Below are 108,502 nucleotides of genomic sequence, written 5' to 3'. Positions count from 1 at the left end.
TCTTATCATGTAATCACATTCCTATCCTTGATGAGCTGTTTTTCAGAAGCACCAGGTATTACCTGCATTCTTTCGAATATGGGTTATACAAGCAAAAGTAAAATAAAACAACAGCACACATTTTTTTTTAAAACGTGGGTCTTCTCAAGACTGGAATACGTAGGTTCACTAGCTGCTCAGAGTTCCTGCAGGTCACGATCGATTGAATAATTAACAGAACTATCATCCAGGACTTGAAAAGTATGCTCTTAAAAGTGCTACTGGATAGATCTGTTGCAAAGGATTTGGACAGAAATGTGGACTACCCAGCTTAGCAGTGCCAACTCTGACAAATTCAATTTCAACACTTCCACTGCATCTTGGCAGATGTTCATGTCTGATGTCATCAGTCAGTGATGTAAGGCAGAAAGAGTGGTATTTTGCAATAGGGATTCTGGTAACCCTTCATATGTGTGGGTTGCAAGCTATCAATATTTATATTACACGCAGATAGCATGTAACATTTTTATGTAGAGAAGTTAGTTCATTCACAAGTTTTCTGTACACATGAATTGTCCTGTGTTCAACATCAATAGTTTTAGATTGCTAATGTTTGTTTATTTTCATTAGGACATTGTTTTTCAATTACATGTAATGAAGGAAAGTCTTATTGACGTCACCAAAATGGACATGTCAAAATTGAAGGATTAGATCTGTATGGTGGCAGGAATTCTAAAAGATGGTATTTATAATTCATCCCATGAAAACATGATTATAGAAAAAGTAACTTGAGATACATGACCAGCTGTTGTAAATCATTTTTTAAGTTACTAGTTTGGCATGGCTAATATTACAGGATTGCCTTACAGTCTAAAGAATACATAATGAATGTGGCTGACCAAAGGATGTACTCTCACAGAACTGAGAGGCAGCCAGGAAGAGGCAAAGGGGAAATGACAGAAGGTGAACTTCTTGAACTGTCTGGTTTGTTGCAAATACCAGAAAAATAGTGGATAGTCCACCTACATAGTTGAAATGTAGTTTGAAGCAAAGGTTTATTGAGCTGTTTCTCAGAATTTATTGCATACACGTATTCGTATTTCAGTTTTTGTATATGCACAATGATGCCAGATGTTCCTTTGGCTTCATAGGTGTGTCAGAGATTCTTTTCTGAAAAGCAATTCCAGTTGTTAGATAAGAAGATAAGATCATTTTATACACTAGCCTATAAACAAATAACTTTTATAAATGCTGGGTCTAGGTTTCTGTGTGTTTCGCTGGGTGTGTTTTATAATGTTAATAAATAGTACTGTGTGAGTGAAGGAGATTGAATGTGGGTGTTACTGTTTTTGGGTGGGGGGGGAAGGCATTGTTTGTTTTAGTTAACATTTTGATTTAACTATCTGGAAGTCAACTCTATGATGTTCTAATTTTGGGGTTATTGTGTCTCAAACATGTAAGCACTTACAGACAGTAAGTGTGGTGTGATCATTTATGGTGTCTCTTGCCTTTCCTCAAGAGGTAGTTTTTGGTCAGTTGAAAGTATGCCTCCAGTGTTTCTTCCTGGATACTCCATTGGCTTTTCTACCTCTTTTTGAAATGCTCAGGAATAGGTAGCTTTCTAGGTGTGGTTACTGGAGTCACTGGGGTGGAACCAGCACTCCCACCCCTTGGCATGATGTAACCTTGCACATGCAGAAAGTGCTGACAGGCAAAGCACCTGCATTACATTCTTTCTGGAGCAAACACAAAGACAAGGAAATTCCTTCCCTACGAAGGAAAGCAGAATGTTGTATTCTTTAAAAATTGGATGAAAAGCTATGTCAATATATGCATGGGTCTTATGACTAACTACCATTGTAACAATATTTAAGTTTGATTTTGTTTTAATTGATCTCACTATCAACTTGTTTTACTTATGAGAAAGAGCTCATAGCTCTAGACTGAATCCAGAAAGAAAAGACAGTGGCTGTTATTACTTTCATTTTGTATTTCATTTTGTATTTCCTTTCAAAATAAATTATTTTTACAAAGTGAACATTACAATATATACCAAGGTTAATATCCAAGGGTTTTGGGGGGTTAGAGATGGGGCTTAGAATGGAAACGTTGAAGATAATCTCACTTGCCATGCAGATATAGGAGGGTTTCTTTTCTTCCATTATAGTTCAGTTTTAGAATGGCATGGGTTTTGTAGAGATTGGAACCAAAGCACAAAGAAAGTAAGAGATGTGCCCAAACTGGATCATATAGCAGAAACAATTCCAAGGAGATATACTGATTCCCAAAGTAGTATTTCTATGGTTGTTTCTTCTTTACCAATGTGCAAATATGCTATCAACCTGTCCAAAGTGGTTACATTCCACATGCTGTTGTTCCTATATCTAGTTGTCAGTTTCCATCTGGGGAACAATTGTAGGCTTTTAGTCTTTAGGTGAATTCTAGGACTTCAGTTCAAGTGATGGATCCCAACTGCCAGTCTTCCAATGAAAGGCTGAGATGATGAGTAAAGGCCCCAGAGGACAGATGAACCAACACAGGCTTTATAATCCATATAGGAGCAGCTGCTTTGCCTGCTCTGAACTTGCTGTCCAGGCATCTTTCAGTCCTCAGGAATTCACCTGCTTTTTCTGAACTATAGAGATGAAGTTTGCAAACTGTTGTCACAGCTGGGTATGATTTATGCTTGCCTTGGACACTCCACTTTTCTTTTAGTGGTTTAGGTTTAATGCATCTTTAGCTCACTTGATATCTAAAAGTTGATACTAAATTCCCTGAAATCCCATGAGGACAGATGGTTTGTGATTAGGTCCATCGAGACAGGTGGCTCAAAATGTTGAGTACCTGAAAAACCTAGAAATGGCATTACTTTGACTTGATATGTGGTAGACAACAATTAAAATGAAAAGTCACATCTGAGATGGTCAGAAGCATGGAAGAAATCTTCCTGCAGTGGCAACAAACAACCAAGAGCAAACCCAAAGAAGGGTAGTGAGCTTGGCTTCTATTACTGTAGGCCATTCACATAGCATCCATGGCACCCAAAGATGGCCAAAGCTAAGAACAATGGTCAATCACTGAATTATTTTCAAGTCAGCTTGTCACATTTAGTATCATCCAAGATCTCCATGGAGTCTCTGTTGCTTTTGACAGATGGCTTGCTGACTATGTCTTAGAAGGTCTCACAGTGGACTCCCTCCAGAGCAGATGATATAGGGTTGATTTCATATTTAAACACCTAAAACAGAAGAGAACATTTGTTTCCATAAGAGTACTGTGTGTTGATCATTATGGATTACACATACAAGTGTGCTGCTGTAACAGTTGCCCTTGGTACTCTGCCTAGACACCATTTATCTACTGGTGGACTGCATCACTCAGTAGCAGGAAGTAACCCATGCACAGTAGCATCCTGCTCTAGAGAATTACCCAGGGCTAACAGAATGCCTTGCCACTAAGGTTCTAAGAGATTGTAAGACTCTGATCCCTACTCCACTATGATCATCATGACTTATAATTGACTAATATGAAGTGTTAAAGCCAAGAGGGACTCATCTTTGAGATGGGTTTATGATGGCATTCATATCCCATCTCTCCCTGTGGAATCAGGCTGAGACTGCACTTGAGCTGAAGCCACATCTTTACTTAGCAGTTATGTTTCTTCTTTCATTAACTCACTATACATTTTGTCTTTGGTGTCACACCACCACCACTATCACACGCATAAACATCTCCATTTCCAGATCTTCTAGAGAGCCTGACTTTTCCACCCGCAGCTCATGAATGTATAGAGATTTTTCCTCCTCCTCCCCCTTCCTCCTACTTCCTTCTCCTTGCCTTCTTCCTTCTCTCTCATTATTGTTCTTCATCTCTTTGACCAGCCTAAAGCTAATCAAACACATATTTGATTCTTTCTGATAGACAACTATTAAGCAAAACAAACTTTTCTAATTTTGCATCATTGAATTTTAGTTATTTTTTTAAATGAAAATACTGAAAGTACCGAAATATGACTATTATTGCAGAAATATATTTGTTCTTAATGTGACTCTTATTAAATTTGACTTTTTCTTAGTTGTGTGGATTTAATGGAAAATAAATAGTGTGAGGAACCTAGAAATAATATGGTATACACATAACTAATGTAAACGTGTCTGTAGATTAAGTTCTTAACATTGGGTTTTTAGTAGTAAACAATATTGCTGAAGATAACCCTTCTTGATGTCTAATGAGAAAGTGGCTAATGTTTGTCACATGTTTTCATCCATTTAATGTTCATTTCTTACCTTTCTTTTTACTCAACAATAATTATACTTTGTTGTATGCTAAATGTCTACTTATCAGTAAAATATATTTAATCTCTGCCTTTTAAAGGCATGCTATTTTTCACACTTAGAAGTTTGGCTCAGGCAAACATAGGTAAGAAGAAAAGAAAACTACAAATTTGCATTGTTCTAATTGTATTGGTAAGGTTTTTCTCTCTCTCTCTTCCTTTCTCTCTTTCTCTCTTTCTCTCTTTCTTTCTTTTTTTCTTTTTTTCTTAGCACTTGTCTGGGTTCATGAAAAGGCACCAAAAATATTGCAAAGAATCTTCTCAGACAGACACATCAACAGTAGGTTCTCAATAAATATTTGTCAAGTGAACACACACACCCAACTTAATGCATTCTCTTTTCCATACCTTTTTCTTATGTAGCAATAGAAGACAGCAAGAAAAGCACTGATCAACAATCCAACACCAATCCCAATCGCAATGTATTTTTCATAAGAATCCACAGCATATGAAGTTAAGGTCAAATGCTCACACCGTTCTCCTGTATAACCAGTAAAGCATCTTGAAAGAGAGAAACAAGCATGCAACTGTAAAGCCAACAGTGAGAGAAAAACTAGTGGGTGGCACATTTCAAAGAGTGAGAGAAGAGACATTTGCTAAGGCACATGGGAGTCAGTCCATTAATGGAACAGTCTGCACTTTAGCACAGTAAATTCAGTAAGGCTGCACATGTTCCCTCATTGCTAGGAAGGAAAGGTAGACTGCTTGTCAAGAAACTGAGCAAATCAGTGTGGGATGAGGGAGGGTCATGGTAGCTCCAGGACACTATCTTCCTGAATAGATTTTCTTCCTGTGGGAGTCATCTCATCCTGGAAACCCATGAAAGTTCAGAGTCACCTTTGCATGTTATTAGAAATGCAGATACTGACTTGATAGTTGCAGATCTTCAAGTCAGCATTCCAAACAAGTTTCTGGTTCTGTGCATCCTATAGTCTGGGAACTACAGTGTTGAGTAATGTGGATAAGTAGTTTAGAAAAAAAGATGTCATAATATTCAAATACAATGGCCAGTCACATTCAGATCAATCACCATTCTCCCTTGCTTCTGCAATTCCATCATCCTATTCTTTTCAAATTATTTTTAAGATTATAATTACATCATTTCTCCCCACTCCTCTCCAATCCCCCAAAACTCCTATGTACTTAAGAGGGACAAGGGATTTGCTGTGAGCCTGTATCTCCTAGAAATGACAGAAGCAACACTCATGAGGTCTCCCCAACATAACTGCTTAAATATGACTTGAACAAGGACATGAAGAGACAAGCTAATGTGGACCAGGGGTGAAATAGGATTCATGGTTTCTCAACCCTATATGAAGAACTCTGGGTAACTAAAGAATGCTGAGAGCATGAGAAATAATCTTCACCAGGAAAGTATTGGCCACCAAGCACTATTTATAATGAACAAGACAGAGCAGTTGCAACTATGCTATATGCAGCCCCTCTCCCATCTCTAAGACTTTCTAAGTTCTTTGCAGTTACCTGCAAATGGCTTTCTTCAGCTCATGGTGAAACGCGCAAGCTCCGTTAATGCAGTAACTATTGTGGTCTTCCAGACAAGGATGGGAGAACTTCAGAGCTATGGGTTCTTCTATGTAGTCAACTAGGAAAAGGAGATACATTAATTAACAGTTAAGTGTGGCCTACTTTGATAATACATGTTCAATACATATGTAAAAAGACTTTTATTTCAAGAACATTTTAGACACTTTGTCCTTTGAAATGTTGGGTGTTTTTTGTTTTTTGTTTTTGTTTTGGTGGGGAGGATTCTATCCAAAAGTTTGGGTTCATGTCTCTCCCATATTGTTAATTAGTTATAGGATGGAGGTGGATTAATGATTGTCCTATTCTTTAGAAGCTACACAATAAAGCATAGAGACAGGTTGGTCAAAAGGTGGCAGCATTGGTTCTAGCTTAGGAGGTAATTTGTTTTGGACCATGTTTCCCAGCCGTGTAACCAATGCTAATTAGAGCAGAAGGCCTCATATCAATTTACATTTCTCCTGTACATTCCTAGGGAGTGATATGTCATCACCTAGGGATGTAACTTTGCTCAATAATAAAATTGATGTTTATTCTCTCTTTAGAGGAGATGAGAATCCCCTCTTATACTCTTCCATGACCTGCCAGGAAGTGCTATCTAGAGAGGGGACATTTTTGTTGATTAACCAGAGAAGGGCTGTTACATCTGATATGAGAAGCCAGAACCAGTTGTGGGCTCAGGTAGACACAGCTAATGACAACACTACAACATACTAAGTAAAAGTTCTGCTGGGTTAAGAGGTGTTGTGGAGAAGTGGCAAAGTCATGGGGTTCCATCTGTAACAGCTTTCTCTTTCTTTCATTTCAGCATTGCAAAAAATGACCACAGTGTGTAGTTAGTGATCAGAAACCTCCTCACAGGACATGTGTGTCAGGAAAGGTACTCTGGAAAACCATCTGGGTTTCAGGATGCTACTGGCTGGCATGCCAGACGGAACACTGCTTATACCATCCTTAGTGCTTATGCAATGGGAAAGACTCTTTGGAAAAACCTCATAATTGAATCACCCATCTTCAACTTTTCTTAAGCACAGTTGGTGGCAGGCACATCATGGTGTGTTGAGTGTGTAAGTCCACCTCCTTACTATCAGTCATTCCTCATGCTGTGCTGTATGTGCCTTCCTGCAGAGGCTACGGCAATCCTATTTAGGTGTCTTTACACACACACACACACACACCAGACCTAAAAACATTCCTTTTTATGTAAAAAAAAATACTAAATCTCTATATTCCAGGGTACCAACAAGACACCATATCACTTTGCTTTGAGAACACACACCAGAACTTAAAATTGACTTTCAATGTACTGACTGTGTTATCTTTAATGTAATGTATCATTTACTTCTCTAGGAATTTATTTGAAGACATTGAGAAATTCTCATTCAAACCATGCTAAATTCCTCTTAATTCAAGATGAACCAAGTTCACTTAAGCAAATCTAAAGAAGGATTCTCTAGAAAATATGAGAATTTGAAAGAAACCATTTCCAAAAGAAGGGCACCCCAGAGAGACTCATTATCTCTTTGAGGAGAATTAGTTATAAGTTCATTAAAACAGTTATAATGCATAAGATGTATATTTTTAAGTTAAAAAGCAAAATGAGAAGCTACAGTAGAGTGTTAGATGCTCAGCATGCACAAGGCTCTGGGGTCCGTCCCAGCATTGCAACAAAGCAGGGAAAAATGCAAACATTTTCCACAAAGAACGCAAAGGAAAGAAATATCTCCTTCCTTTCTTCATTGTTATTGTTATTTAAATCAGGGACTTCATTTACAGTTCAGCAATATGAGAGGAAAAAGGGTAAGGGTGGAGATGCTAGAAATGTGTCTATGACATCAACCACTGAGATGAAACCATGTCTTTAAACGTTCTTATATTTTTGGTTATGAGCCCAGCCTTTAATGGCTGAGCCATCTCTCCAGCCCATCTTTGAATTTTCTACACACTCTGTTTTACATATTAACATCCAAAAATCAAATGGGCAGCACATTTTTAGGTGTTTAAAAGTACTGGCAAAATGAGGATATTAATATTCCCCCTTTTCAATTTTAGAAAAGAATCATTTGGCTTCATTTTTTTTTTTTTAATTAGCTAGACCCTGAAAACAAAATAAAGAGTTTTCGTGTCCTGATCACAAACCATAATCTTCCTGTCAGGGGCCATTATGAGTTCTGTGAGAGAGTCATTAGCCATTCACACTCAGGTCTTGATAGGTCTTTCCAAATTCATCTCTAGTTCAAATAAGTTTGAAAGCTGTGCCACACGCCATGCTCAGCACCAGCAAGAAGTCTTGGTGATATGCACATTGAGGTGGAAAGACAATATATGACCACCACCAATAATAACCAAAGTGGGTGGGAGAGATCAGGAAATACAGCATATGCTAAAACAACAACAAGCCACAAGAAAAGACCTTCCCAAAGATGAAGAAAAGAAAAGCGCCGCTTCTTGTAGCTGTAATTTCTATAGCTGCTAAGCGTTCTGCCCCAGATCAAAATACTTCTCTCCTCCAGAAGGTCAAAGTCATATTCGGATACACCCAAGAAAAGGGTCACTGGGAGTCAAGCAGAATCCCAGCAGAACCCATGGCAGGTCTCACATTTAGTAGAGTAGAGGAAGACAGGCAGTTTTTCTCACCCCTCTGCTTCACTTCCTTCTTTAAAAGAAAAATATGCAACCCTTAGCAGGCACACCTATCTGTCACTTCAGCTTAACATCATCTCTCTGAAATAGCTGATTATCTAAAAAAATTAAATTACAATTTTTCAAATGTTCTCTATCACAGTGCAGTTTTCTGTTAAAAGTTCTAAAGAAGTTGCTTGAAATTGAGCAGGAAGAAGATACCTTCTGTGTTGTTAAAAGTCCAGTTGCTCTGCTGCGCTGTGCTAGGAGGGGTCGCCTGTGCTTCTTCGCTCAGCACTGCCTTCATTGCTGTGGTAGGGAGAACATCTTTCACAGGTGAGCTTCCTTTGTGTATGAACAACAGACCCAAAGTGGCTCTTATCCTGGGGTTCCCATTTTCTGTTCTGGTTCTAACTCATTGTATCCATTGAAATCCAGAACCTGACAAGGGCAGTTCCAGACTACTTTTTTAGCTGTTCCCCTGACATGAGTACAATTATGGAATGCTGAAATCCACTCATTCTCAGGAGAAAGTTGATGTATTCACAGACTCATTGAATCACCACGCACAGCTTACTGCAGGGCAGTAGCTGTTATCATGTGTGCTTCAATTACCTAAAGCAAACACTTCAGGCTTGAGAGAGAGAGAGAGAGAGAGAGAGAGAGAGAGAGAGAGAGAGAGAGAGAGAGAGGGGGGAGAGAGATTCTATAAAGACATAATTAATCCACACATTCCTTATTCTGATTATTGCCAGGAACAACTTTGAATCTAGAGAATGTAATCTTCACGTTTTAAGGTGGGACAAAAGAACCAAAAAGGGAATTACGCACCTTTGAACAGGAGGCAGACTGCTATCAGAACTCCCAGAGCCATATCCTGCAGCTGCTGAAGTTCTTTCCCTGGTCCTCCTAGACGGAAGGGTGGAGGGTTTTTATTGCACTCTCCGAGTCTTTCTTCCATTTATATTTCACGAAGCGTCATTTGGCCGTTCTTACCAATCCAAAAACTATGTGCTCCTGGCAGCAGCTTGAAGCCTGCGGGCACTCGCACACTTGTTTAGGATACCTACGTTATCTAGAGATGTGATCAAGTTCCCTCTTGAAACACTGGTTTCCTGTCACCTGTGGGCATAATCATCCATGTAAAAGTTCTTAAAACTACAAGAACGAACGCAAATGCAGAAAAGTCCCTGCTGCTGCGAACTGAACCTTAGCTTTCCTAGTAGACTAGGAAGGAACACAGCCAAGAGACCTGCAGACATGCAGACAAGATAAACTGTTAGGACCTGTGAAAGTCCCTGCTGCTACTCTGATTACCTTTCATTATGACCTCTGGAAAAAAATACTAATATTTTAAAAATATTTTTAATTTGGTTATAAAGAAGAACCAAATTTGTGTAAAAAAAAAAAAAACATGTTTCTCATTTCATTTTTAGTTTTGTTACTTAGCTGGATTTATGATGAAATTTGTAAAGTAAAATTACTTCTAATGCTATAACATTAACCTTTCTGTCGTTCTGACATTTAATGCTTTATAAAGAAATCGGATGGACTGTCAAGTTCCAGGATCAACAGTGCTTAAATCTATCCTTATGGTAGGCTGCAGAGAATCAATATACTAATAATATTAAAACCATGTACGGTGGTAATAGCCATTATAAATTTTTCATTGAGGTAGCCTCTAGTTTGGCTAAATCTAATGAGCAGCTAGTCTTAATTGCATACAAACTCAAGGTTTTTTGACTGTTGACCCAGTAATGATTAAAATGAGATTATAAAAGCCCAAATATGTAATTATGCCTTTGCCTTTTTGTTTAAGCTGTAGGGGTTGCTTGTAAATTTTAACTGCCCCAAATAACTTTGAATATTTATGAATATAGTTTGCTGAAGTGGTGTGCCTTTCTACCTGGAATTTTATTTGCTTATATTTTCTGAACCTTGAAAACTTGTTCAAGATTGGTTATCATGTGAATCATGTCCACCAAGCAAATTAGATTTATCAGAAAGGATCCCTTTCCATATTTAAATAAGAATTTGGCTTTAGAAATTACACAAGCATGAGCTTGTTGCACTCATTACAGCTTGGGCAATCACTTACCACAAGAGTCATCACTTTAAAGCTAAAAGAATATGTACCACTTGGCTTTCTTATGTCTACACACTGTAGCTCTAGTCTTATGATCTTAACTTACTATGTAGTACATCAATTTCTGGGCACTATTTTTCACTAGAAAATAATAGTTGAATTATAAATCAAAGAATTGTATTTGCACCTTGTGGATGATTTGATGCAGAGTCAACTAAGGATTAAAATACTATCACAAGTCTGTTGACATTTCTGGAAAAATGTTGGCTATCTATCTATCTATCTATCTATCTATCTATCTCTTTACCTATCATCTATCTATCTCTGTGTGTCTTTGTATGAGAGAGCACAAGAAAGCAAAAGCAATAGAGGAGAGAGAGAAAGAGAGAGGGGGGATCAAACCACATATTAAGCAAGTTCTACAGGTGTCAAATATACCTGGCCTAATATCTTTATTCTTAAGACTGAGCTATTGATACACAATGATCATCTTTATTGTAACAACTAAATGGAGGGTCTGAGGAGATGGCTCAGTTGGTAAAGTGCTTGCTGTGCAAGTGTAAGGACTTGAGTTTGGCTCGTCTACACCCATGCAATAACTAGCAGTGGTGGAACGGACCTAAAATCTAAGTGCTGGGAACGAAAAAGCAGAGCGATCCTTCGGGGTAGATGCAGGCCAGTCGTTCTTGAACTGGTACACTCCAGGTTCAATGAGGTATTATGTTGGTGTTGGTTGGATTTTGTCAACTTGCCATAAACTTAGACATATCTGGAAAGAGAAAATCTCTTTCCAGAGCATGGCCTCCATCAGACTGTCCTGTGAACATGTTTGTGGAACATTTTCTTCATTAATGATTGATACAGGAGAGCTCTGTTTACTGTGTGTGGATGGTGCCACCCTTGGGCAAATGGTCCTGGATTGTATTTTGTTTGTTTGTTTGTTTTTGGTTTTTCGAGACAGGGTTTCTCTGTGTAGCCCTTGGCTGTCCTGGAACTCACTCTGTAGACCAGGCTGGCCTCAGAAATCCAACTGCCTCTGCCTCCCAAGTACTGGGGTTAAAGGCGTGTGCTACCACCACCCCTGGATTGTATTTTTAAAAAGCAAGCTGAATAAGCTGTTGAGAGCAAGCCAAAAAACCAGTATTCTTCCCTGGAATCTGCTTAAGTTTCTGATGCAGGGTTACTGACTTAAGTTTCTGTCTTGATTTCTGGATTTCTCCCAGTAATGGACTGTAACCTGTGACATGTAAGCAAATAAACTCCCCCCCCCCCCAATCAGGGTGCCTTTGATCATGATGTTTACCAGAACAAATCAGGCCTAACTAGATTATATATATATATATATATATATATATATATATATATATATATATATATACACATATGTAAATAAACCTCAAATAACACTGATGAATAGATGTTCAAAAGGATTAAATCTGGGTGAGGGTGTAGCTGAGTGGTTGAAAGTGTAATTACATGAGTGAGGACTTGTATTTAATCCCTAGTACACAAGAAAAAGAAATAAGTAAAGAAAGGTGGAGGGAAGGAGGAAAGGGAGGAGAGAAGAAAGACTCAAGTCACCAAAGAACATGCATTAGATAGGACTTTAATCTCATTTTCAAATCCTTCATCAGAGGGCTTCCTGCCTTTCCAGATGCATCCTGTGGCACAAGTTTCTGAAGAGATTACAGAGGAAGTCCCTTAACTCCAGAAATCAAAATTTAAATTCATTTTCTTTTATTATTAAAAAAAAAAACACTAAGTATTAGAGGATCCAAAGTTTTCACTCATATCAGAGCATAGAGGTGAATGAGTATCTCTCTGAAGAGTCCCACTGTAGGCGAGGCCATATCCAGCCCTCCACCATCTCAGTTGCATCCTTGGCACCCACTGACCCTGGGGAACAGCTAAGCCATCCCACCTGCTGCTTCTCCTCTGAGGTCTGTACTGATGGATACTACTTCACTCTCTATATGAGAGTCACTTCCAGCCTCTCACCAAAAAGTCCCCTTTTCCAGTTTTAAAGGGTAGAGAGATGCACATTGCAAGATAAACTCCCTGGCATCTTCATTTATTGCAAATACTCACTGAAGCAAATTCGAGTTAAGGAAGAGAGAGCCCCACTGTCACTTTTTCCTCATGTCACACTTCCTTTTAGAGCATCTGTCTCTCTCCTCTGGTCATAAGCACCTCTTGACGTTTATTCTGCTCTTCATATCTTGGCACTTTTAGTTCTCTTGGTTTTGTTGGTCTTTCACTCAATGAGAACTTATGGCTAGTTGTTGGCAGGAAGTATATGTGAGGGTTACTTGTCCCTCTATATTTAGCCTGTAATTCTTCAGAATGGGCTGGCATTTCTGCAGTCATGACTGGCCTGCACAGAACGTTGTTTGTAGAAGCAAATCTGTAGACAGTGCAAGTTTTCTGATCTTCAATAGCTAAAGCCAGCCAGGGAACATACATGTGTAACATGGGAAGTGACAACTGCCATGGCAATCAACACAAAGGGCTGTGGCGGTTGAGAAGTGGCACTCAACTTTTCATGGCTAAGTTTCATTTGGAATGAATCTTCATAAGTAGGATTTTTATAGGTAGTGATAAAAAAAAGTGAAGGCTATCATGAGGAGGTACTGTAAAGTGGTGAGTAGGCTCAGAGGAACATTCTCACAATGGGCCTTACTTAAATTCAAATAGTAAGGTATGATCTCTGCCCTTGGCTGAACAATTTCAGTAACTAGGACTTTCCTCACCTGCCATAGAGAGGGTTTAAAAAGAGAAAAGACATAAAAAAAAAAAGATTAAGAGGAAATTTTAGCACACAATAGCCACTCCATTGAGGAGAAGCTGCAAGTGTTGAATGATGTGAAGGGACATGAGTCTAGGAACTTTGGTGTTGGTACATGCAGTTGAAGCTTGTATTCTCATCATCTGCAATGAAGATCCACCCCCTTCCAGGATTTGTGTTACTTCATGACTGTTGCTTGTGTATTATGTCATTGCCTCACACTCAACGTGTCTTAAATTGAACTTATTATCTCTTCTCCTAAGTCAACTTCCTTTATAACTTCCTTATGCTAAAGAGGGATGGTGTCTTCTGGCTCTGTCTGAAATCCTATTTACTTGTTAAATGCAGTCTTCATTCCTGCTTCTCCTGGTTTCTTCTGACTCTTACCACTCCTCTCACTTCATCTACCTACATTATTGTCACTCCACTCATGTTTCCTTGTGCTACAGGACAATTCCCATCAAGTCCTTAAGGTTTGGACAGTGTAGGGAGAAGAGTGCATCTGCACACCTCTTCTCAAGGCCACCAAATACCTGTAAATGAAGTCATACCATTCAGCCGATTTCTGAGAAAAGACCAGCCTTTACCACACACTTATTTACACCTGTCTGAGCCCTCTGTTAACACAACCTGGACCTCAGTTAATTGAGCTCAGTTTTGGCAGAGAAGTTTGCTAACTCAGCTCATGGGCACATCAACCCACACCTTGAATACCCATGATGCAGTTCCCATCCTCATGCCCTGATGTTAAAAAGTCTCTGGCCTGCTGTTATCAAGAAAATTGACAAGTCAGGTCAGTAGAAAATTGACTCTCCTTGATATCTAACCATCCTCATCCATTGATTTCCCTAGCTTGGTGACTCAGCTATAAATACCCATGAGTCTTTGCTTTTTGTAGTTATGGGATCAATCTCTTTTCTTGACTATTGACCCCACTGCATTTGTTTTGAAAAACTCTTTCTTCCTTTTCAATGTAAACAAGCATAAGAATTTTCCTTTTCTCTTTCTTTCTTTCTTTTTTTCTTAATCTACAGGAAGGCTGATCACTAAATATATAATATACCAAAATAATCTCTTTCATCCTGCTGGGATTACTATAGTCCCCACATTTTTAATATTCAGGAATCTCTGGGCATTTTTTTAAAAATCCAAGCTCCTTTAAAATTGATTTAATCCATGCCCTTTCTAATATGTTTGCGTGTAAACTGAATTTACAGCTCTGTTAGGAATACTCGACCGGCTGTTCTAACTCACTATAGAAAGCATTCAACTATCTTTTCTTTCATATTTGAGAAACTTGATACATTTTCCCCAGCACATAGTAAATGAACAGCCAACAAGTACAGTGAGATGGCTCAAAGAGTAGAGGTGATTGCTGCCAAGCCTGATTTCTCTCTCATACCCAATACACACACACACACAAACACACACACACACACACACACACACACACACACACACACACAGGCAAAACAAACAAAACAAACAGGTAACAAATATGTGAACCAACATATTTCAAGTTATATCTTAATAAAAGAATACAGCTATAATTCTTCTTCAAAATCCTTTTATTGGACAATTGAGATATTACTGATAAACAGCTAGTCTATTTCCACACAAGAAGCACACTGATAAAGACATGCATTGAACAAGGATCATACTGGGATTTGGGCATGAAACCACAGTACAAATTATATGGCTCTGGTCGTTAACCTTCAAGTAATAGTCATACATATTTCCCAGTTTGAAATTGTGTTAGAAACACAGCGTCTGTGTTAGGAACCAAATGCTATCTTAGGAAAGAAAAGATGTGTGTGCACAAGAACTAGCTATTCGTTACATCCAAGGGTTCAATTTTAACAAAACTACCGCATTATAATTCTGTCAGATCCCTGCTCCCATGAGCAAACACATCACTTACAGGTATTTAATGACAGATATACTCATACTATATCAGCATTGTGTTTGGTTGATGTTTGTGGGAAAACCACTTTAGTTTGACTTTGTCCATTCATTCGTTTGGAGAGTAGGCTCTTACCATCAGCGAACTGAACTGAATGATTTGGAAACCTAACACATGTGGCCTCACACTACGCAAAGTGATCAGTCTTAGTGTTTCAAGTGTTGTTGCAGCCTTTGCTTTCTGGACTAGCTTTCACTTCCTAAGTCTCCCACAGGATGGCCTTGTAGAATGCTCTTCTCCACAGACAACCTAGAGTGTAGACTGTACAGAAAATCATGGTTATAACAAACCTCAAGTTGTGGTTTACATGGCACCTGTTTAGCTGGTAAAACAGTTTTTTGAAAACATACAGTGTGTAATACTTAGGTTATGTCAAAAATATATTTGTTAAATATGAACTCTTCATTTGTTTTAACATTATGAACAAGTATCCATAAAATAAAGAGCTGTTACCACAATTGTCAATGGAATTGTTTTGATTTTTTTTTAAAGACTCAAATCTATTAGCAAGAAATCCATAAAGTCATGTAAATAATCAGTTCCAGAATGATTCCACTCATGAAAAAATAAATACATGTAGAAATAAATAGCTTTGTAGTAAAATAGAAGGGATTTCACCTGTTGACAAATAACTAAGCAGCAGTATTCGTTGTGTGTACTCCCCTGTGATCTAGTAGGTGACATTCTTCACAGCCAGAAGTGTGTTCTTCAGAAGGATGGCCACAGTCATGGGTCCCACACCTCCTGGGACTGGAGTGATGAAACTGGCTTTCTTCTTAACAGCTGAGAAGACAAAACAATTCTTCATTTAAAATGTATCTAAGAATGCCACTTTCTCAGCACACTGCATAGACTAGTTTCCCCATTATAGAGACAATGTTATCAATCTTCAATCATTTATAAGATGAGGTAGGCTACAATGAAAATAGAGAGACAGACTGACAGACTAACAGACACACGCATGCACACATGCGCACGCAAGCACACACACACACACACACACACACGCACACACACACACACACACACACACACACACACACACATTATTCTGACACCTAAGTTGGAGACACAAAAGGATATGCTTAAGCTCCTTGAGGCTCAGTTTTCTTCAGTTTTATATGAACAAAAGCCTCATTGTGATAACTTGTCATTCTTGTAATAGCATGCAGAAAAGTAGGCTTATAGAAAGGAAGCTGATTTAACATTACTCATATAACTACAGGAAGTCCCTGAAGTAGGAGCACATTAACCTGACATAGCTTAAATGCCAGGAGTTACAGGGAAGGACATTTCAAGGTTGTCTTCAGTCTAGGTATCCGGGGCTACTGGATTTGCTCACAGATATGAGGGAGAGAGATGGGTAGGGAGGGGGAGGGGGAGAAGTTGAAACAGAAACAGAGAGAGCTGTAGAGAGGAAGAGAGGAGGGGAAAGGCATTCTGAGAGCTGCTAAGTTAGCCATAGCATCCTTCTGTAGCTGGCCTCCAGAGAGTAAGCCTCTGAGCCTGCAGGAGGATGTGGCCTGAGGGATTAAAAGACACCTAGAGGATCTGTGACCTAACAATGCCATTTAACTAACTCAAAAAGAAATGAAGTCAGTCACGCCATGAAAGCACGACACAGCCACTCACCCCTCTGCTCTTTGACAGAGGCACCCACAAGTAGGTTGGGAAAATTCTATATTTTCATGATTGCATTCCATTGTTGTATTGTTGTCTTTCATAGAAATGGGTGGGAAAGTCCCAAGTAGCTGAAGGGTCAGCAATGAATGGGTAGGATGTTCTAAAAAAAACCGTGGTAGAGACAACCACAGCATATCAACTTCCCTACTGTTTTATACTCTGAGCACTCACAGAATAAGTTACAGATTACACTTAAGTCGCACAGCTGCTTAGCAAGCATTATGGGTAATTTTCTTACTTGGGTGTCAGAACTGATAAACCAGTGGTCTGCCTGGGTCTCATGATCTTCTTCTTGCAGACTTTTAAAACACTCATTCTCACAATTATATTTATGCTCAGAAAGTAAGAACTGGGCAGAGGGATAGGAATTGGAATAGACTGTTGCTTAAAATGCCTGTCTGACAGTTTAGCTCAGAATCTGCATTTTTGCACAGGTTACTATTCAAAGCACACACACACACACACACACACACACACACACACACACACACTGTCCTGCCTGTTGTTCTTCATGGAGACCTTCATTTGTTTTAGGTTTGGTTTTGTCTGAATGTTAACAAACTTTTATTAGCATCAGTAGATCTCCCCACATTACTCAGTGGGCAAAAGATTCAACATTGCTATGCACACAGTTGAGCATCCAAGTACTTTGTCAATTTGTTTTACTGTTTGAGATAAAGTGAACACACACAGAGATAAGGTCTGTACACAGTAATATGAGGGAGGCAATAATAAGCTTGATTTTAAAACACTCATTAGGCTTCTCTGTCATTTTTTGTTTCATTTTCCTGAGTGACTGTGTCTGAGAAGAAATCAGTCAACATATAATCAAATTATATGTTGTTGAACAGTGTTATTGTAGTTTGGGTCTGTTTATATGAGGAACAGGATATGGAAGTACTTCTTTCAGGAGAAGAGTCAATGGGTAAGAAAAAAGTGCTCACTTGGGGAGGGAGGTCACACCTATGGTCCCAGGATGCAGAAGGCTGAGATAGGAGAGTGACCTGCACCCAGAAGTTCAAAGCTAGCCTGGACAATATAATAAGACATTTTTTAAAGTAAGTAAATAAATAAATAAGTAATATTCTCAATAACAGTTTTGCATAACCATCTCCAGGCTATGGTAAGCTATATGTTTGTGAAGTACCACAGATGGTTCAAGATGTAATTAGTCATGAGAGAAGATAACAAATTTAATTCATGCATGATACTGTGAATTGCATCTTCCTAATCATGTCTAAAAGAGAGAAAGTTAATGAGCATAGAATCACCATAACATCGTCTCTTAGGTTGTTTCCCTAAGGCTAGGCAGGCTTTGCACCTGCTAATAAGGGAGATGTTTTCAAAAAGTGTGTGTGTGTGTGTGTGTGTGTGTGTGTGTGTGTGTGTGTGTGTGTGTTTCTAAGTGTTGAATGTGAGTGTGAGTGTTGAGTGTCTGTGAATGTGTGTATGTGTGTGTCAGTGTTGTTTGTGAATGTGTGTATGTGTGTGTGTGAGTGTTGAATGTGTATATGTGCATATAACTACATGTGAGTGTATATGTATGTATATGTGAGTTGTGTATGTGTGTGTGTAAGTATGGATATGTGTGTGTATACATGAGTGTGTTTGTGTGTGTTTGTGTGTGTATGTGTCTGTCTGTCTGTCTGTGTGTATGTGTTTTGGGGACTTTTTTATGCTTCACTGCATAGAAAATAGAAGAACCATGAGGCAATGATTGCATTCAGGGATGAATTCCTGTGACTCTAGAAGTAGGGTAATATGTCTGAGTGTGTTTAAAAAAAATACCAAAAGTCTTTGTCACATTGTAATAGGCACTAGAGATATCAGTAATTCCATGATTCATGAAAGGACATGCCAAAAAAAAAATCAAGCATTAGATTCAATTCTATAAAATCATCAAGATTTTAGAGTTTCTGAAAGTGACCATTAAGGCAAATAAAACGCCTGTTAAATTCTATTGTCTCTGTGGTGTGTGCCCTGGGATGAGACTCAGATGGAATAACAATTAATTATGTTTAAAGTAAATCCTTGAAAATAAGAATATTTTTAGGAAAAGCAATAATTACCACGAATTTTTATTGGAATGCCCTCTCTACAACACTTTAGATGCTGCAAAGTAACTTCTGGAGGTTTCTTTGAACTTAGGAGCATGAGTTAGACTGGAAGACACTCTGCCTTGTGCGTGTTTCCCACTTTGCCTAGCATGTCCTGCTCACCATTTTCATCTGCTGAGTGTTTGTTTTTCCTCTTTCTACTACAAATGTCACTAGAGTTGGTTAACTCCCTGGGCTGAGTTTGCTGTTTACTCATTGGTCCATGAAATTTACAGGATAGTTTTTCTAGGTAATGTCCTGAGTGTATTAGGATATCCCATCAGAGGAAGTCAAACTCTGGGTTTTCCTCACCCACCCTACAAATTCTAGTGTAAACCACTTGGTATCAAAGTCTGAAGCCTGAGACTTCAGACTGGAGAAAGAGCAGAGTTTCCCACATGAGCAAGGTGGTAGAATTTTAGAGCTTGATCGAGATTATGATTCATTGTTTTGGAATTATGTGGCAGCTTCATGTTGCTAGGCAAACCCTGATGGGCAGACACTTTGGAAACCTCTACAGTGTCACAGCTGATAATGTCTCATTGGCTAAGTCAAGTCTCACCATCACATTTCAACTCTGAATTATGGGATAATAATAAGAACAAAGTCACTTTGAGAAAGGATGTGCATGTACACAGGAAATGCATGACTACTTTTTGTAGTTGACAATACAATGGTTGGTGTCCCATTTGCCATTCCAAACACACTATCTCTAAAACAGATCTTATCACCTCACTTAGAGACATTTGTGGAATTGTCACTACTACTAGAATAAAATAAAAAGTATTCTCTAGGGCAACTGGTATTTGTTGTCCCCTGGTCCTATTCCCATACCTGGTCATTTAGTGTCCCTACACATGTTACAAACTGGCCTAGATAGATTCACAGAAGGTGTCCCTTGTGTAAGACATAGTTACTAACCCTTGGAACCCACAGTCTTATTATTAGAGATACTTATTTTGAAAATGCAATTACTCAAGCAATAATTGAGTGATGGCTGTGGCATGTACCATAGTGAGGTGTTTGTGGCATTGTGCATGTGTTTGGAGGACCTGCCTAAGCCTGAGGATGGTGTATAGATGCAGGCAGGGCAGACATTCCAGGGAAGAAACATAAAGATGAGCCGGCATACTTGGTAAGGCACTTACAAAGGAACTTCTCTTGGGTGGAAAGCGGCTTGAATCTTGGACATGCCACAGGAAGGCTTGTATTGGTGCTCTGTAGGTAAAGGGGAGCTACAGGAAAGGAGAGGAAACAGGCAGGTGGTTTGTAGAACACTGAATATATAATAAAACCTAAAGTCAATGGTTACATCATTTCTGAAGGGAAGAATGAAGACAGGCTTTGTAATCATTTCCAATATTCTTGCTTGAAGAGAACTGTTTTATACTATCCCAGTAAGGACAATAGGTATGGAGCAAAGGTTACTTCACGTTTAAATGGAGGTGGTGGCGGGGGTGATGAAAGACACTAGGTGTTCAGTCTATGCATGCGCCTCAGAAAAATGCAAGGGTGACATGTGGTCACAGGGTGTGGAAAGATGACTCACACGGGACACGACTAGAGACGTAAAGAATGTTAAAATGCTCTTTAACAACTTAGCACAAAAGAAAAAGGATGTGATCATGAACCTGGCAGCAGCTGCCATGCTTCATGAGAGGGTGTCTCCAGCTTGTGTTTTCTGTGTCATTACTTCCTCGGGAAACTTTATGGTCCTGGTTCCAGGGCTGGCACTTAAGAATCAAAATTATCATTGAAAATATGTCATCTGGAACATTTTCTGGTTCCTCATAAGGTAGTGAATCTTAAACTTCAGTGCCACTGAGTATTTCTCTATGGTCCTTCAATAAGAGAATGGATGTATCTAAACAGAATTAACTGTGTTAATATTTAATGAAAACTATGTTCTGTAGTCTGAAAAGAAAAAGAACATATTTGTGTTCTAACAATCTATGTTTGGGTGGAGCAAAAGAAACTGATGCCGTGAGTTTCTCTGGTGTTGCTTGTCTTTCTAGTTCGTCTGTTGGTCATCTTTAATGAAGCACTCTGTGGCCCCTGTCACATTTCTAACAATGCAATGGCAAACTTTGAACAGCAACTTCACTTTAAGAGCAGCTGAACAAAAAAAGTCCCACTTCTCTCATGAGAATTTCAGCCTCCTAGTATACATATATAATTGCCTAAATTAAATGGTTGGAGGAGTTTCCCATGCTTCTGAATGCAAACTACTTAGGCATGGCCTCTCAGACATATCCACTATAATGAAGGGGAGACAAGGTTTAGGAAAACGAAGGACAGGAGTAGCAACCAGAAAAACCTGAATGGCATAGGACTGGAGAAATGGTATGACTCAGGAGGCAAAAGAAAAACACTCCACTTTCTCACAGGGCTCTCATAAAGGAATGCTTAGGTGCATGTTGAGCCAGAGAGCAGAGGGCTCTTTAGCATGTGGCCCATCATTGAACTTTCCATGGCAACAGGATCAGGCATAACCAAGGTAATGTACAAAGCTTATCTGGGTTGCTGATCCTCTTTTTTTTGAAGGTTCCATATCATTATATTTAGCATATTTATTTTTTTACAAACATTTTAAAAAGCAAAGTAGGAGAGGACTATCTATGGCATGGTTGAAAATGGGCATTAGCAAACAGCTGCAGATAGTTACTAGGCAGTGCCATGTTTAAAGGTGTGGCTTCCTCAAGCAACCAAAGAGGTTGGTGGCAAAGACCTGATTTTATCTCTCATATCCTTAAAACAGGACAGGACGGGATGAGATGGCCACACCAGCTAACCACTGAGGTCACAAGTGGCAGCTAAAAGTGTACCAGAACTTTCTACTCAGTCTGAGACCTCTGTTCTATTCCCTCAACAAAAGGTTTTCAATAAGGTTTTTGTTTCTCCTCTAAGCTGGGCATAATGCTTCAAGAAGTAGCTTTTAATATTCAGACATCTCTTCCCCCACTTTTAGTTTCTCCTTTTTCTTTTTGGTGATGTCACTGTCCCCAGCTCCAGTCTCACCCCCACTTTCTATCACATTCTTCTCCTTTCTGCTCCTCTTCCTCTTCTTCTTCTCTTCTTTCTTCAACTGGGGAACTAACTGTTGGAGGGGTCTCATCACTTTCACTCTCACTATCCCCATGCCCCCCTGCTTCCTTTTTATGATGTTTACTCCTTCAGCAGCTAATTGAGGAGCTTGCACTGCTTCAGCAACCAGTGCTTTCTTGCCAGAACCACTGTTGTCAATGTAATCCTGTTTCCATGTGGCAGGGGTATTGTCTGTGAGTTTGCCATGCTTGTCCAGAAGAACCTGCTTGATCATCATCTTCTTCTAATTTGCCTTTAGACCTAAACCCCACTTGCGAGGATAAGTGTCTCTTTGCATCACCCTCTTTATCTTGGCTACTATACCATGATCACAGGTAGAAATCATTGCTGTAGTCATCAATGCAATCACCATGCAATAGCTCCCCCCTTAGTGGTAATGACCACAGTCTCCTGGTTGATCTCAATGGCATCCTATATCAAAGAACACCAGGAAGCATGATCTTGGCCTCATAGCAGATTCCATTCACTGAACTATCTTTCCTAACCAGACGTTTATGAGATGTCAATAGCTTTTCCAAAAAATAAACAACATGCCACAATTACATTTTATTGATTAATCAATTGATTGATTTGCTCTGTGCATGTATCTTTGTCTCTCTGACTCCTTCTCTGTCTCTCTTTCTCTCTTTCTCCCTCTCTTTCTTCCATCTTCCTTTATATTCAATCAAATCTTTATATACTTGGCTAGCCATTTCATAGAGTCAATGCCTAAAACAATGTCAGCCATACCACTTAGAAAACATTGAATGGAACCATATAATAACCCAGTTTCCTGGATAAATCTAAAGTTACTGACTGAATTTGCTCATCACAAGTGAAGCATCTTACCTGGCCAAGGATGATGTCAGCTGTCATTGCATTTTTATTCTGGCTGGCAAGTTCTTAAATACTGCTCTGACATTTCTATTGACAGCTCGGAAACTGAGTAACAACATCTTCCTTTCACAATGTCTTTTTACAAATAACATAATAATCATGTGCTATTTTTTACCATCCTTTCTTGTGCCTTCTCTTACCCTCCCACTTCCTTCAGGTACTGAAAACTGACTGCTGTCAGTGGTGAACTCAGAAACTACCCACAATGTTGGAGCGTCTTCCATATCTCTTGGCAGGTCCTTGATCTCAGTAATTTACCATAATCAATCTAAAACAGGAGATAAATGTCTTTCTCCTACGTAATAGTATTGTAGGATTCCGAGAATCAACTGCAAAAACAATCTTGTCATGGTATAAGAAAACTTTACAAAGGCGTCAGACATTCCCTTTCTTCCCATGGATTTGGTTTCATGCTTCAACCTTAACTCTTACAAAAATACAGCCATTCCATGTCAAATACACCCCACTAACTAGAATGTGTTTAGAAATTTACTTCATTTCAAAGACCCATACTTCATAATAAGTGCCTTGCCCTCTGTGAGCAACAGTAAAGGTGGCTGTGCCTGAGATCCCATGGTGACCTCCATGCTTCTGCCTGTTCTTAGAAGTGACCTGTGTGGGGACTGTGAACACAGGTTTTCCCAGACAACTACTTTTGCAACCTCTACCAGTTTCTCAACTTACAGAGACAGATGTCTCTGGGTTAAAGTGTTACTCTTCCATTATAGTAAAGCTAGACTGTGCAGTGAGATGATAACCACATACCCCAAAAGGCTGATATTTAAGTCAGACTGATCAACCGTACTGTCAGCTTCGGTGAACAACACTGAGATGGAGTAGGACGTGGGATGTAGCTGAAGAACAGTCTGTTTCCTTAAAAACTGGGAACATTCTCTTACCACCCCATGTGGTGGAAGACACATTTAGGACTAAGAGGCACCAAAAGACTTTATTTGAAATGAATTTTGGCATACCAAAAATAAATAAATTTCAGAGGCTTATTTCCTGTTTATATGGCTATATGCCTCATACTCGGAATGCTTCTTACGTGACACAAACTCAACCAATACAAACAATGCATCCTGAGAATCCATTCACTGGAGTAAACTCTGGACACACCATATATGTATAGTCCCTATGGAGCCTCCTTGTTCATCAGACAATTCCACAGAGACTGCCAAATGGTCCTTCCATATCTAAACAGTGTGCTTTCACCTTAAAAATTTTTTGGCTATGAAATAACTTTAGATCCAAATGATGGACTTGCAGCTGATGATACCAATATCAAAAGCCTTTTTAAAAGTTTAATGACTTCACTCTCTTAAACATAAAAGTCTCAAAGCTAAGGATAAATTACCTACCACCTCTCAACTGCTTAATAAACAAACCAATGAAGCCTCCCTACAGGCTCACCTACTCTGCTTTTACCTACAGGGTTTGTTGTTGTTGTTGTTGTTTTGTTGTTTTTTGTTTTTGTTTGTTTATTAATACTTTCAACTCTACTTTTGTGATATTAAGAACAAGCCTCTTTCATATGCATTCCTGTAAAACTAAAAGATTGTCCTTAGAAAATATAAATGTTATTTTGGGAAAATTATTGATGGTGCTAAAAACTAGAAGTAATTGTTATAGGGTTGGTAACTGCTGGCATCTTAGCACTTATTGGAATTCTAACTGCTACTATGGTAGTCATACAAACAGTTCAGTTTACCAATGAGATAGCTAAAAATGTTTCAAGGATAGAAAGAACCCAAGAAAAATTATACATAGATTTTTTTTTCAAAAAGGCTAGATGCACATAATAATATCATTGACTAGCTTGTGCAACAAATTGAAGCTATTAAAATTTGACTATTAATTGCCATTAAAATTCACTTATATTTGTATATCTGCTTTGACTGATAGGAACAATATAAATATCCAAGAAAATTGGTTAAGAACTGTCCAGATGGAGTATGGTCTCAAAACAATTATACTAATGCCATTGAACGGGTTATATCAAGATATATATTTGTTAGAATAGTCCCATTTGTCAAAAACCTGTGACCGACAGTTTGCAGATGAATTGTAAAGTACATTACATCTTAATCCTTTTAATATTTTATATGATCAAGCTTCTAGAATCCTGATAAATTTATTAGCTGCTACTATTCTTTTATTGCTTTTAATTGGCTGCCTCTGAATCCAAAGAAGCCAGAGATGATTGATAGCCCAAGAAAAAGCTGATTTTTCATGTTACCATGGTGCTACAAAATGAGAATGGGAAAGGTGTTGGAGAATGGGAGATGGTCTACAATTCTTTTCTCAAACACAATTGTTGACCCAGGTGCAGTAATGTGACTTCACAAGTCTCCACATATAAGATAAAGCCTAGGAGGACTGTCCTCCAGGGCAAAACAAAGTCACAAGGGCAAAGAAGTACAGAAGGACTCAGATAAGGGATCAAAAATACTGTCTGTCAAGCTCTGTTCACAATGCTCTCTCTAGTTCTATCTAAACAATATATAAAATCAATGGGAAAAATAAAAATGGTTCTTGACGTGAACCTAGAGTCTGGAGTCTTTCTACCATCACCCTGGTTCCAAGTTCTTCTGATGCTTGAGGTTGTGTTGTTTGAGGTACAAGAACATGAATAGTAAGGCTAAAACTTGGTGTGGGGAAAGATACAAAATATACAGGACAAGAAGCTCACACTAGGGAGAAGTAATTTAGTTGGGACCAACTAAATGAAACGCAAGATGGTATAAAAGATATTGTCAGACGCTAAGGAAGCCTAAAGTAGATAAGAATGAGCATGAAGGCATGCCGGTTGAGACCTTTGACAGTTGGATGAAGAACAGACAAATACCAAAAACAAAACAGTCAGGGACAGAAAATCAGTGAAGAACTTGGTTCTAAGGTGTAAGTTACAGCCTTCTACATCAGCAGTGCAGTGGGAAGGAAAAGGCAAGCCATGTACACAGCACACAGCTTGCTGCCAGCAGTGCACTCAGCAATTCACATGCATTAATTAGCTCGTGGATGGTGATTGTTGCATTTAATCTTTGCGACAACTTTCTAAGATAGGTATTATTATCACCGTTTTTTCAATGATAAAATCAAGTCTCAGGGGTGAAGCGATTTACCTCAGATCATAATTGTTTCAAGCAATAGAGCCAGGATTCAAACCTGTCGACCTGACTCAGGAGTGTAGTCACCTATGAAAATTCAGACATGATATAAAAAAGAGTGTGGGGTGGAACTCTGAGGTTTCAATATGCAGAGTCTTCAAAAAGAAAAGAGACTCAATGAAAGTTTTGGCACTGCGTCCAGCAGTTTCTTAGAGGAAAAGTAAGTGCCTTAGGTGCCTTGTGTTGTCTTAGATTTAAATTTTGAGGAACAAATTTTACCAGACTGTTTGCTGTCACTTGTGTTACTTCCATTTGGAGAAGCCTTCCTCCTTCCCATTCCTGTCCCCCACAGACATATGCAACCCGAGTCAGGCCCCTCTTCCCCTGCCCATTCTCCACCAGCTATACATCCTGGGTCAAATTCTCTAGTCTGGTAAAAAACATCGCAAGAGGATTAAGGAGCTGGAATCTCCTGTCATACTCATTGCAAGATCCTTAAAGTCATACACAATTCTTTCTATTTTTTTTCACACCTAATCATGTGACCGATCATCCCAACTCTCCTTTTAAATTATATCTACCATCTAACCACCTCATAATACTTAAGCCCATTACTACTCTTGTCCACACCCCATCATTTCTTACTTGGATAATTACAATAGCTTCTTAACAAGTACCCCTGTTTACACCCTTACTCTCAGCAGTCCAGCCAGTGATCCTGTTGAAAACAAGTCCAACACCGTGTCTTTGTTACCCATTTCTTAAAGAGTAAAATCCAAATGCCTGTCTGCAGTCTTCATGGCCCAATGTGATATACAACCCCTACTGCCTCTTCTTTTGAGGTTTCCCATAACATCTTTCCTTTTATTTACTGTGTCTAGTTACAATGGTCCCTGGTAACTCATGAAAACTACCAGGCAGAGCAGAACTTTATGGCACACACTAGGCACTAGAGATTTTCTATTAATAGAGACATTGAGGCAAAAGAGTCATGAGCTCAAGTCAGCAGTAGGAACATATTATGTTTATAGCCAGCCTGAACACAGAAAGTCTCTGTCTCAAAGATTACAAAAATCAAAAACAAAAAACAAAAACAAAAAAAACCAAAAAAATAAAACTGCAAAACATGGTCTCCTGAAGATCTTCACAATGATCCCTCTAGGTGCCTGGAATGATTCTCCCTTATGATCACATGGTGTTTTCTCCCATTTTGCAGAGGTGGCCAAGGAATAGTTATTCCAGAGGGCTGGAGCTAGCCCCAGATGAGGTAATTAACATCTGGAACTGATATCTCTTCAGAGTACAGAAATTCTAATCAGTCAATTAGTTTCTGCAGAGATAGCTTCTTTTTATGAATTTGTGTTCTCTCTCTCTCTCTCTCTCTCTCTCTCTCTCTCTCTCTCTCTCTGTGTGTGTGTGTGTGTGTGTGTGTGTGTGTGTGTGTGTGTGTGTGTTCTTGCCTTCAAGACACAGCTATATACCATGTGGACAGTACCTTCAGAGTCCATAAAAGAGTGTTGGGTACCCAACACTGATTATTGTGGAGTTACAGATTATTGCTATTGTGAGCTGTCATGTGGGTGCTGGTGATAAAATCTAGTTGTCTGGAGGAACAGCCAGTGCTCTTAACAACTAAGACAGCTCTCCAGCCCAACTTATTTTGTAACATTAAACAGTATTTCATACGCTATAAAATGTATTTATTTGCTTATTATTGTGGATATAATTTTGTCTATTTAGATCACAACTGTATCTCATGGGATGGATTCCTAACATATACTCAATAAATAATTGAAAACTGAATGAACCTAAACTGAAGGCTCCCAAGGATGAGTTGGATATGCATATTCTTAGGTGTAAGGTAGATGTCTAGTCACTCAAATAGGGTCACACTTGTAGAAATGATGGATTCCACGTCCTGTCTATATTCACACATGTCTATGTCCAGGTATGTAGGAGCATAGTGGAAATGACAAGGAAACTTCCAGTTTAGTGTCTCAAAGGTGAAAGAGCTTTGTTGCACACTCTCTCCTCCCCTTACCATGAACAAACACACAAATGAGGACGCAAAGACAGCATGCTTGCACAGGCAGGATGTACATATGCTAACCCCAGAACCTGAGAATGTGTCTGGTCTGTATAAGGTCCTTGAAGATGACATATGCTGCATGAATTCATTATAGTAAGGTCTAGTGTAAAGTCTGATGTCATCACTAGTGTACACAGACACTTCTAGAAGGAAGGCTCTGTGAAGCTGATAAAGACAAGATGAATGCCTACATGCAAAGGAGAAAGGATACAGTAGAAACCCTCAAGCCACCTCCATCTGAGCGTTAGGCCTCTAGAAGTATGTGTAATCCACTGGTGCTATGTGTAATCCACTTGTTTGCTGCAGTTTGCTCTGGTGGCTCTAGTGAAGTGCTACAGACATCAAGATGGATGAAAACTGCATCCCTGCATGGGGAACTCTCAATGCCCTGACTGCCAGCTTAACTCCAGACTTCAGTTGGAGAGGGCTGTGACTTCAGGTCGTATATGTAGATATATCTTTGTTCTAATACTTTATCCTGTATTCAAGCACAAGCCTTATGAGAATAAAAAGAGGAAACAATCAAATTGTTTAAGAAGAAAGGGAAAAGCAAGCCACGAATAGTCTTTGAATATATCTGTGCACTTGAGCTTTAATATGGAAAACACTGCTCACAGTTCACATGTGTAAGCCGTATTCCCCCAAACTATCACATAAGCAGGAAGGAGCAACATGTGGATACTACTGAGACACGCTACATATAAGTACAAATTTTTCAAAGAACAAATAAAACTAACGTTTTCAAAGTACTAGTGGTATGTGAGGAGCAGACGTCCTTTTCAGTAAAGTGTGGCTTCTTTACTCTGCACTGTTAAGTTAGCTTCGCTGACAGTTTTTGTTTGTTTGTTTGTTTGTTTTGTTTGGTTTGGTTTTTTTTCAGTTATTGCTGTCATTTCTACGTACTGTCCTGTAGCCTTGAAACAACACATTCAGAAAACCCCATTTCAGACCCTGAACCCACCTATTCTGTTTATGAGAGAGAGAAAAAAAATGTTCATGCCTGTTCTACCTCTCGTTACCAGCCCTCCCTTGCATTGTTTCTCTGTTTAGTGCAAACCTGTAAAGAGGTGTGGTCAGGACCGTAAGGGAGGGAAGAGGGAGGGACAGGCAATATGGAGTAGACATACCAGTTGTTTCCGTTCCATCTCAAGCCCTGTGGAATAATGCTTCATAAAGCTGAAACAAAACCATTAAAGCTTCAAACATTTGTAGCAACTCTGTGTGTCAGGCCTGAGGTATAGATGAGGCCGGAGAGGTAACCGGCAGCAGCAGGGCTAAGTGAGGTAGCAGCATGGAATTTCATCAATTTCACATCAAGCTGATTAAATGCATTTGGTGAACTGTGACAATAAAAGCAATGTCATTATGAGTGTCTAGGGCTGGAGGCTGTATTTCAGCTGGTAACTCAGAGGATGTTGCTTGCCACCTGTATGCCCTAATCTCTTGTTTTTGTATCTTTGGAGTATAGACTGCTTTGTCATAAATATATGGTGTAGACTTCAAAACTTCAACAGAAAACAGATAAAGAAAATTGTAGGAGAAAGTCAGGATGATTGTCTTAAAACAGTAATCTATGAAGGAAACTGAGATTTCTCAAATATGTTATTTATTGCATGATGATTGATAAAGAAAAAAATTTCTATACATGAAAACAGGCCTGTCATATAGATGCTTTTAAATACTGCCTCAAGGGTTGGAGAGATGGCTCCTCACTTTAGATCAGGTAGTGCTCTTGTAGAAGATCCTAGTTCAGTTCCCAACACCCATATTGAATGACATACCAATTGTATCTCCAGCTCCAAAGGACCCAACATCTCTGGCCTTCTCGGGCACCTATGTCCACATGTACATACCCCTTACACAGGCACAGACATAATTAAAAACAGTAAAAATGAATTTAAAAAATAAATACTGCCTTAAGGTAGATGAATAGAGTAGAGGTATATGCTCAGGAAGTTGAGGGAGGGTAGTAAATATTGGCCAGAGGCTAAGGCATCCATGAATTCTCCTGAGTCTTATAATCGAGGATCGATGCAAAGGGAAACACCAGTTCAGTGTAGTGCTGATTTTAAGGCCCTTTTTTATTCTTGGCATTGCAGTAAAGGCCTACTGGGACTCTGGGGTCTTCACAGAGGTTCTAAGAAAGCAATGCCTCCAACACTGGGCAGCCTACATGGACAGTACTTCAATGGGAAGGGTAAGGTGCTGGAATCAAGCAAGCCGAAAAACCATGAGAAGTGCTTACATACTGGATAGGAGTCTAACCTACAGAGCTTCTAACTTCTTGATGTTTTATAGTGTATTCAGATAGCTACAGCAGTGGAGATACTGCACGGTATCACACTAATTGTTGAAGTCACGTAAAGCCGCCTGAATAACCAGTGCAGGGTGTTAGATTTGCTCAATAGGCAAATTATTTTGTCAAAGTACAGAAAACCATCTTTCCATAATTGGTAAGTATATAGAATTGAAAATGATAGTCAAGCTTACAGTTATTAAAATCCATTTAAAACAGAAACATCCAAATTCAAAGTTTCATTACTTTACAAAAAGTCTATGGAGGACAGTGTGGCACTTGCCTTTCTATGTGGAGAAAGAAATCCATTCCATACCTCAACAAATTCTCCTTCCTTCTACAGTTTCCACTTTGCCCCTTTGATGCCATGATATGCCCCTGGGAGTTCCTTTAGTTTAAACAGCATTGTTTCCTTGGGGACAATGAGGGACACCCAATCCTTTTCCCACTGGGTTCATTTACATTGAAAGTCATTCCCACCAGTGAAATCTACTTTCCATGCATGGCCTGAGTTCCTGCATTAATGAGCCAAACTTCTCTGCTAGGAAAATTTTCTTCTCTATTTGAATCTACCCACATCTGCTTTGTTCATCTTGGCGGAAGTTATCATGGAAACTTTCATAGATACTTACAAAGATGTCACGCTTTCCCTGTGGCAATTTGCAGCCAAATGCTACCTGTGAGATTGTGGTGTGTCCCATGATAAAGTCCCTCCCTCTCAATGGGGGAGAGGGAACCATCCCTTATTTCAAGTTCCATCCTGATGAACAACCTGAAGGGCAACATGTCAAAGCCTATTCACCTGGGTGGCTGAGTCTCAACCTCACCAGCAAGCTCTTCTTCACAGAATCCAGCTCATCTTTGGTGCTGTGGATCTGTGAACTCCCAGGGTGGCAGAGGAAAATAAGTAAAACCTTGTTGTGTGAGTTTTAGGATAGGAGCAGAATATTCTGATCTTTGAACCTTATTCCTTCCAAACCTTTCTATGCTTTTATGTTTCATTTGGCAGTACTCTGCTAAATGTCCAAGACACTAAACATTAAAACTGAAAGGAAACACTGAGAGACAGTAGTCCCCATTGCCTGTGGGGACTCATTCTGAGACTTCCAGTGGCTATTTGGAACTATGGATAGCACTGAGCTACACAGCCATGAAGCTTCTGTCTTTACACAACTACGTGTGATAAAGTTTAGTTTACAACTCAGGCACAGAAAATAAGAGAATGGGATAATCATAACACCATACAATAACTGCTTTGTGAACATAAATCCTCTCTCAAAATATTTTACTGAACCAGACATGGTGATCCATGCCTTTAATTCTATCACTTGGGAGGCAGAGGCAGGTAGATCTCTGTGAGTTTAAAGTCAGGCTGGTCTATTTAAGGAGTTCCAGACCTGCCAAGGCTACATAGTAAGACACTATCTCATAAAAACAAATGAACAGAACCCCAAACCCACAGTATCTTATTGTATGAAATGAGACGATACCATGGTGTTTTCCTGATTTACTGTGCTACAGAAGCAGAGTCCTGGGACAGAGAAGATGACTGTAATCACTGCTGAGCTGGCACACAGAGAGGATACAGAGCTCTTAGGTGATAGCGCTGTATCTCAAACAACCTCACCAGCTCTCAGCCCGACACTCCATCCTTTCCTCTTGTGCTGGTTTTGAAGATCTTCATTGTGCCATCATCTACTTAAATACACAGCACTGCAGCTTCACTAAAGAGGTGCTGCCAAGTTGAGCAAAGCATAGACAGCTCTCACAAACGCTTTTTTTTTCAAATGTTTTCAGATGATCTTCCTAAGCAATGACTCATTTAAAAATAAGAAAGCCTGGACATGTCCTGAGAGCAAAGACTATCCCCTGGGGGAGCATTTCTCTTGTAGGCCTGCCCTGGAAAGAAGTCAGAAGTCGAGGCTGTGAACTGCAGCCTCTCTGCTCCTCATCCGACTATCTCCACGAACACAGTTACTATGTGTAGTCAAGGAACAGAACAAGAGTAAGAAAAAAGGAAAACCCAAGTTTGAAAACAAAGGCATCTTATGGATCCATTTGAGCTGAGGAACTCCAGCGCGTTATCAAAACCTGTCTGGAGTTGGTGTGGTCAAGAAATTCCGTCTTTTTAAAAATTTTATAAGCTTTATTATAAAAACTTGTGTGTAAATGAAAGCATCATACGCTAAGATTAGCCATACCTAAAATCTGTACAACTTAATGAACTTCTATAAAGTTAGAGTGGGCATTTAGAATGGAGGCCATGGAGCTTCACGTTACATTTTATACTTTCAATATCAAATAACTTTATGAACTTATCTACCACCCAGAACGACAAATCTACAGTAGAGTTAGAAATAGAACAGTCAGCTGTGCGTTCTCTGTCTTGGCTCGTGCTGATCACCTGCACTCAGGCCTTCTCCCCCCTTATACTCAGCCTTTCTTCCTCTCCCCTTAGGATATGTTATACTCGTGTACACATGTGTTTATGCATGTGTATCTTATTGGATAGATTCTGCCTATGAGATAGAATGTGTGCTTATATTTCTGAGAATGTGTTGCCTCATGTAATAGTCTCAGTTCATCTATTTTCTTGCAAATTTTTAACTTCATTTTCTTTAGACATGAGTATTATTTATATATATCATCATTTAGTTATCCACTGATGGACAACTAGGTTTATTCAATCTTTGGCTAAAGCAAATAAAGCAGCAAGAAACACGTGAGCATAGAATCTCCATGTTGGGTGCAGGGGTTCTCTGGCTCACCTTGCCCAGGAGAAACCAGTGGAGTAATACAGGAGTCCTAGTTTAAATTTCTTAAGAAACCTTCAAACTGATTTCCACAATGGCTGTATTGATTTGCATATCCAACAACAGTGAATAAGAATTCTTTTCTCTCCACATCTTTTTTAACATTTGTTGTCAGATTTGTTGATGATGGCCATCCTGACTGGTAGTTCAATTTAGTTTTAATATATATTTTCTTAATGGCTAAGAATACTGAACACTTTTTAAAAACAATTATTGACCATTTGTATTTTGTTTTTAGAAACTGTCTATTTAGTTCACTTGCCTATTACTTAATTGGCAATTTTATTCACTTGGTAATTAATTTCTGCAACATTTTATAAATTTTAAATATTAGCCCTTTGTCTGAAGTACAGCCAGCAAAGACTTCTCTCCCATTCTGAGGGTTGTCTATTTACTGTGCTGACTGTTTTCTTTGCTGTACAGGAATTTGTTTTCATGTAGCTCCATCTGTTGATACTGGGGTTAGTTCCTGGGCTGCTGGTATTCTAGATATCCTCTCATAAGCATTTCAACATGTTCAACCAGCACACACATATGTAGAGATGCAGGCATGTTTATGCAGAGAATCAGTGCTGCCATACTAAACCTTAAACAATACTGGGGCTCCTAGCAACCAGAGCCTGAGGGCAGCTGGGTATCCTTCTACAGGGCACATCTGTGCTTGTTCACATTCACTGCTCCACCTAGAACATAGGATTGCAAACATTTGACTGTCTGCTTTTCCTTCCATAATCACTGGGCGTAAATTGCTTAATCTGGATCTAGTCCCTATCACAAACCAGCACCTTACACGTATGAGGCTTGTGCCCTAGGACATTTGCAAATGTCTCTATTTTAAATTTTGTTAAACATCATTTAAAATTGTATAAATGATTAACTAGTGACCAAGTTTCATGTAAAAGTTTAAAATATAAATTTTTAGGGGCTGGGCAGCTGACTCTGTTGTTAAAAGCCTGGCTATTCCTTCAAAGGACCCAGGTTCAAGTTCTAGCACCCATCAAGTGACTTACAACTGTCTGTAACTCTAGTTCCCAGGGATCTGACTTCTCTGGAACTAGCTTTCTTGTGCTCTAGGCAAGTATGTGATGCATAGACATACATGCAGGCAAAGCACCCATACACATAAAGAAAAAAAAAAAGAAAATGAAATCCAAACTTTACAATCACATTTTTTATCCCTTTAATTTGTAATGATACATCTATACCCCATAAGTACTCTAGAGTCCTGCTGTGTTGGTCATGATGACCAGCCCAGATGTAGGATATCTAACAAAAATTCCACTCCCAGGCATGAGAAACTTGCCTTTGAATTGTTGGTCAGGGAGATGTAAGAGACGTCAGAAGCATATGGGCTATTGCCAGTAGCCTTGGCTGTCTCTTAAACTGCAAAGTAGGACCTATTGCTTAAGACACCACACACTTTAGAGACAGGACTTTAGAAGGATCTACCTAGAACAGAAGTGGAAGCCTCCCCAATAAATACTAACTCTCATCGTATCCAAAGGTACTATGCAAGATAGCAAGAGGGTAAAAAAATCTTGGCCACCTGTGAAGCCTAGGAACCACAACAATTACCTGTCTACCAATTGTCTAACCTCAATAGTGCAGTAGTGGCCCCTATATCTTGGGGATAGTCAACAACTGTTGAATTTAGAGTCCATTCACTAGGATGGAGTTTGTCTGGTACTATACATCTAGCCACCTATATGTGGCTGGAGAGTTCATAGACCCTAGAAAAGAACCTACTACTGTCATTTTCCTAAACCATTATAATTTCTAATTATATTCTATCTCCACAGTTGGTTTCACATGCAATACAACAGCTACACCAAAAGGCTTGGGGAAGGGGGTGGGAAGCCTGTATACCAGGATCACTACTGTTAGACAATGCTGTTACTCATGAAATCTCAACAACATGATTGGCTAAACAGAATCTGCATAATACCAGTCAACATGTCAACTTGGATAGAGAAAATTCCCCTTGGATAGGGGAAAGGCCCCACCCCTTGATGAAGAGCTACAGGCAATAAGTGGGTGCTCTGAGATGGAGAGTCAGTCTTCTACAGGAGTCATCTCACTGATAGATTATACAATCCCAAGCAGTCAGCCCTAAACATACATACATTAGAAGCATCACTAAATGGGTTCAGTAGGTTACATATACACATGGGCATGCATACTACACACATATGTATGTGTGCATATCTATATCTCTCTATATGTATATAGATATGACAATAATAATTATAGGACAGATTATGGACTTGAAAGGGGGACACAGGAGAAGTTGGAGGGTAAAAGAGAGGGGTGAAAATGGTGTAACTACAGCAGTTGTTTGACATTCATAGAAACAATTTTAAAAGAGTGAATGGCTGAATACAAAGCACAAATGTCTAAGTATAGTGCAAACTGACTGTCATAAAAACCACAACAGGAGTGACCAGAGGGCTAAATAGGTAAAGCCGCTTGTTACCAAGACTGGTGACCCAATACTGATCCCAGGGATCCATGTGGTGGGAGAAGTGAACCAACCCCCTCAGGCCATCCTCTGATATCCATGTGGTGAAACATGAGTGCTTCCCATCTCTACATGAACACAGGTAATAAAAATTAATTCAAAAATAAAACATAGGTCTATAAGTCTACAACCAGCTAGATTAATTGTTTCATTAAAAATATACAAGAAGAAATTTAATCTCACTACCAAATATTGCCAAGCTTGGCATCACAGTTCTATAATCTCAGCTGCATGGGAAGCAAAAGGCAAAGGAGCTCAAATTCTAGGCCAACCTGGGAAACCTATTGAACTTCTCTCTCTCTCTCTCTCTCTCTCTCTCTCTCTCTCTCTCTCTCTCTCTCTCTCTCTCTCTCATTGTCTCTGTCTCTATCTCTCTATTTCTGTCTTTCTCTGTGTCTTGTCTTTCTCTGTTTCTCTCTCCTCTCTCTCTCTCTCTCTCTCTCTCTCTCTCTCTCTCTCTCTCTCTCTCTCTCTCTCTCTCTCTCTCCGTCAAAAATCAGAGCTCATTGGTAGAGTGTTAGAGTGCTTGCCTGGCATGTGGAAACCTTAGGTTCAATCTTAGAGAAGAGACATCCAGAAAAGTGAACATCACATCTAGAAGTCTGAGAACATGGAAGGGAAGAGAATGAGGGCAAACAGGGAAAAGAAAAATTAGGTGAGTGTGGTTGTTTTCACTCAAGAGGAGCGGCAGTGAGTGACAATACTGTCTTCCGTGCAGGGACAATTTCTTCCTCAAAGCACGAAGGTCAGAATTCAGCTTCCCCCCTCCACTCATCAAGAAGTTTGAATTGTTACCTTCGAAGTCCACATCTCCAACTAACTTGGTCTTTCCTGTCACAGGATCTTGTACATAGTTGATACCCACATCAATTACTGCTGCACCGTCTCTGACCATGTCAGCCGTAATCAACCTGGGAATACTGCGAACAAAACAGTTGTAAAAACACTTAAATACTTAAGCGCTGTTCTGTGTCTTAAGAGTGTATAAGTAAATCTTTTGCAAATAAGAGACCAGCTGATTACTGATCATTAAGCAGAAGAACAAGATGACTAAGGAAGTGCATCCAGCTTTTGAGGAACAACTGGCCTGGAGCCAGTCTGTCCTCAGAGATTGCTTACCTGGCCTCTACATATGAGTTCTTGTTTGAGCAGCATTTTTGTGTCTAAGATAAAGTCATAGAAATGACATAGGTTCCCACTGTTTCAGAGCAAAGGGAAAGTTGGGAATTAGAAAGAAGGAAATGAAAGTGGGAAGGAAAACTGATAGCTCTAACTTCTATTACACAGTGTGATATAAGCAGTCTCCAAACAGAAACAGCTTTTGTTGTTTTCTGGTTTCCTTTGATCCCCATGTCTACATAGACTCTGAAAGATGTAAGCTGTAGTAACTGTCCTCATTCTTCTCCATTGTGGTTGGAAAGAGAGATCTACAGAGATAATATGCCACCATCTGTGATCTAGGGCTGTTTTCGAATTTTATTGCAAGTCTGGCAGTACTGGCTAATCCTTGATAACACTGAAGGGCTGTTTTGTTTTGCTTTATGAGTGACTCTTGAGCTAGCTCCAAACATTGCACTAACATAACAATGTACTATCATGCCTTACATTATGTGTGTATTGACTGAATTCAGCTGGATGATCAGACTTAGATGGTTATGCAACCAGAGTCAGGTAAATTCTGACTGGAGTCATCTGAAGACATGATGTGTGTGTCTGAAGTAGCTCACCCATGGCTGCAGCTCATGCTTAGGGTGAACTAGGACCTCAGCATAGGCTGAGGTTGTCACTAGTCCAATGTATGTGAAGTTTCTCTGTAGTGTGTGCTCATCCAATCTGGCAGCTGACAACCAAGCACACAGAAGACAGAAAGTAGATGATGCTAACCTCATCAGGAGGTAAGAATCCTGGTACTAGCTTCTCAGTTCTCTTACATTCTCTTAGTGAAGAAGTGACAGAGCCCACTCAGATTCAAGAGTCCCTCCTACTGGGAGGCTACTTGAAGAACCTGTGACATTCTTCACTCTACAATGCTCTTGTGAATGGAGGGCTGGTGGGTGGTTTACTCACATCCCTTGTGTGCCCCTTGCCAGTAGCTCATTAACATAATACATTTAATAGAACAGTATTTTTAAAAATCCTATTTGTTCCTTGGTTAGAGACCTTCTTCTAACCTCCCAAGTGTCCATTTGAGCATTTCCAATGGCTTGAATGTGACCTTGTGAGTTACAGTTCTTGTCATAGGTGGGATTTTCAAGCCTATAGAATGGTCAGTGCTAATACAAATGCACCTGCTGCAGATATCCAATCCATAGCTGCAGAGGCACCAGCATTTGAGATGTATCATCCCTACTTCTCAAGCTGGGATATAGGCTTCATCCTCTATCTGTTCTAATGTACCCATTGACCAGATCTCTCTCAGTCTCTAGAGTCATCCAGTTAGCCATTAATTCCTCTTTCCTCTTTGTACAGGAAAATGAGACATACACTTGTTACAGCTTCAAGAGACTTCCTCAAATGAAAGCATTCATGGAATAATTGTTAAATTATTAAATAGTTGTTGTTCTCTTAAGCCAAGATTAAAATCTACATTTAAATACTATGATATCTCAGACAACTCTCAGAAGCTGTTTGTAACATGTATTGCTTAGGTACCTAGGCTTTGAGACATTTTAGTATCAATAGCTAAATGGGCCATATTTGAAAATGACACACAGTTGCTTACAATAGCAAGCAGGCTATGACTTTGGAATGATGGATTCTAAGCACCAAGAATAATTTAAACGACAAAGAATGTATAATTCTCAATAGGTGCTGAACATGGTTCAAAATTCATTAAGAACCATAGTATAGTATTTCCACTTCATATTTCAGGAGAATTTTCTTGGTAAAGCTGCTTGCATCTAAGTCTGGTCCAGAACAGGGCCCCTCCCTCTTTTCCACCATAACTCCTATCACCCACGAAATTTCTACATGATCTCAGGTATATAAGTATAAAACAGGCAAACAGATCAAATATTTAATGACATAAATGATAAAGATGTATTTTAAAAAATCTTTGGTATACATATGATTTCACCATTTTGTTAAAAAATAAAACTATGTTTGCATACTGAGGTGGATGTACTTGTTTATTTTTACATAAAGAATTAAATGTTGACTGGTTATTTGATACTTCAGAATGTAAAACATATTCAAACATCTTTCAGAACTGATCAATATTTGCTTTGTTTTGGGTGTTTGTTTGTTTATTTGTTTGTTTGTTTGTTTGTTTGAGACAGGGGCTCACTGTGTAGTTCTACCTGTCCTAGAACTCACTGTGAAGACCAGGCTGGCCTCCAGTTCACAGAGGTCTTCTTTCCTCTGCTTCCTGAGTGCTGGAATTAAAGGCGTGGTCCACCATGTCTAGGCTGGTATTTTGATTTTATGTTTTTTTCAGTGGTAAGAATTCTACCACACATAAACACATAGGACATTAAAAAAAAATAGGAAGAAGTCTGTTTAGGGTCATTTCAGAAAGTGGTGGAAATTATGTCCTAACCCCAAGCCAAAACTAAGTTAACAGGTTTTTATGAAACTTAAGCCATCAATTTAAACAGCAATTTTAAAAGTCAAACATTTGTAATATAATGCAGTCCCAAGAAACACTGATTTGGTAATTTCATGATGGACAATATTAAAAGTCTTTATGTAATTAAACCATTATCTTTCCTTTCTTTCCTTCTTTCTCCTCCCTCCCACAATCCCTCCTTCCCTCCCTCCATCTATCCATCCATCTCTCTGTTCCTTTCTTCTGAGTCAGGGTCTCCTTGCATCCCAAACTGGCCTCAACTCACTAAAAAGTCTGTGATCTAGCATAGCCAGAAGCTGTGAGTGCCTCTGTGGCTCTTCAGCTGTTCCTCAGGGCAAGGCCTGTTAATTGCTTTCTAACTGTGATGAATCTTACATTAAGTCTGAATTACAATTTCTTCTCATTAATCTGCACTGGCAGGTTATACTGTCTTCTATGAATTAAAACCCTTTCAAGAGGTTTTTATTATCAAGTATTTGAGATAATTTTATTCTTAGTAGAAATAAATTTATTGACAACATGACTATCAGTTTTTGTTGTAGCTCCAGGCACACAATAAAGGAAAGCTTACATCCAGGGAACATGTGAGACAACAGGAGCCTCTAAACTGACCCTTGGAGCTAAGTTTAGAAAGTTTTTCTGAATCTGACTGTTAAAAAAAAAATGCTTTAGAAAAACTTTGGTACAGTCAGCAAAACATTTTGAACAATTCACCCTGTCTATCTTGTTTTGTCTGTAAAATTTCTGCAGCCCTTACTGTCTCTGAGCCACTACAATCTAGTCAACTTTTTAGTCCAGAAGCCAGCCACACACCCTCAGACCTAGTTGTACTACCTTCTGTCTAAAAAGAAAAATATCTTCAAATAATAAATGCCCTTAAAATGGAGAGAGTGAAGAAGCTGCACAGCCAGCACAGCACAGCCAGCCCCTGCACAGCCAGCCCCTGCACAGCCAGCACAGCACAGCCAGCCCAGCACAGCCAGCCCCTGCACAGCCAGCCCCTGCACAGCCAGCCCCTGCACAGCCAGCCCCTGCACAGCCAGGCCCTGCACAGCCAGCCCAGCACAGCCAGCCTCTGCACAGCCAGCACAGCACAGCCAGCCCAGCCCAGCCAGCCCAGCACAGCCAGCCCAGCACAGTCAGCCCAGCACAGCCAGCCCCTGCACAGCCAGCCCAGCACAGCCAGCCCAGCACAGCCAGCCCAGCACAGCCAGCCCCTGCACAGCCAGCCCCTGCACAGCCAGGCCCTGCACAGCCAGCCCCTGCACAGCCAGCCTGTGCACAGCCAGCCCAGCACAGCCAGCCTCTGCACAGCCAGCACAGAACAGCCAGCCCAGCCCAGCCAGCCCAGCACAGCCAGCCCAGCACAGTCAGCCCAGCACAGCCAGCCCAGCACAGCCAGCCCCTGCACAGCCAGCCCCTGCATAGCCAGCCCCAGCACAGCCAGCCCCAGCATAGCCAACTCCAGCACTCCCTTGCCATGTGCAAAACTTCCCCTCACCTCAGCACTCCCTCAGGCTCACAGAAGTTCTCCCTCAGTCCCTTGCTCTTTCCTGTAGCCTGACCTTTCAAAGGAGGCACAGCTCGCACCAAAATTGGGCAATCCCTAATGAAAACTCCTCCCAGGAATGGCAAATGCCTGCCTGAGAACAGATAAACAGACACAACTCTCAGCCCCCATGTCTCAGAGGCTGGCACCCTCTCTGATGGTGAGGCTAGGCACTCCCCAGTGCAGGTGGCCCCTGTCCTTGGGAAAAGTGAAAAACCACGCATTCTTAAAAGAGATAAAGCACCATATTTTGGGGCAATCAAGTGTTCCCAGACAGCTGCAACCGGTTTATGAAAACACTCATCCCTGAAAACATCATAAAAGCCAAAAGAGCTTCCCTCCCCAGTTGTGCGACCCGCCCACTGCCTAAACAGATGGTATTCTGTTTGAAAAATTATTTCTCTTATAATTTCCCTTGTCATGTAACCCTGAAACCCCAGAATCTGCTTGTGTGTAAATGCCCTAAGCCCTTAGATGCAGTATCGCAATCCTGCCCTGTGCAGTGGGAATGGATTGCGTTATGAACCAGGTTCGAATTTATTAAAAGACTGTCTCAGGACATCGGATTAAGCAATTCTTTGAGTTCTCCTGAGATCTGGGCACTTTGTTGACAATTTTAAAATTCAGTCTCACTCTGTATTAAGGACCAGTAATTAAGTTTTTGCCCAAATCTAGTCAGAATTTGTGGAAGAATTCGGAATACTTTTAGACATTATAATTTAAAGATCTTATACTTTTCCTTGCTGTAATGAAATATCTAAAACAGGCTGTTTACCAAGAAAACAATGTTTGATTCACAATTTGGCACAGTCAAAGTCAAGGATCAAGCAGGAAACACTGTGTTGGCCTTTAGTGAGGACCTAACAGCATATGGAATCACATCATGGCAAGTGTAGATGAGGGGAAAGGAGACAAACCACATTTTAAACAGGAATTATTGTGTGATTTTTTCCCCTTGGGGATATGTGAATAAATGTCTACTTGTTCCATATAGGGTAGCAATGAGAGACCAAAGAAATAGTTCCATTTGTCCATTTTGGTGGTGGGCTAATCATTTTATTCATATTGCTTACAAGAGTGTGAGCAAGAAGTTATCTACAGAAGCATGTGTGGCCTGGAAGCAGTTACATCACAAACACCATCATGGATGATGATTCAGAAAAGCTGCATCCCTGGATCTCCCTGCCTTACTTGCAGGCATCCTGGATGGCCAGAGATTCTCTTTTCTGATAAATCATTACTGCTTATGTAAGTTTGTGGAGCCCTGGGAATCCTATAAGTTTTAGGAATTTCCTGAAACGTTTAAGTTGTTTATTCCTGAACCTTGCAGGTTTTGGTTAGTTTCTAACTTTTTTTTCTCCTTAAATTTTTTTTTAATTTAAAAATTTTGTCATCCAATATGTTTTGCTAATCTTTCCCCTTCCCCCAAGTCCTAATGAGCCTCTATCCAAGATGGAATGCTTCAAGTTGAAAGAAATTGTCTTGCAACAGGAAAAGGAAGGGAACTAGCATCAACAAGTTTGCTCCTTTCATTAAATCTGTCTCTAGTGCTACCAATTGGTCATCCTAATCTCTTTAGGAAGCATGCTCCCAGGAACCTAAGAACTTGCTCCTATGCTTTACTACTTCCCAGCACAGTCACTCTGGGAACTAGGCATTTTGCATATCTGTCTGAGGAAAATTGAAATGACATCTAAACCACAGTCATTCCTACATATGTATCTATTAGTTAACATGTTTAGAACACTAAGACTCCAATTATGTAAGAAATAGAAGTCTTTAGAAAACTGTATATTCTAGACAGCTTTGAGAAACTATGTCAGGAATAATTCCTGTAAGTAATATAAATATAGACTAGACTCCATTTTGTGTCCTATCAACAAAAGGATCATCAATTCACTGGGAGATCTGGAGACAAATTCTTTCTTTTTCGTTTTGTTTTGTTTAAGACAGAGTTTCTCTGTATAGCCCTAGCTATCCAGTACTAACTCTGTAGACCAGGCTGGCCTAGAAATCGAGGATCCAACTGTCTCTGCTGCCCTAGTGCTGGGATTAAGAGTGTGCAACACCACCACCACCCCCTGGACAGATTCTTATAACAGCATTCATGAGAAAATCCTGATGCAAATGAAACCCTGGCTTTCTGTTCATTTGTCTTAATACTCTTATCAAGAAATATGACAGTATACTGTATTTAAAAATGCCTCATTACAGAATAGAATAACACTCAGAATAAACATATGGCTTTATAATTTTTGTTAAAAAGTGATGTTCTCCATCATTAAACACAGAGTAAATATATTTGAAGATATTGTAATTAGGAAAAAACAAACAAACCACTGTGGGGGAGGGGAGACCTTGAACTGAAGGATGTAAGGAAGGAAAACTGCTCATAGGTATCAAATGCCCATTTTCTCACCCCTCTCAAATTCTCAGGAAGGAGTTTCTTACAATGTTACAGGACAACCTTTATTTATAGTGATGAGGGCAATATTTTATTAGCTAAAGTCTGCTGTTCTTATTCAAAGTATCCGACGGGCTAAATTAAGTCCAGGTGAGGGTAGCATGGTTCTTAGCTTTCACATCCTGCCCTAGACAGAGGGAATGACATCCTTCTTCAATGATATCCCTACTGTCACATTCTTAAAATTCAAATGTCACATTAAATGATATATCCCTGTGTCTCCTTAAAGCCTATTGGGTACAGATTATTCACAATAAAATCATAGCTAACTTGACATTGATATATGAGTCCTAACTTGCTGTCCAACCAAGGATCATAATATATGAGTCCTAACTTGCTGTCCAACCAAGGATCATAAAGAGATGCCAGAGAGCTTTTAAAATAATAATATTGCAGAAGTTTGGGGTGACTACATCCACAAACATTTACTTCTTTAAATTTTCTCTCTGGATTTATGGTACTCACTTAACTCAAAAGCTGACAGAATAAACTGGTTCTTAACCCACCCACCCTTCCTGTTAAATATATAAAGCATGGAATGTGGGTTTACCTGAGAACAGACATCTTAGCCCATTTCCTTATAGTAACAAATGTAAACTTTATCTTTTTAACCTCCTAAAGCTATACAGTCAAAGATCTGCATTTTGTTATCTTTACAGTAAAAGAATTCCTAATGATTCTCTGCAAATAACAATACACAGTTGAGATGCTTCTCCCGGGAATTTACTAAGGGATCTCCCTCACACGTTCTATGAGTCAGAAGTCAGTATCTAAAGACAGCAATTTGCCTATAATTCCTTTCTTATCATGCTGATGAAGATTTAAAAGATATAAATGTCAACAATATACATCAGGCTCTGAATGTGAAGTGTCCAACAGTTCAAATTATCATTGTTATTTTTGGTCTGTCAGCTGATGCATTTCTGAATTTGCAACTAGAAGTAATTCAATATGCCAGCGACGATTTCACAGAAAGCTTCCATCTTGATATTCTGGAGTTTTCAGGATTCTCTTATCAGTTGTCTACATTTCCAATTAAATAGCTAACTAGTTTTCCAATGACCAAAATTCTGAGTCATTTAGTCAAATATGAAATTGAGTTTTGCTATATACCTAAAATCTTATCATTAAAATTTCTATTTTACAAATATAATTAGACACAATAGCTCATGGCAAGCTTAAGGAAACAAGCCACAGTGTTTCCCACAAGCTAAAACATCCATCTATGAATTTATTTCTGGCAGAAGAAAAGATTTATTATTTAGAATTTTAAAATTAACTTAGATGATCATATTCTGAAAGAACAGTCTCATGATAAAAAGTATTGTTTATTATTCATATAATATGTGTGGAGTGATAATGTCTGATTGGTTAGTAGACCATCAGTAGATGCTTATACAAAATTACACTAATTTGGTTACTATAGCTGTCTAATCGGGTGTTCAAATTTGCCATTCTATCATTCTTTAAATGTAAAATAAAACAATCCACCCTATTGTTTAAGCAAAATAAAATAGGATAACAATACCTAAAGCTACAGGCGCCATTCCACGCTGCAGGAGCTAGGTGCTTAGTATAAAGCATAGTGTTTGCCACTGGTGTTAGGTGTCTCATTAGACACAATGCTAAGTGGGTATTCACACACCAATGTGACAGGTTCAGAACTGTGTTCACACACACACATGCACATACTAAATAAAGTCTCCTCCCTATAGCTCCTCCCATCACAGCCATCTTCAAGTCTTTATGAAACAACCCAGTCCAGGGATGCTGATGAAAGGAAGTGCTGTATTTACACATCACTTTAATTAGTAGAGTTCAAAGAGCTCTGTAAACATTACCTAATTAAACTCCACAACGATTCAGTGAAGCAAGAGAGCTTTACCCATTATCCTCATTCACAGAAGCTAGATTTTGAGGTACTGAGAAGCTAGATGATTTCTTGGTTTCACAATGTTGAGTCAGAGGTAAGGCTGGGAACGAGACCAGAGCTCCAGTTCAGATATAAAACTAGCACTGTGGAAATGCAAGTTTAGGTGTATCACTCCAGCAGCTGGAAGGTATCCTCCTGCTTCAACAGTGAGAGTAAGCACAATGGAATTTGTATGCATGCATGGTTCCTTCTAAATCAAGAAAATTTTCTAAAGCATTATTTGCTTTGAAGGTAGTCTTATGAAGGACAAAGACAGCCTAGCTGTCTTGGCTATGTTTGTGTAGCTGAGATTACAATATCTAAGAGGAAATTGTAAAATTAAGGAATTATTTGTTATTCATAACTTCAGAGGTGTCACTCTGTCAGGGAAGCCAAGAGAGAAAGTAGATGATACCAGGGTGGGGAGAAGACAGAGAGGGAAAGAAAGAGGCAGATGACAAGTTGTCAGGAAGGACCTACTTCCTCCAACTAGCCTCCTGTCCTAAAGTTTCCAGACCATCACAGTCTAGAACCACCAGCTGAGGACTCAGTGTTCAACACCCTGAGCTATGAAGAGTCATTCAGACTGAAACCATAACACTAGCTGAATAGAATCTCCATTTCCAGTGAGACTATGCCTTCCTAAGTGTCTTCCTATTCTTTCTAGGAAACTTCAATGAGTGCTGAGTTAGAGGACTGACACAAAACGGATCCTGTTCTTTCTGCTGCTCTTTCTCTGGGGTCTTTGCTTCCTGTTTAGATGTATGGCTACGACATGTCAGAATAATCATGTTCACAATAAGGCAACATCTGTTGATTCCAGGATAGGGACATGTTGTTACAGAGCTAAGGATAGTAATCTGTATTAGATTACATCAGCTTGAAATACAGAAATTTGGTAGGGTTTAGAAATTCACAGGATAGTGTCAAGCAGTATCATCAGCTTCTGCCTCAAATACTTTCCCTGTTAAGCTGATGAGATGCATGCTTCTCTTGTCTTCCTGTAAGCAAATCTTACTCTCTACAAAAGGATGCTGCTGCATTTGTGGATTTGGATATGGACATTGCTTGGAAGCTGGCTAGCTAAATATGCAAAGGTTTATATTGTCAAATACAATTTTATATGTGGAACACAGCAGTCTAATGGGGTAAGTTTCAAACATTTCAAACTTTATTCTGTACTCCTGCGTGTACATTGTGTGTAAGCATGCTTACACAGTGTCATACACATAGGGGCCAAAGGACAATAATCTCAAGTATCATTTCTCAGATGTTGACCACCATTTGTTTGCTTGTTTGAGACAGGGTCTCTCACTGGCCTAGAATTGGACAAGTAGGATCTCTCAAGCTCCACCTTCACAGTGTAGAATAACATGATGTGATGGTCTGTATGTGTTTGACTAGGGAAGTGGCACTATTAGGAGGTGTGACCTTGTTGGAGTGGGCGTGTCACTGTGGGTGTAGGCTTTAAGACCCTCATCCTGTCCTAGTTGCCTGGAAGCCAGACTTCTCTTGTTTGCCTTAGGAACAAGATGTAGAACTCTCAGCTCTTTCTTTACCATGCCTACATGGACGTTGCCATGTTCCTTCCTTGCTGATAATTGACTGGACCTCTGAATCATTAAAGCAGCCCCAATTAAATGTTGTCCTTATAACAATTGCCTTGGTCATGGTGTCTGTTCACAGCAGTAAAACCCTAACTAAGACACATGGGTTCTGGAGAAGGAACCAGAGCCTCATGGTGCAAGACAAGTACTTTTTTGACTGAGATAATTTCTCAGCTTCTGTTTTCCTCTTAAATTATTTTTGAAATGCATTTATTATTATTTTATGTGTGTTGGTATTCTGCCTGCAGGTATGTTTGTGTGCCACATGTATGTGCTGCCATGGAGGCCAGAAAAGGGCATTAGATCCCTTAAACTGAAGTTACAGATGGGTGTGATCTACCCTGTGAGTCCTGGTCCAGGGCAAGAGCACCCAGTCTCTTAACCGCTGAGCCACCTCTCTGGCCCCTGAAAAGAAAAATATTTTTTGGCTTAATAATATAAAACAATCAAAGGAGTGAGATGTATGAACTGAAAGGAGAAGATGGGGCTAGAATAGGACAACAACCATCCCTAAGCTGCCGCCCCCCAACCCCTGCACTGTGCATCCCAGCCCAAGGTGAAAGCCAAGCAGCTGAGTCTCTGTTTTAGAGCTGTAACTCCCAAAGATCAGGTAATCTAGTTAACACATTCAGATAAAGTATGGGTATTGAGGTGCAAACTAGTTTTATAATTCCAGTCACCTCCTTCATAGACATCTCCTTGTTCTTCCACCTTTAATCATTCAAAATGGTAAAAACTCATGTTACATTCACTACCCCTTAAGCTGTAAGTATTATGTAAATAAAGCATTTCTTAAAGGTAATCCTCACTCTCATCCTCTTAACAGCCTCTTAGATTTTCTTCAAATCTTCCAACCTTCTGTTCTCATTTTTTCTGCATTATAGTCTCATGAAACACAAAATACAAATAAAAAACACTGCAGGACTTTAAGATATGTGACTAAAATAAGAGAATCATGTGCATATGAAATATGAAATATTTAGAATAATATAGTACTTGAATTGGTTTCTTGAGTACATAGCTTTCATGGTTATTATTAATATAATGATTGTATATTCTTTAAGTCTCTTAGATTAAATTATAAAATCAATTTGTTTTTGTAGTATCAATTTCACTTTATTTTTAGCATAGATGATCATGTTGTCTGAAAATAAAGTCATCCAGCATGGATATATATCTCACTACTTTTCTTTACTTGTTTGGACTAGATAGACCAATAACAATGTTAGACAGAAGTTATAAGTACATTCTATCTTGTATAAGACACAGGATACTCTAGAGGGAGGTAAAACATTCTATCTTGCGGGAAGTCCCTTAAGCTCGGGCAGTAAACAACTCAAATGTTTCAGAAAGTCCCTGAAACTGAGCAAAATCACCAGGCCTCTCTAGTTCCAGGTGTATAAAAGCTTTAAGGATCCTCAAACAAAGCAGGGTGCCTGGGAGAGATTTTTCAATAACTTGTTGAGCTGCAAATTGTGTAGTGTACTGCAGGTTCCAGCTTCTGTTGATGGGCTTTTGGTCATACAGTTGTCTGAGTCATTCCTTGTCCACTAAGTAACTCCTCACCTATACTCCTTTAAATGACCTCAATAAAACTCACTGGACTACAAGGTTGGAATTTAGTGGTATCCTTACTTTGGTCTTTTGACAGTACATTTTCTTGGGTATTTAGATGGTTCTTCACATCTCCTCAGGAATAGACTTACACAAAAAGAAGAAACATTCACTCTTTTTATCAAGTGCAATGTTACCTGTAAGATTTTTACAAATACCTTCATCATGTAGAGAAGTCCCTTTATACTCACAGTTTGCTGAAAAATATTTATTAGGGACTTGTGATATATGGTTTCTAAGACTGTGAAGAATTTGTAAAATTTGTATTGTGGTTTGGGTTGCTAACATAGAAAATTACATAAGTGATTTTACAATGCTAGACCAATCTAGGATTTATGGGTAAACACCATTTTAGTTGTGATGCTTTGTCCTTTAATGTAGTGGGTTAAATTTGGATTCAATTTTTTTAAAACTACTTTATTAAGGTGTGACTGACATAATAAAACCCAGTATCTATTTAATGTAAACAACTTAATGGTTTTGAAGGAAAGCCTACATTCATGAAGCCATTAGCAGAATTAATGCTATAAAAATATCCATCATCTACAAAGTTCTTCCTCCCACCTTTTAAATTTAATTTCATGTTGTTTATTTTAAGGGGATAAGAACACTTACCATAAAACCTACCTTCTTAGCAAGATTTTAACTATGCAACAGAGGTCTATTAATGATGGACACTGTGATAAATATATCTCTTGGGATTTATTCATCACATGTAACTGAAACTTTACAACACCGAAGACACTGCCCCTTTTCCCCTCACCTCAGCCCTGGAAACTTTCATTCCAACATGTCTCTATAAGTTTGGGTAATTTAGCTTGATCATATAATCATGTCCTATTTGTCACTCTGTGTTTGTTTTATTTCACTGCAAATATTGTCTTCTAGATTTATGATTACAGATAGTTGGATATTTTATGTGCGTGAGAGATACATGCTTACTTGTGTGTATGTGCTTCTATGTACACATGCATTTGGAGATGGAGGGGATGTGGGGCCCCTTCCTCAGTCCCTTCCCACCCTAGTTTTTGAGTCAGAGTCTCAGTGAACTGAGTCCTCTCGAGTAGGCTAGTCTGGATTGACAGGGAGTTAGAGTTCTCCTCTTTCTGCCCAGTTCTGGGGTTACATATTTGTGCCTTTGCACTCATCTTTTGTGTGTGTGTGCTGGGGATTCAAACTCACATCATCATACTTATACAGCAAACACTTTACCAGCTCAGCCATCTCCCCAATATTGATTTTCTTTCTCTTTATGGATAAGTAATATATTTTAGATCATATTTTATTTATCCATTGACCTATAAGTGAATGGATAAATAACTGAATATTTAATTTACACGTCTCAACTCCTGTGACTGATGTTCAAATAAGCAAGTGAATACAGATAAATCAAGATAGTGGTTTCTGATGCTTTGGATGTGCACCTACAGGCTAGATTGCTAAAACCCTTCCTGAGAAATAGAGCATTTTTCATAGTGCCTGTATCAGTTTCCATTCTAACTGTACAAGGATGCCTTTAGTTGTACTGGCACATATGATCTCTTTTCTCATGGCAGCCATCCTAATAGGTATGATAGTGTAGCTTTGGTGTGTATTCCCCTGATGATTAGTGGTATTGAGCTTTTCATGTATCTGTTGCTGCTCACTTTTTCCTTTATGGAATAAAGGTCTGTGCAGTGCCATTGTCCAGTTCTAAATCAGGTCTTCTTTCCCCGAGCCTGACTTTGTTCCATTTCTTGCTATTAGTTGTTTATGTAGTTTGGCCACCAACACTTTCTAAGATAAATGCTTTTCTAATCATCTCCCCATTCTGTAACCTGCCCTCTCATTTTAAAAGCTGCTTCAAGGCTATATTAAGGATTTGTAGCTAACAATTGTCTATGTTTGTTTCTGTTGCCTATTGTTTTCTTGGACAATAAATCATAAAGAAGTTTGTTAAAAAAATAATTATCTGATATGCCTAATTTTACCATTAAAAATGCAAATTTTTCATTGGGATGAATGTAATACTTCATTTTTAGTAAAGAATTAAATCTTGGATAAGGATTTGGTATTACAGGCATTAGAATATGTTCAACATTTAATTTATAACCATCACTTCACGTAAGCATGTACCATAAAAGACAGAACTACATGTGACACATGTGGAGCCTAATAGTAAAGCACCTGCACTCTACACATCTGCAGAAGAGCTGTACGTAGAGAACTTGACTACATTCTACCCACAGGTAGAATTACAACCACAGATCTAAAGCTCACACTCAGGGTTCTCTAGAGTTCTCAGGCTTTGTAATAAAGGTTCGTGTAAAAATGAGCAATCATTATAAGTCAAGAGCAAATGCATTCATTCAAAATGTGAACAGAGTCATAGCCCCTTTACTGACTGTATAAATAGGTTCCGTTTGCCTATTTAGTAATTACTATTTATAAATTACTTGAAGAGGTACAGTAGATGCTTTTTGTATTTTGTGGTTCTCCTTTTGAACTAAAACCAGACCTAAAGCAGGTAGCCAGGGTCACTGTCGGACTCTACAGCCCACTTCAAACATTGCCTCTATGCAAACAGTAATTCAGGCACTAGTGGGCAACATTTCAGTGATTGGTTTACCACTTTTCTGAATCTATGTCCATGAGGGCTCCTGCAACAAGCACCACAGCTGGGAATAACTGACTACAAACCCAGTGAAACCGTTTGCTCCCTGCCAGTCAGCACATGTCTAGAAGAAACACTCAGCGATGCCACACACTGCTAGCCCACACAAATGATGAGCTCACCCGCAGAAAGGCTTGTGTTCCTAACCACACTAGGAAGTGCACTGGGAGTGTTTTCTGCTTCTTTAACTGAAGAGAGCCATCATTTACTCGGTTGTTTCTCCTCCTTCCCTCACCTTGACCTCTGCAGGTGCAAGCCCTGAGTCACAGCACTGATACAATGCAATATTCACTCTTTGGATTGTGGGACAGACCCAAACAAGGAACTAAGGCAAATCCAAGGCTGGTTGGGTTTAGAAAAGACTATCTTTCCCTACAAAGACATCCTCATCTTCTAGAAGAAATGCTTGAAGCACCTGGCTTCTGAAGAAATCATCAGTGGGTTGTCTACTGCTGAGAGCAAGGTTCTTCATCAGCCTCCAGAATCTCAGTGATGAACAAATCACACCTGGCTGCTGAGGTCTGGAACAGAGGAATTCACTTCAGGAATGTTCTACAGTAATTCTCAGTATTTCCTGCATCACATCTCAAATGCTTCTTTAAAGTTCTGGTTTCCTTTTCATTTATTTTGTTTTTCTTTTTTTATTTTTTACCATAGCATTTTTATTTGTTCTTCGATAATCTTGTACAGTGTGTTTTACTCATTCATATTTACCTTTCCCCAACTATACTCCCTTCCATAGCTCTTTTCTTTTATTGTTTTGTTGTGCATAAAACGTGGACCAATAGAACAGAAGATCCAAAAACTGACACATACTGTTACAACCACCTGATTCTTGACAAAGAAGTCAGGACCATGTTAGAAAAGAGACAGATTCTTTTGAAAAATGGTGCTAACTTGGAAAAAAATGTTATCTACATGTAGAAGAGTGAACCAGATCTTTGTGGCATAGCTTGTACAGAAATCAACCCAGGGGCTGGGGAGGTGGCTCAGCGGGTAAAAACACTGGGTGGTTCTTGCAAACAAGTCTAATGACTTAAATTTGACATTTGAAGCCCCCATAAGTTTAGAAGAAATCCTAATCTGCAGAGCTGTTCGAGTCTTATCCTTGACCATCTATATGTCTTTGTTTCTCTAGCATCCGATATAATTGTAATATGCATGTGCTACCAGCAAAACTGATATACACTGAGTAAGTGATTAAGCCCAAGAAACACAGTAGACTTATACTGTTGAGGTCTGTAGTTCCTTCTCGAGCACGGACCTAGATGTGCCCTGGTGACTGCAAAAAGCCACAGACAATGAACCCAAGGCTAGAGGGAATGACCTTAGAGGCAAGCAAGGCCATAGGGCAAAGAAGGATGGGAGGAAAAACTTCAAGGGGTCAAAGATATTCAGATTCTCCATGCAATGCTGTATCTGGTACCTAGCTAAACAATATATAAACAGAAATGGGAAAAATAAATATTGTCCATTCTTGAAGTGAACCCAGCATCTTGTGTCTTTGTCTACCATTACCCTTCTTTTCAGGTTCCAGAGACACCCACAAGCTGTGCTGGCCACCACAAGGGGCACCCAGTGTGAGGCTGAAATATACTGTCTACTCAAAGATACAGAGGAGCTTCAGTTTGGACAAAGGGCTTCACAGACTTGTGGAATACTTGAGGAATTCCTAAAATGTTCAGAAACATAAGAACATATAAATATTTACTCAATCATATGCTGAGGTTGAGAGGGGGTTAAAAATTAATAAGGATAATTTAAATAGATAGTTAGCCATCATTATTGAGCATAACCCATGGCTTTTTGGAGAGGGAATGTTCAATCCTAACAATTGATGAAAAATAGAAAGGACTGAAAAATGAAGCATGTGCAAAGTAAACCAACTCCTGTACAACACTTCAGTATTTGGAATGCTGCTGTTGCTGATGCTGATGCTGATACTGTTGCTGTTGCTGATGCCGATCCTGATGCTGTTGCTGATGCCGACCCTGATGCTTTGGAGCCCCTGAAGGACAAATCCAGGAGCCAGCAGACTGCTGGGGAAGTTAAAACTCCTTGTCCTCCTGCAGTATCCTAAATGAAGCCTTTATTGCAGGTTAAAGTAGCAAGATGAAGAAGTCTGATTTTTGAGGTTCACAGAATGGCCAAAAGAGGTCATTCTAAGGAAAGATTTAAACAAACTCCACAGGCTTGCCTGGAAATTCCAAACGATTTCCCTTACAACAAGCTTGTAAACTTTTTTCTCTGGATACACCATGCATGCACAATTCCTGAGGCCTCCTTGTCCAGGGCTCTGTCTTCAGCAGACAATTCAATAGCCCTGCCACCTGCTGCTACAGCATCAAGCAGAACTCTGTCAGCTCTTCCACTGAAGCCACCTGCCTGGTCCATGCATGTCTAAGAAGTCTGCTTTCACCTTAAAAAATTCTGACTTTGCAATATCTTTGACTACAAAGGAGGGACATGTTACTTGCTGATGATGCAAACTTGAGAACTTTTTAAAAACTCAGTTACCAGGTTCTTGTAAATTGAAGAAGGAGGAGGAGGAGGAGTAAGAAGAAGAGGAGGAGAAGGAAGATGATAAAGAAGAGGAGAAGGAGAAGAGAAGGAGAAGGAGGAGGAGAAAGAGAAGAAGAAAAAACAAAACTTTGAAACTGAGGCTTAATTACCTGCCAACACTAAATTAGTTAATAAACCCATGGAGCTTCCCAACAGAACATTCATATCATATACATTGCATATATATCCGACATATATATTCTCTCTCTCTCTCTCTCTCTCTCTCTCTCTCTCTCTCTCTCTCTCACACACACACACACACACACACACACACACGGTACAGGACTTTTGCCATTTTTGCCTTTGTCACACATGAGAACATCTTACATTAAATTTCAAAGCTTCTGTATAGAGAAGAAAACAATAGAGTGACTCTTTGCTAGTTACTCATCTGACAGGGGATTAATGCTTAATATATATATATATATATATATACCTCAATAAATCAAACTCCTAAAAGGAAAATGAGCCCATCAATAAATTGGAAAATGAACTGACTGAATAAAAGATCTCAAAGAATTAATGAGCGATAAATACACAAAATACATTTAACATCTTTATTCATCACTAAAATGCAGATCAGAAGTTATACTATAATTTGTTTTATACATATGTAAATATATTCACAAGTATTTAAAAAATATTATATATATATAATATATATAATGAAAATATTTTTGTTACAATTAATCCTGATAGAAATGGAATACGGGGGGAAGAAGCTCTAGATAGTGCTAATTTGAATATGAAGAGGCACAGTGGGTTTCAGGGAGATGGGGTGACTTGTCCTGGTTGTCCAATTAATAAGCAGTAGATTTAGAATTAAGTGTTTCCCTCTTCCCACAGCCTGTGTACATCCCTCTATACTAATAAAAGTAACTGACAAATTTGAGATAAAGGAGGGAAGGAATGCTTAGTGGAGAAGCAGAGTCTAGTTAAAAAGGAGAAACTGGAGAAACAGGGTATGGAAAGAATGATGTTTTAGTGTGGCATCAGTACAGTGGTGGTATTGTTCAAAACTGCTGTGGGCTATATGTGAACTCACTATACTCCCAGGGTGCAGAAGCTGGAGATGGTGAGATCATAGTCATGTCCTGTCACTTGGGATTTCAGTGTTCAGGTATTTTCAAAATCACTAACCCTATGCCAAAGAGTGAGAAATACACCAGACAGAAGAGTCTGAGATCCTTGGATGAGGATGGACGGGGATGTATGTACTTAAGAACTGATGCGAGGAGAAGTGCAGACAGGAAGTGGGTTGATCACCTTGTGTTAGTCAGGTGTATGACTTTTACACATCACTGCACTGATCTGCAGTTTGCCCTACTTTATATTATGTTGTTTGTCATGAAAAGTCTTGCTATAGAGGTGCTGAGGTCAGGCTGGGGAGGTTCATCACCCTGTGGGACAGAGGAGGTAGCCTAGAAGACACAATGTCATCTTCAGCACTGCAAGCCACACGTGGACACACCAGTTACTCAGGACTCCTCTGGGAATCCAAGTCAACCTGAGTTTACTCAGATAGGTGGAGAGACTTTGGGAAGTTCCAAAAAATAAATTGCTGTCCTATCTGAATAATAATTCTAAGGAAATTACAAACTTACTCTATCCTTCAGTTTCCTTGTAGACCCACATAGAAGAGGGTCCAAGGACCTCTACTGCCATCTTCTAGTCTGTGTCCTGTTCTAAGTAGCTGTCTCCTCTCCAGTAGCCCCATACAGAATGAATGCTGTTTGGGTCTCAACTACGTCTTTCCATCCAGATGTATATTTTAGACATCTATAATAGTTTATTTTGTCTTAAACCTCAAAATTCCTTAATCTTAACATTTATATTCAATCCAGCCTATTCACCACTTAACACTACGAGCAATTCTTCATAAATAACATATTTCATTCACATGACTTTATTAACTATAATACAATGACACCCTAGAAATACTGGCAGTTTTTCAAAATAATGTTGCAGTATATAAATCATCCAATAACTAGAACAAAGATCTCATATTTTAAAAATTATAATCTTAAGGTATATCAGCTAACTTTCAATCAATTTGAAGACATCCTTGTTTCTGATATAATCTTAAGATCAGTGCATCACAGTTTAACTTGGCCATTGCTGTGTATCATATGCTGTGTGTGGTGCTGTGTATCAGATGCTGTGTGTGATTCTGTGTATCAGATGCTGTGTGTGGTGCTGTACACAGATGCTGTGTGTGGTACTGTGCATCAGAAGCTGTGTGTGATGCTGTGTATCAGAAGCTGTGTGTGGTGCTGTGTATCAGAAGCTGTGTGTGGTGCTGTGTATCAGAAGCTGTGTGTGGTGCTGTACACAGATGCTGTGTGTGGTGCTGTGTATCAGAAGCTGTGTGTGGTGCTGTGTATCAGAAGCTGTGTGTGGTGCTGTGTATCAGAAGCTGTGTGTGGTGCTGTACACAGATGCTGTGTGTGGTGCTGTGCATCAGAAGCTGTGTGTGGTGCTGTACACAGATGCTGTGTGTGGTGCTGTGTATCAGAAGCTGTGTGTGGTGCTGTGTATCAGAAGCTGTGTGTGGTGCTGTGTATCAGAAGCTGTGTGTGGTGCTGTGTATCAGAAGCTGTGTGTGGTGCTGTACACAGATGCTGTGTGTGGTGCTGTACACAGATGCTGTGTGTGGTGCTGTGCATCAGAAGCTGTGTGTGGTGCTGTACACAGATGCTGTGTGTGGTGCTGTACACAGATGCTGTGTGTGGTGCTGTACACAGATGCTGTGTGTGGTGCTGTGCATCAGAAGCTGTGTATGGTGCTGTACACAGATTCTGTGTGTGGTGCTGTACATCAGATGCTGTGTGTGGTAATGTACACAGATGCTGTGTGTGGTGCTGAGTATCAGATGCTGTGTGTGCCGTGGCAGGGGATACACATTTATGTACCTGAGTAGCAAACACAGGCTAACCTTGGTGTAATTCCTCAGGGACTGGTTACCATTTCCTTTTTGATACAAGATCTTTTATTATCCTACAACTCACCAAACAATCTAGGCTGGGTGGAGAGTGAGCACCCAGAGACCCACCTACCTTCTTTTCCAGCAGTGAATTACAAGCACATTCTATCATGCCTGGACTTTTCCAGCATGGGTTCTGTATAGCAAACCCAAATCTTGGTGTTTATAAGGCAAATACTTTACTGACTGAACTCTCCTCACAGTTCTGTACCAAATACTATTCTAAGTATATATCTATCAAGCCTTGAAGAAGAGAAAGAGAAAAGAAGAAAAAGCAATAATCAGGCCTACTCCTGCCATAGAATGAGGATGACAGACAACTACAAACAGGTATTCAGTGCCCTAGAAACTGGTTGTCTCTGTGAGCTTGGAATGGTATCTTCCCATAGACTTGAAACCTGGCTTAATAGGGCCTGATTTTCTGATCTGAGATTCTGACTAATTCCAAATATCAGTTCTGGGGGCATACACTCAAGAGTTAAGTAACATGTAGTGAGACCTCTCCAGTGAATACTGCAGGAAACTGGAGGGATGATGTCGGTATTAATGTCAGCTAATATTACTCATGCCTCGGGACTGTCACACGGCGATGTCTTCTTTCACTCTTCTTCTGCAAGACTGTTTCCAGAATTCATCACTGAATTCTTCACTATCATCTATAGAAGGTTATCAGTCTTCCGGACATAGCACACTCACCCTCTACACACACTCTTTCTGACTTCTAGATGCAACTGCTTCCATATATGCTGACATTCTAGTTGTGAGGCCGACCCAGCCCTCCCTGCTCTAGCTACCTCTGCCATTAGGTCACTCTCTGCCTATTTAATTCCCACTCCTAATTGTATTCATTGGTTTCCCACACCGGATGCACTCTGTAGCCCTTCTAGTAATACTTTATTGCTATTGTGTAGTTATATAGACCTCTTTTTAGTATAAATTCCCGGTTTCTGTCATTACTGTCATTGCTAATATCTCCATGTTTTATCCTTAAATTCTTCTCGTGACTATTAATGAATGACATGGAAATGTAACAACCATCTTTGTCTCTCATAAAGTCTCTATGTTCTTCCCCAAAAATTTCCCATAACTATTTATTTATTCGGGATGATCTCAAGGCTGCATATGAGGCCGTCCTCCAGCACTCAGAAAGAGTGACGTGCTTTTTGAAAAGAACAACGAATATGAATTGCTCTCAGTCTCTTCCCTCAAAATGTCTTTTTGCCACGGTAGCCTGTGGCCAAACTATCATTACATAAAATAGGACTGGAGCCCTCTGGTGGTGAAAGGATCTCCCAGGGAGCTGGGTTGTAGTGGGACTGTGAAAGGATGGCTTGTTTTCTGGTAAAGCACTGGCTTAGAGATAGCCGGAGACCCCACAGGTGTCCATGCCTGCGAGGTACAGCATATATTTCACTGCACTCTCAGACTCCAGGTTTCTAGCATGTGGTCTAAGACCTCCCTTTGATCTGCGCTGTTCAGTCACATAGGGCAACACCCCTACCAGCCCCTCCATAGGTAGAGGGCGTGACTACAGGTCTCAGGGCCTCAAGAGATTTCCATATTAATGAGATACCTAAAGGCCAGAGGGCGTAGCCAATTACATATTCCTTTCCCAGACCCTTCTTCCTCCCTGTTTAAGTCAGGTCTGCCCTGACCTAAGTGGGGTACCACCAGATCCATCTACATTCTACCATAAAAATAAACCCTTATGGAACCATGGACTTCCTCGTGTCTTTTGGGGCTCACCATGGGAAACCGTGGAGAAAGTCTCAACTACCGAGCAGTGTCTAATCTCCCCTGGAGGACTTCTCTGCATTTCAGCCACCTGGACCGCAGATAACTGACTCTCTTCCTGCGGTGTGTAGTCAGTGCTTCTCTCTCCCTCATTCCTCCGGGCTGCGGGCCAGCCTGCAGCCCCAGTCTCTCTTCATCCGCGGGCCCCCCAACGGCATCTGGGGGCCTGAGAACAAAGACCACCAGCCTCCAAGTCCAGTCAAGAGCCCCTGCCCCCTACAAAACTTCAGACTGAATTCTCTCCCTGCTTGGGGGCGCCCCGTGGCTTCTCATAGCGCAGCTCCTCCCTGGCGCCCCGTGGAAGGGGCTCAGTCAAAAATCCCACAGGCCATGCTTCTGCCACTCTGAGCCATGGTTCCAGCTGAGTGAGCCGTGGCAGACACAGGGACCACAACTCCACCCAACAGGAACTCACACCCGAGACCACACACCAGCTAATCATCCCCGCAGGTCGCAGGTCGTAGTGGAGGAACTAATCAAAAAGACCTTAGCATGAATCTTTTTACATGATGGCCCCTTCGTCTTAATTATAGATAAGCTCAATTCTTCCTCTTGTAGCCTTCTTTGTTTGCTGTTCCTGGCTTTTGTAACACCTCAGGCTGGAATCTGACCTCGGACTTTAAATAAAAGCCCACAGGAAAGGCTTGAGGATGGCGACAGTGCAGGTATAATGAGTGACTTATATGTTGACATAATGTGCATATGTGTTGATTCCTCCATAAGCGACTGTCAGTGGATCTCACGGGAGGATTTGCCGCTTGTCACGATGACAAGACAAAACATGAGCTTGAATACATGCTGAGAAAGTTTTCTCCACTAGGAAAAAACATCCAGGCAATATTATAGCTAATAAATGCAAACGTTGAGAAACATGGCTCACTATTTACAAGTTATTAACGTTAAACACGCTTTAAAATATAAACACTTGTGACGTTTAAAGCCTGGAGATTGCCAGTAACATGTAACGAAGCAGGAGAATGATAGAGGCTATCACTCAAGCGTTGGATATGGCAATGGATGCAACACTTGACTATAAATAAGAAATAAACACTATATATATAAAGTAAGGCTGAAAACTGAGAAAAAAAGCCTCGGATCCATTAAATGAAATCATAATAGCTTTTTCCTCTGTCTCTGCTCTTGACTCTATAGAGACAGTTCTTAACAGTCTGATGGGGGATTTAAAAGAGTGAGCTTGCCTCCTGTTCTCCATTCCTGGTTCACACCAAAGTCCACACCTTTTAGATCACAAATAAGGTGACCTTATTTGTGTAATTATTTCTTACACTATCTTTCATAATGTATTAATGTACAATAAAAACCAAACAGTATATACTTCAAAATCTCAATAGCTCCAGCTTGGACCTCACCATGTACAGCTTCCCCCTCTAAAAACTTTGTGGTTTGTTCTCTCTCTCTCTCTCTCTCTCTCTCTCTCTCTCTCTGTGTGTGTGTGTGTGTGTGTGTGTGTGTGTGTGTGTGTGTGTGTGTGTGTGTGTCTGTCTCTGTCTCTGTCTCTCCCCTTGGAATGTTGTTCTCTCAGATGTTCCCTTGGATTTTCTTCCACTTTACCTAGGGCACAGAATCCACCTCAGACCATCATAGGAGGAAAAGCTATAAAGGATCGTTATGCTGTGTTTTCCACAGCTGTGTTTGGGGGCCACTGAGAGCCTAGGTTGCTAGAGATGGGAGAATGCATGTGCGTGCCCATGCCTGGGGCAGGGGGCAGGTGGAGTACACAGCCTTACTACAGCACAGGGAGAATACTGCCTGTGAGAAGAGCCTCACCAGCAAACCACAGACACTACAGAAAGTGGCAGGTGGGAGGCAGAAGAGAGAAGAAACAACCAGCCCAGAGCTTTCTCGCTGTTCCCTTCAGATTTCCTGCTGTGCCAAACCTTGCCAGAAGCCAGTGACTAAAATATACAGGCCAGGCTGTCCACAGGTCATAAAGACCAAAGCAAGACAAGGTAGAATCCAGCAGGCAGATGAATGACCAGGAATGAGACTCAACTCACTCGATGGCCATTTCTTGAAAACTATTATCAGTGATCGATATGTAAAATGGTGTCTCATCCATGTTATTTTCCTTCACTAAACCTCAGTGTGGCACTTATCTTTACCTGGCGTGATTTTTGATTGTTTGAGATTTTTTTATGCTGTTTCCCACAAATGTTATAACCTCTTCAATGATTGTGCTTCATCATTTTATTAAGTATTCATACCCTTATAATTTGTAACATCTTCTGCTGTGCAGCAAGAGTTCAATGATTATTGACTGAATAAATCCAGTCTTCCCTTTGCTATCTGAAAGTATTCATGTTTGATTAAATCAGAGACATGCTGTAGACTCTCAATATTTCTAAGTAAATTAGTCATGCATATGAACTCTGTAATCTAGCCTTTTTCTGGGATTTAAAATATCAATCTGGTCACTTTATTTACTCTATAAATTAAAACAGGTCAGTTCAAACATGCTATAATGAACATATGCATATTATTTTTCATATATTTTTCTCTTTATTAAACTACAAAAGAACCTAATCGCAAAACTAAAGGAAATAACAATGTTTAGTGAGCACAAGTCAGTACACTGTGCTCCATCATAAGCATTCTTTAGAAAAATGGGTTACACAGAAGGAATGTAACACATTCTACAGACAATATATTTAAAATAAAACTGCTTACTTGTGCTTACACCATGATAATTGATCTGTTAAAACATTTTAACAAAGTTTCAAAAAAAGAACATGAAATACTTATGCCATTCAAAATACTACAAGAGTTATTTCTTAAAATTAGCAAAGATTTCTCTAGAATACCTGTTTTTTGTTTGTTTTGTTGTTTTGCTTTGCTTTAATTTCTCCTCCTAAGAACTTCAGTCACAGGGAGCTTATCAGCTCAAGGCCTGGTGGCTTTAAGTGGCTCCGTTTATAGCCAAGTTGGGGGTGGCTCTTCCTTTTTCTTATTCCTAAGAAAATACAACTTTTAACTCTTCTTTCTATATCTTCTTTCATACAAAGCAGAGACCCTCAGTTTGTTGCACCAAACTGCAGACACCATCCTTTGTGTAAATACCCTGACTCTCGTGCCAGATGCAGCCACTGGGACATGCTCTAGTTGACTCTAAGAGCTGTGCCTCATGCTTGGGTGTGGTCAGAATTGCAGGGTGGTTATCTGTCTCTCCCTCACTTAGACATTCTGCTTTCACCAACACAATTTTAAAGATCAAATTCAGTTTTGTTTCGTTCCCCTACATGACAAGATATTACCAATCAGCACTGATCTGCTTGTATACATGTTGCTCAGTCATGCTTGTCAAAGTGACTGGGAAAGGGTACACAGTGGTTTGACAGGTGCCGACACCGGTACAAAGGGCCAACATGATGACTGTGCTGAGACAAACTTCAGTTCACAGATGTTAGTCATACATTTACCTATGTATGTCTCTCATATGTTCTTTAAATGCATCAAACATTAGTGCAGGAATGACTACTGTGTCACTCCACCAGATAACTGTCACTGTGGACTTACCTGCAGCCACTATGATGATATCTGCTAGCTGAGTATGGGCCTTCAGCTGTTCTCTGGGGGTGTATCTGTGCGCTATGGTCACTGTTGCGTCGCCTGCAATGCAGAAAAGCTTCTATGAGTGGCTGCCGCGCTTTCCAGAATTGTACAAAGTTTTAAACCTCCCATAGGTTTTGTTATAACCTATGAATTTGACATGATTAAATCCCATTAAAAATTAAAAAGAAAGTCTGGATGAACCAGAATTTAAGTCTACCTCTTAACTGGATACATGGAAAACTAAGTAAGTCTAAATGAGGGTAAGAGTTGCCCATCCTCTGGCGATTTTTTCTTCAAAATATTTTATTGACTGGTTATTCATCAACTGGTATTAGGGTTATGCACCGGTGTATTAATGACAGGGAAATAAGTACAGAAAGCAGCAAGATAAACGTTCTTAAATTGGACAATGTATTGCAGAATCACAGGTGAGGGATCAACTCTGCCCAGAGAAAATGTCACGAAAGGGTCCCCAGGGAGGCAAAGTATCTTTTAATGTTTTGGGGCAGGAATATAACAATTTGGGGAAAAGAAGAAAAGGACATTTTAAGTGAAACCATACAGCAGCATAAAGCATTAGCTTGGGGCTGTGTTTAGGAAGAGTGGGGAGGATTAGCGCAGGAAATATAGCATAAGTGTGAAAACATGAGTGGCTTACAGGTTAATAAAGGAGAGTATCTATGTCATCCCAAGATGTAACCATGGGCTGAGCAAAATAAAAATGAGGCAGATACAGTGATGAGAAACAGCCCAGGGTGGGACTCCCTGCAAGAGACACTTCTCATCTCTTCTCCTGGAGGATATCAAATCCTTGCCAGTATGTAAAAGTCACCAAAGCAGCAGATAACAGATACCACACAGACACAGATCCAAGAAGGGTCTTGAAACTGCTTAGACAGCAGTTTCATCAGACCTCTGAAAATGTCCATCCATGCACTTCCTAAAGGTGACGGGCTCAGCTCCAAAATGCACCTCCATCTCCTGTGCTCCAGCCATGAGAAGCAGAGGTGGAGGCTGGAGCATGCTATGGATGACAGTGTGCTTAGTGCACAGGATGACACAGAGGAGTTGTCCCAACAGGAAGTACTGGGAAAACAGTAAGAGGACTGGAAAGCCAGCCTGTGCCTCCACCCTAACCCCCAGCAGAAGTGTCCTGGCCTACAAAACAGCAGGTCTACAAGAATCCATCAATTTAATGATGAATAATAAGCAAGAAGGATTTGATGAAGCATCATTAAACAGCCCGACAAAGGACAAGTCTGGGGTGAGTTGGGAGGTGATGAAACTGTTAGGATTCCAGTGGTGATTAACCTAGTCATGATGACTATATGCATATATCCAAATCAATGGAACTAGGCACCAAAACCAGTAAACTTTACCTTATGAGAAATTTTAAAGCCAATTAAAGGACATATTTCAAAAGTAGCAGAAATATAAAATTAGGTAAAAATGAAAGTGATATATGTTTTACCAGTGTATCAACAAACAACAAAAATTTGTTGTGGAATACTGAACAATTGTGCACAAACATTGTAACTATTTTGTTGTTAGAGCTTAAAGTAATAAAAGCCAAACTAGCAAGTTGAATCCATCCAAACTGACATAGAGTGGTCAATTTCCAGAAAGACATGCGTAAAGAAACAGGAATAAGAACTTTCCAACCAACTAGTCAAATTAAGACTGGGAGTTGCAAACAATTTTTGAAAATTCAAGACTGTGGAGAATATTGTCCATAATGAAAGGAACTTGCTAACATGTGTGCTTTGATTAATCAAAACCTATTTGAGGAAACACCCAATAGATTGCTGGAGAGATGTGACATGTTTTAATACAGAAATAAGACTTTTGAAAGATGTGAGTTGGACTACCATGCCTTGATTACCTTCATGGGACTGGAAGTGTTTACTTAACCCATGAGAGCCCTCGTGATTAATGCTGCCCTGGGAGTGGATTTCTTATGAAAGATGATTTCAGCAGCAGCATCTTGTAATACTCACACTTCAGAGCTGTAAAGAAATGATCTCTGCTCTTAACAGATTACCCGCCTGTGGTAGTCTGCTATAGCAGAAGAAAACTTACTCAGCCACTGACAAATGTAAATGCTATTTACATTGCTCAGATTATGTAGAAAGACTGCAATACACAAAGGTCGACTGGGAAGGGAAAGTAAAGTCTGCTGGTTGTTCATATATAATATGTTCATATATAATGGGAAACAATAAGTCCCCTTAAAAGATAATTAGCCAACAACACAGGCATATATTTCAAAATATAAATATTCTGAAAGGTGACTTTTATCGATGAATATCAGGTAAGAAACAAAAACTGAGACAGTGGGAATATATTATCAATTCTTTTATAGCATTCACAGATACTACACAAAAATAAAGAATTAAATCTATATATTATAATTATTGAGATAAATAAGGATCTTAAATATTAAAACATGTAGACAGAATATGTTTAAAATAAAACAAAAACAGAACAGGAAGTACATTGTTAATTCTGACCATATATATTTAGCTAAAAATAAATTAAAAATTGTCAGTAACCTATAAAAGATAATAGAGAAACTCCATATTAAATAGGGCAAATGTATATGCATTAGAAAGCAAAGGAGCAGGCTGGGTATAGTGGCAGAAGCCTTTAATCTCAATATTTGAGAGGCAGAGGCAGGAGAATCTTTGAGTTCAATGCCAGCCTCTCACATAGTGAGTTCCAGAACAGCCAGGGCTATATAGAGAGACTCTGTCTCAATAAAGGGAGAGAGGATAAAGGTAGCTATGATGTTTTATGGCTGTAATTTCAGCACTCAGGAGACAGAGGCAGGGAATTTCCAAATTGAGGCCATCCTAGGCTACATAAAGAGTTTGAGGCCATTCTAGGCCATACAACTAGTTTAAGACTTGCCTGGGATACACACAAAAACCTTCTCCAAAACATCGTTTTAAAAAAGAAGAAAAACAGAAGGAAAAAGAAGGGAGTAGAAGAGGACAGAAGAGTTTACTCAGTGAATATAAACATATAAGTTATAAATGAAATTGATATAATGAATTAAATGGATTCTAATGAACATAAATATATAATTAACAAATAAAGCAGAAGTTACAAATGATAGAAATACATTGTAGTTGCTGAATTTAATATACTCCTTTCAGCTGATAACTGATCAAGTATAGAAGACACAATGAACATCATATGATTATAACTTATTAAACTCTGAAAATAAATAATATACTTTATGAACTTATCTTAGTTTGGATTTCCATTGCTGTGAAAGGACACTATGACCAAGGCAACTCTTATGAACATTTAACTGGGGCTGGCTTACAGTTTCAGAGGTTCAGTCCATTATCATCATGGTGGGAATCATGGCAGCATCCAGGCAGACATGGTGCTGAGAATGAGCTGAGAGTTCTACATCTTGATCCATAGAAGGAGACTCCCTTCTGTACTGGGCAGAGCCTGAGCATAGGAGACCTCAAAGTCTACCCCCACAGTGACACACTTCCTCTAACAAAGCCACACCTCCTCCAACAAGGCCACACCTCCTCCAACAAGGCCACACCTCCTCCAACAAGGCCATACCTCCAATAGTGCCATTTCCTGTGAACCAAGCATTCAAACACATGAGTCTATCGGCACCAAACCTACTCAGACTATCACGGTACCCAAATAACCTTTTTAAATGGTATTTTTGGGGTAACATATTTTCATTAAATCAAAGCAAATAATTATATAATTTAAAAATAATTATCCTTAATCACAACTAGTTATTATTATTGACATAAAATATCCTTCTACTGGAAAATTTTTTAAAACTAAATTCAAAGCATTAATGGATCAAAAATAAAATACTAAACAGTACTATAGAATTTCTAGAAATCTTTATAATAAAGCAGGTCATATTAAATTCAACAAAATAAATATAACACACCAAAGTTACTATATCAATAAAACAAAAACCAGAAAACTTAATCAACAATCTATGTAACTTGTTAAAAGTTACATAAAGAAAACAGTACAATATTATTAATAATATTAATATTAGTTAACTAAAAATATTAATGAATATAAAGTTTAAATGTATTTAATAAATACAGTAATTATCATACTATTGAAACACTGAGAGAATTCATTGAGTTATCACCAAAAATGAATATGCAAAAATAAATACATTATATATAACAATATGTTAGAAGACACATGGAAGAAAATCTCATTGTAATAGCAGATCAAAAAGTTCCAATGACCAAGAATGTGTAAAATCTACATGATATAAAATTCCCTAGAACAATACCAAAAGACATAAATTATAGAGAGGAACTAGACAGACAATCATGTTCCCTGGCTGGAAATCCTACAATAATGACCATTCTCCTATGTCTGCTGAGAAAAAAAAAAAGAGTACAACTCTTATCAATATTTTCCTTTTGGAGAGAAGCATCTATTTGATTCTAAAATTATTATGGAAAACATGAGAGAAGTACTGAAAACATTTTAAACTTCTGAGCCCAAACATTTCTCTCAAATTTACCATTACTATAACAAACATTTGAGAGAAAATATTTGGGCTCATAAGTTTAGAAGTTTCAGCCCATGGTCAAATGGCCTCCTTGTCCTGGGAATGTGGTAGAAGGTACACTCTCACAGGACCATTCATTTACCAGAAGTGGATGAATACAGGGAGCCCAAGTTCCACAGTTCTCCTTGAGAACATGCAGCCAGTGACCTCAAGACTTCCCAGTAAGTTCTACCTCAATGTTCTCTCTACTCTTCACACCTCCTCCGGTCTCCCCAGGGAGGGGACTTTACCACATTATCCTTAGAGGACACTATGGTCAAAGCGATGGGAGTAAACTCAGAAGTAAGGGTTCATATATGTTGTGTAAAGTGTTTACAGAGCCTGTCAGACATAAGTCTAGAGTACAGTTGGTGTTTTCAGTCACAGGGCTGCAAAGGATCTCCCAGGATGGGTCTGATGAAGATCCTAAGCATGAGTCTCAGTCTGTGTTTTGAGAAGTCCCTCTCAAGCTCATCCACAAATATTCCTCCGTGCTTTCTAAAAATGTTGATGCTTTGTTTCAGCTCCTAGATTCTTGTTTCCATGTGTTGGGTGATGGACTTAGGAAACTACATTTTTAAAGGCACCTTGATGCTGGGCAGTGGTGGTGCACACTTTTAATCCCAGCACTTGGGAGGCAGAGGCAGGCGGATTTCTGAGTTCGAGGCCAGCCTGGTCTACAGAGTGAGTTCCAGGACAGCCAGGGCTACACAGAGAAACCCTGTCTCAAAAACAAAACAAACAAACAAACAAAGGCAGATGGGATTAAGAGCACTGGTTTAGACGTTGAAAGGAGGAATGGCAGAAATGTCTAATGAGAACTAAAAGCCATGAACATGAGTGGTTGCTTTAATCTGCACTTAAGTGATTAAAGAAATAGTCCTATTAAATGTATGCATTGCCTTAACTTGAAAAGAATGTCTTACATATTACTGAAACCATTAACTTTCCATTTATAAGAACCCTCAAGAGAAATTAAGTGTTCTAAAATTAGAAAAATATTTTATTTCTCCAAAGCATGTATTCATTTTTAATCTTACAGATACTTATTTGGCTAATATTCCTTTTTGTTTCTGCTAAAAAGTTTTAAAGGTAAAACTAATGACCCATCCATAAGTACATAGACTCAATGAAGTAAATTCAGCAAATATATACTTAGTTCCAATAAATAAAAAGTAGTTTGCTTGACAGTGGGAATATTCCCATGAAAATTTAATGATATCCTTATTTTTAGTAGAAGTCCTATCTTCGGCTTATTTTTAACTCCAGCCTTTTTTTTCTTTTACCTCACCATTTCTCATTCCTATTATATCTAATATATTTCCATGGATCCATAAAGGTTAAATTTTTAGTTTAAATATAGTCTCAGTGTGTAAATATTAAAAGTGATTTCAGGGCTGAGACTGAGCACCCAGTCAGTACAGGGAGGGTCTGTCATGCAAACACGAGGACCTGAGTTTGGATCCCCAGCACCCATCCCACACCTGTAATCTTAGAGCTAGGGGGCACGGGACAGAGATGGGCAGACCCCTGCAGTTCATTGACCACCCAGCCCAGCCAATCCGTGAGCTCTAGTTTCAGTGAGAGATGATGTCTCAAAAGGTAAGTGAGAGAAAAGATTCCTGATGTTGACCTCTGGTCTATACACACACACACACACACACACACACACACACAAACACACAGAGACACACATGGATACATATGGACACAGACTTGGACACACACTGACATGCAGACACATACACTATACATACAGTTTTTGAAAAAGTTTCATTGTAATAGTAATTGGAGTGGGTCTCCCAAAAGGTAGCATGTCTAATCATATGTAGTGCTCACTCATTCTGTCCTACACCAACCTTTTCCCATAATGCTGTGCAGCTGCTTTAAGCACTTTGCATGCACAGTTATAATTAGAATAGTTTATTTCTTGTGGTTTAATGATTATCTTTCTTACTGCTCTTCAGTCTCAGGGGACAGAGCCATGTCTGATGTATTCAGTGTTGTACTTCATAGATTTACCAGCAAAGAAATCAGCTCCTCTGTAAGAAGACAAGCTAAACGGACAGAACCATGAGAGTTTATTGTAGAAACAGTGGCTTCCTTCCATGAATGTCACCAGCAACTTCCCCTCCTTTGCACAGTGTCCGGGGGATTCCTCTTCCCTTCCTGATATTGATGTGGCCCATTCCTCCCCTACTGACAGCGGCACTCTTGGGGTAGTTAGTGGAGATTTAAATCTTCCTTCTATATAAAGGCTTATCATTTTTAATGTAAAAGAATGATCTGTGGCTTGATTTTGTACAATGTTGGCCCAGTGCTTGGCGTGCAAACGTGACTTACAGACTTACTGACTCAATGATTTATTGTATTATTACCTATGGACCCTTATGCTACATTTTTCAAGTATAAAGCCTAAAATATTGTTAGTAAGAAGTTTACATTTGGCTGGGATTGTGGCACATGCCTGTAATCCCAGGACTTGAAAGGCTGAACCAAGACAATTGCTGTGAGGTATAAAGCCAGCTTAAGTTACATACAGAGTTCCAGATCAGCCAGGGCTATGTAAGGAGATTTATCTCAAACTGCCTCAACTCCAAAAAGGAAATTCATATTTAGTTCTTTTTGGAATGAGAGAGATGTGTGTGTGTGAGAGAAATCAGTATAAGAGCGGTGATGGCAGGCTGTACAAAGCAACAGCTGGGAAGCAGGAATGAGGGTTTCAGGCCAAAGGACCAGGACATAGAACTCCTAGTAGAATGAGGAGCCGTGCTTTGGGAACGCTGTGCAGTTCTGTGAAGTCTAATCATACAGTGAGGAGGATGTGGCAGGTGACGTGGCTGAGAGGGCCAGGTGATCACCTACTCAGATGAGTGCATAGAGGTTAGAGATACGGTGTTCTGGGTGGACAGTGAGGCCGATGTGTGATATTCTGAGGTCATGTATCAAAGAGAAAGCAACAGAGTATAGAGAAAAATTTTGAATTTTGCTTTGTCATGGGAGGGCAGGCAGGGCTTGAGTGTACGGAAGCATGCATGTGGAGGTCAGAGGACATCTTTCAGGTGCTGGTTCTCATTGTCCACTTTGTGGGTCCGAGGGATCAAACTCAGATTGTTGACTTGGTAGCAAGGGACTCTATTCACTGAGTGGACTCCTGAGCCTTGCTTTATAAGTTAAATAGGTTAATGCCACTCCCTGCTGGGTAACAATCCCCATCGTCTAATAAGAATGCCAGTTTTCAATTAATGCTTTCAGATATGTGCTGGCTAAAGTTAGAAGACATTGACAGTAAAACACTACTCCTATTATTCAAATGAGAAAGTGAGACATGAATAATTGGCTTTTCCCTAATATGGTTAACTACACAAACTCAAGATTATAGTTAACAAAGCCAGAGGAGCACAGAGCATCATGAATGGGGTGGTGACGCTCTGCATGGATCCTGCATTCCTAGGTATTCCTAATTGGCTCTTCTCTTTGAAACCTATGGGAGCTTGGCCCCACCTGCTACCAGGCAGAGCTTAATCAAACAAGCCCCTCACATCACTTTGCACTGCCCCAAGCTTCTCCTACTGGTTAGTGCCTCCTGGGGGTGAGAGATAATGCTCCCAGCCTGGCTAAAGTATGAGTTTTCAAAACTGGAGTTAATTCTCACAATGAAGAGACTCTCCATTGAGAGGATGCCTCCATATGTAACTCAGGCATTTTGGCTGTCTGAAGTGATCTCCAAAAATTACAAAAGACTTTATTGGACTTGATCTACTCTTTTATAATAGAAAAGACTGTGTGCAGCTCTAGACTGTGTACAGACCTTAAGGAAGAATGTTGCTTTTACAAAGACAAGACAGGGATGGTTAAAGAGAACATGAAAAAGGTCAGAGAAAGTCTTGAGAAAAGACAGAGAAAGAGAGAGAGAGTTGGGAGCTGGTACAAGAATTGGTTTTTAACCCCTTCATGATTGTCAACCCTACTTCCTTTCATTTTGGGACCAATAATTGGGTTACTTTTGCTTATTTCTTTTGGTCCCTGGACCTTAAATAGGCTGGCTAACTTTGTGAAACAACAGATAGATAATTTTGACAGCAAAACCTATTCAGATACATTATCATAAGTTAGCTATGGAGGACCACAAGACTCAAGATGAGGTTTTTACTCTATCCAGGGTGTTCCCAAAACCCATCTCCACCCAACCTAAAAGAGGGGACTTCCACCCCTAGACCAAACAGAGAGGGGTCACCCAGAACCTCCTCTGACTGACAATTTAAATTATTGCTTAGGCTGAGAGGCTAAGCACTGCAAGGGAAAATAAATAAAATTTGAAAGTACCCTTCTGGGTTACCTGAGGGACAAACCTGACTGTATAAGGGTTGATGTCAAAAGTATCCCCTCTCCAGGAAAAAGACATCTGGATGGATATGGCCCTTATGCCTCACTGAACAAGCACAGGAGGACCAGAGCCATTACAAGGCCCTCTTTAATTACTGGAGATCAGGCCTCTATCCCCACCTTTGCAAGATTGGAATCACTACCGGTCCTTCTATACTTGGAGAAGGGAGGAGATGTCAGGGGCAGCCTTGCTTATACACTCAAGGCCTAAAATCAGCCATAGACCTAAGTCAGCCTGCTAACACAAAGCCGTGGTCTCTGTGGAAAAACACTGAAACAGATAGCTATAAGATGTTGTAAACAGGCAGGTTTGGTGGAAATGTACCAGCCTGGATAAGAACTAATAGCCATAGACCTTGTGGATAGGTAACCTTGGTGGATAGTACCAGCTTAGATAAGAAACAAGTGATTCATAGACAGAGTCATAGTGACATATTCCCTGAACCTTCACTCAGCCGATACTCTGTTCTGGAAGATATCCGTACTCCCCCTGAATACCTATGCTCCTGCGTCATCCCCTTCCCCACATCCTGCCTTTTCGTGTTTACAACCCCTGAGTGAAAAAGTAAAAATCATGGTTGGATTAAATAAATAAATAAATAAATAAATAAATAAATAAATAAAAGCAAAGACATTGTGCTAAAAAGCTTGTGACATTTGGTTTTCATTCTCAGAGGAAGAGAAACTGCTCCTGTTGATACATATGAAGAAGTCAAAAGAATGCCCCATAACCTCGTGACAGTCACAGTGGTCCTTAAATATCCTATGCAAGTCTCAACTCTTACCTTCACACGTCACTTCATCCTAGCCTGGGCTGCTGTAAGTAAGCAGAATGTTTGCTCATCTCTGACATCTGTACATCCCTGTACTTTCCTGCCATGTTCCCTGGCATCGCTTACTTCCACCAAGACTGTGGGTCTATGAGGAGAGACTCTCCCTCTAGAAATGGTAGTAGCTGAACCTCTCCCCGGCCCTGGCAGCACCTGTGCTCAGCAGCAGGTGGCGCCATCATTACTATTTTTTCTTTTTCCCTTCCTTCCTTCCTTCCTTTCTTTTCCTTCTTTCTTTCTATTTTGTTTTTATCTTTTCACTAGTCTGTCTCTCTGTCTCCCATACAATAATCCAGACTGCAGCACTCCAACTGCAGCGCCTCTCACTTCCCTCCCACACACAGTTCCACCTTAGAGATTTAAGTACATTCTCACTCTTGAATATTTCAATCCCCAAGTAAACAAAAGGATTGTTTTCTTACAAAGTATCCCAGCTTTGTGCTCTTAATGTCAAAACTAAAAGTGAGCCAAGAACAGAAACATATTAAACTAAGTGACTGTGATTTTTTTAAGTGAAATTATTTTTGTCTTTGAGATAAATTTGAATCATTAGGCTTCTCAGTCGCTTTTGGTAAAACAATACACAGTATGTGCTAAATGCTCAACATTGTGTCATTAGAACAAGTTCTATGGATATAAATTTGCAGTTAATCCTCCTTCATCATCTCCATTAGCTAACAATGCATCTAATTACTGCTCTGCCAGGCAAAGACATCCAAAACACTAACTTTCCCAGACTCCAACTATTCAGTAAGCACTTGCTTACTTGTTCATTATGCTAATAATATATGTCACAATGCTCCTATTAAATGTCTATTAATTAACACCACCCATGTAGAAAACTTTCAATATCATTTTTACTATATTTTTTTTACCTTTCAGATACAGTAATTATAATGACTGCGAGGTACCACTATAATAAAGGTAAATTTAACTTTGTAAATTTAACTTTGTAAAATGTAGATTATAACCAATTTCATATGTTTCCATTTTTAGCATTCATTAAAGCAGAGAAATTTCATTGAACAAAATATAAAATGTTTTTAAAGTAATAGGTTTTAACTCCATAATTCTCTTCTCAAAATTCATTACACTTAGGAACCAGGTCTGCCAGAAATCCACCATCAGTGCCAGCAGCCACATCATCACTAGCTACAAAAAAGCAACATTTCCACTGTTGCCCTCCCTTCCCCCCCACCCCACCGTAGCAGCCTGCTCTGTCTCTCTGTGTGCCTTTCTCTGGTCTCTGTTTATCTGTCTCTTTCTGGTCTCTCTCTCTCTCTCTCTCTCTCTCTCTCTCTCTCTCTCTCTCTCTCATCTCTCTATGTCTTTGTCACTCTGTCTGTCTCTGGTCTTTCTATCTGTCTCTGTCTCTCCCAGTCTCTCTCCTGTCCTTATTCCAAAGCAGTCTTTTCACCCCTCCCCCTCATAAGATCTGCTGTATGGTGTGATTTCTGTGGCTTTCCTTGGCCCCTGATCTGCTGCAAAACACAAACAATTGCCACCATCAATTTCTGTTTATTTTGATATTTTACTACATATGTATGTATCTATAAACAATTACACATGCCACAATGCATAAGGTAATATTTGTAGCATAGTATTTTGTGGCTTTAAATTGAACTGAAAGGGGATTGGTTTTCTAAGGTAGTTTATAAATAATTCATAATTGAAATATGACAAGAAATTAGCATATAGCATACTGAACTCTATAAGAAAAAGCATGTTGTGAAGTAACATTGGAATATGATGGTATCAGATTTCTAATTATAGCTTTGTAAACCTTCATAAGCTGAATTCGTTCAAATTCTTACAAAACAAACTAAATATGATTTTAAAAATCAAAAAATAAAGTTCAGCAGGAAAAGAAACTAAATTTCAAATTAAAGCCAAGAAAGAAAACACCAGTGACCTTTGGGTTTGTCTTGTAACCACATGAGTGGTGGGTTATAGGTTCTTAACTTAGAACTAATTGAGACAAGGCCTGTTATGGCTACACGTGGCAACTTATTTAACTCACTGTGTGCCAGCCACTAGCACCTCAAACCCGCTACAGTTAGTGCTTTATTGAATAAAACTTCTCCATTTACTTTTCACAGTAACTATGCTATTAATGCTATGCATTTCTTACAGACAAGTACAGTGACCGTCTCTGATGAAGGTCATAGGATCGGCAGTGAGTCTATTGCTGACCAGTGTGCCTAACCACAGTGGCTGCTCATCTCTAGCTCCCAGTCCTGGGACCTCCACTTCCTCAGAATCCACCAGAGCCTTACAGCTCATTTCTTCATCTGTAAAATGAGAATAATAATCCTATGTACTGGAACCACTGAAAACTAGCTAGACGGTTTATGAGAAAGTTCTCTTCAGAACTTGGGGCTCGAAATGGTGCTTGGTATGCTATTGATGAGACAAGAAAACAAAGTGTTGAAAGTAAAGAAAAACTTGCTGGTTGTCTTTAGATCAAAGTTTCCATGAAAGATAGTGTGTCCTTTTAAAATTCCTTTTGGTCTTACCTTCCTTAACATAAGACTATTATGTGACAGCCACTGTGACCAACATTCTACACCTAAGAGACGAGCAGACAATAAAATGGGCTAGAAGGAAAGAGTGAGCCAGCAGGAAGGAAGCCTTGGAAGGAGGGTGCTCGGACAACCGCCTGGAATCACTACGAAGCCCTGACTGACTATGATCCATACACATGCATTAGCTTCCTACGATAGATTCCTAAAACAGAAAACGATATCAAAGGCCACCGGTTCATCCTCATTACTTTTTTTGGTTTTTTTGAGACAGTGTCTCACTGTGGCTCAGACTGGCCTAGAACTCACTTTGTAGTCCAGGCTGACCTTGAATTCACAAGCTGATCCTGACTCTGCTTCCTGAGTGTTATAACAATAGTTGTGTGCTGTCACACTTGTCCACTGCTTTACATAAGTCAACATTGTGTTTATATTTCCATGGAGCTTTGTGTTTTAAAAATCTCTTCATGTGAATTATGACAGTCAAGACCTTAAAAGAAGACTTGCCAAGAAACTGATATCAAGAAACTAAAATTCAACATGATTAGTAATAGTTAAAAAAAAAAAAACCTCTATGCACCTTTGTATGAGAGTGTGTACATCTGTAGGCACTTAACTACACCTATATATAGTATTGTGTCTCCCATGTATGATAGTACACATATGTGGGCATTTTTTAAAAAGTATGCCCCTCTTCTTGTAATTAAGGAAGCCAGTTAGGTGCTACTGTATGAAGATTAGGCAAAATGTCCTAAACAGCCAGGGTCCCAGTGGACATCACTGGCACATACAGACTATCAGCGGCTTCTTATTGAAACCATGAACTTGGTTTGAGTAACCTTTTGTCCTCTGCCCCAGCATTAGCTCAGGCAAACTGTGAGCAAAGCCCCTCGTCCTTTTCAAAATATTCTTTCTACATGGTCACCAGTCCTCATTGTGGATCAGCTCAGGTCCAAGTCTTAGACAGCTGAAAACACCAAGGTCGGAGGAGTGTGGTGAGCCAGCAGGCCACGGAGAATGCATTGCATGTTCTCAAACACCTTTGTGTCTTGAAGTCCCCCTGGGCTTTTGTGGTGAGTTGTCACTATTACTACAGCACAATACCTAGTTGTCTAACACAGATAATCAGCTATGAGCCCTAAGTCCCAGGTTCCTTTTCTATTAAGGGAACTAACTAACCATTGGTGTCATGATGTACTAAACCATTTTAGCACTTAACACTCAATTGTAGGTTTATATATATTTTTTAAACCTGCTTTAATAAGTGTTCTTAAATGTGTTAACCTCCCTTTTAGCCCACCACGTACCAGAGGTAGTGAAAAGGAAAGGTTAATAAGGCCAAGCAAGATATGGACCTGTTTTAAATTAGTTCTTTGGGGCTATTTTAATCTTTGTTGTCAGAATAGCAGAAGTTCAGTTCACACAAATCAGCAGTGGTAGGGGAATCCACTCACAAATGCCATTTATGAATTAGCAATAACAATTTGATTCAGAAAACAAAACAAACAAACAAACAAACAAACAAACACAAGGCTGTGACAATTGGCCAAGTCTGCGCAGAAGCTGAAAGAAGCCTCCAAAACATCATGAAAAGTTCTTTGGTGTGTTTCTCTCTACAAAGTCACAATAAACAAAGCCAACAAAAATGACAAGTGAACCAACGTCACAGCATTGTCAATGAAGGCCAGCATCTACAAAGCCCAACAAAGAATGTCAAGGCAAACCAATGCTACGCAGAGCCGTCCACTGTCTGTTGGGTTATATTTATACCCTTTCCAAACATCATGTGTTTGTTCTCTCAAGTGTCCACTCTAGCAAAACATCACCTGCCCTTTATACAGGCAACTTCCATAAATCTACCATGTGTTTGTTCTCAGCAAAACATCCTTCCATGTGTCTGTTTCAACAAAGTCATCCCCTCCTAAGATGGTTTAAAAAAAAAGAAAACACATGAAACAGAGTCTCCAAAAAATAAAAATAAAAAATTTCCACTTCTAACTTTGAGAATTTTCTGGAGCAGTAACTTTTATGTCTTTAGTGACTATCATCCCTTCTTAATGTCTGTATTGTTACTGGTTTTTTTTTATAGGCATAATAAGTAAAAAAAGAAAGGATAAACAATGAAACAAACGGAAAAGAAACAAAAAAAGAAGCAGAAAGGAAGAAACAAAGAAACAAAAGCAAAAGAAATGGAGCAAAGGGGTCCCATATTTTCAGCAGCAGTGGTGTGAATAAGGCTAGCTCTGATAGACTGATACATTTGAATATTTGGCCTCTGTTGGTGCTCTTGGGAATGGTTAGGGGGTGTGGCCTATGAAGGATGTAGGTTTTGAGCTTTCAAAAGCCTGCCCCTCTCAGTGTTTTCCACCTCCTGCTTACTGTTAGAGATGTGAACTCTGAGCAGCTGCTCCAGCCACCGGCTACCTTCCCTCCACCATGGTGACCTCTACCCCTCTGAAGCCTGAAATGAGCTCTTCCATGGCCTTTGGTCTTGGTTTTTTATCACAGCAGTAGGGAGTAACACCTACACCAGCAATCCCTCTGGTGTTCCAGGCTTTCACATTATAGATGAGCCGCATAAACCCAAGCTCACCTCCAGGACGCTCGTGCTCTCCATCCGTGTGCAGCAGCATGGCGATCGGCATGCCCACATTCTTGGATCGTCCTGCCACGACCACGTTTTTTCCAAATGTTTCAATTCCTTTAAAAATACAGTCTGTTTAAATGTGTGACTAATAAGGAGAGAATTAAGTATGTAAAAAGCCAACTGAAGCATTTTGTAAAACCTTCTAATTAGGTGTGGAATTCATGCCCCGTCTATAGCATGCTCTCACTGGATTATTTATAAATATTTCTTTTAATGCTTCTTGGATTTGCCTCTTCCTCTCTCATTATGCCCCCATTTACAAACCACAAAAGTCCTCAAGTTGCCATTAAAATCCTTTTAAAAACCAAGTTTCTCATGAAGTGTACAGTCTTAAAATACATTAACTGGTAATTAGACTAGAAGTTCATACAACAGTATTAAGCACAAACGGCAGTCAGACTTCCAGCAAGATGTGGATAACAGAGTGGATGGTTCACACACTTTGCTTCACCAAAAGAAGCAGTACACTACTGAGTGAATGTCCTATCTTTTGTGAGTACCAGGAAGACAGCGGAACCAAGACAGATCCAAGTACTCATGAGCTAGTGTGCAGATTCCAGAATCTGCTTTCTTTGGGAGTTTGTAGATCAGCTAGAAATCAGAGGATTGCAAGTGGAAAGGTGTTTCCAGAAGGAAAATGACTGTGCTGGGGGCAGAAAGCCAACGATGTGCAAAGCCCCTGAGCTTCATGAGCGTACCTGCCAGTCATGTTGAGTCTAATACAGTCAAAGCCTGCATGCTTTTATTAAAATCTACAGTCAACGGGCAGGGGTCCTATATAAGCTTATCTTAGTAGAAAATGCCCTCCAGTTTGAAAAGACTGTCATCAAGATGCGTGATTTAAAAGTAGGAAGTTGGGCTGAAGAGATGGCTCAGTGGTTAAGAGCACCGACTGCTTCTTCAGAGGTCCCAAGTTCAATTCCCAGTCACCACATGGTGGCTCACAACCATCTGTAATGGGATCTGATGCCCTCTTGGTGTGTCTGAAGACAGCTCCAGTGTACTCATAAATAAAATAAATAAACAAATCTTTGAAAGTAGGAAGACCTGGCCACATCCGATGGTTTGCTCACTGCAAGCTACAAGTGTAGCTGCTGATCACCTGGCATGTGCTCTTTGTTTTCTCTTATGCTGTCTTCTCCCGTGCTACTGATAGGGGTACATTTTATAGACTTTAGTTTATACTCATCACTTCAGTCACGTGTGGACAGAGGTAGCTCTACCCAGTCAAGGCCCCGGTGCTCATCTGCAGATGATACTGGTTTCCCACAGACCCAGGTTACCAACCTGCTCTTTTGATGATTTCCCAAACGGCACTGGCAGTGGCAGGGATCATTGAATGCTGGTCAAGGCACAGTCTTCCGATATTGATAATGTGAAATCCATCAACATCTTTTTCTGGAGCAATCCCATTGCATATAATTCTCTCATCCACGTGGTCTGAAAAGTCAATACAATTGGTCTCCTTTAAAAGGCATGCTTATGTGGAAGCTGGAGAACAGGAGATGGGGATGTACAGCTGGATCTCTTACGATTCTGCTCAAGAGACTGGCTATATCTAGAGTGTGGGCTACCAAGACCTTATGGCAGCTGGACTGGTGAATTGTCTTGAATTGAACAATTCCATGGGAATCCAGCAGCAAGTAGGTAGAAGTCTTTGTTCCAACATGCTTGCAGATTTAAGGTGATTGAATTCACTTTTCTCCATCATAGGATATTTCCACTAATAGACTTCTGTTAAAACTTTAAACTCCAAAGATTAAATGTGGTGAGAGAGAAAGCCACAGAGAATAACAAAATGCGGTGCATAAATTCTGCTAAAATCTTTGGCTTACCCCTAACAACAAGGACTGAAGAGGAAACAGGGTTACAGGTATGGTGCACCAAACAAAATCCAAAGCTGAGGTGTCAGCCTGATACAGATTTTTTTTTTTTTTTTTTTACAAACTCTCAGACAGCAGAGTTAATAGAAAAATGCAGACTTTAGTACCTGAAGATCACAAGAGAAAGCTGTCCATTCCCACCAATTCTATTTAGGGTTTGATGAGAGGTCTTGGTTTGTTATGATAAGGAAACATAAGACATGTGAACATCACAAAGGAAGTAGCAAAATTCCTCGTAAGTGGCCCAGCTCTTTGTTCCGACATCTAGGGAATGTATAAGATAATGAGAAGAACTCACTCGGTCCCTTTAGCAAGAACACCCAGCAAAAAGTCAGTACACAAAGGGCAGGAGCATTTCTGCACACCAGCTGCAATCATCAGAAGATAAAATTGTCTGGAAGCTACTACTTAACTGTAAATATCTTACAGACAGCAAAATTTTTAGGAATGAAGTTTTCTAAGTTTGAAAGCAACTCCTATAAGAACTATGAGAATCTACTGTCAGTTGTCAAGGAAACATGTTAGACTCTGCTCATAGCTTGAAAAACTCAGTAATATGTCAACTTTCCCAGACTGACTTATAAATTCACTGCAATTTTAATCTTAACCTTACAAGACTTCCATTGGATTTCAAATGTATTGGGAGGCGTGTTTATACTTTTTAACACTTGGCACTACTATATTCAATTTAAAGTGAAATATTTCTCTCCATCCTTAAAAAAAAATCAAAAAAGATTTGCAAGTAAAGCTTTATGCTAGTGGGATAAAATTCACATCCTTAGCATATATGTAAGGTTTTTGAAATTTATTCATTTATTCACTCAACTAATATTTGAATGTATTTTATGTGTCCATTGGGCACTGGAGTAGGGTAAGGATATTTAAGTGAACCAACAGACAAAATTCTTGTCCTTTGAAATTTACATTCTAGTGACATAAATATTTGGCCAAACAGCTTAACTATAGTGTCAATAAATATTCTCTGGATGCGACGTTTAAAAAAAAAAAACAAGACAGATAATACTTATCAAGTGCCTGTTTGCCCAAATAACATCCATAATTGTTTTATCATTGAGACGTGAGGTGCAGAAAAGGAATGTGAAGCAAGTCTAACCTCACGAAGCTACTCCACCCAAATTTGAGTCTATTGTGAAGGTTGGAAATGGAGTGGGTGGGGTCCTCTAGGCCACTGGTTCTCAATCTTCCAAATGCTATGACCCTTTAATACAGTTCTTCATGTTGTGGTAACCCCCAACCATAACATTATTTTCATTGCTACTTTATAGTTGCAATTTTGCTACTGTTATGAACTGTAATGTAAGTATCTGCATTTCCAATGGTCTTACGAGACCACAGGGTGGCACCCCGCAGATTGAGAGCCCCTGCTCCAGGTCACTGAAGGGATGGATCTCTTTCTCCATACATCTGAGTCTCTTACAGACACAGAGACTGCTCAGGATTCTGGGGACTGACTATGCAGACTGGGTTAGAGCCTATGTATCCTATGAAGCTTTCTAAGCTTAGCTTTATCTGATTCTCTATGATTCCCTGTTGTGAGCTGAAGTGTTTATATATGGGTGTCGAACAAGACCATATTCCTCTGAAGAGATTGGGAAAAGTCATGTTTTCTTAAGTCCTCTGCCTCTGAAGCACTATTTATGGCAATTTCCATCAAACATACATTACTACCTTTAAAGCAGTATATATTCTGTAAGAGACTAAGAGAAGTATTTCTTCCCTAATAAAATTTAAACCTGCAGTAGCCAGGAAGAAATGCTGCTCTGCGGACCTTGCCAAGGCAAGGTCTTAGAAACAGTAATTTAGATCCAAATAGTTCTTAACTATCCTTCTCCCCTAACTTGTCTGGCCAGAGTATTTTGCAGATTAAATTAATAATACAGAGGACTAGAGACAGAGTCTATGCATACATATATTTTACTTTTTAAATTAAATTATTTTTAAATTTCTTGTGTGCTGTCTTCATATCAGCCTCCTTCTCCTCCCTCCAATCTCCTTCACACCCAGGCCTGCTCCTCTCATGTGTAAGGCCTCTTTTACTGTAATTGTTATTGTTACGTGTGTGTGTGTGTGTGTGTGTGTGCGTGCAACCTGCTGAGTCCATTTAGTGATATGTGTGTGTATATGTGTGCATGTGTGAGTGCAACCTGCTGAGTCCATTTAGTGATATATATGTATATGTGTGTGTATAGATAGATAGATAGATAGATACATATATGTACATATTCTTTTTAAAAAGAAATATGCACCATATAAATAGTTTTTCAAGGTGAATAGACTCAAAAAACAGATGATAAAGAAAAAAAGCAAAAGGGGGGGGGGGAAGCAGAAAAGTGCTGTTTTTATTAACTTCCTGAATTTGAAGGTTTTGTTTGTTTGTCTTGAGAAGTCTTAAAACAGATATGTCCATTAACTTGGACAGAAAAATCACCCTCTTAGATGTTTTTCCACCTGGGTATGAAGGACAGAGATGTTAGTGGTTACAGAGGCCAACCAATCTCTTAAAGACATCATGGCATCAGTGATTTATTGTAAGATCCCCATAAAGTAGTAACATAAATGATGCTTGCTCAATGCTGCCATCCAGTGGTAGAACACTCCACTTACAGGACAGCTGTCGGCCTTTTTTGTTGTCTTTATCATAAAAAAGGTTACTTACAAAAGTTTTAAAGTAGATAAACAACACTGTGAGGATGGGACTATAAAAATCATGTCAAAATTATTTGAAGCAAAAATTTCTTCTACAAATATTGTTTTTTTCTTTGAAATGAATCTCAAATTGAATTAACAATAATTCACCACTTATGACATAATACTAATTTACTTTTGTTGGTATTTATTTTTAGCGTATTGTGTGTGTTCCTGTGAGTGTACACATGTGCATGAGTGTGTGAGAGCATGTGTGTGTATGTATGTGTGCATACATGTATGCATGAATGTGTGATAATGTGTGTATGTGTATGTGTATGTGTGTGTGTATGTGTGTGTGTTTATGTGCATGCATGTGTAAGCCAGAGGTTAACCTTAGGTGTCTCACTCCCCTCCTGAGCTTTTGATCTGGAGTCTCAGTGATGAGGAGCACACAGATTTGGCAAGATAAGCCAGTGAACAAGCTGCAGGAATCCTCTTGTCTCTGTATACCCAATGCCAGCGTTACAGGCAAGCACTGCTTTGCACAGGTTTTCACACTGGTGCCAGGGACCCAAAAAGATGGTCACATTTGCACAGCAGATACTTGGCTAACTGAGCCAGGCCTCTCATGCCACATGTTCATATTGGTTCCCAAATACCCAAATTTCAATGACTTCTTTATTTTTCATAATAATAGATATATCCAAATCTGCCACTGAACATGAACATTTTGACAGTAACCTGCATTTGCCCATTAAACAAATAATCTGCTTATTAAGCCATCCCCATTCCTGTTCCAACTTGCTTTAGAAGTCACCCTGGTTCCTACACCTCTTATTCTTTCGATGACATTTCTGAAAACCTAAGTCTAAAAGATTTAATGGTGGGTGGGAACATCAGACTGATGTTTTTACACATAAAATAAATCAGAATTTTATATTAATATTCTCTGGCAAGTTATCCTTTATGCTGATTATTTTATTTAATGTTCAAACCTCCATATGGATCAGGAAATGTCTTTACTTTTCCGATGGAGAGACTGAAGCAGAGAGGGGTGACTAATACCATATTAGTTAATGGCAGGGTCATGATGCTATCCCAGACAATTTTATTATAAAATGTATTTTCCCAGCATCACTGTCTCTTAGAATGTTAAAATATATAACATGAGTACATACAATTCAAACACAGTGTTCACTAGCTTATACTGATATCTGGAAATGTGTTAACTGTGGTTAGTACATTAGCATGGGGAATCAGTCTCCCTGGACTAAATCCAGCTAATCAGAGGGAAGGAACTTAATCTCTGTCACCAAATACACATAATAGTAGCTCCACTCCCAGAAGATTATTATAAAGATTCAACCTGGAGTAATAAATATAAAATCTTCATACAACAAAAACTTAGTTCAGTGGATGCTGACCACTGGTGTTTTGTGTACATATTATTGGCTTCATATATTTAAAAAAAGTACCTTCTCTCAAACTTCCCTGACATTTACTGGGGGCCCCTTACCTGTTTCTTATTTGGGGAACACAAGACTCAAGCAGTTTGTCTGTACAACAGATTGGTAACCAGTGCCATCTATTGGCTGTTAGTAACCACATCACCACAAAAATAACCGTCACAAAGGCAACATGTGAATATGCATTTGATTTTGTTAGAACAAACTAAATACAAGGTAATCAGAAACTCTGTCAAAGGAAGTATAGTAGTCTGAAAAATACCTCCAAAACATGTTTAAATGATAAAAACTTATATATATGAATATGTACTTGTAGTATGTAATATGATGCTCTGCCACATGTGCACTGAATGTAGTCATCACATTATATACTTCTTTTTGTGTAGTAAGAATATGTAGACCCGCTTCGTGGTGATATGTTATTCACTATCCTATGATGTTGTCCAATATGTCACTGGAAGTTATTTGTCTTATTTAAATAAGTGTTAAATTCCTTGGCTAATACTTATACACACTCCCCAGTCCACAGCTCCTTATAAACACCATTCTACAGAGTGTTTCTGAGGGTTTGAAATGTTCATTGTTTGTTTGTTTCTGTGTTTATGACATGGTCTCATGTAGCCTGGGCTGGCCTTGACCTCACTGTGTAGCCAGGCTTGGCCTAGTTTGACATGTTTCAAACCGCACATATTAGTTCAATACCATCTGGGGATGTGGTTTGTTTTGCATGCAAGTCCTTTACACATGCTTAGGAAGAGTGTTTTGGTGTATGAATATGTCTTTATTTTGAATATTAACCTATTATTAGATGTTCACAGTTCACATTTTCTCCAACTCCGCAATGTCGTCTCACACTCTGCTGTTGACTTCTTACTGTAAATCAGTTTTAAATGTAATATTTTCTCACTATTCTTGTGTTGTTCGGAGGTGTCACTGCAGGAAATATTAGTGCAGACCGGCTGCTCGGCCCCGCTTTGGTAATTTGGGATTTCTGTGGCTCCACAGGAATTTTAGGATCACTTTTTGTTTCTTTGGGAAGTGTCATTGGAGTTTTGAGAAGGATATTGTAGATAGAAATGCATGGTAGATTGCTGTCAGCAGCACGGCACTTTAAAAACTAACACTGTAATGCAAATGTGGGAACTTACAAATGAAACAAACTGAGGTGATGGCTGGCAACTTAACTCAGACTTCCCTCTATTTCTGCATGAGCTAAGCAATTGTCAAGTGCAGCCAAATACTTTAGACAAATTTTTTATGTCAGTAAACCAACATTAAAATGATGTCAATAAACTAATCATCGTCGTCGAATCCCAGTCCCCTGCAGCATAAGCTAGTATCCTATGTATTTGGTTCTTCCCATCCCTACATCTGTTTTACCAGGATGCATCTGCAGCATTCTCTGTAGGAGCATTCTTCTCAGTGGGAAGCTTTGATAACCTCTAAGATCTGGTGATGTTTTAAAGCAGTGAGTCTCAAGCTTCCTAATGCTTCACCCCTGTAACACATTTCTTCATTTTGTGGTAACCACCAACTATAAAATTATTTTGTTGCTACTTCATAATTGTAATTTTGCTGCTGTTATGAATTGTATATGTAAATTCTAATATATAGAATCTCTAATATATCTCAACCCACAGGTTGAGAACCACTGTTTTAAAGTGATGATATAGCAGAGAGTAAGAATAAGAAGTTTAAGATTTAAAACAGAACAATATCTCCGGTATATATTGAGATACTATGTATTTGTATAACATAAAGAATTAATGCAATCCATCAATTTAAATATTAACTCATAATGGCATCATGTAGCTTTGCTTTCATCACATCAGATAAGAGTTTATCTATTAGGTAATTTAAAATTGAACAGATATTATACCCTATACTTCACCAGTACTCTTGCATAGTTTAAACACAAATGAATTTCAGAAGCATCGTTTAGTGAAATAGTATCAGTCCCCCAACAGTGTCATTTAAATTTCAGCTCTTGTGCTATGCTAACTATGACTATGTAAATGCTGTTGGCTCTTAAGCTCAAGAATCATGTAACAGTCAAGTTTGGTGACCATTTGTCAATTTTGTATTTCTTTGAATACCTGACTGAGCATTGAATGTTTATTATTCGGTTCAAACCTAGATGTAATATGTGCCCACTCTACATGGACACAGACTTACACCCACATGACATTATGCAGATACAGAATAGACCAAGGGGATTAGCCTAGAAATATGAAAGACAAAGAAACAAGATGCATTAATGCTGTAAGTAGATCAGGAAAACAGTGGGCAACAAGGGGAAGCAGGGGACACCTCTGCCTGGGTGAAGCAAAGGAGGAACTGTGCTGTAAATCCTGGCATACATTGGAATAAGGAGTCACATAAACATGATCCGATATGAGTGTAAACGGAGACATGCAAACCAACTGTAATGCTAACACTGCATCCTGTGCTGAGCTGCAGCTGTACAACAGGGAACTGAGTGAAGGCCAGGGTCAGAAGATAAAGGAAGGGGTCATGATGAAAAGCTAGACAGAATCCCAAGCATCATCTGCTAAAACTTCACAATAAGGCACTCTCAGCAATACCTGTGATGTTAAATGCATGCGTAAAAGGTCAGCTGCTTAGGAAGGAATGTCAGATGCCACTTCAACATGCCACTGAAAAGACGCTCCACCTCAGTTGTACACCGAGCAACCACTCTTGATATGGTTTTATTTAAAATAAACAAACAAATAAACAAACAGCCAGATACGTTAATTCTTGTGTCAAATGCTTCAAAAGATTATCTAGTAAATAAATATTAGTCATATACTTTTTATTTCCTTATGTATCTTCAAACTGCAATGAGATAGTTTTTAATACTTGACCAATATGTTTAAGAGACACAAAAGAATTGCTAATTTGCCCCATTGTTTTGTTAGGATCAATGCCTGCCTTCAGCTTGCAGTCTGCTGCGGCTGTGCCCTGCTATACAGACAGGTATGTCTCGCACACGCTTAAATTGTCCATTCACAGTTTCTCATCTCGTAAGTATAAATCATTGAGAAACTGTGAGCTATTACTATGGCACTAAAAAAAAATAGCCAATCTGCTTCTGAACATGTTTTATAAATTGCCCCAGTGTCACTATGTGCCCTTTCTCCTGCCCCACCCAGATATACAGAAGAGCATGGTATACCCGGAAGTGGTAGCTGAACTAATATGCCGCTGACTCTCCTGTCCATGTTCAGATGATCAGTGATATCCAAAAGCTCCTCCTGGGAAACACTCTTGGGCTTCATGATGAGCTCACTGTAGATGCCTGGAGGAAAACCAAGCAGAGAAAGTCACTTAGATACCTCTAGCTTTCATTAAGGGAGTCTTCTCTAGTGAGTGCTGAACTCCTCTGTGCCTGTCCCGCTGGAAAGAAAGCCCTTTTGCAACATCTATGTTCTAATCACCAGGAGGAGGGATTTCTCTGTCGTTCAAGGATTCTCTCCTGATTCCTATGCATTGTTTGGCTACTACTCCAGGTAACAGCTTGTGCTGATTGTGAAACCCCCTCTTGGTAGACTTGAAGAGACCAAGGAGACAGGAAATTGGTGAAGTTTAGGATTCAGTTAAAGCAAATGTAATAGACATACAGGCTCTTTAAATGCAAAGACCCTAGGGCCTCACCCATAAAATATGAAATTGTACTGAAAAAATCTATAAGAAACCAGAAACAGTAAGAAATTCACTTACGCTTTAGTAATTGAATAATTGGATATCTCTAATAATAATAATCCATGTTATGTAAATGGTGCTTATTGGATAACTGTCACTCATAACTATGCAACCTTATGTGGTGTCTTAGTCAGAGGTTCTATTCCTTCACAAAACATCATGACCAAAAAGCAAGTTAGGGAGGAAAGGGTTTATTCAGCTTACACTTCCACATTGCTGTTCATCACCAAAGGAAGTCAGGACAGGAACTCACACAGAACAGGAACCTGAAGGCAGGAGTTGATGCAGAGGCCATGGAGGGATGTTACTCACTGGCTTGCTTCCCCTGGCTTGCTCAGCTTGCTTTATAGAACCCAAGACCACCAGCCCAGGGATGGCACTACCCACAATGGGCTGGGTCTGCCCCCTTTGATCACTAATTGAGAAACACCTTACAGTCTCCTAGAGACTTTTCCTCAAGGGAAGCTCCTTTCTCTGTGATAACTTCAGCTTCTGTCAAGTTGACACCCAAAACCAGCCAGTACATGTGATAACAGAAACGTTTAGTGTCCATTACAGCTGACACACATACCTACCTACAGCAGACGCAGCTTTTATCTTATTCCTGACGTAGGTGTGGCTTGCCGGGTTATCTCCCACTAAAATGATACTCAGATGAGGCCTCCTGTTCCCAAGAGCAATCCATGACTCCACACCTTGCTGTATTTCTTTCTGGATCTGTTTGGCCATTTCAGTTCCTGAGATGATAATGGCTTCATGTCTGTGGGAAACAAAACGCTACATATAACACTAAAAAGCTAATAGGAAACACTCAACTGAAGAAATGTATGGTGCAGGAAGGTTCAAAACTGGAGACTGATAAGATGGCTGAGCAGTTAAGAGAGCCCATGGTTCTTGCAGAGGAAGGATCCGGTTCAGTTCCTAGCACACATGGTGGCTCACAACACTGTAACTCCTGTTCCAGAGAAGAGCTCACCCTCTGTGGCCTCCACAGGCACTGCACACACACATGCTATAGAGCCGTGCATGTGGGCACAGACACATAAAGTACAAATGAATATCCAAAACTACTATGAGTCTCTAGAATCTGACTGGTCTAACTACACCTGACATTCATTTTCAGGTTCATAAATAGTATTAATGAACTTTGGGAAGGATTATAATTCGTTTGTACTTCTATCTTTTAATCTGCTCCCTCTAAACTAAATGTGTTTATGTCACACCAAATTATGCTGAAATTCTAAACACCACTGTTCTGAGATCAGGAGGATGACCTTTGAGAGGGGGTCTGTGTTGGGGTCTCTGCAAACACCCTGGCCAACAGAGTAATGGTGCACGTGAGCCAAGAAGGAAGTCTAGTTCAGCATGACTCAGTAGGGGTGTTGGTTCAAACTTTGAAAGCCTGGAACTGGGCAGTTTATTTAAGGCATACATAAGTGCAGGACAATTTTGTAAACTAATGTTTTCTTGTCATGATTAACTCAAATACAACAAAACTTAAGATGTGATTATATTGAAACTCTTTTCAAAGTTCATGTGACCTCTTCCATAAAGATGGGCTTTATAGATTGACAAGTGACACCTTAAGTCTTGTTGGGAATTGGTTCTAGTGCTTTATCTTGATTCGGTCCCCAAATCAGGAATCTGCAATCTGTGTGATCAGATGCTGAAGGTCCCTGTCCCTAATTGGTTTTTGATTGATCATTACAGAGCCAACGGCTAATGGCTGGGCAGAGAGAGGCCCAGGCAGGACTTCTAGGTTCCTGGGAGAAGAAACACAGGGATGTGAAAGAAAAGATTTCCACCAGAAGAGGTTGAAAGACCACACTGGGAAGGGACAGGAGGGAGTAATGGCTGAAATGTAGGTACAAGAAGGAAAGCAGCCCCCAGAAAGGCTGCACAGAAGTGTCTTGGGCAGCAAAGATAAGGGGATCACCAGGAAGAAGCCAGGGCAACAAGATAAAATATAGATTTAATAGGTGTTAAATCAGGAATGCCGGAGGAGAGAATCTGCTGTCTGCAGGAGATTTAGAAGTGCTCAGTCATTGAGCTAATCAAGACATAACATATCTCAGCCTTCTGGGAAGAAAGCAGGTCATGCATCCCTTCCTTTGAAGGAACAACCCTGCTTGTCTCTCAATTCTGGTTTCCCAAATGCTAACCTGTGAGCACATGGACCTACTGCCCTCTACAGATCAGGCCCTGGGGGAGAGCCTTTCTAAATGAGGTTAGTGCCCTTACAAGACACTCAGAGGTTCCCATTCTCCTTCCCTTGCATTAGCTCACAGCAGAAAGCGTACTCCAAGGTGACACAATGGGTAGTGTTTTTGCAGGCTTGTGTCTAGTTTCATATATTCTAGGCATTGATCCTGTGTCTGAGGGTAGCTGGATTCTCCCATTCTGCAAGCTCTCTCTTCACTCCGGTTATCACTTCCTGCTGTGTACACGTGTTTTATATTATCCCACTTGTCAGGATTATTTCCACTGTCACTAGAGCCTTTCTAGAACATTCTGGCCTATCTCTGTATCTTTTATTTTAAAGAACTTTTTAATATTTTTTAAGAATTTCATGCATGAGTATTGTACTTACATCATTTCACCCCAATCCCTCCACACTCCTACTCCTCTCATGCCCCCAACAAAAACCCTAGTATCAGGCATGCAAAGCCTCCTTTATAAACAACACAGGCTGTTTCTGTTGCCCACTGTTGTCTATTACCACTTGAAAGTAAGAATCTGTTGCAAAGACATCATCCACTTTGGCTCAGGACTTGGAGGAACTGAGCTAGAACTGTTCTTTGGAGACTCTTAAATTTCATACGTGTTTCTCTCCAGCAATTTAAAGGTTTCTCACACTAAGATCTTTGATCACTTTTTAAAACTGATTTTTCTTCTGGATGAGAAATGTGGACCCAGTTTCATTCTTCTACGAGTGAAAAATCTAGTTTTTGAAGAGGCAGACACTTCTAGAGTGTTTGTTTTTGATGATAGTGCCTGCATGGGTTTATTATGTCTTCTATTTTGCTGGCCTATGCATCTGTGTTTGTGCCTGTGCTGTCTTGCTTTAGTTATTACATTTCTGTAATATAATTTGAGATGAGGTATTGTGACACCTCTAGCACTGCTCTTTTGCATAAGAATAGTTTTTGCTATTCAGGGTCTTGTGCTTCCATATGGATTTACAATGATTATATAATTCAGTGAAGATTGACATTAAGCTAATGAAGGGCAGATTATTTTGGGTTAATATAATTGTTTTCACAACATTAATTCTGCTAACATGAGCCTGGGAGAGTTTGCCATCTTCCAATGTCTTCAACTTCTTTCTTCAGTGTTCCAGCTTTTCATTTGGAGGTCTTACACTTCAAGATTATTTTTAAGTTTATTTTGAAAGTTATAAAAAAATCTTATAAATTTGATTTTTCTGATTTCTGGGTTTTGGCATGGTTCTGATTTCTGGTATGCAGAAAAGCTTCTGATTTTTCAACATTGATTTTGTACTCTATTAGTTTGCTAAAAATATATATCAGTTGTAATAGTTTCTGGTGGAAATTTTAGGATCTTTTAAGTATAAAATGATATCTGCATATAGGAATATCTTCATTTCTTCCTTCCCTATCTCTATTCTTCTAACTCTTTGTACTATTACCCTAGCTAAGATTCAGAACACTCTAATGAGTGAAAGTTAAGAGTTGACACTGTTATCTTATTCTATATTTTATAAGACCAGAGGTTTCTTCCATATTCAGTGTATTACCTATGGTTTTGAAATGTATAGTCTTTGCTCTGTTAAGGTAAGTTCTTTCTATTTCAAGCATAACTTTATCATTAAGGAAAATTAAAATGGATTTTCCTGCATTAATTAAAATAATCATGTGATTTCCCTTCTTAAGGGTATGAATACAGTCTTGCAGACAATGCTATATATATCAATTACCATGCATACAACCAAACTTGCTTCCCTGGAATGAAACCAGTTTGGTTTTGATGTAATTTTAGTGTGTTCTTGAAATCATCTTACCTAAATTTTTTTTGAGAAATTTTATGTCTTTGTGCATCAGGGAAACTGATCTACAGCTTTCTTCCTCGTGTTGCTGTTTCTGTGAGCACATTCAGCTTTGTGGATGAATGTGACTGTGTTCTGTCCCATTCTATCTTACGTAATATTGTCATTAGCTCTCCCTTAATGGTTTGGTAGAATTCTGCAGTGAATCCACCTGGTCCTGGACTTTCGTTGGGAGACTTTTTTTCTGCTTCAATTGCATTGTTCTTATGGTTCTGTTTAATATGTTTGTTTCTCCTTGATTTAACTTTGGTAGATCACAGGTGTCTAGGAATCCATACATTCCCTCTGCATTATCCAGTTGTTTGAAATTTGATGCCATTCCTGAGATATCTTTACACCTACAGTCTTCCCCTTTCACCTCTGTTGTTATTAATTTTGGTCTTCCTTCTTGCTTCCCTTTTGTTAGTTCGGCTAAGGGTTTTTCAGCTGGTCCCTTCTTTCGTTCATATAGTTTCCAGTGTATCATTGTTTCTTGATATTTCCTGCTCTTTGAGTTTGTATTGTTGTTTTTCTAAGCTCTTAAAGTGCATCACTGGATTATTTATTTGAGGTCATCTTAAGGTTTTAATCCAAACATTCATAGTAACAAATTTCTCCTAAGAATGACTTTAGCTCTATCCTAAGGTTTCTGGTAAGCTGTTCACTCTACTGATGATACGTGTATTGGTTTACTGACAGGCACCTTATACCATCAACTGATCCTCACACCTATTTATAGTATTACATTTCCATTTTGGTTACTACACATTAGTATTATATCTCAAGATAAGGTAGTCTTCCATTTTTGTTCTTAAGACCAAAGCTGTTTTGGCTATTCATGGTCTTTCATGGTCCTACTTAGACTTTAGAAATTTCTCCTTCCAAGAAAATTGCCTTTAGTATTTTGGCAGGACTTGTATTGACTCTAGATAATTAAGATGGTGTTGGCATTTTAATATTAATTTTTCAGTGCATGGATGTAAATTTATGATTTTGGTGGGACTTGTGTTGACTCTATAGGCTACTACAGATAGTGTGGGCATTTCAATATTAATTTTTCAGACCTTGGGTGTAAATTTGGAATTTAACAGGAATTGTGTTGCCTCCGTAGATAACTGCAGACAGTGTGGGCATCTGAATATTATTTGCTAGTCCATAAATATAAGAGATTTTCTACATAGTTTTTCTTCAAACCCCTTCATCAATGTTTTGAGTTTTCAGTGTGCAAACCTTGTGCCTCTGTTAAGCTTATCCTTAATTATGTTAAATCTCATGTTGTTGTAAATAAAAATACTTTCCTAATTTAGGAAGGTCATTCATTATCAGTATATAGAAATGCTACTCATTTCTGGATGCTGACTGTCTGCATTACTTTCTGAATTCACGTACCAGGTTTTCAAGATTGTGTACATGGAAGTCCAGTATCTGTCTCTCTGTCTCTGCCTTTTTGTGTCTTTCAGTATGTATGCATGTATGTATGTATGTATGTATGTACATCTCTCCCCGCCCCTCTCTCACACACACTTACATATGAGAATTGTTCTTCCTTTCTAATTTGAATTTTTCCCTTTACTTGACCTTGCTTTGACTTAGATTTCCAATACCATATTAAAAAGAAGTAAGCAGAGTAGATATCCTAGCCTTATTTCTGATTTTAAAAGGATAGCTTTTAGATTTTTAGCATTAATCTGTGAGTTATTAAAATAAGATCATTGTGTGAAGTACATCCTTTTTATATCTAATTTATTGAGTTCATATCATAAATGGACACTCAATTTTTAAAATGGTTTATCTGTATCTAATGAGACAATCATAATTTCTGGCCTCCATTCTATTCATGTGGAGTGTCACATGTATTTATTTGCTTATATGCTGAATCATTTTGCACTTCAGAGATACACTCAGCCTATTATTGACTCAATCCTTTTAATGTGCGGTTAAATTGTTTGCTGCTGTTTCACCAAGTATTTTTGCATCTGTGTTCACCAAGGACCCTGGTTTGTTTTCTCATGGTTTTCTTGTCTGGCTGTGGTATCAGAGTAATGCTGCTCTCATATGAGTTTGAAATGAACTTGAAACTATTCCATCCTCTCCTACTCTTTAGAAGAAGTTAACAGTGTGATATTATTGCCTAAAGATTGATATGGTCACCAGCGATTCTGTGAAGTCCTCAAATTGTTTGTTGCTGTTGAAAAAAATCTAATATTTATTCAAATTCTGTATTCATTAATGCTGTTTACATTTTGTGTTTCTTCATAATAGTCTTGGTGGTTTAGGTTTCTAGAAGTTTTCCAGTCTCTTCCCGATTATCTGATTTGTTACAATGTAACAATTCACTGGTGTCTTTTGGCCAGTAGTACCCTTGTAGTAGTATATCTATTTTAATTAAAAGTTTAAATTTTACTTCAATTTTACCCAATTATTGATACTTAACTGCAACAGACCTATTGATACCTCATTTCAACAAACTAATAACAACAAAACAATAAAAGTCTATGCAGATTATTTTTTTAGATATTTAGGATATAGCCTGTGCATTTGGGAAATAATTTGCTGCTGATAGATGGAATGTTCTATATGTTGTTAGGTTAATTTAAAGTGTTATCCAAACCACTATAGTCTCTTATCATTATTGGACTGGTATTTATTTCTATTTCAGTGGTGGGAATATACATTTTATCTTCTTGAAAAATTGACACAATTATTATGCAATGATCTTCTTTGTCTCCTTAATAATTTTTTTAACTAAAATTCTATTTTTTTTCAACATACAACCATGTTACTAGTGCATGGAATGTTTTTTCCTATATTACTTTCAGCCAAATGTTATCTTTATAATTAAGATGAGTCTCTTAAAGACAGAACGAATTTAGAGCTTATTTTAATTTATCCACACATGCACTCCATGCCTTTAATTAAATGCTTTACTAAGTAAGGATTTGCTATTGTCATGCTGCTTCCTGGTTATATATGGATCCTTCAATCCTTTCTTCCTCTCTTACTTAGTTTTGCTGATAACTTCATGGAGAGTTCCTTTGAATGAAATGACTTGTTTTCTTGCTTTCAAATTCTTCATTTACTTATGAAAACTTGTCATGGTTATCTGTTTATGTGTAGGTTTTCGGCCTTCCTGGTTTTCTTTCCACATTTATGGAGTTTTCTCTCATTTATTTAAGATTTATGTTGCTTTCATTTTTCTGTTCTGAGATTTCCATAATTAGTACTTTGGTTCACTTGGGGTGTCCTGTATACATGGGACCATAAGGTTAAAAAAACTTCCTTCGTTCTCTCTTTTGTGACTCTAATGGGGTAAATTCAAAGAACCTGTCTTTGAGCTCACTAAATATTTAGTTTTTTTGTTGTGTTTTCTTGGTTTGTTTTTAAGTTGTCTCATTTTTAAGTTTCCAATTTTGATTACCATGTTTCTGATTCCATTTAGATGTGCTGTTGCTGTTTCTTGTTATGTGTGGTTTTCTGTAGCTTGCTGAGCTTAGACTATTTTGAATGTTGTTATTGAGACAAAATAAAGAGGGACTATCATTCTGTTACTTAGCTGATGGCACATTTCTATGGTTATCTGTGATGTATCCATTATGGTACATTTAATGGTGTAGGTGGCTATTTCAGTTTTACAGATTAGCTTCAGCAGAGAATTCTTCCACCAGCCAACTCACCAAAAGATTCTAAGTGGGCCTTGTTTGAGTTATTAAGTGAGCAAATTCCTGGACCAAGTATTAAGTACACAAGAGTCACTCTGTTGCCTGGATCTACCAAGACAGTCCTTAAGCTTGGGTGTATGGGCCAGCCTGGCTCCGATGTCTAACTGGATGACTGTCAACTGGCTTTGCTATCAAGGTAATGCTGATCTCTCCTAACAAACTTTAAACTGTTTCTTCCTCTTTTATTTTTTGGAAGCATTCAATAAGTGTTGATATTCTTACATTTTTGAGAGTGATCATGAGTGACACCATTAGGTACTAGGAGCCAGATCTATAGATTGTATCTATGCAGGTAAATCTGGAGCCTGAATCCACACAAGATTACCTGAAACCCAAATCCATCTGGGTAAATCTGATACTAGGATGAGCTTTATCTAATTCCATGGGTACATAGCCTGACTTTGGAATGGGATTGTTTTGAGTGTATGGGGGTTGGCTGATGTTGGTGTCCATTGCGGTAAGCCTGATTTCTAGGTCTTCTATCTACAGGGACTCACCTATGGTTAAAGGATATGAATACTACTCTAAGGCCTGAGACTGTGGAATGAACAGCAGTTGATGTCTGCAGATGCTGGCCTGATATTGGAGTGGTTCTAAAGCTGAGTCTTGAGATGCTGAAAGAGTGGCTGAAATTTGTGGCTGAAAGAGTCATCCCAGCATTGGGGGATACCCGAAGCCTAGAGGAATGGTGCACAGCCTGCTGCTGAGGTCAGTCTGGAACCTAGTGGAGACCTAGAACATGGAGCCATGTGTGCCAACCACTAGACCAAAGCAAGCCTGGAGACTGAGTCAACTGGGGCTGGCCTAGAGTGTGCCTTGTTTCATACAAGCTTTTGTTATAAGCCAGGAATGATGCTGGGGTCCACAGCAAGGCTGAGAGATGTCTCCACTCCTCTTTAGTCATGTGTGTGTGTGTCCTCCAGACTATTCTACTAGAGTCTGATGGATGTAACTGTGCAGGTAACCTGAGATTGCCCTTTTCACCGTTCTCAATGCCCCCTCTCTTTAGATAATACATTATGGTGCCTCACTCTTTCACTGGATGCATCCATATGTACAAAGGTATTTTCAGTTGTGGAAGGATGTTCAACTTGATTCTGAGAAGGGAGAACTGAAAAGACCTACTCTGTCATCTTGTTGGTGCCAGTGCCCTTTGTTCATTCAAAACATTCCATCAGTGAATCTAAGAAGAAGGTATTACTAGGATGTAGTCTGTATCCTAACTTGTTCTATAGTTGTTTTTGAAAAAAAAAATCTAAATTTTAAAGTGAAATGCAACTATGTTTGCCTTTAGGCTTTGCACTTTTCCTTTCTTACATGGCTAGCCAGTTATTCAAACAGATTGGCCACGAGGTGTCAGACTTTAAAACCTTGGTGTTTTGTTAAAAATCTATACTTGGCTCCTTAAAGCCACAGTTAAGAACCATCCCTCTCAAAACAGGATTAATCCCCTTGTATACTTACAATTTGAAGAAACTCATTATGACTAAATGCGCTCAAAGTTCTTCATTGAATACACAGATATTCATAACAATATGCAAATAAATTATAATAATTCAGCAACTGAAATATAAAGCCATAACAAATTAATACTATACATTAACATAGTTGCTGTAATTAACATTTAAAACTAGTGATAAAATTTATATCTAATACAAAATATTTTATCATAGAATAATCACTCTCTGATGCCTACAATCAGATTTCAGAAATGGTAAGGGTTTGAAAAAACTATTTTATAAATCAGTTTATCATACCTACAAAACTGTTATATTTTATTTGAAATCTGATAGAAATTGTTAGTCAATATAATCAAATATGGGTCAAAAAGAGAAGGCACCTTCAGCTTTGCAAGGCTTTAGGCAAATTTCAATGAAAGAAAGGTTTATAAAAAGAAATTCATAAACCAAAGAGCTAAACTAATTAAATGATAATTCAATATGCATGTAATTTTGAAATTATATGGTGCATTAATCTGTTCCTTCCAAAAAACAAAACAAAAATATGTTAACTCCTCAATTCAAGTACCTGTGAAGGTGATAAACAAGGGAAATAAGGGCTTTCTTTGCTTGTGCATCTAAGATGTCATAGAGAAAAGCCTTACTCCACTGTCACTGCTGTCCTTTCAATAGACCCAGGGTAGTATATGAAACATGGAGGGGAGAGAGCTGAGTGATGACTGAGGGAAAGACTGGAGTCATGCCAACACAGCCTAAAGAAACCAAACCATCTCTGTGGCAAAACCCAGAGATGGGGAGAGGAAGCGTGGTGCCACCATAGCTTATTATCAGACCTCTAGCTTATGGGAGGGGTAAGAACAGATTCTTATTGCTTTCTCGGTTTGTAGAAAACTTAGTAAATGTCTAAACATCAACACCTATGCAGTAGCCTTTCTGCCACCAGATTCTGAAATCATAGTCTCAAACCCTTTACATGTGTGAAAACAAACCCTGCCATAGCACAGATTATAACTGAGGTGGCTTCTAAATGGACACTGTGTAGGTCACACAAGCAGCATGAGTGTTTTGAGCAAAGGATGCTTTGCATCTAAAGGGGATGATGAAAGACAGTGCAAGATTACATCATGGTATGTAGAACGGCATGCTGGGTAACTGAAGTCATGCAAAGTAAAACTATGGAGGAATGCAGACTACTATAACCCCAGTGTAAATGTTCCAACTTATGTAAGAAAACTATTGAATGAGTTAGCTTAATGTTTTCATGTAGATTATTACCTCGAAACATATAAAAATACAGCTGAAAAGACAACTTTACTACATCTAACTATGACAAAGCTGTTCTTAAAATCAAACAACTTTTGTGATGGATGATTTTATCTTTTTTGTTTTCTTTTTTCCCTTTTTATTAAACATAGATTCTTTTCTCATTTAATAAAATCTAGATAAAGATTCCCCTCCCTCCCTTCCTCTCAGCTCCTCTTTCGTGATGAATTTATCTCACAGAATGTGGTGTAAAGACACTCCGAAAGGAGACAGACATCACCTGTGAATTTATGTAAACAAACACATCTTTATATTTTAATATAAAATAAAGATAGAAACTGATGATTTAGAGGTTTGTCCTAAGCTTAGCAATACTTTAATATCTGGATATGAAATAATTTTAAAACAAAAATTGTTACTATTTGGTAAAAGAAAACATTTAAAGTTAAAGCTTGTAAAGTACTGCAAGAAATTTTTTTTAATTACGTATATGCTTAACTTTTCCCAGAAAAAATCTGAGTATCGGTATCAAAAAAGGCATAACTATGAAAGTGATTCAAATTTGTCATAAGTACTAAGAGTAATTATTCAGTCTAAGTAAAATTAAAATTCTAAAAGTTTATATGAAAAAATTGCTTTGCTGTATAAGTAAACACACTTTCTTAAAATATTATTGAAAATATTTTGAAGGTACTATTCATAAGCTCTATATATGTTTCTTAGACAATGAATATTTTAAGTGAATAATTTTTTATAATTTTAAAATCCTCTTTATTTGTCAGAAATTGTTTTGTGGTCACTGGTCCAAATCAAAAGTATACCTAACTTGACCCCTTGGCAGTAGCCCTCATGGCCCCCCTGTGGCAACTAGCATGAATGCTATTTCCTGAAATTATGGAAATATCTTGATCAGCTCCCAGAAAGACAGGAAGACTCTCCCATGGCCTCTCTTCTCTGTTGCTGAGCCAGCTGCTGAATGCGACTTTATTAGTAAGCAGTAAATCACTGCAGAAGGCAAGGGGTGTGGAAGAGCAGCCCTGTGCTATAAAAGTTACTCAGTGGAACCCAGAGAGATTGGGTGTAATCCTGGTCCACAGGCAATTGCTTCCAAAGAACCAGATTACACCCAATGCTCTCCACTGATATTACCCAGCAAGGCTAAGAGTTGCCTGGCTAGTTTACAAAATGGTCCTACTTTCTAGTTCTCTTAACCAATGGACACACAGTCACATAACCTGGAGCAATATGGGTAGAGAGCCATCTATCTATATTTACCCATGTTTCTAGGAGCTTATTTGTCTTACCTATAAACATGTAACTTTCTTAAACTATGGTTACTATAATCAAATACAGGGTATAGAGTATAATAAACCTGAGCAGACCAGTTAACAAGGAAGCCAGTTTTTGTATATCAGCATATTGCTCTGTAAGCACCAGAGCCTAGTCAAGACCAATATAGCGATTAACTTGGACACTTAACAAGTCCTTCAAATTTCTGTTTAATTATAAATTTAATTAGAGCATCAAGGAACTGCTTTAGGATCTATAAAGATGAAAAGGTCTCATAACATCATAAACCATTCTAAGGCCTCCACGGGTTCAGCTTCTTCACTGTGTGCCTTGAAGCACAACATGGGTACTTGAAGTTTGTGTTAAAAATACCCAAAAGAACCAAGGCAAAGTCAGATATAGAATAAACGTAATAATGCTAATAACACTAATCCTGAGCCTTTGTCATATTTTTAAAGTAAATGAATACTGATGAACCTTAAGTTTAGGACCATGTTATGGGCATTTTATTTCCTACCTTAAGTACTTCACTCAAACCTTGAAGCAATTTTTATGAAAAATCATATATGTGGAAATAAACAAAGCAATAAAGCAAACCATGGTCTATTGTGTATGATTCGTTCCAATGTCAATTTTATAGCTTGCCAATTTAGAACCCTCAAATAAAACCAAAGTATTAATCATTATCAAAAATATACTTTATTATACCAAACAGAGCCCACAAGACCATTTATATTCTTCTCCAGGAAAGAATTTGATTCCACAAGAAGCCCTAGTTCACCTGAAGAAGTCCCTGGACACATTCTCAGAATGGTTTCAGATGTGAATACACAGAATTACAAGGGAAACCAATTTTATCAAGATAGCCTAGGGTGGGGGTAAGTCTTATAGTAGGCACAATATTATCAAAGTGATGAAAATAGATGATGTTTTGTGATATCTTAATCAACTGTGACGTTAGAGAATATCTGTGTATCAGTGACCTCACAAGAACTGATGGAAAATAATATTAATTATTGCCAGTATTTACAAGGGGAAAACACTCAATCAATCGGATGTTAGTGATCTCTCTTCCAGGTTCATGGATTCCCTCAGTTCCATCTATTGGGTCCTATATTAAGATATGTTTCATTGTGGGAATCTGAGAAAATAGTAATGAATCTGGTTATATTTAGAGTATATTTATATTTTATCCAGGCATAATGATGCACCTTTAATCTGAATACTCAGGAGACAGAAAACAGTGTTTCTGTGAGTTTGAGGCCAGCCTATATAGAGAGTTTCAGGCCAGCCAGGGCTACATAGTGAGTCCTGTCTCAGAAAAATAAGTATAATTTGTATGTCAAAGGTGTATCTCTCTGGTTACTGCACTTGCTCAGCACTTCCATGGCCTTGGGTTCAATCCCCATGGTCACACACAAAAAATACCACTTTAGAAAAAAATGTATAGACAGATATATGAATGCTTGCATGTGTGTGTGTGTGTGTGTGTGTGTGTGTGTGTGTGTGTGTACCAGAGACCACACAAATGAGACCTTAAAGAGAAAAAAAGAATCTTTCCTTTAAAACCTGGAAAGGAGCTTCATTCACAGAAAGAGAGGAGGTGGGAGGGGTAGGGAGGAAGAGAGAGAGAGAGAGAGAGAGAGAGAGAGAGAGAGAGAGAGAGAGAGAGAGAGAGAGAGAGAGAGACCAATTCTTTGAACAGGATGATGGGAGGAAGAATTACAAGAAGACTTCAGAGAACTCCTGGAAGAAAAGGTAAATATCCAACTTATGTCCTTCCAGAGGTGGTGGAAGTCCCACAACATGTGGTTTAATCTGGGGTGAAACAAGGCACTGGGCAAGACTACAAATTGGGAACTAAGAATTCACAGAACAGTAAGACTTCCTAAGTGTCCCACACTGTTGCAGGAGGTGTGGCCTGGTTTCTTCAGACTGTGGGATCTGGCCTCTTGAAGTGATCAGGTGATTAGTGTTTTACAGGGGCAGGGCCATGATCTACACTGTTACTCTGAAAATTTGATCTTCAGGATGTTACATTAGTGCACCCTTTCTGGACAGCTGAGACATACTTGAAAGGATAAAATTTAAACAGAAGACAGCAAGTGGTGAAACATTTAGTTTCCAAATGTAAAAATAACAGAACTGCTTAGAAAACAGAACTGTATCTAGATAACTAAGTCCAACGGGAAACAGATCACATGATCACCTTTGCCAACAAAACAGTACAATGTTGATAAACAGCATTGGTAGCCTTTATGACTAGTTCTCCCTTCGCTGAAATCAATTTAGGTAAAAATCAGCTTTGGGGGCTGCAAGAGATGGCTCACTGGTTCAGAACACTGACTGCTCTTCCAGGTTCTGAGTTCAATTCCCAGCAACCACATGGTGGCTCACAACCATCTGTAATGAGATCTGATGCCCTCTTCAGGAGTGGCTGAAGACAGCTATGGTGTACATAAAATAAATAAATAAATAAATAAATAAATAAATAAATAAATTTTTTAAATCAGCTTGTGTAGTAGTCCTAATTGGATTCTGGGTCCTTTAAGCTTCAGGGAGGATGAAAGGTCTTTAAAGCAAACAGTAACTCTGCAGAAAAGGCAATCCTGAGTTAGTCCTAGAAGAGAGACTCTGAAGACGTTAGCAGCGTTACTACTAAAACCCATCCTGTAAAAATTATTGGACCACTCACTCTAACATATTTAAATATCATAAACTAGAATCTTTTTCTGACTCTAAAAATAGAGGCTTTTAAAGTGCTTGATCAGTAGCTAGCATTATAAAGCTATTGACAGTGAAGCATAAAAGCGAAACAGTACGTAAAGCTGTACGCTGGTGTCGCAAACGTCATAGTGCCTAAAAGGCATCTGTAGGGAGAACAATAGGAGAAGGTACTAAACCCATGGCTGGAGAAACCAGTGGTCGCACTGTGGACAGATACATGGGATCCCACTGAGCTACAGAATGATGTAAACAAGCCCTGCAGAACCACCCCTGTTATGGGTTACCTGCGAATCTGCCTTGAGCCCAGTACCAGCTAATGTGCAAAGTCTGTGACACTCCTGCCCCACAGGGCTAGGCAGCTGCTAAGTTCCTCCCAGTGCACTTGCCCCAAACTCATGCAGTTTAAACCAAAGCCATTCTGACCCGTAAAGTCCTTACATAGTACCACAAAGAAGGAATAATTTAAGCACCAAGAATGTTCTTTAACGTCTTGACCATGTAAGTAGTTCTTTTCACAACAAAAGCAGCTTCGAAAAAATAGAAAGACATATGTATTTACATCAATTTCCCTCAATTACTAAGCTGTAATTTTCATGCATAAATAGGATACCTGACAAAGAATTTTAAAGGACGAAATTATTGCAAAATGAATGGTAAATAATATTATGAGACCTTATAGCTTCCAAACTGCGTCAAATATTATTTCTTGAAATTCAACTTACTAAATTAACCCTCCATGTAAAGAATACTTAGTGTGTTCCATTTTTATAGGTGTCTACCTAGACAAGAAATATAAAAATGTCAACAATCTTTTTTCTTTATAAGGGCTCTGAAGTGTGACAAATTGGTTAATTTAATATAGTTAATGTCACTGGGGGAGTTTATGTAATCAATAATAATTTCCAATAAAAAATATACTATGATTTAAATGTCATGCCAACAGGAGTGATGTTAAGTGTGACACTCACTATGAGGGACCAGACAAATGAGGTGTCACTTAAAAAGATGACTGAGTGGGGAGGCAGACAGTGGCGACCTCTGGAAGATGGAGTCTCTTCTCTCTGCTGGTCCTAAAAGAGAAAAGAGACACCAATAAACATCAACACACTGTCCACATTCCTCCCCACCCGAGATACACCCGTCTACCGGTGTTTCTCATCCTTATAGCCAGCCTGGCCAGCGGGCATAGCAGTCAAGACCAAAAGAAATGTCAAAAAATACCACCATATCCGAACTTAATTAGTGCCATCTTAAAAACAAAACCACTACAAATGGCATTTCTCTCTCTCTCTTTCTCTCTTTCTTTCTTTTTCTTTCTTTTTTTATGTAATTGTAATCTGCATCAAACAAAATAGAAAGCAGGCAGGCACAAAGTAATGTCTTTTATTATCACAGTTTGAAAAATTGTCTTCCAAAACCAACTGTACTTTTAATTCTAAAGTGGCGACTAAAGGTATTCTTTATGTATGTATCAGAGTTCAAACCCAAGGCCTGCAACCAGACCAAAATACAAATTACAGAACGGGAAATCTCCATGAGTGGATGAATAGCTATGTGTTTGTAGGTGTGGAGCATGTGCCTACAACCAAATATTGGGGTTGTAAGTGTTGTCTCAGTAGGCATTGGGCATGGGGTAAATGGGGGATGGAGGAAGGGCCATTAATCAACTTGTACACTGCCAACAAGATTACCTTTAGTCTAGAGGGAAGCACTAAAAACTTGAGATTCCAAGGATAATAATTTAAATAGAACACTGTTAGTAGATAATCCCTTCCATTCTGTATTGCCAATAGAACCCTTCCAAATCTGTTCTTCTAAGGGAGCAGAGCACTCTGGCAATGTCGAGAGAAAAAGCAAATCCCAACGCTACTACAACCTAACAGTGTACAGCAATAGAATTCTGAACCACTATCATTTTCACATATCTTCTTCTATAGACCTAGTGACTATAAACCATCTCCGAAGTTAAAACTACAGAACGTACTTTACATTTTAGTGACTCGAGACTAAGATCCAAACATGTTTGATGGGGAGTTAGTTTAAATTACACAGCGTTTGTGGACACAGCATCGCTGTTTACCCTCCTTGAGTACACAAAGTGAAATATACACGGACAAGCGAGTCTCCAGACACCTAGGAAAGAAGCGAAAGTACATTACTGGAAGCCCTGAAAGTTTACAAAAGAGGTCTGCTGAACTCTGGGTAAGACACTGAATTGTTTGTTATTCCATAGGTTGGATTCTCCAGCAAACAAGGGAAGATGAGGCAGGATGGCCGGTTCCTGGGCACCATGGTGTCTTTTCATTTTCCCAGGCAGGAACCAAATCCGAAGGCTGGCAAGTGAGAGGCCAGCATGAAACCATTAAGACATTCAGAGGTGGGAAAGACTTCAGCAAAGCCCAATGACAAAGGAACACAGAAACCGAAAGGCTGGTCGACTGTCTCCACAGCGCCTACTCCTGCTCGCACAAGAACAGCCTGAACAAAGCCGGGGTCCGAGAGAGCTGCCCACGCCCGCAGCCCGTCGCCTGAGCGCCTTGCACTGCGGCCACTCCGGGCCTCCACAGGCCCCGCCGCCGCCACGCGCGCTCCGCCACGCGCGCAGCCCCTGCCCGCAGCTCCTACCTCCGGCCGCTGCTCCCGAAGCCCCGCCACACGCGCTCCGCTACGCCCGTGGCCCGCGCAGGCGCTCGGCCCAGGCGGTCCCGGAGCAGCGAGAAGCCGCGGGCCCTAGTCGCCATGCTTTGCCGTCAGCCTCCGGGGGTCCTGCGGTCAGCTCTGCGGCACGCCCGGGGCCCTCAGCAGGATTCCCGGGCGCGGGGCGGGCGGAGCCCCGAGGAGGCGGAGGCGGAGGCGCCGCTGGTGGCCGCCGGGTGGCGGGAGACTTGGCTGCGACCCGCGCGCTGTCGCCTCGGGAGCGCAAGGAAGGCCTCCGCCGTTCCTGCAGGCTGCACGCCCCTAGTGCCCGAAGGCCCAGCTCTGTTCCCTGGTCTGGTTTCCATGGTTACAGAAGCGCAACCTGGAGCAGTAAAGTTGTTTCAGGTCTTTGCTTTTCACTCCCTCTGTGACCTTAGGACACCATAAGAAAGATACTCAAGGAGAGGGAGAAACAAAGATGGCCCTGGGATTTCTATGACTCTGCAGCATCCAGAAGATCCATTGCATTCCTAGAGTGGATCCTCAAAGCAGAGGAAGTTTGCAATGTGAAAGCAAAAATTAAAGCCAGAGAAAAAGACAATCCAATCCGAGTCAAATCAGCTGCAAAGCTAACAGGAAATATTCCTCCCAATATTTCTATATATAATATAAGTCCATGATCTGTTTCAGAGCTGCTGTCTGACTGAGGGAACTTGTTAATGGAAAGTCCCAGACGTTAGAGATCTTGTTCTGTGAAAATCCCATCAAGAGCAGCGGTGCACTGTCTGGCTGGTAGAAGGCAACTAAACACAGAGAGTGTGGAAGAAAATCTTGGCACCGAGACTTTATATATAACACTATCATAGTGTGTAAAAGATTTTTAAAATTTCTGCTATGGAAAATAAAATCTGTTAAGAGAATGAAAAGCCAAGGGAAAAAAATGCGGTGGGTGTTTGCAAAATATTTGTTGAGAACTTGTAACCCAAATATACAAAGAACTAAAATATAACACCATCCTCAACTTTAAATGGGCTGAACAGCAGGTCCCCATGTTTGCACAACAAACACTTGACTATCCATGGAGCCCTGTTTCTGTTTATACATTAAGATCTTTAATCCATTTTGTATTGTTGGTTTTTTTTCCAGAGAGCTAAGTATGTAGGTTTATTCTTCAACATGTGGATATCCTAATTTTTCGAGCACCATTTGTTATAGATGTCATCTTTTCTCCCACATATTGCTGGCAATTTTTGTCAAGAATTAGATGATCTGCCTGGACCTTCTGTTCTATTCTATTGGCTTATATATCTGTCTTTGTGCCGTTACAACACTGATTTTGTTACAATAACCATGCTGTAAATCCAGATATTCAGATCAATTCAGTTACAAAATAGGGAAATTGTGTTTGTACAGTCTAGAGCAACAGTTCTCAATCTGTAGTCATGACCAGTCTGGGAGGTTGAGGTCAATCTGTGGTCATGACCCCTTTGGGAGGTTGAAAAGACTCTTTCACAAGGGTCACCTAAGACCACCAGAAAACACAGGTATTTACATTACAATTCACAGCAAGAGCAAAGTTACAATTGTGAAGTAGCAAGGAGAATAACTTTGTGGCTGGGGGCACCACAACATGAGGATCACAGCATTAGGAAGGTTGAGAATCACTGGTCTAGAGACTTGATTAACTAGGTCCATTCTTCTTGCATTCAACACTGGCCTATAGGAGATTGCATTTATTTCTCATAAGCTGCTGCCTGTGTTCTGATGGCTTACTGTGAGATGCAGGGCATGGGACCTTTTCATTCTACCCACATGTAATTTGGGATGACTGGATGTAGGATGTTTTATCTGTGGTGGCCACGGAAGAACCTCAGTCAGACCTTCCCCTGACACCGTGAGCAGCAGCATGGCCTTAGCTGATGGCCAGGGAACAGGGGAGCTGGCTTAACTGTGACATTCTTAAGGAGTTTCTCCGTCTCTATATTACTTCTGTTCACTTGCCTATTGGCATTCCCAGCACCTCCTTAACACATACACTTCAGTCTTTGTCCCAAGATCTACTCTCATCCCCTTTGTACCCAGAGATTTGCTGACTGTTTGAAACTGCCCTTTGAACAACACTAGGTTGTAGATACGGAGTTTCCTCCAAAAGAGAAACATTTTTAATTTAGATTATTCAATATATTGATATTCAGCTTGCATATGATCTACATGTTGATCTGAATAAGATAACTCATTTATATGCTTAGTGGAGATAAATGTAACATAGGTCACTTTCAATAGTCTATCACATCACATAAAGTGTATAGCCCTAAATCACCCATAGAGTTGACATTTTTATTGTAGCATGTAGTTTTAAAAGAACCCACATTAAATCCAGCTATATGCCAGCATCAGCAGTTTTGTCCCCCTCCCCCATGGCTAGCTCTAGGCAGCTGTCTTGCCCTGGGTCCTGCAGCTAGCTTGCTAAGCTAACCAAACCAGTTTAACCTGAAAGGCCTGGAGCTGACATAGCATTTCTCAGGACATCCATTTGAGACTGCCATGCAGAACGCCAGCTACCACTCACACATCTCCCTTTAGCCTTGTGAAATGAAAACACTAGAGACTTATACCAGCCAGATTTATAATAATAAATCTCCAGCCCCAAAATGCCCGTGTAAGAAAAACACAACCAATTAATATGAATGCAAGCTGCAGGCCTAGACTGGGCAGATATATCACTATACTATTCTATTGCCCATCTATGAAATCCCTAGCTTCAGCCTCTTCTTTCTCCATCTCCCTCTGTCCTCTATCTCCTCTTCTCCTCCTTCTCTAAAACTTTCAGCTCTGTTTTTCCTTCCAATGCCCAATCACAAGCTCTAGCCTTTATTTGACCAATTAAGATTTCACCTGACATCATCTGAGTACGTGAGTACATCTTCGGGTCACCCTTCTTGAGGGAGCAGAAAATACAAACAGCAATCCACAACTGTTTATCATCTAAGAACAAAAAATTCTATCACCAAGGAATGGAAGCATTAAAGAATAAAATTACAATTTATGTTAATGCTATCAATAGACTCCCTTTTAACTCTTAAATCGGCCAAAACTACAAAAAAAAAAAAAAAAAAAAAAAAAAAAAAAAAAAAAAAGAGAGAGAGAGAGAGAGAGAGAGAGAACAAATGTTCTGAGAAATAAAAAAAGATTGGTTTTATGGATGCAGAAGGACTTGAAAACTTTGTCCAAATCCAAAAGGTACTTGACCTTTTATATTTTTTTAACTTGTACCCTTGGACAGAGCAATAGGAAAACAGTTGAAGAGTTAACATTGGATTGAGTCAGATGACTTACATTATTACTTCATTAAAACAGAAAGAACATTACCATCATGCCAACTGAGCCGGGACTTGTGGGGAAATTTGACTATTATTTCTCAATTATCCAGTCTCATGTGTGAACAGCATATAGTCCCCAGCTCATAATACTGTTGGGAGATGGTGAAGCCTCTAGAAAGTAGGGCCTAATGAGAAGTCTTTAATCTCCCAAAGAAGATTGCAAGACTCTGACCTTTCTCTCTGTGCTTCACACCTGGCTGTAAAATGAATGAGCCACCTCATATCTGTGCTCCAATCATGAAATCAATGAACTGCCTCACTCAAGTGCTCCAATCATCAGATGAATGGGCTGCCTCATTCATGTGCTCCCACCTGGTTGATGCTCCAGCCACAGGCACTTGCCAACCAAGCTTATTGGTAGTTCATTGACCTCAAAGCGATGTGGCATATGTTTAACTATTCCTCTTTTTGACTTGATTCATCTCAGGTATTTGCTACTGTATTTGAAACTTGACACACATACTCTAATCCTGGTTTCCCTAAAGCTTAAATAAATGGCTCAGCTTCAGCTTGGTAGTTGGGATATTGGATAAATGTCTTTTTTTTTGTTGTTTGTTTTGTTTTTCGAGACAGGGTTTCTCTGTGTAGTCCCGGCTGTCCTGGAACTCACTCTGTAGACCAGGCTGGCCTCGAACTCAGAAATCCGCCTGTCTCTGCCTCCCAAGTGCTGGGATTAAAGGCGTGCGCCACCACTGCCCGGCTGGATAAATGTCTTGACTCACATTTTTAACCTGGTGTGTACGGGAGTTTACCCTCCTATAATTTTTTTAAACAACATTTGTCATGCTAAATCTCCTCTATAACAACTATATGCCATACGTTCACTAGAGCCTCCATTAATAACTTCCATTTCTGTATGTGAACTCTAAAACAGAAATTGTTTGGGTTTAAAATTTCAAAGTAACTTTGTATTACTTGTTGTTTTTAATGACTATTTTTGTGTTCAAAATAAATTTGCTTCAGGTGTTGCATTAACTGCATATTTTTGATATAATATTCTAATAGCATTTCTGTCATTATTATCTCTCACTAATACCACTTTAATTTAAGATAGGAACGTACTATCTTAATGAACTGTTACGTATTGAATTGTTCAGCAACTATGTGTTACTATATAGAAAGTTATATGCTAGGTTTGGTAGCTTACACAGCAACCA

At 39.4% G+C, this 108,502-nt stretch overlaps 2 protein-coding genes and 1 pseudogene across 7 annotated transcripts; all 3 read right to left on the bottom strand.

Moving 5' to 3' along the window:
• Window positions 1-3,104: 3,104 nt before the first annotated feature.
• On the bottom strand, window positions 3,105-11,766 carry Epgn (epithelial mitogen). Its single transcript, XM_034508984.2, is given in 6 exon segments — window positions 3,105-3,197; window positions 3,199-3,217; window positions 4,661-4,813; window positions 5,795-5,915; window positions 8,699-8,785; window positions 9,308-11,766. Coding segments are annotated over 6 exon segments (546 nt in total). The 5' UTR covers window positions 9,438-11,766; the 3' UTR covers window positions 3,105-3,161.
• A 3,137-nt stretch (window positions 11,767-14,903) lies between these two features.
• Window positions 14,904-104,341, bottom strand: Mthfd2l (methylenetetrahydrofolate dehydrogenase (NADP+ dependent) 2 like). 6 transcript variants are annotated; one of them, XM_076938768.1, is made up of 9 exons: window positions 103,954-104,341; window positions 87,400-87,584; window positions 86,298-86,420; window positions 78,409-78,561; window positions 77,068-77,175; window positions 62,137-62,229; window positions 36,692-36,817; window positions 20,238-20,324; window positions 14,904-16,093 (listed from the first exon to the last, which is right to left on the bottom strand). In XM_076938768.1, exons 1-9 carry the CDS (start codon window positions 104,067-104,069, stop codon window positions 15,981-15,983), a joined length of 1,104 nt encoding a protein of 367 aa, XP_076794883.1. In that variant the 5' UTR covers window positions 104,070-104,341; the 3' UTR covers window positions 14,904-15,980. The 6 variants fall into 6 exon arrangements, 5 of the variants coding, with proteins under 5 accessions (XP_076794883.1, XP_076794884.1, XP_076794885.1 ...); XM_076938769.1 differs by lacking the exon at window positions 20,238-20,324 and adding an exon at window positions 65,761-65,778 and having other exon boundaries at window positions 103,954-104,336; XM_076938770.1 differs by lacking the exons at window positions 20,238-20,324; window positions 36,692-36,817 and adding an exon at window positions 65,761-65,778 and having other exon boundaries at window positions 103,954-104,340.
• LOC143443150 (H/ACA ribonucleoprotein complex subunit DKC1 pseudogene) lies at window positions 20,339-22,733 on the bottom strand (annotated as a pseudogene).
• Window positions 104,342-108,502: the final 4,161 nt, after the last annotated feature.

This window comes from Arvicanthis niloticus, chromosome 7 (assembly GCF_011762505.2).
Source record: "Arvicanthis niloticus isolate mArvNil1 chromosome 7, mArvNil1.pat.X, whole genome shotgun sequence".
Classification (NCBI taxonomy): domain Eukaryota; kingdom Metazoa; phylum Chordata; class Mammalia; order Rodentia; family Muridae; genus Arvicanthis; species Arvicanthis niloticus.
Note: the sequence above shows the minus strand (reverse complement) of the source record. Positions and strands in the feature narration are given on the sequence as shown.

Excerpts from the sequence above, each read along its gene's own strand:
- Mthfd2l (XM_076938768.1), bottom strand. The coding sequence starts at position 104,069 with ATGGCGACTAGGGCCCGCGGCTTCTCGCTGCTCCGGGACCGCCTGGGC. Across the intron at positions 78,562-86,297 it reads AGTTCAGCTACCACTTCCGG|ACCACGTGGATGAGAGAATT; the intron begins GTATACCATGCT and ends TTGACTTTTCAG. Across the intron at positions 16,094-20,237 it reads CACCCAAGAGAAGTTCCTTT|CTGTTAAGAAGAAAGCCAGT; the intron begins GTAAGTGCCTTA and ends TTGTCTTCTCAG.